The 119,143-nt window shown below is 54.9% G+C and overlaps 7 protein-coding genes and 1 pseudogene across 14 annotated transcripts; 5 read left to right on the forward strand and 3 right to left on the reverse strand.

Moving 5' to 3' along the window:
• The first annotated feature begins 15,498 nt into the window (after positions 1-15,498).
• On the forward strand, positions 15,499-22,678 carry EOLA1 (endothelium and lymphocyte associated ASCH domain 1). 8 transcript variants are annotated; one of them, XR_009006663.1, is made up of 7 exons: positions 15,799-15,864; positions 16,503-16,574; positions 17,586-17,680; positions 18,118-18,247; positions 18,851-19,131; positions 19,947-21,630; positions 22,547-22,678. XR_009006663.1 is itself a non-coding variant. In XM_057538109.1 (6 exons), the coding sequence occupies exons 4-6, from the start codon at positions 18,180-18,182 to the stop codon at positions 20,168-20,170; spliced, it is 573 nt and encodes a 190-aa protein (XP_057394092.1). In that variant the 5' UTR covers positions 15,499-15,633; positions 16,503-16,574; positions 17,571-17,680; positions 18,118-18,179; the 3' UTR covers positions 20,171-21,602. The 8 variants fall into 8 exon arrangements, 6 of the variants coding, with proteins under 6 accessions (XP_057394092.1, XP_007179080.2, XP_007179082.2 ...); XR_009006664.1 differs by lacking the exon at positions 22,547-22,678 and having other exon boundaries at positions 19,947-20,756; positions 21,448-21,602; XM_057538109.1 differs by lacking the exons at positions 15,799-15,864; positions 22,547-22,678 and adding an exon at positions 15,499-15,633 and having other exon boundaries at positions 17,571-17,680; positions 19,947-21,602.
• LOC103019490 (heat shock transcription factor, X-linked member 3) lies at positions 21,460-22,960 on the reverse strand. Its single transcript, XM_028165638.2, is given in 2 exon segments — positions 21,460-22,050; positions 22,487-22,960. Coding segments are annotated over 2 exon segments (1,065 nt in total).
• Positions 22,961-26,808: 3,848 nt separating this feature from the next.
• LOC130706323 (melanoma-associated antigen 10-like) lies at positions 26,809-27,594 on the reverse strand. Its single transcript, XM_057537713.1, has one exon. It carries the CDS (start codon positions 27,592-27,594, stop codon positions 26,809-26,811), a length of 786 nt encoding a protein of 261 aa, XP_057393696.1.
• A 13,177-nt stretch (positions 27,595-40,771) lies between these two features.
• On the reverse strand, positions 40,772-41,572 carry LOC103021153 (melanoma-associated antigen 10-like). The gene has a single exon (XM_007179022.2). It carries the CDS (start codon positions 41,570-41,572, stop codon positions 40,772-40,774), a length of 801 nt encoding a protein of 266 aa, XP_007179084.2.
• Positions 41,573-46,865: 5,293 nt separating this feature from the next.
• On the forward strand, positions 46,866-47,887 carry LOC130706324 (melanoma-associated antigen 10-like). Its single transcript, XM_057537714.1, has 2 exons — positions 46,866-46,932; positions 47,007-47,887. The coding sequence occupies exons 1-2, from the start codon at positions 46,902-46,904 to the stop codon at positions 47,885-47,887; spliced, it is 912 nt and encodes a 303-aa protein (XP_057393697.1). The 5' UTR covers positions 46,866-46,901.
• Positions 47,888-57,663: 9,776 nt separating this feature from the next.
• Positions 57,664-93,870, forward strand: TMEM185A (transmembrane protein 185A). The gene is made up of 7 exons (XM_057538704.1): positions 57,664-57,828; positions 78,256-78,432; positions 81,250-81,457; positions 86,539-86,622; positions 90,211-90,387; positions 90,917-91,040; positions 92,227-93,870. The coding sequence occupies exons 1-7, from the start codon at positions 57,791-57,793 to the stop codon at positions 92,469-92,471; spliced, it is 1,053 nt and encodes a 350-aa protein (XP_057394687.1). The 5' UTR covers positions 57,664-57,790; the 3' UTR covers positions 92,472-93,870.
• A 10,500-nt stretch (positions 93,871-104,370) lies between these two features.
• LOC130706325 (melanoma-associated antigen 10-like) lies at positions 104,371-105,159 on the forward strand (annotated as a pseudogene).
• Positions 105,160-111,794: 6,635 nt separating this feature from the next.
• LOC103001025 (paraneoplastic antigen Ma6E-like) lies at positions 111,795-114,359 on the forward strand. The gene is made up of 3 exons (XM_057537715.1): positions 111,795-111,937; positions 112,506-112,518; positions 113,262-114,359. Exons 1-3 carry the CDS (start codon positions 111,795-111,797, stop codon positions 114,357-114,359), a joined length of 1,254 nt encoding a protein of 417 aa, XP_057393698.1.
• The last annotated feature ends 4,784 nt before the right edge of the window (positions 114,360-119,143 follow it).

Genomic DNA, 119,143 nt, shown 5'->3' on the forward strand with positions numbered 1-119,143 from the left:
AAGAAGAAGTAAAACTGTCACTGTTTGCAGATGACATGATACTATACATAGAGAATCCTAAAACTGCCACCAGAAAACTGCTAGAGCTAATTAATGAATATGGTAAAGTTGCAGGATACAAAATTAATGCACAGAAATCTCTTGCATTCCTATACACTAACGACGAAAAATCTGAAAGAGAAATTATGGAAACACTCCCATTTACCATTGCAACAAAAAGAATAAAATACCTAGGAATAAACCTACCTAGGGAGACAAAAGACCTGTATGCAGAAAACTATAAGACACTGATGAAAGAAATTAAAGATGATACCAACAGATGGAGAGATATATGATGTTCTTGGATTGGAAGAATCAACATTGTGAAAATGAGTATACTACCCAAAGCAATCTACAGATTCAATGCAATCCCTATCAAATTACCAATGGCATTTTTTACGGAGCTAGAACAAATCATCTTAAAATTTGTATGGAGACACAAAAGACCCCAAATAGCCAAAGCAGTCTTGAGGGAAAAAAATGGAGCTGGAGGAATCAGACTCCCTGACTTCAGACTATACTACAAAGCTACAGTAATCAAGACAATATGGTACTGGCACAAAAACAGAAACATAGATCAATGGAACAAGATAGAAAGCCCAGAGATTAACCCACGCACCTATGGTCAACTAATCTATGACAAAGGAGGCAAAGATATACAGTGGAGAAAAGACAGTCTCTTCCATAAGTGGTGCTGGGAAAACTGGACAGCTACATGTAAAAGAATGAAATTAGAACACTCCCTAACACCATACACAAAAATAAACTCAAAATGGATTAGAGACCTAAATATAAGACTGGACACTATAAAACTCTTAGAGGAAAACATAGGAAGAACACTCTTTGACATAAATCACAGCAAGATCTTTTTTGATCCACCTCCTAGAGTAATGGAAATAAAAACAAAAATAAACAAATGGGACCTAATGAAACTTCAAAGCTTTTGCACAGCAAAGGAAACCATAAACAAGACGAAAAGACAACCCTCACAATGGGAGAAAATATTTGCAAACGAATCAACGGACAAAGGATTAATCTCCAAAATATATAAACAGCTCATTCAGCTCAATATTAAAGAAACAAACACCCCAATCCAAAAATGGGCAGAAGACCTAAATAGACATTTCTCCAAAGAAGACATACAGACGGCCACGAAGCACATGAAAAGATGCTCAACATCACTAATTATTAGAGAAATGCAAATCAAAACTACAATGAGGTATCACCTCACTCCTGTTAGAATGCGCATCATCAGAAAATCTACAAACAACAAATGCTGGAGAGGGTGTGGAGAAAAGGGAACCCTCTTGCACTGTTGGTGGGAATGTAAATTGATACAGCCACTATGGAGAACAATATGGAGGTTCCTTAAAAAACTAAAAATAGAATTACCATATGACCCAGCAATCCCACTACTGGGCATATACCCAGAGAAAACCGTAATTCAAAAAGACACATGCACCCGAATGTTTATTGCAGCACTATTTACAATAGCCAGGTCATGGAAGCAACCTAAATGCCCATCAACAGACGAATGGATAAAGAAGATGTGGTACATATATACAATGGAATATTACTCAGCCATAAAAAGGAACGAAATTGAGTCATTTGTTGAGAAGTGGATGGATCTAGAGACTGTCATACAGAGTGAAGTAAATCAGAAAGAGAAAAACAAATATCGTATATTAATGCATGTATGTGGAACCTAGAAAAATGGTACAGATGAGCCGGTTTGCAGGGCAGAAGTTGAGACACAGATGTAGAGAATGGACATATGGACACCAAGGGGGGAAAACTGCGGTGGGGTGGGGATGGTGGTGTGCTGAATTGGGCGATTGGGATTGACATGTATACACTGATGTGTATAAAATTGATGCCTAATAAGAACCTGCAGTATAAAAAAACAAACAAACAAAACAACTAATACTAAACTTTCATTGGGTTATTTGTATGGAAATATGTTAATATAAATGTTTCAGACATTACATGAAATTTCTAAAAATCTTATATTTGTATTTGTATGGAAATATGTATGGAAATATGTTAATATAAATGTTTCAGACATTACAACAACAACAACAAAAAAATCAGATCATTAAGGTGGGACCTAATCTGATGTGACTGATGTCCTTATAAAAAGGGGAAATTTGGACACAGAAGGCAGGCACACACAGAAGGAAGATGCCCACGTGAAGATGGAGGATTGGAGTGATGCATCTACAAGCCAACGAATGGCAAAAATTGCCAGTAAACCACCAGAAGCTGGAAGAGGCAAGGAAGGATCCTTCTCGTACTGGTTTTAGAGGGAACATACCTCTGCTAATATCTTGATTTTGGACTTGCTGCTGCCAGAATTGTAAGAGAATAAATTTTTTTGTTCTACGCCACCTAGTTTGTGGTACTTAGTCACAGCAGCCCTAGCAGAGAAATACAACTTATAAACATTTCAAAATACAATGAGATTGATGGGCTGTGCAGAATGTAAGCTGAGATAGAAAATTACATGTACCAGTTGGCATAATTGTATTGTTTTTGCTATTATTATTCTTTTGCTGGGCAGTAGCAGCAGCAGAACAAGAGTGAGAGCAAATGGAGAGGGCCCATGAGAGAGCAGTTTGGGTGAGAGTGGTTAAGAGTGAGGGTGTGAGAGAACTGGTTTCAGTCAGTGAGTGGGATCCTGAAGTTTAGGATGATGATGAAAAGGTCTAGGATGTGGCCTTGAAGATGGGGCGGGGGGCTGAGGTGGAGAGAAAGAGATTGTCAAAGGCAAGGAAGAAGTCAAGGAGCTGTGAGTAGCACAAGCTGCCCAGGTAGACACTGAAGTCACCCAGGATGATGGCAGGACTCAGGATGCCAAGGAAACCAGTGAGCCAGGTGCCCGAGTCTTCAATGAGTGAGGGAGAGGGACCAATAAGTGCTGTGTAACCATAATCTTAGTGGCTGTAAGCAGCACCCATTTATCACCTCATAGTTTCCTTCGGTCAGAAGTCTGCGTGCAGCTTAAGTGGGTCTTCTGCTCAGGGTTTCACAAAGCTGCAATCAATGTGTTAGCCAGGGCTATGTTATCTGAGGCTCTGTGTTCTCTTCCAACTTATTCAGGTTGTTGGCAGAATTCAGTTTCTTGTGGCTGTAGGCTGAGGTCCCCATTTTCTTGCTGGCCATCAGCCAGGGCTGCTCTCAGCTCCTAGAGACCATTGACAGTTCCTTGCCAGACGGCTCTCTCACAGGTGCTCTCAGGGAGTGAGAGCAGAACATATTGGTCTATTGGTCAATATTCCACAATACCCTGCCACAGCACAAGGATGAGGACTCGGGGGAGAATTCAAGGCTTGTTTCATTCCAGATCTGGGATCCTCGGACGGGCACTCCTCGAGGGCAGGCTCTGCCCCTTCCATTCACCACTGTATCCGCAGGGCTGGCACTATTTGTTGGGTTTCGAGGGATCACTGGGATGACAAGCATGAGCAGAATGACTTGGATGAGAAGGCGGAGCTCACCCTGCACAGAGAGGCAGGCAGCACCCTTTTCTCTGTGGGCATATGAACTGAATCTGAGAAGGAACCTGATGTGGGCTGCAATTGCCACCACATGTGCTGGATACCGAGGGCCCTGTTCCTGTAAGTGGCTGTCTCAAGATGTGCTGGATTGTTCTCTAACTGCCTGGGGAGTGCCAGGTGGATGGGGCTGGGGCTGGGCTGCCCCAAGGTTGATGATACAGCAGGAATAGGCTGGTTTCTGGCTGGGAACTCCCGGGGGAGTGAAGGTGAATCGGATCGCAACCAGAATCTGATTCTGTTGAAGTAAAGCCTTATGGAACATGAGGGGGCAGAAGAGGGACTGGGCATCACTGCAGTATTGACATTTGCTGAGCTCCTGCCCTAAGTCAAGGACTTTATAAGGTGAGATGATTCTCTCATTGTGGAAGAGGTTGGTCCCAGGCCCATTTGTCTCTGGACATCTTGCATCATCCTGTGAACAGTCTTTCCTTTCCCTTCTCTCTACTCTCTTTTTCCTTCATTTTCCCTTCAAGCCCAGACTTTTCCATCCTGCCATTCATTGATTCAGCGAGCATGGCTCTGGGTGGGAGGACAGGCCTCTAGCTTGGAGCAGGCAACTCTAGGGCTGTCAGAGCCAGGAAGTGGAGAATTTCTAAGAGCCTCCAGCAGGGGCCGCCCAAGCGCTGGTGTTCGCTGGCGCTACTGCATTGGTGATTCATGTCCTTAAAATAATATATAGATGAAGCACACGCTTAAAACAAAACAAACTACAAATGCCTAGTCAGATCTTTTTTTTTCCCCCATTTGCGCTGCATGCATCCGAATTGAGGAGGTTACATTTGGTCACCCCCTTCCTCCTGGTTTTCCCCGTTCCTCTTCCATCTAGGGAGGATTTTGGCTTACTCCCCCAGATTTAAGAGCCTCAGGGAAGGGAAATAATGAGACCTCCAGGAGGACTCTCACAGTTGGGGGGCTTCCTGTGTGAGGGGAGGGGCTGCGAGCCAGCCCCAGGCCTGTCTGGCATCACACACCTGTGCTCTTAGACTCTGACAATCGGGTGTTTCTTGCGAAGGAGAGCCCACAGCTGGGTGGCCAGGGCAACCCCCTCTCCCTCTGCACTTCTGCAGTCAAAGCCAGGGGACAAGCGGAGCTGGGAAACAGCGTGAGGCTTGGGTGACGTCCCTCTGGGGCCCCTCTCATAGTTGTGCCATGAAACACACCTCAGGCGCGACTGGGTCCATCTACAGAAGGAATAGCTAAAGATGGCCCGAAACGGGGCCCTTTTCAGGGGCAGGGAGGAACAGAAGTGTGGAAGGAATCTTCGGTGGTACAGTGAATTAGCACGTGCCTCATCAGACCGGTGTCCTCATGCAGTTAGTAGTTTACGCCAGAAAGGTAGCAAGGGGAGCATGGGCTTGGTGAGGAAAAGGAAGCCCTCATTTTATATGGCACTAATAATTTTAAAACAAGTAAAAGGGATGAGAATTTCAATTCTGTCTTTACTAGGATGTGATTTCCTTATATACTGCAGGCTGTCATCTGCGTTTTACTTGAAGAAATGTGGCATTTGGGAAGCAGCGGACGTCACCCCTTGTGTAATCAGTGTGATGTGATATTTCTGTAACATCATTTAAAAGTCTATCAATATGGGAAACTTCTGTAAGAGTTTCTAAGGGACCAATAAAAACACTTGGGTGGAAGGCATACCAGAGGGGATTCTTGCTAAAGGACATGTGTTCACAGGCAAAACACAGCTTGCAAAAGTCCTTAAAGCTGGGATTTCTCTCCATTGAATTTTGGAGCCCAAGTGTTGCCTTTGAACCCCAGGTAGGAGCAAAAGCTTGAAACTCCCAGTCCTAGCCTTCACCTTGTACCCCGGCAGAAACCACCAGCTGCCCAACGTCACTGCCCCTGACAGCTTGCTGGCCTCCAGCTGGCCACGTGGAGTGATGGCACGTGGAGTGGTCACATGATGGGGCAATTAAATGAGCATGGGCTCTGCCTTCAGACAGATGTAATTTCAATCCTAGCTCCACAGGGTGGTCCTGACCCGCTGCTAAACTTACCTTGGCCACATCAGGAAATGCGAATTCCCACAAAGAGACTGCCTAGGGGTCTGTTCCCAGTGTCCAGCAGGTACTCAATAATCTGGGGCTGTGGGTAGCAGGTTCTGCCAATGGAGTTCCAGATCCTGCCCTACCTGGCCTGCCCCAGCTCTAGCCTCACTGGGGCATAGCCGCAGCGATTGCTGGCTCTCCTGAGTCCCACACCATGGCTCGTGAACTTCAGACAAATGCCAGCTGGGCCAGTGAAATGCTTCCAGTTCTGAAGCCGCAGCCTGTGGCACAGGGGACTTCAGCCTTACTCAGGTGATGCCCACCCAGTTGCCTGACAGGCTCCAGGGAGCAAGTGGGGCATCTTCCTGGTACCTTGTTCCTGGCACTACGAGCAGAGCAACTCTGGTTTTGCATTTCCAGTGTAACTTGTCTTCTATGTCAACAACAAGCTGCTTAAAGAACCAGTCCTCAGAACCCCAGAGGGACACAACAGGCTGGAGGCAAGGTAGCACTGAGCACTTTTTCTGCAATTGTCAGCCGGCGGTGGGGCCCAAAGGCAGGCAAAAGACCCCAACATAATTTTCCTGCTTCTCTTCCCCATAACATCTTTGTGCACCAAATTCATTCTAGCCTTTCAACTCATGGAATCCTCCCTGCTGCCCCAGGGACTGTGCACTGTTACTACGCCCAGCATACAGATGTGCAAACTGAGGCTGGAGAAGGGTCAGCACTGGCTCAAGATCTCACTGCCAGCAGGGCTGGAACTTAAACCCTAGCCTCTGAGCCATGATGGCCACAATGCCAAGGACAAACCCAGCCCAGGGCACTGGTCTGGGCCGCTCAGCCCTGTGTGTGAGGCTGATCACCATGCATCCTCATGGGCAACCAGGGTACATGGAGAGTCACCAAGGCACAGAAGCAGGGGTGGGCAGGCAAGAGCAAGCTTCCAGATCATTGGCTGGCGGAAAACCCCAATTTTGCTCAGGGAAAACATGGACTTTGCAATTTAGGGTCCAGGTTAATACTAATAATATTATTAGCTACTAAGCATGGAGCAAGTGAGACGTCGGTGCTACTCCCTGAAGGCATCTTTCCATCCTGTCCAAAGTTAACAGACAGGCTTCTCAGTGACAGAGGGAGCCGCCCAGCAGAGCAACTAGTACCTGTGGCAGCACAGCGCCCTTTCAGCTCATCTCCTCCAGCTGTATTTCCCACTGGGCTCTTGTGAAGTGTGCTATGAAAGCAAGGCAACCGGGTGAGCCTGACGCTGCCGAGCTTCCTGTGTCATCACCGAGCTCTCAAAATCAGAGACTCCTAAATCCCAAAAGATGCCAGAATTGTGTGGGGGACCCAGGCTTTGTGGGACGGCACTGGGAGATGGCACAGGGCTCGGGATTTCCTGAAACAAGACAGCGGACAGGTTTTCAGAGATATAAACAACTAGTGGACACACACGCTTTCCAAGAGCCCTTCCTCTTTTTAGCTCTAGGTTTATCCCATTTCTACCATGGAAGACCGTGGTTGGTACCAAACGAGATTCCACATCCTGATGCAGTTTGACAGATGGTGGGGTGTCTAGTCATCTAGGTTGACCTGGGGCTTGGGCCTCAGTCCTGCCTGTCCCAGGAAGGGCATGCCTGCTGGCCGAAGGCTGGAGGAAGGTCACACACCCAGGAACCCTGGGCCTCTGTCAAAATGTTGGCTCTTACTGGTGTTAATATCACATGTGCACAATGCTTCGTCCAAAAGCCTTGGGGGCCACGTGAGTTTCAGGATTCATAAAGATGATGGGGACACAGAGCATATATCAGTGACACCCTGGCAGGGTCTAGCAAACACGCTGACTTCTCTGCAGTGAACCACATGACTCTTAACACCAAATGGGATAAATAAAGAAAATTCAGGATGCTATAAATAGCTTTGTGCCATCATCCATTTTTGGTTTTACCACCAAAAGGGTTTAGGTCAAGCTGGTGAAAACACTTCTGGTTGCCAAAGCATCATGGCTGATGGAATCGTGGAGAGCAGATCATAGACCCTTATTACCCGAGGCAGCAGGCTGACATCAACTCCCACACAGTTCAGGGAAGCTCCTAGCTTCAGCGATTCCTGGTGCAGCTACAGACCCTAATTCTCAAACCCTGTCGGTTTGACTCACTTCACACTGCCTCCTATTGTGTCCAGGGGCCACTATACATCTTTGGTCAAAACCTACCCACGGGGCTTCCCTGGTGGCGCAGTGGTTGAGAATCTGCCTGCCAATGCAGGGGACACGGGTTCGAGCCCTGGTCTGGGAGGATCCCACATGCCGCGGAGCAACTGGGCCCGTGAGCCACAGCTACTGAGCCTGCGCATCTGGAGTCCGTGCTCCGCAACAAGAGAGGCCGCGATAGTGAGAGGCCCGCGCACTGCGATGAAGAGCGGCCCCCGCTTGCCGCAACTGGAGAAAGCCCTCGCACAGAAACGAAGACCCAACACAGCCAAAAATAAATAAATTAAAAAAAAAAAACCTACCCACGGCTCCCAAGTCCCCAGACCATATCCTGTAGGACCTTTGGAACTGGGGTCCGATAGTGTCACTGTCCTCCTCCTCCTTTCCAAGCTGGAGGCTTTTCAGTGTCTGCCTGTCTCCCAGCTGCAGGCTTCACGGCACAGGCCTGCTTTCCCACACTCTTTCTAGCCTGGCAAATCCTTCTTGGGAAAACAGAGACGCCTCTCCAAACACTATTCGTAGTAGGTGCTTTCTGGTTTACAGATTGCTCTCATGTGAATCATCCCGTGTCACCCTCACCCCCACCAGACAGAATAAAAAAAATTAGTCCTTATGGGGAGACTTTCACATTATGCCCATCCTTCAGACGAGGAAATCGAGACTCACAGAGGTAAAGTGATTTGCTTAGACTCACACTCCAGCAGTGGTGGTGCCAGGGATCAATCCCAGGTTTGTGATGGCAGAGCAGAGCTTGTGCTTCCTCCCACGCTGCTCCCTGTGGACGACAGGAGCCTGCCCAGCCTACCTGGGTAGCTCTGCACACACACTTCCCTCTACAGGCAATGAATGAAACTTCACAGCACATCAAAATCTCTAAAACACCTATGCCAACAATCGCTCAGAGGACTTGAAGTGATGGTGTCAGGCTGGGGCCCTCCACAAACTCATCTGCTCCAGCCACACACCTGGTCTCAGTCCCCTGAATGTGTCTGGCCCTTCCAGGGGCCCCGTCCCCCATCTCCCAGCTAAGGAGACCCTTCTCACTTCAAGACCCAGCCCAGACGGCCCTCCTCTCTGAAGCCCTCCACAGCCCCTTGCTCTGAGTCAGGGGTTCCCCGCTCTTCACGTTCCCCTCCTTCTGCCTCGTTTCAGACTCTGTGCTTTACAGGTCTGCCTGGAAGACGCCCCTCCCCCACCAGCCCTGAGTAACACAAGGGGGAGTGGACACCCGTGTCCCTGCACAGTCGAGGACCCTCTCACAGGACGGACGTCTGCGGACTTAAGTGGGCTTTGCCTTATGATGTCTGGCATCCAGATCTGCCCTCTCCCATCAAGCTGCGCTGACACCGATGCTGCTAACAGATGGCCAGTTAGCCAACGCCCTGGAAGCACGTCCCCTGCCCAACCCAGCGGTTGTCTGATGCACAAGAAGCCAAAGCACCTCCCACCAGGCCGGCCGCAGGGCAGAGCAAGGTGCTGCCCGGGCCAAGGCAGCTGGCGCCCTGTGTGCGCACGCAGCCACCCCTCGGGCACCAATTCTGGGTGCTGGTTCTCCCGGTCAGTCGATGTGGATCGCAAGGCCTCAGGCACTGCGAGGGCCTGACCACTGGGGCCCACTGCGGGGACCTCTAATGCCCGTCCGTGCTCTGCAGCTCCCCGACGGGCTGGCAGAAACTGTCGGGTCGACATCGCAGGTTGGAGGGACACCCTGCCCAACCCTGCTTGCTCCCTGTCCCCTTAGTGGGTGTGAGTCCCCAGCCAGCCTTTGGCACTAACTCTCTCCCGGGATCAGCTTCCCGAGGGACGCAACCCGAGCCGGCCGGCCCTGGAGTGGTCCAAGGAGCTGGTGATGACGTGGGGTCTTGGTACGGGATTGTCATCACCCGCCCCACTGGCAATGAGGACCCCATCCCGGGGATGGGTGGTGTGCGGACAGCCCCGGGCACAAGGCCACAGCCCAGCTGCTAGAACTTTCATGCCAGAACTTTCGCTGGGCTGGCAGGGGGAGAGGAATTTCCTGGCAGGTGAGAAGATCCAGGCGTGCGGAACGTGGGGGGCACAGGGGGAGGTGACTTCTTTGCTTTGCCGACCACAGGGGATGAGCAGCTTAGGGTGAAGAGCAAAGTGAGAAAAAAGGGGGCCCCAGGGTCTCCCCAGTACCTTACAAAGGAGCCCCCATCTCAGGCAGCGGACAATCGTCCAACCCAGGATTCGAGAGAAGTGGCTGAAGCTCAAAGACGCTGGATGTTCAACCGAGGCACGTCTGTCCCGCCAGCATCGGAAGCCCACTTGGGAAAACCTGCACCCTTGACACGAGGACCAGGGAGACTGGGAGGAAGCCCCAGAAGACCGGGACTCCCCAGATGTCGCTGAACTTCTGAGCCTGCGGCAGTGGCCCACCCCTCCCCCTAAAGAGCTGGTGTCCCCGCCTCACCCCCGAGGGAGCAAACATGACCCAAGTCCTTCCCCACAGGTGCCCTCCGTCCCAGGAGACAGGGTAGCCAGCCGCCCCAATTTGCGGTGGGACGTGAAGCGCTACAAGCAGCAGCATGCAGGAAAAATGGGGCGAGGTGGTCAGCCCACTGCCAGGCCCCCAAGCAGAGCGAAGTCACCTCACAACACAGGCCGGGCGCGCCAGGCCTGGTGAGGGAGGAAAGGGATGACCCCCTGCCCTCCCCCGCCGCCCAGGGACTGCAGCAGAGGTCGTGGGGCGCCACTGAGCGGCCAGAAACCAGGGGCTATGACGATGGCCACCACTGACCAGGAGGCCCGACCCACCGAGCGGGGCAGGTGGTCAGTACAACACGGCTTCCCGGGGGCTCGATGGATGGGCAACCGACCAAGATACAGTCTAAAACGGACACTCAAAAGAGCAAGGACGGGCGGCAGGAGGCCGAGGGCAGCCGCCCCAGTGAACAAGTCATGATCCCTCGCCCAGGTCCTGCCCCTGAGCCAGTTCTCAGACGTGGAACCACGGACCAGGGACGTGGCGGGTCCCCAGGGGGAAGGACGCTGTAGCACCACGGCAAGCAGGCACTCGTATGACCCCCCCAGCCCCTCCCAAAGGGACCTCGGGCTCCGCGCTGGGCGAGACCCAACACCGGGAAGCGGGACAACCAGACAGCCGGAGGCTGTTGGACACCGGGCCCAGCTTGACCCTGATGTGGGAGACGCAATAAACTCTGTCTCTGCGGCTGCTTCAGGAGGACCCCTGGGCTGGGGTTTCTGAGCAGAGGCTGTCACTGGTCCAAGGTATGCAGGGCCGTTCCCGAGGATCTGTCAGTTGGTCTTGAGCAGGGAGAGGCTGCGATCCACTATCCTCCAGAACCAGGTGCAGGGCTTAGTGAGATGCCTGCCGAGGAATCCTTCAGAACCTGGGGTAACGCTTAACGTGAGTGAGAAGATGTAAGGCCCAATGGTAACCCTGCACGCACTCCAGCGAGTAAGGGAGAAACGTGTAGAAAAAGAGCAGGGGAGACACGCCCCACTCGTGAACTCGTGAACCTTCTTGCCTCCAGGTGATGCCTTATGGGCGTCCCTTGCTCCTGACTCTTCACATCCTCTCTGCACTCTGTAAAGTCGCCACAGAGAGCACACAGATAGTCAAGAGGCGGCTGAACGGGCCCTACACGCAGAGCCCATCAGTCCTGTCATCCGAGCCCTGTAACCCCGGTTACGGGATGGCAACACTCGCTCCAGACCCCCACCCCCGCACCCAGGCCCCACTCCTGAATCTCTCAAACAAGTAAGCTGGACCCATTCACTGGGCCATGGCCTGATGTCGGGAAGGCCCCCTCCAGCTGCGGAGGGGGCCTGGGCCCCGGGTCGTTGCTGATCCGCCCAGAGACTGAGGACGCTAAAGAGGACATAGACCCGAGGGCTCAGGAGTGCCGCAGACGTGGAGCCGAGCATCTCCCGCCCCCAGCCAAAGGTGACATAACGGTCTGTAGCGCGAAGGCAAGTGGGGGCATCGCCAGAAGCGCACAGAAGTCCCCCTGTGCTGTGCCACGCTCCCTGCGCAGGCACCACCCCGAGCAGGGGCGGCAAAGTGGCTGCTCACGTCTGCGGGTCCCCTGTGTGCAGCTTCCTCCCGAGGTCCTGCAGCGCCAGTCACTAAGACAGAGTCAGAAATACCCGCGGTTCTCAGGCTGGACCCCTCGATCTGGGCCGTGTGGAGAGGGGCACGGCCAGCAGGAGCTGCCCAGGGGACAGAGGGGAAGGCGGGGGCAGGGGAGCACGTCTTAGAAACAGGCCAGATGTGGGGCGGCAGGAGGTAAACCGGGAGCTGGGGCAGAGAAAACAAGGCCGCCGGCCGTCTTCCTGCAGCTGCACGGCTGCCCCGGGGCTTGTCCTGCGTGAGTCCAGGGCATGGAACTAAAGCCAGGCTGAGACCGAGTGACTTACCCAGTCAAGAAGGAGCCCTTTCTCACGGGCAGAGCGCTGGACGCCAGGGCACCGTCTCCTCGGGGACCACTAGCCCCAGGGGGCGGGCCTGGGAGTGGACGGCAGCCTCCAGCGGGAGGGCCGGCGGGACACGCCCTGACGTTTGGGGCACTTCCACAGGTCGGAGAGGGTGTAGGCGAATGCGGAGTCCAAAGCTGGCCTTCAAAGAGAGGAGGAAACCAGCCCCCAAGGGGCAGGAGGAGGCATCTGAAACACAAACAACCGGGGCGGGATTAGTACCCGGACCCCGAAAGGAGCTCCCACAACTCGGCACAAAAAGGACACGCAGCTCAGCGGAAAGATGGGCAAAAGGCGCTTCAGAGAGGAAACCAGCCCTACCAAGGAGGACACTAGGGAAACTGAGACTTTGGGTCGAGCCCGTCCCACACCGGTGGCGCCCCAAAACGTGCGGCAGGAGCAACCTGGAACCCTCTCCGGGCCTCAAAGACGCAGTTGGGGTGGGGGGCTGGAGGGGCCCAGGCCACCGGGGACGAGAAGGGGACGCAGCCGCAAAGGCGAGTGCCCAGATGGGTCGCAGGGCCAGTGAGGTCTGCTGGGGCCACGGGCGGGGGGCCAGAAAGGGAAGTGGACTCAGACCAGGTGCCCTGGGCTCCGAGAGGGGGCGATGTCCTGGGGGCACCGTCCCCCAAAGAGCAGTGGCGCCAACGACAAGGGCTTCCTGAAAGGAAGATGGGGTGCCTCGCGGGGACAGAAGCGCGTCTGGGGAGGAAGCAGAGCTTGAGGAGGAGACTCACTCCTGTGATGTGGGGTGCAGTCACAGGGGCTGGGAGGGAGCAGGAGCCCCGAGCCGCGGAAGGCGGGAGCGGCCAGGCTGGAGGCCAAGGCTGACACCCAGATGAGCAGAGGGAAAGGAGAGCAGGCCCGTTCCTTCCTGCCAGGACGTTGTTCCTGCAGGGGGTGGGAAGCGGCAGGTGGAGAAAACGTCACCGGGAAGTCAGAAATCAGATGGTTCTAAGGCTCGGCGCTGACTTACTTGTACTGAAGATCAAGGCTGAGTTGCAAAGGGGCCCCTCTCACGGGGGCAGCCAAACACCACCCCACGCCCACCTGCAACACGGCCAGGCCATTCCTCCTGGGCCCGCCCATCCGGCAGTGAACAGGCCTGGCAGCCACTACCCCGGACCTCCCTCCCCGCCCCGGGGACCTGGGGCTCCCCGCCTCTCAGCACACACACACACACACACACACACACACACACACACACACACACGGGAGGGTCAGAGAAGGGAGTCCTTATGGAGCGCCGTCACAGCTGTCCCCCAACCGGCAGCCACCTATCACGCGCCTCTAGCTCGCTGGGCAACTTCTAGTTCTTCAAAAACGGGGTTCGGGAGGAACACCAGCAGCCCACACCCACCACTCACGGGACCCTCCCTCATGATCTGAAAGCACGACGACGAGGCTCTGGGGTGTCTGGACGCAGCTGGTAACCACTCTTGGGGCGAGGAGCCGAGGAGGGGACACCGGCATGGAGGGACTTGGAGCTGCTGATCGCTCAGGTCCCCCGCAGCCCCGAGGCCCCGAATCCACGAAGGCACCCTCCGCTCCTCACCTCGGGGCCGGCACTCCTGTTCCCTCGGGCTTCTGCAAGGAGAGGGGAGGCCAGCTCGCTGGAAGAGAAAGCAGTGCTCCGTTGAGCCAACGTTCCCTCGGCAGCAGCTGTGTCAGGCGCCCGGCTTACAGGAACGAGTAAGACCCTGTCCTTGTCTTCCCAGGACTCCTGGAGAGCAGCTCCAGCCCGGGAAGAAGAGCCCAGCGAAGGAAGGCAGCAGGAAGGTACAGGGCGCTGCCAGAACCCCAGACGCTCGCGGCGGGCGGAGAAGGGGACGTTACAGTTGTGCCTGGAAGGAGGACAGGAGCTTGCCAGCACAAGAGGAACCAGGGGTCCAGGACCGGGGACCGCACATGCCAAAGTGTAGAGACCCGCAGAGTGCGTGCCCGCAGCGTGCAGGGACAGCACAGGCACCCAGGGTGTTGGGCGACAAGGACGGAGAGCCGGGGCCACTCGAAGGCCCTCCCAGGGCACCAAGGAGGTGTTGGGGCTTAAACAGGAGAGGGCTCGGCAGGGTTTTCAGTCCGGGGTTGACGAGGACAGATGTGCAGTGTGACACGGAACCGATGGCCTGTGGGGCACCCACTGGAGGAGGAGCGACAGGAGGCGTCCCGGCCGGTGGGGAGACTCAGGTGACAGCACCGGCCCTAGGTCATGAGGCCTGAAGTCAGCCAGTAGCAGTGGGGACAGAAAGAGGAGCATTTATTCTGATCAGGCACTTGGGAGGCAGGGACACAGGACTTGATCACCAAGGAAATGGGAGGGAGGGCGGCGGTAAGGAACGCGAGGAGGAGCAGAGCCAGGTGGGAGACACTGAGTGGGCTGAGGCCCCGCCCCCCCCCCCACCACTGGGAGGAAGAGGACAGGAAACAGCTCTGAAGGGGAAGTTGGCTTTGTTTGGGACATGCCAGGTCCCAGGGGCAACAGGAAGCCGAGTGAGAAATTTTCTTCTCACCTCAGAAAAGGCCAGATAAAGACTGTCCCTCAGGACTCGGCCAGCAGCAGTCCCAGGGTGGCTTGGAGGGGAGCTGGCCTGGGCATTCAGCCCAGAGGTGCGAGACTCAGCCCAGAGGCCCCGCCCTGTCCCCCTCCCCCTCCCTCCTCCTCCCCTCCCTCCCCTCCCGTCCGCCTGCCCTCGCCCTCCCTCCCCCTCCCCTCCCTCCCCCCCCGTCCCCCTGCCCTCCCCCTCCCCTTCCTCCCCCGTCCCCCTGCCCTCCCCCCCGCCCCCCCCCCGGCTCCCTGTCCCCTGGGGTCCATTCTGAGGCTCGGATTCGGTCGCTAAGGACCCTGGGTCGCTGCCACTTTGGCCCTTGCCGACTGTTGCGGCGCGGACTAGACGCCTAAGGTAAGGGACTCAAAAGGACACCGCCTGGCCTCCTCCACTGAGCTGGCCTCGCCCACCCTCCATGGGTTCCCAGGGGCCCAAGCTCCATCCCTGTCAGCTCCGCCCCCGCCCCGCACCTGCCCGGCACTTCCCCAGCTCCGCCCCACTCCTCCCCAGCTCTGCCTCCTCCTCCAGAAGCTCCTCCTCACCCAGCTCTTTCCCACACGTCAGCCCCAGATACTCCTCCCCCAGTTCCTCCCACCTGCGCCCTGCCCCTCCCCCAGCTCCTCCCCAGCTATTCGCCACAGCCCCGCCCCTTCTCTTCCGACCCGCTCCCCCGCCCACTTCCTGGTCCTCCTCCGGGTGCCGCTCCACGCCGCCGGTCTCGAGCCTCCGAGCGGCCCGGCCTTCCGCGCGCCGCCGCACGGCCTGGCGGCTCCTACTCTGTCTCCTAGCGGCCGGGGCCTGCGTCTAATGCGCGATTGTTCGTAAGTGCGTGTCTACGTACCTGCGTGCCTGCGTGCGTGCGTACGTGTGTACGTACATGCGTTCACCACGGAAATAAGGGGCGTCAGCGCTTGTGGACGCGGCCACGTGTCACCGGTCCCGGTTCCCCGAGGCGAACGACCATCCTACCCGGTGGCCGCAGCCGGGCCGTCCCAGTGCGCCCGCGACTCGCCCCGCCCGCAAGGAGCCAGGACCCGCCGCGCTCGCGGACGGTACCTCCGGGCGGGAGTTTCCCGGGTTCTGCGTCGGGGCGCGCTCGCGGGGCGGCCAAGGCCGCACCTTCCTGTCCCCTCCACCGCCACCGTCCCCGCCCGCCATCCTTCCACGTGTGTGTCCCGCGATGCGCGCTGGTCCACACGCACCCGCCGCCCGCAGTCCTGCCCTCCCGCCTCCCGCGGGCACCCCCCACCCGCCTCCCTGCCCTGCGGGGCTCAGCTGCTTGTCCGCGGCTCCCCTCCCGCTGGGGCCCACCCAGGAGTCCATTGAGGGGCAAGGACTGTGGGGCTCCCCAGATCCTTCCCGCGTGGCAGTGTGAGGGGAGGTGTCGTTTTCCCCTTTTGGATGCGGGAGCTGCTGGGCTGTAAGATCACCGTCACTCCTGTGGGATGGGCTTCTGTGCTGCGGGCTGAGGCATCGTGGGGTCCCCGGCCCAGCCGGGCGGGGACAGGGTCGTTGCCTTGATGAGCAGAACCAACCCTGAGGGAGCCGGCACGTGTGCTTCTCATCGTTTGGGCCCTCCTGGGTCCTGGTGGTCTCCGGTCCCTGCCGAGGAGAAGAGCGTTGTGGTTCCTTGGCCAGCATTGCTGTGTGGCTGATGACTTTTCTCCTTGTCCCTCTGGTCCTCGTGCAGGTGAAGACGCCGAGACAAGTGGAAGAGTGTTTTCTCCTCTGGCCGCCAAGCAGGCACCCTCTGCGTCGAGAGGTAGGAGGGCACTCAGCCCCCTTCTTCCCGAGGGATTCTCCCCAGGGATTCCGCCCGCACGGCTCGGGCCCCATGGTTGTGATCCGGTGGCGCCCGTGAGGAAGGGGCTGGCTGAGAAGCTGAGTGGCGGAAACCGCGGGCAAGCCTGGGGTCCGGTCACACACCCCAGTAGGAGCCAGAGAAACGGCCAGGCCCCAGGGACTGGCCAGCCTCCCTCGTAACTAACCCGAACGCAGTGAGGAGGGCGACCCTTTGTCACCCATCGGGTTGGCAGAGGTTAAGCGGGATGATGGTGCTCGGGGGCCCGCCAGTGCGTGAGGGCACGGCAGCCTCGCCCGTGGCTGGCAGAGTGTACACGGGGGAGCCTTTGCGGAAGGCCGTTTGCCGGCGTGTGTCAGCGTCTCGGGATGTGTGCCGTGTGACGCGGGCCTCCTCCGACCCGGGGCTTCAGTTAGCGAGTGTGTGGTCGTGTTGAGTGTGTAGAGGGGCAGAAAGCGCCAAGCAGTCTGTGAGTCCCCCTCGGCAGGGGGAAGAGTCAGTAACCTGTGGGGCAGCCGACGACGGGGTACCGTGTGGGCGGTGCAAATAGGACAGATGAAGACGTACAGACGTGAAGCAGTGTTCCCGAGGTTTCGTGAGCGGAGAAGTCATCCCCCACCCCCGCGTGGAGAGGTGTCCAGGACAGGGCTGACCCTCTGTGATCGCTTGCCCGGGCAGTCGTGTCAGAGTCCCACAGTCTGGGTGGCTTAAACTACAGAATGTATTGCCTTGTGGTTCTGGAGGCCAGAAGCCCGAGATCTAGGTGCGGCTGATGGTGGCTCTCGTGAGGGCTGTGGAGGGAATCTGTCCCATCCCTCCCCCCCTCACTCGCGGGGCTTTGCTGGCTCTCCTGTGTGCCGGTCTGTCTCTAACTGGCCCCATTTTATGGGGACATCAGTCCTGTTAGAGGAGGGTCGACCCTAATGAGCTCATCTGACCTTGATCACCTGTGTGAAGACCTTTCCTTTGTAGGTAGGCTCACGCTCTGAGGTACTTGGGGTTGAGATTCCAGCACGTGAATTTCAGGGGCACGGTGTGACCCCTAACACCCTCCAAAGGCTTCTGAGGTAGGTGCACACGCGGAACGTTCCAGGGATGGAAGGAAGGCCTTCATGGCTGCAGGGGGTGAATCCAGGGGCGAGGAGAGCAGGCAGCCAGGGGGAGGAGCCAGAGCATGCGGGGCCTCATGGGCCCTGGAGAGAAACGTGGCTCCGCTCTGCTCGGGGAAGGAAAGCCCTGGAAGGTCCTGGGCTGGCTGCCTTTGCGGCCTCGTCCCCCGTCCTCACAGCCACGTGGAAGTGGAGGCTCCGTGCGGTGCCGTGACCTGGCTGACTTTCAGGCCCGCGGCTCCCCTGCTCCTCTGTCCTCAGTGAGCAGGGACCCTCCCCCCGCCCCCCCCACCCCCCCACCCCCAGGTACAAGGAAAGCAGGCGAGGACGGGGGTGCGTGGAGTCAGCTCCCCTGGAACCACCCGCTGTCTCTCTATCCCTCGGCGCCTCCTCAGCTGCAGAGCGGGGTGACGGTAACCTCCAGGGTTATTTGAGGATTGAAGTCTATGTCCCCTGGATGGTGCCCGTCCCAGGTCCTGGCGTGGAGACGGAGCGTGCACCAGTGCCAGTAGTTCCTGCCGTCACGTATCCTTTCTCGGGCTCCGGGCCGGGGTGGAAGCAGTGGTGCAGGAAGGGGTGGGAGGAGGGTGTCTCCCAAGGCGCGGGGAAGAGACACCTGGCAGGGCCATGTGACAGCCAGGGCATCCCCAGGGCCGAGCCAAGGTTGGTTGCCAAGGATTTGCACTCAGCAGCCCTGGGGTAAGATGGGGGATCTGCAGAGCATGGGCAGTGGCAGGGCCAGGGAGCTGCGGGGCCGGGGGCAGGGGAGAAGCCAGGCCCAGGACTGTCCCCGTCTGAGCCGGGAGAGGGCCAGAGCCCGGCCACTGGGCTGTGAAGCCAAGGGGCCCGCCCTGCCTCCTCTCTGCCGCCCGGGGCCCAGTGCCCTCTGTCGTGGAATTGCCCACACGCCTCTCTCTCGCCGTCCGGGCCTCCCTTGTGAGCTCCCCGCGGAGTCCATCTGATGGACAGATCCCCCCGGTCGGCACCCCCTGTCAGCTGACGGCACGGAGACGGATGGAAGGGGCTGGCGCCCGGGGGGCCCCCGGGGCTGAGGTCAGGCCCACGGGTCATGAGCTCGGAGGCCGGCACGCCAGGCTCCTTGACCGTTACGGTTCTGTGTTTCCCCAGCCGCGTGAGGCCCTGGGAGCTCTGGGAGATGAAGTTCGGCTGCCTGTCCTTCCGGCAGCCTCATGCGGGTTTCGTCTTAAATGGGGTGAAGACGCTGGAGACGCGGTGGCGGCCCGTGCTGAGCGGCCACCGGCACCGCACCCTGGCCGTCCACATCGCACGCAGGGACTGGGAGGACGCGGCCTGGAGGGAGCTGCTGTCCGAGAGGCTGGGGATGAGCCCCGCGCAGATCCAGGCCTTGCTGCGGGACGGGGAGAAGTTCGGCCGCGGAGTGATAGCCGGCAAGTGACGATCGCCTCCCGGGGCTGCCCCCCAGGGTCTCACCCGGGGCTTTGGCATCTCGTTTTCTTTTGAACCGGTCGATGTGGGGTTAGGGTTAGTTTTCCTGAGGCACCTCGCCTTCGGAGGGGCCGGGAAGGTCCCTGGGCTGGGGGTCGGCGGGCCCAGGTCCCCTCCCCGCTACTCTGGGCCTCAGTCCCCCTTTGTGCTCTGAGAGGCAGAGGCGGGTACGGCTCTGCCCGTGGTGCTCGTCTCCGTGTGTGTACGTGTGCGCGCGCACGTGTACACGCGTGTGTGTGCGCGCCGTGGCAGAGCCCGCGGGAGGCAGCACGGCAGCCAGAGCTGCGTGTGAGGGGGACCTGGGGACTCGGGCTGCCCGCCCGGCTTCACGCGCCTGCCTCACCCCCGCTGCCCGCGGCATCCTGAGGAAGTCCCCTAAACCCCCCCAGGGTGGGGGTGGAGGTCCCGCATCAACCACTGGCCCCCGGTGAGTCGCTCAGGGACCTGATTGCCCGTAGGCTCCCCGCAGCAGCGGCCGGGGCCCTCCTGACCTGTACCTGCTGCCTGCAGCGGTCGGGCTGGGAGCTGCCTGGGCCTTGGTGGGGTCGTGGAGCACCAGGCCTCTCCTTTGCATTGCTCTCCCTCCCTCCCTCGGCCTCGCCCCGAATTCCCTGAACCGAGGTTGGCAGGTGGGAAATGCTCAGCCAGAGGTACCCAGTTCACCCTGGGTCCCCTCGACGATGTGGTCTTAGTCTCTGGCGGTCATGACTTTGAATCACCTTGTTCTCCATCTGTGTGCTTCTGTCTTTGTGCACAGGGCTGGTTGACATTGGGGACACTTCTCTGTGCCCAGAAAACTTAGGTCCCAACGAGGCTGCGGAGCTGGAGAATCAAGCCCTGCTGCCCAACCTGCGGCAGAAGTACCTGACCGCGCTTGCCAACCCCCGCTGGCTGCTGCAGCCTGTCCCCAGGAGAGGCGGGAAGGACGTCTTCCAGGTGGACATCCCCGAGCACCTGATCCCCTTTGGGCAGGAGGCCTGACCAGACTGGGCTCTCGAGAGGAAGGTGACCGAGAGAGCAGCTCATCGTGCCACCGTCCACTCGCCTTCATGCCCTGGACGTGCACGTCTGGTTCGGTCTGAATCGGCCCTGCCCTGGGGAGCGCTGCCCGCTCCGTGCCACTCACGGAAGCAGACGTGCCCACCTGGTACAGGGACAGGGCTTGGGACTCTCCTCGTGGGATGCCGCTCTGGGCTCAGCGAGAGTCTCGAGGACTTTGACCTTTAGGAAAAGATGGCAGTGCCACTCGTTTTGGCCCTACTGATTCTGGGTGGTTGAGAGAAATGTGTTTTGAGAGGACCGGTTAGCATTTTCCCCTCTTTGTCCTGGTCAGAACTCCCAGATGTTTGGACCGCGTCTGGGGAACGAACAATGCGGGAAGGCCGGTGGCGGGCCTCGTGCACGCGGGAGAGGACCGCAGGCCCAGAAACAGGGCGCGGTCTGTCCTTGCAGGTGACCCTGGCCCTGTTGTAAAGTGTCCCTTGGCTCACGAAGGGTGTGTGTTAGACGTGCTGCCCGGCCACTTCACGTCCGAAGACAGGCTCCTAGACACAGCTCTGATGGCCAAGTGAGAAGGGCTGGTGCTCACTTTGTGGAAATCTCTTACTTCTCTGTGGGGTTTGGGGTCATTTGTTAGCAAGCTTTCTAGGGGTTGTTACCTCTGAGGGTGCTGGGCTTTCCCCCAGGTGTCGGCTGGAACGGCCCGTCTCTTCTGAGGCAGACGGCAGTGTGCACGCCTCCCTTGGTGGGTGGGGTGGCCCTCCTTTCCGGCGGGCCTCTTTGGGAGGCCCCTGGATGGTGGGCTGGACACACGCTCAGCTGCGGGTCAGAAACTTCTGGCATCATAGGGGGACCCAGGAGGAAGCCCCTTCTGCTTCAGGATGCATGACTAATGGAAGGTGGCACCCCTGAGGTCAGGAGCCAGGCTGTGCTGCCTCCTGACTGGCAGGCAAGGCCCAGGGGCCAGCCTGTCCTGGGCCGGCCTCAGCGCTCCCTAGCCACGTCCGTGGCTGAGCGTGGGAAATGCTCCTGCTTCAAATGAAAGGGGACGGCGGGGACCAAAGCCTGCCGGGGGGGTGGGTTTCCAGCCTCGTCGGGCCCGTCCACTGAGATGTGTGAATAGGACAGACAGTTAGAAAGGACACAAGACTCGCAATTCTCGTTCGATTCTGTATTTACTCCTGTGGACTTTGGCTTTTCTTTATTAGAGACAAAAACAGATTCTTGGTTATGAGATGGGGCTTTTCGTGTGTTCCCAGGGGCCTGCGAGCTCAGGGATCGCAGTTGTCCTTGAACTGTTCTCGGAGAGCACACCTGCAATCTGAGGAGCCCTCCTGCTCCTCATCCACCTCAGGGACCTCGTTCGGGGACAAGGCAGAAAGGGCCGCCGGCAGGAGGGAGGAACAGCCGTTGTCCACAGGCATCTCCGAGCCATAAGCCGGGTAAACCGTGGGGCTGGCGGGCAGCTCCCTGGCGTCGTCCCTTCCGGCGGTAGCCGGGGGCACAGAAGTGACATTCCAGGGAGTGCCCTCCCCACTCGGGCCTCCCTGCTCACTGGGGGGATGGTTTTCCCTGGCCCGTCCCGCCCCACCGCTCGTAGAGCACATGCTAGAGAACAGCGAAGACTGGGTACCGCTGGGCCCCTGAGCACGTGGGGCTTTCTTCTGGGTGGTGGAGTCGTTGGAATGGATTCGTGGGGAGCTTCTGGTAGCAGCCACTGGCTTCTTTCTCTTTAGGGCTGTTGCTCTGGTCCCGGGCTGAGCAGTTGCTCCCAGGTTGCCTTTTCTCTCAGTGTTCTCGATGAGCAGAGACTTGTCTCTCTGAAAGTTGGAGTTGCGGTAGATCGGAAATGAAACGAATCACTTTAGCCATTCTGGGAGAAAATACCCATTCCTTCCCACCCCCGCCCCACGCCGCCCCCCACCCCCACCCTGGTCCACCATAATGGTCTTATCTGACTATGGAGAAAAGGTCTCTTTAAGTTCCTGGCAGGTTATTCGGCCCTAGAGTGTGCGCTCCCTAGAGCTCCCCGAGGCGAGCCTCGGTCGAGGAGTTACGGTGGCTACCTGACATCTCGTGGCCTCTCGAGAGGGTCTGTAGGCACACCTGCAGGTTCTCTCTAAGGGGCTGTGGCTGAATGCCACGGGCTCTACCTTCTCATCTTTCCTTAACTACCTTCTCACGTGAAGTAAGTTATTCTCGGAAATGAAACCCGTTCGGCACGTGGCCCATCTGGCCTCCCCGGAATGTGTTCGAATAACAAGAGAACATGGGCAACGGAAGGGCTTCCTACTTTACCATCAGCCTCTTCTTCCCTGGAGGGCGGCTGGTCATGCGTATTTTGCTGAACCCGTACAGGTTCAGTTTGCGGATGAAAGTCTTCAAGCTGTCCCTGTTGACAATCCTGTCTGCGCCTCTGCGGCGAAGAACCTCCCTGCGGAAGAGGTCTTGCTCGATGATCACCGTGTCTCCCTCGTCATTCCAGCGCACAGAGGTGAAGGCGGGATCCTCCACCATCCTCCAGAGCTTTCTTGGGAAGGAGAGCTCAAGAATACTCTCGTTGGCCACACCGTTGTTTGGGCCCTGTGGTGGTGGGTTGTCTTGGGAGCCAGGATCTGGGCTCTCGGCTTGGTCACCCTGCTTCTCCGAACTCTCCCTTGAGTCCACATTTGGATCCGGGGACGCACGAGAGGGGACCCACGTTGCTGGCTCTGCGTCAGCCGATGGGCCCAGCGTGACTGTACACAGCTCGTCGCTACTCTGACTAGCCATGGAGCCAGTCTAGATTGGGAGCATTCTCCACCCGAGACCGTATCACTGAACTCTCAGGGCACAGATGCCTTGGACCAGAGCGGGGATGCCCAGTAAATACTGTCCGCCAGGTTCTAGAATCTCGGTAGTGGGGCAAACAGCCACTTAAGTCGCAGTCTTCTTTATTGGTCACGTGATGTCACAAAGGCGGTCTGGAGAGGGAGCCCTGGCCAAGTGTGGGGGAGGGGATGGGGACGGGGTGGGGGATCCCCGGCGTCTGTCTTTTTTTCTAAAAGTCTCGAAAAGTATGGTTCAAGTTCCCGGGAAAGCCTCCCGTCTGCCGCCAGGCACCTTGTTTCAAGGGGCCAGGCCCCGGATGGGTTGAGAAACGTGATCCTGTCCCCACTCCCATCCCTTGTTGCTGGCTTCCGATTTGCTCAAGGGCCAGGCCCTGGCGAGGCATAGCTTGGCTGCCACTGAGACCACAGGGATCACGTGGGCCCCTGGCGACTGTCCCTCCCAGAAGATGGGAGTCCCTAGTGGGCTGGTTGGCCTAGCCTGAGCCGGTGCCCACCCCCCCCATCCCCCTTCTGGCTCTGGTCGCTTGCAGCTGATCCTGCCAGCTGGTCGGTCCCGCTCAGACGGGCCCAAACAAAGAGTCCTGATTTCCTGCCTCCCAGGTCAAGCTGTCCCCAGAGTAGGGCTGTGCGTGACCTCACATTCAACTCGAGTGTTCCCCAAGCACCTCAGACACAGCCGTGCCCATGCCGCCGATGCCGCGTGGGAGGACATAGCCACGTGCCCTCCGCTGGGCATCGAGCCTCCTTTTGAGCTCTGCCTGCCCCAGACCTCATCCCTGTGCGGATCACAGAGGGATTGTCTTCAGCGTCCATTTCTTCCCGTAGAAGCCCTTCTCGTGGCCCAAGAGTGCTCACTTTTGGAACATCTGCGTGTGTCCTTTTCCCATTGCTTTCCCAGACCGTCGGATCCAGCCTCCCTGGAGGCTGCCTCGAAAGCCCTGTTTCCTTTCCGCAGTAGGGTGGTTTGGCTTCTGCTGCCCCCGATCCTGGCCTCCCACATCCACCTTGGGTCTCTGTGGGTACTTGCCCTTTGAAGGACTTGATTTGGGGCTTCAGCGTGTAGCCTGTCCCATTGAAAGCGAGCATTTCACTGGTGCGGTCCCAGGCCAGCCCTGCTCTCCTTCCCCATGCCCGCCCCTGCCCCCCCTCCACCTCCACCCCCAGGGCCCTGTCTCGCTGTTACCTTGAGGATACATAGAATGATTTTGTTTGCTTTCAGCTTAGACGCTTTTGAACGGGCCTAAGTGACACGGACTCACTCTCGAGGAAATTTCCTACTTGCTGACCTAGACGTGACTGGAGGAAGCCCCTGTCCACGTGCATTTGGAAATAGATGAGGGTCTGGGTGTCAGACGCACCGAAACCCGAATGAGAGTCGTCCGTCTTCACCGCAGGTGGGAGGATAGGATGGTGGGTTTGGCGATGCGCATTCTCTGTCCATTGTGGGCGACTTTGTCCTTCATAGCCACCGTGGAGGGGACAGAGTGGCACCTTGGAGAGGCCCGTCTGCGAGGATCCTAGGTCCCTGTCCCAGCTCTGCCACTAAGCAGGGTCATCTGCCCTCTGTGAGCGCCACTGCCCTATTTCTGAAAGGGGAGAGCTAAGAGGGTGTGGAAGAGGACCTCCCGAGGTGCCTTTCAGCCTAAGGACTGGCATCCTGGATGGAGCTCCCAGGCCTAGATTCGGGCCTGCTCCTTGGTCTTTGTGCTTCTAAAGTGGGTTACAAAGCATTCTTTCAGGTCAGTTCCTCCTGTAGGGACGTGACCTCGGAGGCTGCGAATTTCGGTGGAGGCCGTCGGTGGCTCCTTGGAAGGGGCCCGAAGGCTGGGGCCTCCTTGGGCGGGCCCGCCTGTGTGGCCTTGCCTGCTGCCCCCCTCCTCGGGCCCTCCCTCGCCCCCTGGGTCCCGTAGGAGCTGCCTCCTTCCTGGTCCCCCTCCCCCCCAGGTGCCAGCCAGGCCCCGGCAGTGGGTTTGTGTGCACCGTGGGGGTCTTTCTCAGCCGGGTCTCGGGACCCTTCAGTTGGGCGGGCACAAGCCCTGGTGACGTCCAAGGCCTGCCTTTCCCAGCCTCGCCCTGCGGCCCCTGCCCTTGGCTTCCGCGCCCTGATGCCCCCAGCCCAGAGGCCCTCCAGCCGCTCCCCTCCCTCGCTGCCGCCAGGGTCTCGGGGTGTCTGCCAGCGTTCACTTCCCTCCAGTATCTGAGGAGGCTCCTGGAGGGGCCTTGTCCCGGTAGGCACTGGGGCCTTACAGTCAGTCCCAGGCAGTCTCAGTCCCTCCCTGCCCGTGGCTCAGCCATGAGCAGCTCAGCAGGCCGGGCTCCCGTTGGGCAGGAGGGCCCCAGGGCAGGAGCAGGGACGGGGCGCCGTCACGCAGGAAAGAGCCGGCACTGGACAGAAATGCCGGCGCCTGGCAGCGGCGGGTCTCAGCAAACCACAGACCAGCCCCGCACCGCCTCTGCTTCTCCTCGGCACCTTCCTTTCTTGGGCCTGCTTTTCGTCAACTGAAAGACACCGTGTAGCACCGAGAAGAGCAATGAGTCGCCAGTCAGAAGGTCGGCCACGGGCCGGGGGTGGGTGGGAGCAGCGTGGGCTCGAGAGGAAGTCAGACCAGGGCTCTGGTCCCCACCCCGTCACTTAGCAGCACGTGACCCTGGGAAGATTCCCAAGCCCCGTGGCCTCAGGTTCTTCACCTGTGAAGCGAGTGGGTGTGACGAGCCGTGTCTTGTAGGGGCTGCAGGGATGCGCGTGAGCTTCGTAAAGCAGCTCACAGGACCTGGCGTCTGTGGGAACGTTGATGACTGGCAGTTATTTCTCATATTGTTTGGATCACAGACCCTTCCCCTCTCTCCTCTGGCCTTTGGTTGGGCGGTTTCTTGTCCCGGTCATGTCAGAGAACATGCAGCTTCATCACCATCACCTCCCACAGAAGGAAGCCCCGCTTCCCAAAGGCCCAAACTGCCCTGGCTCAGGGCACTTACACTCCAGGGCTCGCTCCTGGAGCCCCACCGCCTCGTCCCATGTTGACTTGTTCTGTGGGACTTGGGGGACGTCTCACCACCTTCCTCATGTGACTGCGGCTCCTAGACCATCCCCCTAGGTGTGGGTGTGTCCTGCTTTTCCTAGCGTTCCCGCTACTAACACAGGCCCTTCCAGAGAGCCGAGGCTCCGTGGAGGGCTGCCGAATATATAAGCCGGAGAGCAGGGGGCTTACTTACTCAAATCAATTTTTTCATGCTTTCGTAAATCACCGTGCAAATCCAACTAAACAGAGATAGCTTAGTTTTACAGAATGACAGACAAGAAGGATAAGAAGCAAAAACTCACTACGATTACTTTTATTTTTCTAATTCTTCTCCCATCTATATTACTGCTAAGTACTTTCACATTACCAGAGCAGTTCTGATTCCAATTCCATGTTATCTGCCTCAGGGTCACAAAATGAAATGGGAGATTTCCCAATCTCTTTTACAAAACAGCAAAACTCTGGTTCTTAAACTGGGTAATTATAAACACATTCTAATCAAAGTCATTCACAAAGTTAGACACTGAAGCTTGTTTAGTCTTCCATTAATACGAATAACATTTGAAAAATTCCTAAAGAAAACAGATGATATTCCATGTCATCATACACAACAGGAACCCAAAGATGCTACACACCATGTTCCCCCCACTCGCAGGGGCCCTCACTACTTGGAAACTCGACCGCTCTCTCTTCAAACTCAGAGTGAAGGACCAACCTCACTTCCTACCACTGAACTTGGGCCTGGAAGGAGCCTGGCTGCTGCTCTGGCTCAGGCCACCTCTTCCTCATCGCTCACACCCTCCGCAGACGTGGGACCCAAGGTATTGACCCTGAGCAGAAGCTCCAGGACCTGCCACTTGCTGGTCTCCGCGTAGGCCCGGGGACCCCACAGGAACTCGTAGCGGGCGGGGTCGCTGTGGGGCACCTGCCAGTATTCCAGGTAGCCCTCCTGCACCCACACTTTGGTGAGGAGCTCCCTGGGCTCCCCGTAGATGGAGTGCTCCCTCCCTGCATACACCCCCATCACGCTAAGTGCTTCCCAGATCTCCTCCTCAGGGGCGCGGTCACCGTACAGGGCGATCAGGCACAGGACCATCACCAGGAGGCCGGCCTTGGGCATGCTCTGCCCGTCGCTCAGCACTGCATCACAGGTGAGGCCCAGGGTGGGGACCAGGACGTAGGTGCACTCGCGGGGGTCCACCTCCTTCACGTCCACGCCAAACACCAGCTGCATGCACTCGCAAGCTTGGCTGAAGACCACGGGGAAGTGGTCCCGATGGTCGCCGAGGACCATATTCAGCATCTCCGCCTTGCAGATCGGCTCCTTGGTGCGATACTTGAGGAGCAGGAACGCCACCAGGTCAGCCATCAGCACAGTAAGTGCCTCCTGGGGCAAGGACTCGGCATAGGCGGAGAAGGAGGGGGCGACGGGGGAGGAGGAGGACGAGGGGGAGGCGGCCTCCTCGCCCGCAGCCCCGAACACCTGCGCCTCCACGGGGCCCTGGGCCTGGACTGGGGCCTGAAGGTCTGCCTCAGGCTGGTGCAGCTCGCTCATCTCGACCAGGGGCCTGATGACTGGGGTCGGGCCGCCGACTGGAGTCTGGGCAGGGGTGACAGGTGGGGACCACGGACCTGGGGGAGAGAGGGGGTGTGAGCGGCCTCGGCGGAGAAACGCACCCTGGGCAGCTCTGACAAAGGCCACTTACAGGGCTCGCCTGGAGGGGTTCCCTCGGGCATCACAGGGGCGCTCCTCCTGGGCGGCCTGTCCCCTGCCAACCTGAAGAAGGAAGCGACGTGGCCCCTCAGGGTGTAGCCAGCGCAGCCCCAGGTACCGACCGGGGCTGAGAGGGCTGTGGGGAGGTGCGGTGACTTGGGCCTTGTGGGGTCCGCTGTGTTCTGGGACGGGGAGCCCCTGGGTGCACACTCAGGGCACGCACCTCACCTTGACTCCTGGCGCTGCCTGGGCCTCCTCTGCTCTGTGGCCTGAGGACACGTGCCTCAGACCTGGGCCTTCGCCTCCCGGTTCCTGGAGCCCCTGTAAGAGGAATGGAGGGCGCACCTCGGGTGTAGGTTGTGCCACAGCCCTGGGCCCCTCGGTGCTGGCAGGAGGGGTGGGCCGGACTCTGTGAGGTTCCCACTGTCCTGGTGTGGGTGGCCCGCTCTGTGTTCACTCAGGGCAGGGCCTCCCCTTCCCCCTGGCAGGGCCTGGGCCCTCTGTCTGCTGTCCTGAGGCAAAATTCTCAAGACACATTCCCTGCACTGAAAAGAAGGGCGTGAGGACCTCCACATCTGGCCATGGTGCCCAGGGGCTAACAGGGCTCACAAGGGACAACCAAACGCCGTGGGGTCCATCTGTGCTGGGACGATGGGCGGTCGGCTCAGTCTCCACCTTGACACCCTGCAGGGCCTGGGACAGCTCCCTCTGCTGACTGTGACCCATCTCCTTCAGCCAAGGCCTCACCTCCATAAGACGCCAAAAGAGGAAGTGAGGGGCAGTCCATGTACCCACCTATTCTGGGACACCCACGGGTGACAAAGGGGGCAGGGCCGGCTGGGCTCCAAGTACTCTGTGTGAGGAGGGGTCTCCCCAGTGCTCACGATGCCCCCTGCCAGGGCCTGAGGCCAGTCCCATGGAGCAAGGCCCCCTGGCCAAGACCAGCCGTCTGGATGAGGAGGCTGGCGTGCGGGCCCCACGGGGGTTTCCAGGGCTGGCAGGAGGGATTCCTGTGGGCCCCCTCTTTGTGGTGAGGGTGTGGTCCCCTCACCCCTCCCTCAGGGTCCTCACCTTGACTCAATGCAGGACCTGGGATTCTCCCCTCCCCCCAGCAGAGACCCCGCCCCTTACAACCCCTCGCCAGCGTCTCTGAGACCCGGATGTCAGGAAGTGCTGCCCGGATGTCAGGAAGTGCTGCCCGTGTTCATCCCGCCCTATGGCCTCCCAGGGCTCACTCTGTTCTGGGGTCTAGCGTCCCCTCAGTCCTCCCTCAGGGCCCTCACCTTGACTCCTCGCAGGACCTGGGATTCTCTCCTGTGCCCGCCTGAGACCCCACCCCTTATGCCCCCTACCCAGCCTCTCTGAGACCCCGCCCCTTACACGCCCTCCCCAGCCTCTCTGAGACCCGGATGTCAGGAGGTGCTGCACGTGCTCATCCCGCCCTATGGCCTCCCAGGGTCCCCTCTGTTCTGGGGCCTAGCTTCCCCTCAGTCCTCCCTCAGGGCCCTCACCTTGACTCCTCGCAGGACCTGGGATTCTCTCCCGTGCCCACCAGACACCCCGCCCTTTGCACCCCCGCCCCAGCCTCTCTCAGACCCCGCCCCTTACACCCCCTCCCCAGCCTCTCTGAGACCCCGCCCCTTTCACCCCCTCCCCAGCCTCTCTGAGACCCCGCCCCTTACACCCCCTCCCCAGCCTCTCTGAGACCCGGATGTCAGGAAGTGCTGCTAGTGCTCATCCCGCCCTATAGCCTCCCAGGGCCCCCTCTGTTCTGGGGCCTAGCTTCCCCTCAGTCCTCCCTCAGGGCCCTCACATTGGCTCCATGCAGGACCTGGGATTCTCTCCCGTGCCCACCAGACACCCCGCCCTTTACACCCCCGCCCCAGCCTCTCTGAAACCCCACCCCTTACACCCCCTCCCCAGCCTCTCTGAGACCCGGATGTCAGGAAGTGCTGCTAGTGCTCATCCCGCCCTATAGCCTCCCAGGGCCCACTCTGTTCTGGGGTCCATGTTCCCCTCAGTCCTCCCTCAGGGCCCTCACCTTGACTCCTCGCAGGACCTGGGATTCTCCCCTCCCCCCAGCAGAGACCCCGCCCCTTATACCCCCTCCCCAGCGTCTCTGAGACCCGGATGTCAGGAAGTGCTGCCCGTGCTCATCCCGCCCTATGGCCTCCCAGGGCCCACTCTGTTCTGGGGTCCTTGTTCCCCTCAGTCCTCCCTCAGGGCCCTCACCTTGACTCCTCGCAGGACCTGGGATTCTCTCCCGTGCCCACCAGACACCCCGGCCCTTACACCCCCTCCCCCGCCTCTCTGAGACCCAGATGTCAGGAGGTGCTGCACGTGCTCATCCCACCCTATGGCCTCCCAGGGCCCACTCTGTTCGGGGGTCCATGTTCCCCTCAGTCCTCCCTCAATGCTCTCACCATGAGTCCACGCAGGACCTGGGATTCTCTCCCGTGCCCACCAGACACCCCGCCCCTTACACCCCCTCCACAGCCTCTCAGAATCCCCGCCCATTACACCCCCTCCCCAGCCTCTCTGAGACCCCGCCCCTTACACTCCCTCCCCAGCCTCTCTGAGACCACGCCTCTTACACCCCCTCCCCAGCCGCTCTGAGGCCCCGCCCCTTACACCCCCTCCCCAGCATCTCTGAGACCCGGATGTCAGGAGGTGCCGCACGTGTTCATCCCACCCTATGGCCTCCAATGGCCAAGTCTGTTCTGGGGTCCAGGTTCCCCTCAGTCCTCCCTCAGGGCCCTCAACTTGACTCCTCGCAGGACCTGGGATTCTCTCCTGTGCCCGCCTGAGACCCCACCCCTTTTGCCCTCTCCCCAGCCTCTCTGAGACCCGGATGTCAGGAGGTGCTGCACGTGCTCATCCCGCCCTATGGCCTCCAATGGCCAAGTCTGTTCTGGGGTCCAGGTTCCCCACAGTCCTCCCTCATTGCTCTCACCTTGACTCCACGCAGGACCTGGGATTCTCTCCCATGCACACCAGACACCCCGCCCCTTACACTCCCTCCCCAGCGTCTCTGAGACCCGGATGTCAGGAGGGGCTGCACGTGCTCATCCCGCCCTGTGGCCTCCCAGGGCCCACACTGTTCTGGGATCCATGTTCCCCTCAGTCCTCCCTCAGGGCCCTCACCGTGACTCCTTGCAGGACCTGGGATTCTCTCCCGTGCCCACCAGACACCCCGCCACTTACACCCCCTCCCCAGGCTCTCTGAGACCACGCCCCTTACACCCCCTTGTCAGTGTCTCTGACACCCAGATATCAGGAGGTGCTGCACGTGCTCATCCCACCCTATGGCCTCCAACGGCCAATTCTGTTCTGGGGACCAGGTTCCCCTCAGTCCTCCCTCAGTGCTCTCAACTTGACTCCATGCAGGACCTGTGATTCTCTCCCGTGCCCACCAGACACCTCGGCCCTTACAACCCCTCCCCAGCCTATCTGAGTCCCCGCCCCTTACACCCCCTTCCCAGCTTATCTGAGACCCGGATACCAGGAAGTGCTGCATGCCCTCATCCCGCCCTGTGGCCTCCCAGGGCCCACTCTGTTCTGGGGTCCATGTTCCCCTCAGTCCTCCCTCAGGGCCCTCACCTTGGCTCCTTGCAGGACCTGGGATTCTCTCCTGTGCCCGCCTGAGACCCCAACCCTTATGCCCCCTCCACAGCCTCTCTGAGTCCCCGCCCCTTACACACCCTCCCCAGCGACTCTGAGACCCGGATGTCAAGAAGTGCTGCACGTGCTCTTCCTGCCCTATGGCCTCCCAGGGCCCACTCTGTTCTGGGGCCTAGCTTCCCCTCAGTTCTCCCTCAATGCTCTCTCCATGACTCCACGCAGGACCTGGGATTCTCTCCCGTGCCCACCAGACACCTCGGCCCTTACACCCCCTCCCCAAACTCTCTGAGTCCCCGCCCCTTACACACCATACCCAGCGTCTCTGAGACCCGGATGTCAGGAGGTGCTGCACTTGCTCAATCCACCCTGTGGCCTCCCAGGGCCCACACAGTTCTGGGGTCCATGTTCCCCGCAGTCCTCCCTCAGGGCTCTCAACTTGACTCCTTGCAGGACCTGGGATTCTCTCCTGTGCCCACCAGACACCCCGCCCCTTACACCCCCTCCCCAGCGTCTTTGAGACCCGACCCCTTACACCCCCTCCCCAGCGTCTCTGAGACCTGGATGTCAGGAAGTGCTCCCAGTGCTCGTCCCGCCCTATGGCCTCCCAGGGCCCACTCTGTTCTGGGGTCTAGCTTCCCCTCAGTCCTCCCTCAATGCTCTCACCTTGACTCCACGCAGGACCTGGGATTCTCTCCTGTGCCCACCAGACACCCCGCCCCTTACACCCCCTCCCCAGCCTCTCAGAATCCCCGCCCCTTAAACCCCCTCCCCAGCCTCTCTGAGACCCCGCCCCTTACACCCCCTCCCCAGCCTCTCTGAGACCACAACCCTTACACCCCCCCCCAGCCTCTCTGAGACCCCGCCCCTTACACCCCTCCCCAGCCTCTCTGAGACCCCGCCCCTTTCACCCCCTCCCCAGCCTCTCTGAGACCATGCCCCTTACACCCCCTCTCCAGCGACTCTGAGACCCGGATGTTCAGGAAGTGCTGCCAGTGCTCATCCCGCCCTATGGCCTCCCAGGGCCAACTCTGTTCTGGGATCCATGTTCCCCTCATTCCTCCCTCAGGGCCCTCAACTTGACTCCTCGCAGGACCTGGGATTATCTCCTGTGGCCGCCTAAGACCCTGCCCCTTACACTCCCTCCCCAGCGACTCTGAGACCCGGATGTCAGGAGATGCTGCACGTGTTCATCCCTCCCTATGGCCTCCCAGGGCCCACTTTGTTCTGGGGTCCAGGTTCCCCACAGTCCTCCCTCAGTGCTCTCACCTTGACTCCACGCAGGACCTGGGATTCTCTCCCGTGCCCACCAGACACCCCGCCACTTACACCCCCTCCCCAGCCTCTCTGAGACCCCGCCCCTTACACTCCCTCCCCAGCGTCTCTAAGACCCGGATGTCAGGAAGTGCTGCACGTGCTCATCCCTCCCTATGGCCTCCCAGGGCCCACTCTGTTCTGCGGCCTAGCTTCCCCTCAGTCCTCCCTCAATGCTCTCACCATGACTCCACGCAGGACCTGGGATTCTCTCCCGGGCCCACCAGACACCCCGCCACTTACACCCCCTCCCCAGCCTCTCTGAGACCCCGCCCCTTACACCCCCTCCCCAGCGTCTCTAAGACCCGGATGTCAGGAGGTGCTGCACGTGCTCATCCCACCCTATGGCCTCCCTGGGCCCACACTGTTCTGGGATCCATGTTCCCCTCAGTCTTCCCTCAGGGCCCTCACCTTGACTCCTTGCAGGACCTGGAATTCTCTCCTGTGCCCCCCTGAGACCCCACCCCTTATGCCCTCTCCGTAGCCTCACTGAGACCCCGCCCCTTACACCCCCTCCCCAGCGTCTCTGAGACCCGGATGTCAGGAAGTGCTGCACGTCCTCATCCCGCCCTGTGGCCTCACAGGGCCCACACTGTTCTGGGGTCCATGTTCCCCTCAGTCCTCCCTCAGGGCTCTCACCTTGACTCCTTTCAGGACCTGGGATTCTCTCCTGTGCCCGCCTGAGACCCCACCCCTTACACCCCCTCCCCAGCCTCTCAGAATCCCCGCCCCTTACACCCCCTCCCCAGCCTCTCAGAATCTCCCCCCCTTACACCCCCTCCCCAGCCTCTCTGAGACCCCGCCCCTTACACCCCCTCCCCAGCCTCTCTGAGACCCCGCCCCTTACACCCCTTCCCCAGCCTTTCTGAGTCCAGGATGTCAGGTAGTGCTGCAAGAGCTCATCTCACACTTTGGCCTTCCAGGGCCGACTTTGTTCTGGGGTCCAGGGTCCCGTTAGTCTTCCCTCAGGGTCCTCCGTTTCTGTCCTGCTAGGCCCTAGGCTTCTCTTCTGCCCACCTGAGGCGCCACCCCTCACCACAAGTCCCCAGTCTCTGTGGGACCCGGATGTTGAAGTCCGGACGTGTGCTCATGCCGCCCTAGGGCCTCCCAGGGCTGAAGGCAGGGACAACCCACCTTCCAACCGTGATCTGGGTCCCAGGAGCCCCGCAGTCCTCCCGCTGCTCCTCACTTTGGCTCCCCTCAGGAGCCAAGGTGAGAGAACATTTTATTTCCGTCTATATCTATATATCTGTTTTCTATCTATATATCTATATCTATATAGATATATTTTATATCTACATATAGATAGATATAGTTTCTTTCATTCTCCCTCCTATAGTTTTCTAGGATTTATCATGGGAACAGAAGACAGAAGCTCAAAACTGACTGTCATCTTGGCAGATAAAGTTATAGCACTAATTCTGTAAATCTATAAACAAGGAGGATCGACATGGTCGCCGTATACCGTTTCCCATCATTGGGTATGCTATGCTGCTTTTTTATTTAGGAACCCTTGAACCTGAGTCTTCCAGTAAACTTGTATAATGTCTCCATAAAGACCTCGTCTACATATTTGTTAGGCGTCTTCTTAGGTAACTTTTAAAATTTATTGCCGTTTTAAAATGAGGCATTTTCTAATACATGTTCTAAATAGTTATTGCTCTTGCACGGCAAGGCTCTTGATTTGGCGGTGGTGACCTTCCATCCTCTATTTTTCTGAAATCCCTTATTCATTTGAGTATTCCATGGGCACCTTCCTTTGAATTTGCGAGATAGTTGATCATGTGGTAACACGAAATACTAGTTCTTTTCCGTTTACGTATTTCTTCTTTATTTTGAGATTCATAGCTCTGGCTCCCTATTGCAGTGCAGTTTCAAAAATTAGAGGTGATAAAATATTTCCAGGACTTGTCCCTCACAAGAATGCTTCTAACATTTCACATTACTGTATGTTTCAATATGTGTGGATATATGTATGCATACATACACAAGCATATATATATATATATATATATATATATATATGTATATGCTGTATGTTTATATATGTGTATGTACGTATGGGGTGTGTGTGTGTGTGTGTGTGTGTGTGTGTATATATATATATATAGTTTCTGTACATATGGTTATTTTAAGTTGCTGATTTCTTAAATTCAAATGCATTTTTCACAACACTGCCTTGTACTTCCTCCCCCATGCTTAACGGTTTGGATATCATGTATCCTTTTGCTTTGCATATCCCTCATCTACTTTTTGGGGATACAGATGGTTTTACTACTTCTGTCATGTGCCCTTCCTGCACGCTTCCTCTACGTTTACTGTACATTTGTTTGAACAATGACATTTTCCCTCGTAATTTTCATATTTCCAACTGTGGCCTTTTCTTTACAGCTTCGAGAAGTCCCTTTAAAATTTCTTGAAAAGCTGGTTTCATGGTGCTGCCCTCCTTTAGTTGTGCTTTTCTGCAGAACTTTTGATCACGCCTTCACATGTGAACAGCAGGCTTTCGGGGTAGAGCGTTCTTGGGTGTAGGGTTTTTCCTTTCAGCGTTTTTGAAATATGGTGCCCCTCCCTTTGGCCTGCAGCATTTCTGCTGAGAAGGCAGCTGATGGCCTAATGGAATTTCCCTTGTCAGTAACTTATTGCTTTTCCCTTGATGCTTTAATATTCCCTCTTTATCTTTAATTTTGGCCATTTGAATTACAGTGGGTCTGGATGTGGTCCTCTGTGGGTTGATCCTGCTTGGGACTCTGGCTGCTTCCTGGACCTGGACGTCTGTTTCCTTTCCCAGGATAGGCAACTTTTCAGCTATTTCATATTCCATTATGTTCTCTGACCCTTCCTCTCTCTCTTCTCCTTCTGGGACCCCTATAATGCAACTGTTAGTGTGTTGGATGTTGTCTCAGAGGTCTCTTAAACTGTCCTCATTTTTTAAAATTCTTTTTTCTTTTATCTGTTCAGCTTGAGTGATTTCCACTACTCTGCCTTCCAGCTGGGTGACGTGTTCCTCGGCATCATCTAATATGCTCTTGGTACCTTCTAGTGTATTTTTCATTTCAGCTCTTGTATTCTTCAGCTCTGTATGGCTCTTTGTTATATTTTCTAACACTTTGTTAAGCGTCTCGCTGTGTTCACCCATTCTTCTCCCAAATTCTCTCAGCATCTTTATGATCATTACCTTGCACTCTTTATTGTGTAGATTGCTTTCTCCATTTCACTTGGTCCTTCTTCTGGGGTTTTATCTTATTCCTTCATTTGGACCATATTCCTCTCTCCCCCCACCCCCATTTTCCCTAATTCTCTCTTTTTACTCTTCTGTATTTGGCAGGCTGGTTATATCTCTTGGTCTAGGAGGAGTGGTGTGTTGAAGGAGACGACCTATGCATCCCAGCAGTCCACTGCCCTTTTGTCACCAGAGCTCTATGCTCTCGTGTTGCCCCCCTATGGGGACCGCGTGGTCCCTTCTGCTGTGGCAGGCTGACTGGCGTGGGCAGCCTGGTAGGCATGGCTGGCCCCTGGTCTGCTTGGTTGCCGGGCCTTGCCTTGTGCAGAGGCTGCTGATCACTGGTGGCCGGGGCTGGGGCAGGAGGTGTCTGGCTGCCGAGACCTGGCTGGTCCCAGGCCTGGTGCTGGCCCACTGGTGGGTGGAGCAGTGTTCTGGGATGGGGGGTTACAGGGCCAAGGGTTCTCAAATCTAGTGTCAGCCTGCTGTTGGCTGGGGCTCTTTCGTGACATAGCTGGTGGCGGGGTCCAGGGTGCCCTGAAGCAGGTGTTGGCCTGCTGGTCTGGAAATCCAGGGCCTAGGGGGTCCCAGGTCTGCTGCTGGCCTGCTGGGGGGTGGGCTTAGATCTGACATGGCAGGCTGCAGGGCTACAGTGGTCCTGGGGCTGGTTCCTGCTCCCTGGTGCGTACAGCCCGATCCTGGGGCTAGTGTCAGACCACTGGTGGATGGAGCTGTTTCCTGGGGTCTCTGGTTACAGAGCCTGGCGTGCTGGAAGAGGTGCCAGCCGGCTGGTAGGCAGACCTGGGCCCAGGGTCTCTGGCTGCCGAGCCCTGGGGTTGCTGAAGTTGGTGTCGGCCTGCTGGTGGGTGGGGCAGGGTCTGGACAGCTGGCTGCAGGGCGGAGGGTCCCGGGGCTTGTTCGCCCACACAGGCGGCTGGAGCAACCTCCTGGGCGCTCTGGTGGCAGGCCAGGTCCTGGTAGGCTGGGGCTCAGAGGGTCCTAAAGCAGCTGGCCTGCTGGTGGTGGAGCTGTGCCCATGCTCACCTAGCGGCTTGGCCTGAGGCTTCCCAGTCCTGATGCCAACAGGCTGGTGGGCATGGCTGAGTCCCCTTGCCAATAAGCTAGAGGGAGGCCTCCAAAATGGCACTTGCCAGCACGAGCGTCCTTGTGCTACAACGGGCGCCTCCACATGGCTGCCACCAGTATCCATGCCCCAGGGTCAGCTCCAGCCACTTACTTCCTCCGCAGGAGGCTATCTGTGATGAGCAGGTGGGTCTGACGGAGACTCTTTCAAATTACTGCTTCTGCACAGGGTCTTGGAGCAGGTGAGATTTGGTGTGCGTACTTTAAGAGGGGAGTTTCTACCTCCTACCGCTGTCTGGCTCTCGTGAAAGTAAGACTCGCTCACCTTAAAAGCCAAATGTTCTCTGAGCGTGCGGTCCCGGTGCATGACCTCCAGGCTAAGGTGCCCAGTGTGGGGCTCAGACCCCTCGCTTCTGGGGGAGAATATCTGCAATGGTAACTATCCTACCGTTTCTCTGTTGCCCACCCAAAGATATGGGTCTTGACTATACCATGAGTCTGATCGTCCTACCCACCTTGTTGTGGTTTCGTCTCTATACGGTAGTTAGATATATATGTAGATAGATAGATATACGGGTACTATATTATGTTTATCACAGAGACTAAGGCAGAATCCTCAATGTTGTACCATTCCTAAAGGAAATCAATGGACCACTTATGGTTAGTTGATTACAACATCTCACTTCCATCCTTGAAGGGGGAGAGGGTCATCTTGACTGCAATGTGTATCACACATTCTAGATGTGGGTTTGACTTTCCTTCTTACGGTGCCTCGTCTGGTGCCACTGACTGAGGGCTTAGAGAAGGCAGGATGGACCGACACAGGATATTTCACAGGACCACCCGGGACTCGTACAGCAAGCGAGGGGTTCGGAGGGCACGTGGCCGTGAGACGCAAAGCCACAATGTCAGCCCACACCTTCCCGAAGCTGCGGGTCTTCTGGAGCAGTGGAATGGCCTCGACAAAGCACACAGGAGGTGTACGTTTGGAGATGAGAGCCCATGATGATGGGGTGTCATCCTCCAGGTTATCAGACACAATCGACATCTGTCGTCGTTGTTCTACCACTAGATGGGATACGTGGTCCTTGAACCAGAGGGTAGAGTGACCCCCACTTGCCGTCACTCCCACTGGCCCACACGGGAAGCTGTGCTTCCTGTCCCCCAAGTTTAGGGTCTGTAGTTCCCCACCTGGGCTGTCCAGCCTTTAGGCACATCTAGCTATTGACATTTAACTTTAAAGTGTTTTAAGGTAGAAGTCCAGGCCCTGGGACACACTAACCACGTGTCAGTACTCAACAGCAGCCTCATGTGGCTACTGGTGCCCTATTGACAGGGCTGGCAGGACCTATGGTTCCCAAAGTGAGAATGCTTTCCCCAGGAGACACGATAAGGGTCCTCCTGACCTATAAGCCGCGGTTCCCACCTGGGCACTGTGGGCTCCTCTCCCGAGAGGCTCAGGTGCCAGTTCCCCATCCCCGAGTCTGCTCTCCACCTGGCCAGGCCCTACCACGTGGGGAAGGGAAGGGGACAGAAGGCTTGTCCCCGGAAGGAGGCTAGTGGTGAGAGGAGTGCAGGGTCCTCACGGGGTTCTCGCTTGCAGCTCAGCTCCAGGCTCCTAGGCTGCATCCCTGCCCCCTGCTCCCAGGGATCTCGGCCCCTCCTGGGTCCCTCTGGATGTACCACCCCTAGGACACCTTCTGCACTGCCCACAATCCACAATTTTTCCGCACCAATGTATTATTTTTATTTAAGTGGAAAGTTTCTTCTGTCTTTGTATTTAAAACAGTGATTTAAACACCATCTTATTTTAAAATATTTGTAGGTTTACATAAAGGATCCCAGATTCCCTGCAGGCAGCTGCCAGGAAGCAGAGGAAGACAACATATGGGCCAGGACTTGGAGTGAGTCTCTCCCCTGCAATGCTGTGTACTAGGTGCTCAACAAAAAGCAGCTGCTATAACTTTGCGTTGAAAAAAATTCCGTTCGTTAGGTGGAGGAGCTTCCGACAAAGCCAAATGTGCCTTGAACCTGCAACTACTTCTAGTCACTACTCTGTGACGGGTACTTTCTAATACAAGATCCCATTTACTTTCCAAGGCTCTTGTGAATGTCAACAGGGAGGGCTCCCCCTATTCCCTCCAGAGCACCTCCTGCCCTTCCCTCTGCAATCAAGCCCGTAGTCTCAGCAGGCGGAGGATGTGGCCCTTCCTCCTCATGCAAGGACACATCTCAGCCTGGGAGTCTCAGCTGCCGCCACACGATGGAACGTGCCTGAGCACCTGCACGGGTGCCCTTGGGCACCCGGACAGCCACGACCTTCCTGTGGGGCAAGGACCAGACACCAGACTGTGGGAGGAGGGCTAGTTAGTTTCCTTGGTAACATCCCGCTAGGATATCCACAGGAGCCATCCTTCACCTCCAAGGAGGATTCTGAGATGTGTGGAATTCAGCTTCACTCGGCGTTTTTGCCGCCATGGTTTCTATGACCATTCCTCATCTAAGGCTTTGGGGTCTGACCACCTAGGAAAGCTGATCCACCAGTTTAAGTGTCCAGCAGCCACTTTCAAAGAAGACTCCCCATTAAAATCCTACCAACAATTCGGGGGTGGTTACCAAAGCTGCTTCAACTGTATACCCCAAGGCTGAGTAAATTGTGAGCCAAACCAAACTCCACTCACCCCTCCCCATTTGGAAGATGTTGCGCGTATTTAGGCGCAGGCAGAATAACCAGGACTCTGAGGGTCTCTGCCCAAAGTGCACCTTCTCTTCCTGCCCCAGAAGATTTATCCACGACAGAAGAGGAACTTCTAATTTGCATGTCCCGTTTCAGATTTTCTTCTCACCCCTAAGATGCCCTCTACACGCCTGCTGCTGCCACCACGCAGCTTCATCACCATCACCTCCCACAGAAGGAAGCCCCGCTTCCCAAAGGCCCAAACTGCCCTGGCTCGGGGCACTTACCCTCCAGGGCCCGCTCCTGGAGCCCCACCGCCTCGTCCCATGTTGACTTGTTCTGTGGGACCTGGGGGACGTCTCACCACCTTCCTCATGTGACTGCGGCTCCTAGACCATCCCTCTAGGTGTGGGTGTGTCCTGCTTTTCCTAGCGTCCCCGCTACTAACACAGGCCCTTCCAGAGAGCAGAGGCTCCGTGGAGGTCTGTGGAATAAACAAGCCAGTGAGCAGGGGCCTTACTGACTCAGATTAATTTTCAGCTATTTCTTAAGTAAACCATGCTAATCTGATATTTACATATACATATATGTATGCATATTAGTTTTGGAAAATGACAGATGAGAAGGCACAAGAAGTAAGAATTAACTAACTTGTACTTTTATTTCTCTTTTTCTTGACCTCATCAATTGTATTCAAAAGTTCTTTTTTATTTCCAAGAGATTCATATTCCAATGCCATGGTATCTTGTTCAGGATCACAAAATAACATGGGAATCTTACAGTTTCCTTTACACAATAGCAAAACTCTTGTCGTTGAACACAATTAGTGCAAATACATGTGTGATCAATGTCATTCATAAACTTAGATACCGAAGCTTATTAAGCCTTCTTTTAAAATGAACAATATTTAACAAATTCCTAAAGAAAACAGAGATGAAATTCCATGTCAACATACACAACAGGAACCCAAAGATGCTGCACACCGGGTTCCCCCAACTGCCTGGGCCCTCTTCAAACTCCGAGCGAAGGATCAGCCTCCCTTCCTGCCCCACGGGAGAAGCTGCTGGACGTGGGCCTGGAAGGAGCCTGGCTGCTGCTCTGGCTCAGGCCCCCTCTTCCTGATTGCTCACACCCTCTGCAGACAGGGATGGGAAGGACCGGAGATCCCATCCACTGGCCCTGAGCAGATACTCCAGGACCTGCCACTTGCTGGCCTCCGCGTAGGCCCGGGGACCCCACAGGAACTCGTAGCGGGCGGGGTCACAGTGGGGCACCTGCCGGTACTCCAGGTAGCCCTCCTGCACCCACACTTTGGTGAGCAGCTCCCTGGGCTCCCCGTAGATGCAGTGCTCCCTCCCTGCATACACCCCCATCACGCTAAGTGCTTCCCAGATCTCCTCCTCAGGGGCGCGGTCACCGTACAGGGCGATCAGGCCCAGGACCATCACCAGGAGGCCGGCCTTGGGCATGCTCTGCCCGTCGCTCAGCACTGCATCACAGGTGAGGCCCAGGGTGGGGACCAGGACGTAGGTGCACTCGCGGGGGTCCACCTCCTTCACGTCCACGCCAAACACCAGCTGCATGCACTCGCAAGCTTGGCTGAAGACCAAGGGGAAGTGGTCCCGATGGTCGCCGAGGACCATATTCAGCATCTCCGCCTTGCAGATCGGCTCCTTGGTGCGATACTTGAGGAGCAGGAACGCCACCAGGTCAGCCATCAGCACAGTAAGTGCCTCCTGGGGCAAGGACTCGGCATAGGCGGAGAAGGAGGGGGCGACGGGGGAGGAGGAGGACGAGGGGGAGGCGGCCTCCTCGCCCGCAGCCCCGAACACCTGCGCCTCCACGGGGCCCTGGGCCTGGACTGGGGCCTGAAGGTCTGCCTCAGGCTGGCGCAGCTCGCTCATCTCGACCAGGGGCCTGATGACTGGGGTCGGGCCGCCGACTGGAGTCTGGGCAGGGGTGACAGGTGGGGACCACGGACCTGGGGGAGAGAGGGGGTGTGAGCGGCCTCGGCGGAGAAACGCACCCTGGGCAGCTCTGACAAAGGCTACTTACAGGGCTCGCCTGGAGGGGTTCCCTCGGGCATCACAGGGGCGCTCCTCCTGGGCGGCCTGTCCCCTGCCAACCTGAAGAAGGAAGCGACGTGGCCCCTCAGGGTGTAGCCAGCGCAGCCCCAGGTACCGACCGGGGCTGAGAGGGCTGTGGGGAGGTGCGGTGACTTGGGCCTTGTGGGGTCCGCTGTGTTCTGGGACGGGGAGCCCCTGGGTGCACACTCAGGGCACGCACCTCACCTTGACTCCTGGCGCTGCCTGGGCCTCCTCTGCTCTGTGGCCTGAGGACACGTGCCTCAGACCTGGGCCTTCGCCTCCCGGTTCCTGGAGCCCCTGTAAGAGGAATGGAGGGCGCACCTCGGGTGTAGGTTGTGCCACAGCCCTGGGCCCCTCGGTGCTGGCAGGAGGGGTGGGCCGGACTCTGTGAGGTTCCCACTGTCCTGGTGTGGGTGGCCCCCTGTGTGCTCACTCAGGGCAGGGCCTCCCCTTCCCCCTGGCAGGGCCTGGGCCCTCTGTCTGCTGTCCTGAGGCAAAATTCTCAAGACACATTCCCTGCACTGAAAAGAAGGGCGTGAGGACCTCCACATCTGGCCATGGTGCCCAGGGGCTAACAGGGCTCACAAGGGACAACCAAACGCCGTGGGGTCCATCTGTGCTGGGACGATGGGCGGTCGGCTCAGTCTCCACCTTGACACCCTGCAGGGCCTGGGACAGCTCCCTCTGCTGACTGTGACCCATCTCCTTCAGCCAAGGCCTCACCTCCATAAGACGCCAGAAGAGGAAGTGAGGGGCAATGTACCCACCTATTCTGGGACACCCACGGGTGACAAAGGGGGCAGGGCCGGCTGGGCTCCAAGTACTCTGTGAGGAGGGGTCTCCCCAGTGCTCACGATGCCCCCTGCCAGGGCCTGAGGCCAGTCCCATGGAGCAAGGCCCCCTGGCCGAGACCAGCCGTCTGGATGAGGAGGCTGGCGTGCGGGCCCCACGGGGGTTTCCAGGGCTGGCAGGAGGGATTCCTGTGGGCCCCCTCTTTGTGGTGAGGGTGTGGTCCCCTCACCCCTCCCTCAGGGCCCTCACCTTGACTCCTCGCAGGACCTGGGATTCTCCCCTCCCCCCAGCAGAGACCCCGCCCCTTACACCCCCTCGCCAGCGTCTCTGAGACCCGGATGTCAGGAAGTGCTGCCCGGATGTCAGGAAGTGCTGCCCGTGCTCATCCCGCCCTATGGCCTCCCAGGGCTCACTCTGCTCTGGGGTCCGTGTTCCCCTCAGTCCTCCCTCAGGGCCCTCACCTTGACTCCACGCAGGACCTGGGATTCTCTCCTGTGCCCGCCTGAGACCCCACCCCTTATGCCCCCTACCCAGCCTCTCTGAGTCACCGCCCCTTTCACCCCCTCCCCAGCGTCTCTGGGACCCGGATGTCAGGAGGTGCTGCACGTGCTCATCCCGCCCTATGGCCTCCCAGGGCCCACTCTGTTCTGGGGCCTAGCTTCCCCTCAGTCCTCCCTCAGGGCCCTCACCTTGACTCCTCGCAGGACCTGGGATTCTCTCCTGTGCCCACCAGACACCCCGCCCTTTACACCCCCTCCCCAGCCTCTCTGAGACCCCGCCCCTTACACCGCCTCCCCAGCCTCTCTGAGACCACGCCCCTTACACCCCCTCCCCAGCCTCTCTGAGACCCCGCCCCTTACACCCCCTCCCCAGCGTCTCTGAGACCCGGATGTCAGGAGGTGCTGCACGTGCTCATCCCGCCCTATGGCCTCCCAGGGCTCACTGTGTTCTGGGGTCCATGTTCCCCTCAGTCCTCCCTCAGGGCCCTCAACTTGATTCCTCGCAGGACCTGGGATTCCCTCCTGTGCCCGCCTGAGACCCCACCCCTTATGCCCTCTCCCCAGCCTCTCTGAGACCCGGATGTCAGGAGGTGCTGCACGTGCTCATCCCGCCCTGTGGCCTCCCAGGGCCCACTCTGTTCTGGGGTCCATGTTCCCCTCAGTCCTCGCTCAGGGCCCTCACCTTGACTCCTTGCAGGACCTGGGATTATCTCCTCTGCCCGCCTGATTCCCCACCCCTTACACCCCCTCCCCTGCCTCTCAATATCCCCGCCCCTTACACCCCCTCCCCAGCGTCTCTGAGACCCGGATGTCAGGAGGTGCCGCACGTGCTCATCCCACCCTATGGCCTCCAATGGCCAAGTCTGTTCTGGGGTCCAGGTTCCCCTCAGTCCTCCCTCAGGGCCCTCAACTTGACTCCTCGCAGGACCTGGGATTCTCTCCTGTGCCCGCCTGAGACCCCACCCCTTTTGCCCTCTCCCCAGCCTCTCTGAGACCCGGATGTCAGGAGGTGCTGCACGTGCTCATCCCGCCCTATGGCCTCCAATGGCCAAGTCTGTTCTGGGGTCCAGGTTTCCCGCAGTCCTCCCTCAGGGCCCTCACCTTGACTCCTCGCAGGACCTGTGATTCTCTCCTGTGCTGGCCTGAGACCCCACCCCTTATGACCCCTCCCCAGCCTCTCTGAGACGCCGCCCCTTACACCCCCTCCCCAGCCTCTCTGAGTCCCCGCCCCTTACACCCCCTCCCCCGCCTCTCTGAGACCCGGATGTCAGGAAGTGCTGCACGTGCTCATTCCGCCCTGTGGCCTCCCAGGGCCCACTCTGTTCTGGGGCCTAGCTTCCCCTCAGTCCTCCCTCAAGGCTCTCACCTTGACTCCACGCAGGACCTGGGATGCTCTCCCTTGCCCAACAGACACCTCGGCCCTTACACCCCCTACCAAGCCTCTCTGAGTCCCCGCACCTTACACACCCTCCCCAGCGTCTCTGAGACCTGGATGTCAGGAGGTGCTGCACGTGCTCATCCCGTCCTATGGCCTCCCAGGGCCCACACTCTGTTCTGGGGTCCATGTTACCCTCAGTCCTCCCTCAGGGCCCTCACCTTGACTCCTCGCAGGACCTGGGATTCTCCCCTCCCCCCAGCAGAGACCCCGCCCCTTATACCCCCTCCCCAGCGTCTCTGAGACCCGGATGTCAGGACGTGCTGCCCGGATGTCAGGAAGTGCTGCCCGTGCTCATCCCGCCCTGTTGCCTCCCAGGGCCCACACTGTTTTGGGGTCCATTTTCCCCCTCAGTCCTCGCTCAGGGCCCTCACCTTGACTCCTTGCAGGACGTGGGATTCTCTCCCGTGCACACCAGACATCCCGCCGCTTACACCCCCTCCCCAGCCTCTCTGAGACCACGCCCCTTACATCCCCTTGCCAGCGTCTCTGAGTCCCGGATGTCAGGAGGTGCTGCACGTGCTCATCCCACCCTATGGCCTCCAACGGCCAATTGTCTTCTGGGGTCCAGGTTCCCCTCAGTCCTCCCTCAGGGCCCTCACCTTGACTCCTTGCAGGACCTGGGATTCTCTCCTGTGCCCGCCTGAGACCCCGCCCCTAATACCCCCTCCCCAGCCTCTCTGAGACCCGGATGTCAGGAGGTGCTGCACGTGCTCATCCTGCCCTATGGCCTCCAAGGGGCAACTCTGTTCTGCGGTCCATGTTCCCCTCAGTCCTCCATCAGTGCTGTCACCTTGACTCCACGCAGGACCTGGGATGCTCTCCTGTGCCCACCAGACACCCCGCCCCTTATACCCGGGCCTAGCCTCTTTGAGACCCCGCCCCTTATACCCGCTCCGCAGTCTGAGACCCTGACCCTTATACCCTTCCCTGCTTTCAGCCCTGGGAGGCTGTGAGGCGGGATGAGCACTTGGCAGCAAGTCCTGACTTACGTATCCAGGTCTCAGAGAGGCTTAGGAACAGGTATAAGTGGCTGGTCTCAGGTGTGCTATGGCCAGAATCCCAGCTCGTGCGTGCAGTCAAGGTGAGAGCACTGAGGGAGGACTGAGGGGACCCTGGACCCCAGAACAGCGTTGGCCCTGGGAGGCCATAGGGCAGGATGAGCACGTGCAGCACTTCCTGACATCTGAGTCTCAGAGAAGCTGGGGACCTGGGATAAGGGGCGGGGCCTCATGAGCGCAGAGGGTAAAATGTCAGGTCCCTGGTGGACTAAGGTTAGGGCCCTTAGGCAGGACTGAGGGGACCCTGAGGGAGGACAAAAGGGACCCAGCAGATCCCCGCCCTTGCAGGTGGCCCTGGGAGGCCCCGGGGCGGGATGAGCACAGTAGGCCTGTCCTGTCTTCCTGACGTCCGGGTCTCTGAGAGACTGGAGAACTGGTATACGGAGCAGGGAGTCACACTGGTAGACGCGACAGTCCCAGGTCCCGCCCAGAGTCCAGCCTGCACCCGAGGAAGGAGGGATCGAGGACATTAGACCCCCACACAGGGAGGGATCCTTTGCCCTTCCGCGGGGTCTTGGAGGCGCCAGAGCACGGTCAGCAGAGGAGATGTTTCCTGACTTCTGGCTCAGGGTCCTCGGGAGGTCAGGTGTTTGGTGTGAGGGGTGAGGCTTCAGGTCCGCAGAGGGTGGACTCCCAGGACCCCGAGGGAGGACTGAGCACACCCCCAGCCCTGGTACAGGGTCCTGAACAGAAACCTGCCGCTGTGGTCAGTGCTGGGAGGCCAGGCAGGATGTGAGGAGGAGGTGAGGACCCAGCATGTCCCCATCCTCGGACCCTCGGGAGGCCCTGGGCAGGTGCGGCCACATGTGGGGCCCCCTCACTGCCTTCTGTTCAGACTCGGGGTCCTGTTGTGAGTTTCCCCTCAGGCCCGCAAAGGGGAGGGTCCAGGCCCTTAAGGGGAACGGTGAGCACTACGAGCGAGCCCCGAGGGGACCACCCACCCCCAAACTCAGAACTGGGGGGATCTCACAGAGTCCGGCCCACCCCTCCTGCCAGCACCGAGGGGCCCAGGGCTGTGGCACAATCTACACCCGAGGTGCGCCCTCCATTCCTCTTACAGGGGCTCCAGGAACCGGGAGGCGAAGGCCCAGGTCTGAGGCACGTGTCCTCAGGCCACAGAGCAGAGGAGGCCCAGGCAGCGCCAGGAGTCAAGGTGAGGTGCGTGCCCTGAGTGTGCACCCAGGGGCTCCCCGTCCCAGAACACAGGGGACCCCACAAGGCCCAAGTCACCGCACCTCCCCACAGCCCTCTCAGTCCCGGTCGGTACCTGGGGCTGTGCTGGCTGCACCCTGAGGGGCCACCTCGCTTCCTTCTTCAGGTTGGCAGGGGACAGGCCGCCCAGGAGGAGCGCCCCTGTGATGCCCGAGGGCACCCCTCCAGGCGAGCCCTGTAAGTAGCCTTTGTCAAAGCTGCCCAGGGTGCGTTTCTCCGCCGAGGCCGCTCACACCCCCTCTCTCCCCCAGGTCCGTGGTCCCCACCTGTCACCGCTGCCCAGACTCCCGTCGGCGGCCCGACCCCAGTCATCAGGCCCCTGGTCGAGATGAGCGAGCTGCGCCAGCCTGAGGCAGACCTTCAGGCCCCAGTCCAGGCCCAGGGCCCCGTGGAGGCGCAGGTGTTCGGGGCTGCGGGCGAGGAGGCCGCCTCCCCCTCGTCCTCCTCCTCCCCCGTCGCCCCCTCCTTCTCCGCCTGTGCCGAGTCCTTGCCCCAGGAGGCACTTACTGTGCTGATGGCTGACCTGGTGGCGTTCCTGCTCCTCAAGTATCGCACCAAGGAGCCGATCTGCAAGGCGGAGATGCTGAATATGGTCCTCGGTGACCATCGGGACCACTTCCCCGTGGTCTTCAGCCAAGCTTGCGAGTGCATGCAGCTGGTGTTTGGCGTGGACGTGAAGGAGGTGGACCCCCGCGAGTGCACCTACGTCCTGGTCCCCACCCTGGGCCTCACCTGTGATGCAGTGCTCAGCGACGGGCAGAGCATGCCCAAGCCCGGCCTCCTGGTGTTGCTCCTGGGCCTGATCCTCCTGGAGGACGACTTTGTTGCCCCTGAGGAGGAGGTCTGGGTAGCACTTAGCGTGATGGGGGTGTGTGCCAGGAGGGAGCACTGCATCTACGGGGAGCCCAGGGAGCTGCTCACCAAAGTGTGGGTGCAGGAGGGCTACCTGGAGTACCGGCAGGTGCCTCACTGTGACCCCGCCCGCTATGAGTTCCTGTGGGGTCCCCGGGCCCACGCAGAGGCCAGCAAGTGGCAGGTCCTGGAGCATCTGCCCAGGGTCAATACCTTGGATCCCAGGTCCTTCCCATCCCTCTGTGCAGAGGGTGTGAGCGATGAGGAAGAGGGGGCCTGAGCCAGAGCAGCAGCCAGGCTCCTTCCAGGCCCACGTCCAGCAGCTTCTCCCGTGGGGCAGGAAGGGAGGCTGATCTTTCACTCTGAGTTTGAAGAGGGAGCGGTTAGCTTTCTAAGTAGTGAGGGCCCAGGCCTGTCGGGGGAATCCGGTGTGCAGCATCTTTGGGTTCCTGTTGTGTATGATGACATGGAATTTCATCTCTGTTTTCTTTAGGAATTTGTCAAATGTTGGTTCTTTTAATAGAAGACTAAACAAGCTTCAGTGTCTCACTTTGTGTATGACATTGATCCCACGTGTATTTGTACTAATCCAGTTCAAGAACAAGAGTTTTGCTGTTTTGTAAGAGAGGTTGGGAAATATCCCAGTTTATTTTGTGACCGTGTACAAGATAACAGGGAATAAGAATTAGAACTCTTTTGGAAATGTGGAAGTACTTAGCAGTAATATAGATGGGGGAAGAATTAGAAAAATAAAAGTAATCGTAGTTCCAGTTCTTGCTTCTTCCCTGTCTTGTCTGTCATTCTATAAAACTAACTATCTCTGTTTAGCTGGATTTGCATGGGTATTTTAAGAAAGTAGGAGAAGATTAATCTGCGTCAATAAGCCCCCTGCCCACCGGCTTGTTTATTCCGCACACCTCCAGGGAACCTCTGCTCTCCGGAAGGGCCTGTGTTAGTAGCGGGAACGCTAGGAAAAGCAGGACACACCCACACCTAGGGGGATGGTCTAGGAGCCGCAGTCACATGAGTAAGGTGGTGAGACGTCCCCCAAGTCCCACAGAACAAGTCAACATGGGACGAGGCGGTGGGGCTCCAGGAGCGAGCCCTGGAGTGTAAGTGCCCCGAGCCAGGGCAGTTTGGGCCTTTGGGAAGCGGGGCTTCCTTCTGTGGGAGATGATGGTGATGGAGCTGGGTAGTGGCAGCAGCCAGACCTGCAGAGGGTGTGTCTTGGGTTTGGGGGGAAAGTCTGAAATGCGACATGGCTGTGAGATGTCCTTTTGGATCATGGATAAAGGCGAGAGGAATCCCGTCCTGGGGCAGGAAGGAAGGGGTGCCGGCTCTTGTCGCATTGCGGTGGGCCACACTGAAGCGGCAGGTGTTTTATCCCCACCATCTGCAAGGATTTCCAGAGAAATAAGGATCTTGCGCTCTGAAGTACTGCTCAGTATTCCCTGGGCTGGCCCTGCTCTCCCTGCCCTGGGAGAGCCAGTTATCAACTATATTGAAACGACTATTTTAGTCACCTGGAGTTTACTTTGGCCACCTGTGAGCAAGGTCTAGATTTCACTGGGATGAAACGGATGAAAATAGGTGGTTTGAACGAAGAGAGGCTGCCAAAGTGGAAAGGAGTCGCTGTGTGACTGGAATCCTGGGAGCTTTGCGTGAGCTGCGCCCAGCTGGGGAAAACACCACCCCTCCCTCCCCGCCGACAGACACACACACACATCCAAATTGAATAATATATCCTCCAGGAGTAAAACACACAGAGCAGCAATTTTGGCTGGTTTTCTATTCCGTTTCCTATGGAGCTGCAAATTCTCTGAGATGTCATGAAAAGAAAAGAATTTCCAGAGGAAAGAGGGACAGAGTCTGGGATCAGAATAATACTAGAAATAAGTCCTAGCCACTAAAGAAGCAATGTCCGCCAGTGTCCCCGGGTTCAGGCAGGTTCAGAAATGTGGCGGCATCAGAGACCCACAGGTTCGGGCCGTGACCTGGCATCGAAAGGAAGGAGCAACTTCTGGGCCTAATGAGATTGTGAGGTCACTGCAGTGGGAGGTGCAGACGGCGCCGGGGGCTAAAGAGGCAGCCCTCCCTGCTGAGCGCCGTAGAGCAACGTGAACGTTACGTGCGATCCTGGATTTGAAGCTCCTGCCACATAGCAGGCGGGCACTTGGAAAAGGAGGAGAATTTCAAGGCCAATGTGACGTGTTCAGACACTCCTGCCGGAAAAGAAGGGGATTTTGTCGTCACAAATGGTAAGCGCTGCTTCTGTTGAGCCTCTACTAGGCAGTGTGGACTTGGAGAGACGTCAGGTGCTCGTCCCCATCTTGTCTTCCTCTCCTCCCCGCACAAATGGGGACACAGCACTGCCAGTCCTCTTTACTTAGGAGGGGTCATGTGATGACCTTTTGCCACTGAATTCTGAGCAGAAGCACTTTTGTCACGGCCAACTGTGTAGAAGGCACAGCGGGGCCGGGGGTTCATCCTCAAGGCATGACAGCACAGACACAGGCCACTGTGTTTCCTCCCCCAGGGTCTTAAGTCCTGCACCTTTGACCCTTAGATGTGAGATGCCAGACTCGGTGCCTGTAAGGCCCTGGGCAGGGTTGGAGGTGTTCCAGAGAGAGGCTGCCCCACAGGGAGGCCGCGGAGGGAATTCCCCCAAGCCACCCGCACCCTTAGGTCCCTGAGCTGCACCCATCCGTCCCCGCGGGGCTGTGCTGAGTCTCTGTCAGGAGGGCAGCCGCCAGCTGCCAAATGGCCCTGTTGGGGTCGGGGGCGTCCTCGGGGGGCCCAGCCCCGAGTCCCCCCCGGGGGTGACCCTCCTGCGCCCAGCGCCCACTCTCTCCGGAACCTGGCCTCGGTCTGCGCAGCCTGGCTTCTGCCCTGCCTGTCCCCCCACTGAGAGCCGCTTAGGCCCCGGTCCTGATGACCTCATGCATGTGTGTTTATCTGAAAGTGCCAGAGAAGCATCCCCTCCCACCAATATCATGCTTCGGGTGGAGCTGGCAGGACGTGATGCAGCCACCCGGCGAGTCTCCTCGTGGTTGGTAAATGATAATCATGGCCGCGTGGATGTGGGGCGAATCTCTGTGCTTCCGAGTTATTTTGAAATCATTCCCTACGTAATGCCCAAATGTTTGAGTACACTGATGGCCTTCTGAATGTGACCGTGAGGTTTTGGTTTTTGAGCCTGAGTGTGAGAGGCAGAGGGGCGTCTTGTGAGCCCCGCGCAGAGCCGGCTAGGACTCTGGTGTCCCCGATCAGGGTGTCTGAGCAGAGGGCCAGGCTGCAGCAGATGGCAGGGGTGGTCCCCAGGACGCTCCCCCAGGCCCCAGCCACCCGCAGACCCGCATGAGGATGTGGAAAGGAGCCAGGCAGGAGAGGGCTTTGGGGTCCCGGTGATGCAGGCTGTGAAGAGGGTCAGCCGCCCCAGAGAGGGGGAAGGGGCAGCGCCCACCAGACCCCATGTGACCTGCCCTGGGCTGGCCGGGGGCGGCCGGTGGGAGTAGGTGCCTCTGCCGGTGAGCTGCAGCCCTGGACCCCAGCAGGAAATGGGTGCTCCAGGACCAGACCCCCGTGGGGCACTCCCGGGGGAAAGCAGGGATTCCTAGTGCCCGTTCGTGCAGTGAACTGACTGATGGGGGACAGTGCCAGCCCAGGCACGGCCGCAGCAGGCAGGGCAGCAGCGGCCGGGACACGCCAAGAGCACCCCAGGGACATTCCGGGAGGCACTTTTCAGGGGGGCAGCAGGACACTCCCCAGTAGACTCTGGACGAGCACACACCAGCCCGGCACCCAGCCAGTCCTGACCAGGGCGGGGCAGAGCACACGGGAGCTGCCTGCCCATCAGCGGGAAGGCCTGACGTCCTCTACGTGCCCTGAGCCTGCCCCGTGAGGGGCTGGTGTGAGTTGTCTCAGCCGTGGCCCTGTTTCCCGAGAAGCCCCCGTTCCCGGGCCCCAGCTAAAGTCTGCTCTGAGCTCCAGCCCCCTTGGCAAAGCGCTGACCTCCTGCCTGCCTCTCGCCTACCCTCCTCTGTGGCAAACATCGCCGGCTGCTGCTTGAGGGGCCTTCGTGAGCAAGTAAGGGGTCCCGGGCCTTTGCCTGTCCTTGGTCCCTGAGCTGGGGCTGGGCACAGGGACGGGGCTGGGCACAGGGACAGGGCTGGGATGGTGGCGGGATGCAGGGTGTGAAGCCAAGGGACATTCACAAGACAGCAGCAGGGTGCAAAGCCACATGCGCTCAAGCATCCAGAGGAGGTGCATCCACAGGGCCCTGAAGGGCACAGACACTCACGCCCGTGAGGACACTGTGAGAGTCCTCCAGCCCGGCGGTCCCCGTGCTTTGAATGCAGGCTTGCCGCCTGCCTGACAGCCAGTCTGCCCGGGGAAGTGAGCCTGCAGGAGAACGTGGGGCCACCACGCCGCCGGGAGAGACGGGAGCAGAGTGGGCAGTGGAAGGAGAGAGCAGGGCCCAAGCCTGCGCAGAAGAGCCACCTTCAGAGGGCCGTGCCTCGGACCCCCACGTCCAGATGAAACCTTCTCCATCCTCACGCCCTCTCTGCTAGATCCCACCTCTCCTCCAGGGTCTCATCTTCATTTCAGGGGAGGTGGCGTCTTGACAGGGTTTAGGAGAGTCCCCGTGGGCAGGGTCCGGCGTCAGGCTCTCAGCGTCCTCATCTGTAGAATGGAGAGTGTAACAGTACAACTTCTGAGCCTTGATATGAGATTGTGTTCGGTTCCTGGAGCCGCCCCACAAGGTAACACAAATTGAAGTCGCCAGTGGGGTTGCGACTTCTCTCCCTTTTCTGAAGGCTCAAGTGAAAAACATCACGGTGCTGGCAGGGCCATGCTTCCTCTGATGGCTCTGGAGGAGGGTTTTTCTTCTTTCTTCCATCTCGTGATGTCCCCAAGTGTTCCCTGGTTTATGGCTGGATTACTCCAGTCTCTGCCTTCATTTTCACATGGCTGTCTCCCCTCTGGTCATGCCTATGGCCAATTTGCCCTCTTCTTCTAAGGATACCGGTCATATGGGATTAGGCCCAGTCTAATGACCTCATCTTTTTTTTGTTTGTTTGTTTTTAACATCTTTATTGGAGTATAATTGCTTTACATTGTTGTGTTAGTTTCTGCTGTATGACAAAATGAATACATATATATATATCCCCATATCCCCTCCCTCTTGCGTCTCCCTCCCACCCTCCCTATCCCACCCCTCTAGGTGGTCACAAAGCACCAAGCTGATCTCCCTGTGCTATGCGGCTGCTTCCCACTAGCTATCTATCTTACATTTAGTAGTGTATATATGTCCATGCCACTCTCTCACTTTGTCCCAGCTTACCCTTCCCCCTCCCCGTGTCCTCAAGTCCATTCTCTAGTAGGTCTGTGTCTTTATTCTCGTCTTACTCCTAGGTTCTTCATGACCTTTTTTTTTTCTCTTAGATTCCATATATATGTGTTAGCATACGGTATTTGTTTTTCCCTTTCTGACTTACTTCACTGTGTATGACAGTCTCTAGGTCCATCCACCTCAATGCAAATAACTCAATTTTGTTTCTTTTATGGCTGAGTAATATTCCATTGTATATATGTGCCACATCTTCTTTATCCATTCATCTGTCGATGGACACTTAGGTTGCTTCCATGTCCTGGCGATTGTAAATAGTGCTGCAATGAACATTGTGGTACATGTCTCTTTCTGAATTACGGTTTTCTCAGGGTATATGCCCAGTACTGGGATTGTTGCAATGACCTCATCTTAACTCGACTACATCTGCAAAGGCCCTATTTCCCAGTAAGTTCCCTCGCAGGTACTGGGGATGAGGGTTTCAGCATATCTTTTTGGGGGCATAATTTAACCCCTAACAAATATGCCACAAGGTGTCACCTGCATATGAAGTGCCTGACCCAATGTAGGTGCTCATTGCCAAGGGGCTATTATTACTGCGTATCCAAGATCTACCTTCCCCCACGTTTTAATATTCCTGAATCTGTGTATGTCTTACGATCTACTTGGACATTGCTTGACGGATTTTTTCTTTTTCCATTTAAAATATGTTATGAAATGGATGATCTATCTCACATCTGTGTAAACATGGTATAACTTGTTCAAGAAGCCTCAGCATGTCCATGCCCTGCGAGAATGTGGTGCGGCTGCCCACAGATCATGCCTGCAGCTCCTGGAATCTTAGGAAGCAGAGATCATGATTCCGGCAGAGGTGGTGGACCCAGGGTGAGGCCTGGGAGGAAGGGCAACTGCTTGGTAGCAGGGCTCTTGGGTGTGTCGGACTCCCAAATTCATTTCCTGGGCACTTGCTGCGCACCTATGGTATACCGCGCTGCAGGGGTGCAGGCGGTAGCAGGAAGCCCAAGGGCCTCCTGAGCTGAGCCCGCAGGACACAGAGGCCCGGGAAAGCCCCCCTCCTGCTGACTGAAGGGAGGCCAGGGCAGGATGGTGTGCAGTCCATGGGGCTGGAGCAAACATTTTAGGAGGTGAAAGGATCCCAGTGTAGACCAGAGACTGTGACAAAGCAATCTAGCTCTCTGAGAAACGTATGGAGCTGCCTCACTGAGATGTCGCTCCGCAGAGGCCCAGAGCCTCCCTCTCCACCTGGGAAGCCTTCCTGGAGCCCCTGGTGGCAAGAGAGGTCCAGAGTGGAAGCACAGGGACATCCTGGTGGCTCTAAGCTCCCAGACACCGCCTACCCATCGGCCTTCTAACAGGAAACGGCCTGTGCTCCCTTCCTCCTGGGAAGCTTTCGCCAGGAGAGGTGCTCACCCACCCGCTCCCGGGTCCAAGTGACAAGATGGCCAGTGGGGCCTTGAGACGCCCCTCTCTCCCTCTTGTCTCAGCAGCTGCAGTTTGCAAGTCCCGAGGGAAGCCTCCCCAATGAGGGGTGGCCCCTTCTGGGCTCTGGAGGAAGACGGGGGCAGCTGCAATCCAAGCAGAATCAAAGATCTTACTGCCTCAGTCCCTTCCACTGCACCCCAGCCCCTCCCCCAGCTCCTTGAGCCCCCAAACACAGCCCCTGTGTTCTGCCACCCCCCCTGCCAGGCTCCAACCAACTGCCAGGGAGCTTTCAGGACCAGAAAGACGGTGCACTTAGCAAGTGAAGCTAAAGTAGCCAGAAACAAGGGCCCTCTAAGGAAGCGCTGGGGGGAGGCACCTTGTAAGTGGAGTCTTGGGAACTCCAGGGACTCCAGGGATTTTCTCATTGGTGGCACTAAGGGTGTGGCCTTTCAGGAGCTCAGAGTGGAGAGTTTCAGGTCCAGAGAAGGTCAGCCTGTAGCCACAGGCTCCCGGCTGAAGAAGCTGTCAAACTGATCCCCCAGGGACCCTGGGGTAGGCCCCCCGGCCTGGCCAGGGATTGGCTCCCAGCTGTCCCTCCCGCCAGTGGAGCGGCGGTGAAGCTGGTCTAAGTCCTCTAATTCCATGCCCCCTCCACTCTGCTGCTGCAGTGGCCCGGGGGCGGAGCCCTGGCAGCACAGCGCGGAGAGCTGGGCCCCAGCCACTTCCTTCCCTGACCCAGTTCCTCCATGACCAGACTGTCTGAAGGCACCGGAATTCTCTCCTTTCAGGGCCCTGCTCTTCAGAAGCCCGCCCTCCACCCCATCACATTGGAGTCAATATGAATGTTGAATTGGACAAGCCACCAACTGCTTTCTGGCTTATCTGGGGCTCGTGCCTTTTCAATCCAGAGCCATTCCATGCCTTTGTATGAAGACTGTTGGGAACCTCTAAGTAAGGTGGCCCTGACATTTGGTGGCCAGTCTGGGTTAGCTAGAGATGATGAGGGTGTCATCCTGTGCATGGCTCAGGGTCCTTCCTCAATGTTCAGGCCCCTCATGGATCTGTCCACACAGGCCAGGGGAGCTTTGGGCCACTGCCCAGGGTGGTACATTGAGCAAGGGGTCTGAGGGGGGCAGCAGATGGGCAGCGGGGTCTTTTGTACTTGTTGGAGAGAGAACAAGAGGGACGCCTGGATGTTCTGATTCTTATTTCCATGGGAGCACCAGGAGAGGACATGGCTGGGCCGCCAGTAAAGTTGAGGCAGTCTAAGTTCATCCACTTTTCGAAGGTTGAGGATGGGAAGCCTTGGGTAGTCCAATTCTTCCCATATGTCCTCGTGGACAGGCCTCTATGCTCCCTTGGCAATTTGGCTTGTCAGAGCAAAACAATACATTGACAGTTGGCCGGGTCATCTCGGGTTGAGGGGGTACTGCGGGCTTGCAGAGCAGTGGGTCAGCTCTGGGACCCCCTAGGACCTCACCAAAGTAGTGCCTGCCCTTGAGGCTCTGGACCCTGAGCAGCCTGCCTGGTCTCTGTCTGTGAAGCTCTTGAAAGGGCAACAGTGTCTGTTATTCAAGTGTCTGAACTGACAAACAACCTCACTCTTAATGCCTATTTGGGGTGAGGCCACCAGTAATTAAGGTGGTGCTGGCCAGTCTGGTCACTGGCAAGTACCTCTTTTCTGCAGAGTATGGGCTGCAGGTTCGGCAGGACCCCATGTCCTACATCCTTAGTAGCTGGGCAGCTCAGGGCACATTATACAAGCTTCTCTGGGCCTCAGCTTTCTCTTCTGTATTTATATGTTCATTGGGAGCCTCCTCAGGGGTACACACCAGACTCCGCTTGGAGGATGGGCAGGGGAACTAGACCAAAACTCTGGGACAGGGTTCTGGTGCTTCAGCAGCTAACAAACTTGATTCAGGTTACGCATCCTTAGAAACAGCTCACATAATAATACCCACTCCCCAGTGGGTTTGAGAAACCTAATTACTACTTGTGAAATGTTTGCAAGTTCACAGAAGAAAGGTGATACCATCATGGCAAACTATGACTACCATAATTTTGAACTTCTCAAGCTGCCCCCAGGGCTAAGTCCTATAAAATTGCCGTTTGTGAAATTCTGCTATTGTTACAAAATGCAGCTATTATCCATAATGATACAGACTAACGTCTAAGGTATTGCTGTGCTCATGGAAAACTCTTAAATCAGCCGAAGTGAAGGAGGTAGACCAGGCCACCTGCCGTGAGCTTGTCCTGCTCTCTAATTCCAAAAGTAAACAGACTCCTTGAGGAGGTAGGCCCCTGAAGAAGCACCAGATAGCAACAGCGTTCTCTGAGCACCCAGCGTGCACCAGGCAGTGTGTTATGCACGCTAGCTCATTGAATCTTCCCAACAAGTTTAGGAAGTAGATTTTATCGTTTCCATTTTGCAGAGGAGAAAAAATGAGGCTCAAAGATGTTGACTTGCCCACAGAAAATGAACCTGGCAGTTATAAATAGCATGGCTTAGAGTGGAGACAGAGCTGGGCCGGGTGGGAGGTGACCAGAGAGTCTGGGCAGGAGGCAAGGAGTCTCTGAACTAGGTTAGCAAAGCAAGAATGACTCCCACATTTCCAGTTTGGGCACCCCTACCCTCACCCCCGCCAACCCAGTGAACAGGTCCGCTGCCAACGAGGAGAGGCAGCCGAGGAGGGGAAGGCGGTAGGGAGGGCAGATGACTGGTGCAGGGTAGCCTGAGCTTGGGGCTGCCAGCATATCTCCACGCGCTGGCCTGGGCCTTGGGAGGGAAGTTGACACGCAGTCGCTGACAGATTTGACAGGTGAAGGCCTGGGAGGAGATGGCCAAAATGCAACGTGTCACCCGGGGCCACCACCCCCAAGGCTCAGTTCTCGCTGGAGGAAACCTCCAGAAGGCAGCGCGGGCCAAGGTGACAGGTGTCCGCGAAGACCTCCCCGCGGGACTCGCCGGCGGCGCGCTCGCTCCCCGCAGGCCTGCGCCGAGTCAGCGATCCCGCTCAGCTCTCCGCGCCCTCCCCCGGGTTCCCGGTCCCTCCAGCCTCCGTCGCCCCCGCCGTCTCCTCCGCCGGGCGCGGAGCCGGGGGCCGGAGCCTCCGCGCACCGTGAGCCGGGAAAGCGGCCTCGCGCGCCGCTCGCGGCACTGCTCCGGCCTGCCGGGCGGGGCTCGGGGCGCATGCGCGGCGGCCTACGGAAGCCCGGAAGGAGGGGTGGGAGGTGCGGCTCAGGTTTCTCGGGGCGGCGGCGGCGGCGACGACGACTGGGACGCAGCTCGCGCTGGCACCATGAGCTCGCTGTAACGCGCAGGCTGCGCGGCGCGGGGGGCGGGGTGGGGAGGAGGAGGAGGAGGAGGACGGCGCGGTGAAGTTCTTCGCCATGAACCTGAGGGGCCTCTTCCAGGACTTCAACCCGAGGTGAGGCGCCGCCCGCACGGCTCGGGGAGGCACGGCGTCCGTGATGCTGTGGCGGGCGGCGGGGCCTGCCCGAGCCTCCCCGGAAAACCGGTCGGCCTCGGCGCCGGCCCGCTGCCTCCTCCCGCGCCCGCTGCCTTCAGCCCCTGGCCCGCCGCCCCATCTAGAACCTCCCGGCCGCGGTCCCCGCCCCGCGGGAACCCCGCGCCTCCCCGCTTGCCCGCCCTCCCTCCCTCGTCGCTGTCCCAACTTCCCTCTCTCCGCTCCATCTTCTGGCACCCGCTGCCTGCCATGCGTTCCCCGCGCCAGGGCCGGTTCACTTGACCCGACACCCCTACCCCCCACCCCAGCTGTTTCCTCCAGTTCCTCCCAGCCCTTGAGGTTTGCCTTGGACGTATGCCCATCCCTCGCTTGTGTGCTTCTTTGTGGAACTGATGTCTGAAACACTGTTGAATCCTTGGAGTCCGTGTCAGGGTATGGCAGGACCTTACATAACGCTTTTGGGGGGTAAACCTGACAATTTTCCGTACACGTTTTCTCATCAGTCTTGACTCTAAGTTGATTTGCAGGAAGCAGATATTGCTGTCCTGTTTCCCAGATGGGGACTAGCCAGTGGACCGGGAGGAAGGAACACTGGCTAAGGAATCGAGCGTCTGTCCTTGGACTTGCCCAAGTGTTCTGTAGCTCTCTTACCTCCCCAGGCTGTGAACTCCCTAAAGCAGAGACCGTCTCCTGTTCAAATCTCTATTCCCCGCAGCTCCCACTGTGTCTGACACATAGTAGGCACTTACCAAATGTTTGTGGAACTAAACTGAACCTAAAGACCTGGATTGGAGAGCAGGCCGTATGTAGCTGGGGGATCCTCTGCTCATCTGAAAAATAAGGAGTTGGCCTAGCTGGTCTCCGAAGTCCACTGCTCTGTGAAGGGAGTGCCTAGCTCCCTTATTTGCTGGTGGAAGGCACGCACTCAATAAACCTTTCCTGTGTCAGGTCCCATGCCGGCTGCTTCAGCTGCTGAGAGGGCCCAGCGTGAGGGTGGAGAAGGGCAGGCCAATAGACGATTGACAGCACAGTGCGGTGTTGTGCTGTGGGAGCCCAGCGGAGGCCACCTTCCAGGCTGCTTGTGGGGGGTGTCTTGGGAGGGAGAGAGGATGAGTGCGTGTGTGTGTTGGGGGTGCAGCCTCCTTAGGGACGCTGACATTTTAAGGTACGAGCCATTGTGACTTCCTGGGTGCTCTTATTCCTCTTGGAGCACCACCGAGTTCATGTTCTGTTTAGTCTGGAGTGCCAGTGTCCACATCGCGGTGCAGTCATTATCACTGTTGGCCTTGAAGGCGCTCTGCATAGAGGGGCTTGTTGAGAGCAGGTGGCTGAGAACCGACTGCAGCGCCTTCCTCTGCTGCTCCTAGGGGTGAGGATTGCTCTCCAGGGTAGCAGGGCTGGTGCCGGAGTCGGATAGGCCTTGTGTATCTACATTGTTTGGCGATGGTGATAAGAAAGATAAGTGAAAGCTGAATTGTTTTGTGTCCTTGGGCCACTCACTTATCTGTTTGTTTTATAGGCCAAATGAGTATAATCTCTCAGCAGGATAGAGAGGCCAAATTAATGATTGATTGTAAAGCGCTTTACAAATAGAAGGTTCTAGGACAACTTTGCAAGGTGACAGATCATTCCGAAGCCACAAACAGCTGCCTGGAGTGATGGAACTGGCTAACACTTGCTGAAACAAAGTAGTGCTGCCCAGATAACATCCTTAACCATTTTTTCCTGTAGTAGCTTCTTTCTGCCCCCGCCCCCCCCCACCGCCCCGCCCCCGGAAATTGGCACAGGAAAATGACAATTAAATACCAGGTATCTAAACAGGTTTATAGTGAACATCAACGTACTTATCAACCCTTTAATTCTATTGGGATTGAGATGCACATCTCCCTGAAAAGTTTGAAGGTCTTTTATAGGATGCGGTTTTCGTTTTCGTTTTCCTGATGCCGTGTTGAGTCGGTGGGAGAGAGCCGTGTTTCCTCGCAGTGGGGACTCCTGAGACGGTGGCCAGCTCATGTTGGCAGGTGCCAGCTCTCAGCTGGTGGTGTGTCATGTCTTGTGGGCACACCTCGTTTTCGACATTGTTCTTTAGTTTTTAGTCTTGCTCCATGCTGAGGAGGACCTTCCAGACAGCTCGAAGAGCAAACCGCGGGCTGTAGACAGGAGACCTTGTGCCAGGGCCTCAAACCTTGGTGCCGCTGCCTCGCTCCCCGCCTGGAATTCAGAGCCAGTTCAACACCTCCCTCCTAGCCCAGCACCTTAGCACACACTGTTCTCTTTGCCGGGAGTGTTTCCCTCTCTCTCCTCCTCTCCTCCTTACCTTGTTAGCTTCTGTTTCTCCTTGAGATCTCAGCTCACTTGTTGCTTGCTGAGGGCAGCTTTTCTGACTTCCCTGCCCAGCGCACTGAGCCCTGTTTGTACAGTCTGTGTGGTGTGCTGTGTTCCTCCATCGTACACTCATCTGTACCCTTGTATTTGTCTGTGTGCTTGTTTGACTAATGCCTGTCTCCCCTATGAAACTCTGAGCTCCATGGGGGCAGGGCCATGACTCTGCGTGTTATGGTAGCCTGCATACCTGGAATAGTACCTGGCTCAAAAAGTATTTGTGGGATGGATGGATGAATGAATGAATGAACGAACGACTCACTCTCCAGAGTCACTGCCTTCCTCCTGGTCTGCGGCCTGGTGCTCTTTCCTCTCACCTTCTTCCCTCCTTCAGAATGCAGCCATTCCACCGGAGAGCGGGGAACACCATGGCGCTAAGCAGACCGTGGCTGCCTTGCCTCTGTGGGTTGCGTGTGTCACAGGAATAGTCACTGTCGTGGTTTGCCGGGCCCCAAGGCATGGGCCATGGCTCCAGATCTCCTTTCCAACCTTTTGATCTTGGGAGTCTGAATCCGCTACTGTATTGCCAAGGCTCTGGAAAACTACACTGACAGAGAATGATTCACAACTGTCAACACTCAGATGCACAGGACTGCCAGCTGACCCTCTGCCTACTTCCATCTGGCTCAGCACTGGTTGATCATGAGCTTCTTTTTAGTTACATAGGTTAAGGCTTGCTGAAGCAGACACCCCGGACCCACCAAGTCCTTCCCTGAATGCCCAAGGCTTCCTCACAGCTAGGGAGCCCTATTTATTGAATAGGCAAACTCTTAGAAGTATACGGAATTGACAGACTTGGATCCTGAGGTGTTCCTGGGAGGTAGAGATCTGGGAGTAGGTGGCATTAAGCCGGCGCCCTGTCCCCACCACGGAGCCTTGGGATTTCCTGCTGCCTTGTGCAGTTGCTGGCTCAGAGAAGGCCCTTCAGCCCTGGTAGCCAGGCAGTGCTCGAAGGCTGTGAGAACTCTGCTAGGCCTTCTGAGTCAGCCGCAGTGAGCTCCAGATGGAGTGTGGTGCATCCCGCAGGTGTCCTGGACTGGGACAAAGGCTGAGGAACGCTGCTCTGGCCATTCCGTCGTGTGGGGGTGGAGTCCTGAGGTCAGTAGCATTTAGAAACTTCCATATGCTGCAACATCTAAAGCCATTCTGGAGTCTGTGTGAGTGATCTTGTGTCTTATTCGAAGTCTGGAAAAATGAATGTGATTGCGGGTAATTAACAACAGGCAGCTACCTGACCTTTAAGAGGCATTTGTAAAGTATATGTAAAGCATTACCTCCTCACACATCTCCCTGGTTCCTACTGTGTGCCAGAGATGTGCCGGGCGCCCGAAGTACAAGAGTGAATGGGACGTGGTCCCTCCCCGCTCGAGCCCGGCGGAAGAAGCAGAAATGGAAACATTAAAATTCAACACAGGGCGAGGCGTTCCAGACAGAAGAACCAAAGAACCCAATGCTGCGGGAACGCAAGGGGCAGAGCCACTAATTCTGTCTAGCTGGGCAGGGAAGGTTCCACAGCTCGATTCTGAAGGGTATAGTTATAGGCTTTTGTCAGACAAGAGGGCAGGAAAGGCATCTTAGGAGGGACAAAGTATGCAGAGGCGCGGGGTCATGGGACGGCCTGGTGTGTTAAGACAGTGCTGAAAGGTCAGTGCGGTAGGGGCATTGCGGGCAACGCCTGTCACGTGACTTAAAAATACTACACGTAGTGTTAACAATTACTGTAAATGTTTTTGACACATTACTGTTTTTTTTCTTAAAGCAGGCTCCAGATCCATCAATAGTGAGTGTATGTTGGTACTGTCAATGACCTCTTCACCACCCAAATGTCTGTTTATCTGTCATTCTGTCATCTCAAACTACCTCTAGTAAGAAAAGCTTGTTGATTATACTGAGGTTATTAATAATAGCTATGACTTCTGGGACACCTACCACGTGCCAGGCACAATATCAGTGCTCTGCACCCATTATCTTGAACCTTTACAACAGCCCTCTGAGTTCGATGTCAGCCTTGTTTTGCAGAGTCTTAGCTTGTGACTTCCCTGAAGTCGCACAGGCGGTGAGGGGCCAAGTCAGGAGTCGAACAAGTTGGTCTCCTTGTGAAACCTGTGCTCTTTCTGGTATGCATGCCCCCCTTCTGATTTAGTGACATCCCCCCACCCCAGCCGTGGCACAGGAGGTCCGATATACTAAGGAGCCTTCTATTTATGAGTTGTGATTAAGCAAAGCAAACCTTGTGTTCGAGCTTACGCATCCAAATGAGTATTATCTTTCAAAGCAGTTACTTAGGGAAAAGGTAAATATATACCTATTCCATTGCTCATACCCCTTGTTACTCATTTGAAATTTCCTTGGAAGCAAATCCTGTAAGAAAATCCATCTCATTGCTTTATAATCGTATATCATTTTTAAACCAAACTAGTGCTGCCTAGTTTGATCACACATCCTATCCACTAAACTTGGCTCTGACTGACTTTTGGCCGTTTCCAAAAATCCACTCTCAGTGAAGATTTGGCACCACTGGGGGTATTCAGAAAAACGGACTGCAGGCTCTCAAGGCGATTCCAGGAGGAAAGCTCCAAAGATGGTTTGAGCAAGGAAGTGGAATTAGTGCATTGCCTCCCAGGGGGACTGTTTAAAGGAGACCCGTCTCATTTGAATGCAGAATTTCTGGTTTCAAAAATATCATTCCCGTTACTTGCTAATTACACGCATATGTTTCTTGGCTGTGAGTTCTTTGAAGGCCAGGAGGGTGAGGTGTTGGATAAATGTGCTGAGTGAGTGGATGTTGAGTACAGATTGCTGTGAGCCAGTGGGGAACTCTGTGTTGTAGGGGAGAGGCAGTGGACTGGAGGCATTTTAGGTCGTTTCCTAGGACTTTGGGAGTGAAGCTTCCCAGTATTGAGCTTGGGGTTTCTAATTGCCTTGCCTGATTATAGGCCATGCCTGTACGAGGAGGCTAGAATTTAAGATGAAAGCCTTCAACTCTCGAGATAGGTTCTTTATAACTGACAATTCGTAGTTTGTCACCTATGACCTAATAGTGAGAAAACTGATGGCTAAATGAGATTGTTATAACTTTTCTCTTTTGTAATAGTAGTAGCAGCTAAAATGGGTAAAATCCATCATTTACACAGGGCTCTCATATCCCCTTATCTTCATGAGTGGATACAGGAGCAACCCAATGAGGAGAGAGTGACCCACGCACAACCACACAGCTGGGAAACAGTTCCCACAGGCCCGGGCTCTGTCTAGTCCTCCTCAAGAGTGATTTGTTTTTATTTGGCTTTTGTACTTTCTTGTCAGGAAATGACTTTAAATTTTGTTCGTAAGGTTCTGCTCAGTGTAAGAGGTGCAGTTCCTTTAAAACGCTGGGAGAGTGTCAATTAGCAGTTTGTCAGCTGGAGCTGTTCTCTAAAGTTGTAGACAGAGAGGCGCTCACAGGGATGTGTCGCCCAGAGCATGTGTGTGTGCATGTGTGCCTGCTCCAGTTAAAGCCAGCAGCTTTCCCTGGAGAAAACTGATGGGTCTAAAAAGAGTCCAGCTGCATTCTTTTGACTTGCAGAAAACAAGATAATAGAACGTTTGTACGCACAGTGTCATCTCTTTACTGGGTATATTCCCTCCCTCTCTAAATCCTTTTTTCCCTTCCGCCCAAGGTGGAGAGAGGGAATTTGAGCCTCAGGCAGAAAGCTCTGTGTACATTTCAGAGAGGATACTAGCTTTGTAGTTTGACCCATGTGACACTACTTAGTGATCTTGTACTGGCATTACAGACTCAGATGAGAGTGGGGTAAATTCACTTTTAAGGTGTAATTGGAAAAGTGAAATTAAGGAAGTAGTGGTTTGATGCCAGAATATCCTTTGGAACCTCCATTTGCTGATGTGTGGAGAATTGAGCAGTCTGTTTTTATACTTGGACTCTGGTCTGAATGTTTCTTGAAAAGTAACTCATAGTAGTTTAGGCTTTTTTATTTTTATGTTTAGTTTAAAATTTTTTTTTTATATTTGGAGCTTTTTATCAGTCTTTCTTTTTTCTACAGTGATCACGGTTTATTTTATTTTATTTATTTATTTGGGCTGCACTGGGTCTTCATTGTTGCGCGCGGGCTTTCTCTAGTTGCGGCGAGTGGGGGCTACTCTTCTTTGCGGTGCGAGGGCTTCTCATTGCGGTGGCTTCTCTTGTTGCGGAGCACGGGCTCTAGGCACGTGGGCTTCAGTAGTTGCGGCTCGCGGGCTTCAGTACTTGTGGCTCGCAGGCTTCAGTACTTGTGGCTCGCGGGCTCTAGGGCGCAGGCTCAGTAGTTGTGGCGCACGAGCTTAGTTGCTCCGCGGCACGTGGGATCTTCCCGGACCAGGCCTCGAACCCGTGTCCCCTGCATTGGCAGGCGGGTTCTTAACCACTGCGCCACCAGGGAAGTCCCAGGTTAGGCAATTTTCAGTCTATTTTGTCAGTTTATTATGACTTGTGTAGAATTTCTGCCTCCAGTCTCTACCAACTACAATCTACCTTACACACTCTTCTCTACCTTCTGTCACTCTTTTGCTCAGAAAATCTTCAGCGGCCCCCTGTTGCCTAGTAATAAATTCTAAGGACTTTACCTTGGTATTCAAATCCCCCATTCTACCTTTCCCTTGTTTCCTCTGGTGCCTTCTCTCCCGTCTCCCCAGCACTCCACACCCCAAGATTTACAGAGCATACTCCACGTGTTCTAGTCTCCTGGGGTACAAAAGACTGTCTCATGCTTTAAAAACTCTTATTCCCTTTGTCTGGAATTCCCTATCCCCAAACCCCACCTCCCTTCCCAGCTCTCCCAGGGAAATGAACCTTCCATGTCCCAGTTTGCCATGATATATAGTTGCTTGATCCCCCTTTGCTCCTGTTAGTCTTTGAGCATCTTCAGGGCAGAGACTGTTTCTTTCCCACACGCTCAGTTTTTAAAGTTTTAAGTTAGATTTGTGTGTATTTTGTATTGGTGCCCCATGATCCTTTTTTTCCCTCTGGAAAAAATCTGTACACAGGTAAAGAAAGCATTTTTTTTTTGCTTCGATAGAACCATGCTATTTTTATCTACTCTAGCGTTCATTTCCATAATTTCCTTAGGAACTTTGTCTGCTTTATCTGTCATGATTTAATAGTAGCATGGGGGCTTCCCTGGTGGCGCAGTGGTTGAGAGTCTGCCGGCCAATGCGAGGGACACGGGTTCGAGCCCTGGTCTGGGAGGATCCCACATGCCGTGGAGCGACTGGGCCCGTGGGCCACAATTGCTGAGCCTGCGCATCTGGAGCCTGTGCTCCGCAACAAGAGAGGCCGCGATGGTGAGAGGCCCACGCACTGCGATGAGGAGTGGCCCCCACTTGCCGCAACTGGAGAGAGCCCTCGCACAGAAACGAAGACCCAACACAGCCATAAATAAATAAATAAATAAAATTTAAAAAAAAAAAAAAAGGATATATTCGTCTGCTTGGGCTGCCATAACAAAGTACCACAGACCTGGAGGCTTAAACAACAGAAATTTATAAAAAAAAAAAAAAATAGTAGCATGTAGAAGCCCACAATGAAAATATCTCTGTATATTTGTACAAGAAATCTTGTCAGATTATTTCCATATTCTATGGTCATGTTGTTAGATTTTCATTATTTAGATTTTCTTTATTAGTTGTTTTAATGCTTTTTGTTTTGAAATCTAATTGATCAAATTACTGTCCTAGTAAACTGCTTCTCTTGTCCTTACTCAGTCATAATAAACCTGTGTCATCTCCTTTCTTGTAATTGGTTTGACTTTTGTCATTGGTTGCAACTGTGACTCTTGGCTGCAACAGATTTAGATTTTATTTTTTAATCCAGTAAGTGACCTTTCTCATTTTAGGCCTGTGATAGGCAAACTAATGACACCCCTCCCCCAAATATGCCCACATCCTAATCCTTGGAACCTGGGAATATGTTCCATTACACGGTAAAGGGAAATTAAGGTAGCAGCTGGAATTATGGTTGTTAATCAGCTGACCTGAAAACAGGGAGATTATTCTGGATTCTCCGGCTGGACCCATAATCCCAGGTCTTTAATGTAGAAGAGGGAGGCAGAAGAGGAGGTCAGAGAGAGTCAATGTGGGGAGGAGTGCTGGAGCTTTGAAACTGGAGCAGGGGGTCATGAGGCAAGCTATGAGGCAGCCTCTAGAAGCTGCTGAGACAGGGAAACATTCTCTCTTAGAGCCTCCGGAAGGATCACAGCCCTGGTGACACCTTGATTTTCGCCCAGTGAGACCATTTCAGACTTTCGACATTCAGAACTGTAAAGATACTTTGTGCTTTTTAAGCCACTGAGTTGGTGCTAATTTTGTATGGCAGCAATAGAAAAGTAATACCAGGATACTTCATCCTCTTTATATTTTTCCAGCACCAGTATTTGAAGGAGTTATATTTTGTACTGTTATTTGTCCTCTTGTAAGTTCATCTTGTTTCCTTTATATTTTTAATTTTTTATGTAATAGACCCAGAGCTCTTAATTTCCCTTTAAATTATGTCAAAAATTATAAAATACTCACTTTTCCAACATTTAAATTTTTATTATTTCCACTACTCTTTTCTTCTATTAAATAAGAGAACTCTTTTAGGGAAGATAATGAATTTAGCTTACAGGGTTTACTCTCCCCCCACTTTTTTCTTTTAAATGTCCTTTCTGTTTTCCAGTCCATTGTTTCTGGTAATGATATGTGTATCCGAGGGCTTTGGTTGACAAATCGGTTCTGATTTTCTAGATTTTGTGATATCCCTCTTTGCTGTCAGAGAGAAAAAGTCCTGTCGGCTGGTGACTTTCTCTGTTTGTGGTGATCACTCCATTTCTATTAGCTCGTGGATCCCCCTCAAGCCCTTTTCTTCTCCGAAGTCTAGGAACGAAGTCATTCTTCTCTTGCCATTTTTCAGTGGTAGCTCTCTTTTTCTTTGTGGCAGCTTGTAAAAGCCTCCCCTTATTGGGCTTCCCTGGTGGCGCAGTGGTTGAGAATCTGCCTGCCAATGCAGGGGTCACGGGTTCGAGCCCTGGTCTGGGAAGATCCCACATGCTGCAGAACAGCTGGGCCCGTGAGCCACAACTACTGAGCCTGCGCGTCTGGAGCCTGTGCTCTGCAACAGGAGAGGCTGCGACAGTGAGAGGCCCGCGCACCGCGATGAAGAGTGGCCCCCGCTTGCCACAACTAGAGAAAGCCCTCGCACAGAAACGAAGACCCAACACAGCCATAAATAAAATAAATAAATAAAATTTTTTAAAAAAGTTTAAAATTGGCTGCACCAGTTGGCAGTCACGTGAGTGGCATGTGAGGATATCCATTTCTCCTCATTAAAAAAAAAAAGCCTCCCCTTGTTTCTGAGCATGAGTAATCATAACTAACATGTATTTAGTGCAGCGGTTGTCAGACTATTTTTCACAGACCCCCTTGGGGCCTTGAGAACTCTTCCAGGGGTCTGCGAGGTCAGAACTATTTTCATAATAATACTAAGATGTTCTCGACCTCTTTCTCTGGGTTGACATTTGCACTGTGCCGGGTAAACTGAGCACAAAGCAAGCTGGTGCCAGGAAATCGTACTTCGTACTCATTGTCAGTGGATGCTTCATAGTGTGCTTGCAGGTTAAAAAAGTCTGCTTCACTTAAGAATCTCCTTAAGAAAGCAGAAAAAATGCCAGTCTCATTCAGTCTTGACCCTTGTGTACACAGCTATTTTAATATTCCGGGTGACGAAATAGGAAGGACGCCTAAAGGCCATCTGCTATACACTGAAGTGTAGTCGTTGGCTCAAGGGAAAGCACTCATGCGCCTGAGTTGCGAGCTGCTTTTTTCACGGAACGCCATTTTTACCTGGAAGGACAGCTAACAGACAAGATTGTGGCTAAGTGTACTAGGGTATTTGACAGATGTTTGCTGAAAAGTGCCAGTGAACCTGTTACTTCGAGGAAAACAACTGATGGTGTTTTCTGCTTTTCTTGGTTAAACTTGAGCTTTCAAGGGAAAACCCGAATTTCTGAAAAGTTGTATTCACCACCATGAGCTTGACAGCCTTCCAAAACTTAAAAGATTTCTGATGAAGTGGGTTGTGATATTAACTAATGTGATTTTTTTGTTGCTATTGTATAGTGAAATGTGTCAGTGTTTAAAGATCTTCATTACTCAGTGAACCAGTATTTTCTGGTCGACCTATATGGCGTTATAATCATGCAGGGATAAAAGATTCATTCAAAGTGCAAGAGAGACCAGTGGATTTTAAGGTAGCAGACTACAAAAGGTTCACTGAAGGAATTCCCTGGCGGTCCAGTGGTTAGGACTAGGTGCTTTCACTGCCTAGGGCCTGGGTTCATTCCCTAGTCTGGGAACTAAAATCCCGTAAGCCTCGAGGTGTGGCCAAAAAAACAAAAAAAAGTTCCTTGATAGCGTTTCAGATTCCACATCAAGGAACCACCACTTGTTGACTTTTGGTGTCCTGTGGAAGAAAAATATCCAGTTATCTGAAAGAGCAATCAAAATACTCAGTTCTTTTCTGACGACGTATCTCTGTGATGTCAGTTTTTTTCTCCATATGCTTGAACCCAGACAACATACTTCAACAGAATGAATGCAGATATAGATATAATCTAGGTGTCTGCTATGAAGCCAGACATTTTTTAAAAATTGCAAAACTCTAAAAACAATTTCGGAAAATAGTTTCTTTTCATTAAAATTATGTTGTTTATGTTAATATGTAATGTGTTTATTATTATTTTTAATGAAGTAATATCTTTTAAATGACAGTTTTCAAATCTGATACAGTAAATAGCAGTAGGTATAACCCTTATAAACAAAGCTCTCTAGAGTCCTCAGTCATTTTTAAGAATGTAAAGGAGTCCTGATGCAAAAAATTTTGAGAACCACTAATTTAATGCTTTACCTAAAGCACTTTTCATATTCATTATCTTATATTCACGGCCACCTTATGGGGTACATATTACCCTGGTTTTGTAGCGGAGAATACTGTGAAAGTATTAGTATGCTAATAAAAGGCTATATAGACACTCTAGTTAGCAATCTCTCCAAATCTGATGGCCCTCCCACCATTGTTTACACTCTTGGAGGTTTGCTTCTGAGTTGAATTTTGTGGGTCCCATCTCCTTAAAAGCTCTCTCTTTTTTTCCAGTTGAAGTTTCTTATGTTATTTCTCATAATACAAAAGTAGTATATGTACCTTGCAGAAAAATCAGCAGTCATAAGCAAGAGTGTAAAGACTGTCCGTAATCCTCTCCACTGGGGAGCATGCTTAGGCCTCAGTGTGTATCTATCCAGAAGCTTTTCCAAGAATGTTGAATTATTAGTATAAAGTGAGTATCGTATAGTACTCAATTAAAAGGACTTTGGAGTCAAATAGATCTTAGTTTGAATCTCAGCTCTGTGAGCCTCTAGCTGCTTGGACAAGTTATTTAACTTCGAAGCCTTCATTTCACATCTGTAAAATGGGAATAGTGAAAGTGCCTCCTTCGTAGGGTTGTTGTGAGGCTTAAGTGACATTACCTGACATTCCATAAATAGCCAGTAAATGTTAGCCATGGATGTTGTATATGTGTAGATAGATCAATAGATATGCCAGGTTTATTGAAGTATGTTTTACATGCAGTAAATTTTACCGTTTTTTTAGTGCACAGTCCTATGAGTTTTGATAAGCCCATTCACTTGTGTAAGCACCACCCAAAGATAGGGATATAGGAAAGTTCTATCACTGCAAAATCTTCCCTCGTGTCCTTTTGTAGTCATCCTTTCCCCCAACACAGCCACGGGTAATCACACTGATCTGTTTTCTGTATCTATACTTTTGCCTTTTCCACAATGTCAAATAAGTGGAGACATACAGTGTGTTGTGTTTTCAGTCTGAGTTATTTTACTTAGCATAGTGCATTTGAGGTTATCCATGTTGTTGCTTGCATCCCTAGTTTGTTCCTTTTTCCTGCTGATTAGTATTCCATTTGAATAGACATACCTCAGTTGGTTTAACCATTCACCAGTTTTTGGACATTTGGGTTGTTTCCAGTGGCTATTATAAATAAAGCTGCTTTGAACATTTGAACACAAGCCTTCATGTGGACATATGTTTTCCTTTTTCTTAAGTAAATACCTAGGTATGGGATTGCTGGGCTGTAGAGTAAGGGTATACTTAACTTTATGAGAAACTACCAAAGTGCTTTCTAAAGTGGCTACACTGCATTCCTACCAGCGATATATGAGGGTTCCATTTGCTCTACCTCCTTAGCAACGATTGTCATACGCTGTGAGGTTAAGAGTCTAGGTTCATTTTTCCCATCTATCCAGTTGTTTCAGCACCATTTATAGAAGCCCAATTCTTTCTCTATTGAATTGCCTTGGCACCTTTGACCATGTATGTATAGGTATGTTTTTGGACTCTATTCTGTTCTCTGTGTCTCTCCTGATGCTAATCCTACATTGTCTTGATTATTGTAGCTCTATAGTAAGGCATGAAAACATGCAGTATAAGCACGTGGTATAGTTTCTCCAACTTTGTTCTTTCTCACAATTGTTCTGCCCATTTGAGGTCTTTTGCATTTTCATATAATTTTTAGAACCAGTATGTCAATTTCTGCAGAAGAGGCTGCTTGGATTTTCATTGGCATTGCATTGAATCTTTTTTTTTCTATATATTTATAGCAGCTTTATTCATAGTTGCCAAAACTTGGAAGCAACCAAGATGTCCCTCAATGGGTGAATGGATAAATAAACTGTGGTTTATTATTTATTCCAGTGGAATCTTGTTTAACACTAAAAGGAAATGAGCTATCAAGCCATGAAGAGACATGGTGGAACTTTAAATGCATACAGGCATACCTCGTTTTATTGTGCTTTACTTTATTGTGCCTTGCTTTATTGTGTGTTTTTTTCTTCCAGTTTTATTGAAATATAGGTGATATACAGCACTGTGTAAGTTTAGACACAGCATAATGATTTGACTTACATACATCATGAAATTATTACCACAGTAAGTTTAGTGAACATTAATCATCTCATATAGATACAAAATAAAAGAAAAAGAAAAAATATATTTTTCATTGCGGTGAGAACTCTTAGGATGTACTCTCTTAACAACTTTCATGTGTAACATACGGCAGTGTTAATTACATTTATCATGTTGTAAAATACTTTTCTAATACTTATTTATCTTATAACAGGAAGTTTCTACCTTTTGACTGCCTTCATCCAATTCCCCCTCCCCTAACCCTGACCTCCGGTAACCACAAATCTAATCTCTTTTTCTATTGGTTTGTTTGTTTTTGAGGTATAATTGACCTACAACATTATGTTAGTTCCTGGTGTACAACATAGTGATTCTATATTTCTATACATTCTTAAATGATCACCACAATAAGTCTAGTTACCATCTGTCACTATTCAAAGATATTATATTATTTTTGACTATATTCCCCACACTGTACATTTCATACCCATGACTCATTTATTTTGTAGCTGGAAGTTGTGCTTCTTAATCTCCCTCACTTATTTCTCTCCTCCCTTCCTCTCCTCCCCTCTGGCAACCACCTGTTTATTCTCTGTATCTATGACTCTGTTTTGTTATGTTTGTTAATTTGCTTTTTTAGAGTCCACATATAAATGCAGTTATACAGTATTTGTCTTCTCTGTCTGACTTATTTCACTTGGCATAATACCCTGCAGGTTCATCCATGTTGTCACAAATGACAAGATTTCATTCTTTTTTGTGGCTGAGTGATATTCCATCACACACACACACACACACACACACACACTCCACATCTTTTTTAAACATTCATCTATCAATGGGCACTTAGGGTGCCTCTATATCTTAGCTACTGTAAATAAGGCTGCAGTGAACATAGGGGTACATATATCTTTTTGAATTAGTGTTTTTGTTTTCTTCAGATAAATCCCCAGGAGTGGAATTGGTGGATCACATGGTAGTTCTATTTTTCATTTTTTGAGGAACCTCTATACCATTTTCCGTAGTGGTTGCACCAATTTATGTTCCTGCCAACAGCGCACAGGGGTTCCCTTTTCTTCACATCCTCACCAACACTTGTTATCTGTTGTCTTTTTTTTTATAATAGCCATTCTGACAGTGTAAGATGTTATCAAACTAGACTACTTTCTCATACCATATACAGAAATGATTAAAGACTTAAATGGATTAAAGACTTAAATGTAAGACCTGAAACCATAAAAATCCTAGAAGAAGACGTAGGCAGTATGCTCTTTGACATCAGTCTTAGCAATATTTTTTTGGATATGTCTCCTCAGGCAGGAGAAACAAAAGCAAAAATGGGACTACATGCATTGAATCTTTTGAATAATCTGATGAGTATGGTAGGCTAAATAATGTCCCTCAAAGATACCTACTTCCTAATCCATGGAACCTGTGTATATTACCTTCTGTGGCAAAAAGGTGAATATTATCTTATATGGCAAAAGATGTGATTAAGTTAAAGATCTTGAGATGGGGAGAGTATTCTGGATTATCCAGGCAGGCCCTAAATACATTCATGGGTTTCCATATAAGAGGGAGGCAGAAGGAGATACTATTAGGAGGAGAAGGCCATGCGATTGAGGCAGAGAAAGAGATTTGAAGATGCTGCCCTTCTGATTTTGATGATGGAGGAAGGGGCCCAAAGTAGTGCAAGGAATGCAGCTCTAGAAACTTGAAAAGGCAAGGAATGGATTCTCTCCTAGTCTCTGGAGACATGGCCCTGCTGACACCTTAGTTTTACCGTAGTGAACCCCATTGTGGACCTTTAGCCTGCAGAACTATAAGAGAATAAATGTGTATTGTTTTAAACCATCAAGTTCATGGTAATTTGTTATAGCAACCATAGGAAACTAATAGAGGATGTAAGTTTTAACAATATTGAATTTTTTAATCTATAAAAATGGTGTGTCTCTCCATTTATTTAGATCTTTAATTTTTTGGTAGTGTTAGGTTTCAGAGTATGTCTTGCACATATTTTGTTAAATTTATCTCTAAGTATTTCATATTTTGATACTGTTGTCAGTAGTTTTTCATGAACTTTTTTTTTCTTTTAATTTATTTAATTTATTTAATTTATTTACTTATGGCTGTGTTGGGTCTTCGTTTCTGTGCGAGGGCTTTCTCTAGTTGCGGCAAGCGGGGGCCACTCTTCATCGCGGTGCGCGGGCCTCTCATTATCGCGGCCTCTCTTGTTGCAGAGCACAGGCTCCAGACGCGCAGGCTCAGTAATTGTGGCTCACGGGCCTAGTTGCTCCGCGGCATGTGGGATCTTCCCAGACCAGGGCTCGAACCCGTGTCCCCTGCACTGGCAGGCAGATTCTCAACCACTGCGCCACCAGGGAAGCCCTCGTAAACTTTTAATTGTAAATATTATTAGGTTTATAGGAAAGTTGCAGTAAATGGTAGTATTTTTTTTTAAAAAGTGTCCATTTTCTCATTGCTAGCATATAGAAATGCAGTACACTTTTTCGTATATTTACTTTGTATCCTGCAACTTTTGCTAAATTCACTTATTAGATTTAGTAGCTTCTTTGGTAGAGTACTTAAGATTTTCTACACAGACATCATGTTGTCTGCAAATAACAGATTTACTCCTTCCTTTTGACTCTTTATCCCTTTTATTTCTTTTTCTTATATTATATTTGTGGCTAGGACCTCCAGTACAGTGTTGAATAGATGTACTGAAGTGGACATACTTGCCTGGTTTCCAATCTTAGGGGGAAGGTATTTAGTCTTTAACCATTAAGCATTTTTAACTAGGTTTTTTTTCTAGATACCCTTCTAGCCCTAATTTGTTTAGAGCTTTTTATCTTGAGTGAGTAGTGAATTATGTCAAATGTTTTTTCTGGAACTATTGAATAATCAATCATATGGCTTCTCTTTTTCATTCTATTAATACAGTGAGTTACATTAATTGATTTCCAATGTTAAGTGAAACTTGCAATCCTGGCTAAAGCACAGTTAATCATAATGTAATATCAAACCACACTTAATCATAATGTAATATCCTTTTTATATATTGCTGGATTCAATATCCTGTTTTTTAGGGGTTTTGCATCTGTCTTCATGAAGGATACTGGTATGTAGTTTTCTTTCTTGGTCAGGTTTGGGTATCAGGGTAATGCTGGCTTCATAAAATACACTGGGAAATGTTTCCCTCTCATCTTTTTCTGCAAGAGTTTGTGAAAAATTGGTACTATTTCTTCCTTATGTGTTTGGTAGATTTTGTCTGGCCCTGACATTTTCTTTGTGAGAAGGAGTCCAACTGCAATTTCAGTTTTTTAAATAGATATAGGAATATGAATATTTCTTCTTGTGTGAACTTTAATAATGTCTTTATTTCAAGAAATTTATGTGCATAAAGTTGTTCATAATATCCACTTCTAATCCCTGTAATGTTTGTAGGATTTGTAGTGATGTCCCTGCTTTCATTCTTTGTATTGGTAATTTGTGTCTACTGTTTTTTTCCTGATAACTCTAGGTATAGGTTTACCAATTTTCTTGATCTTTTCAGAGAACCAGCTTTTAGTTTCATTGATTTCTTTTTTTTTATGTGGACCATTTTTACAGTCTTTATTGAATTTGTTACAATATTGTTTGTTTTATGTTTTGGCTTTTTGGCCGCAAGGCATATGGGATCTTAGCTCCCTGACCAGGGATTGAACCTGCACCCCCTGCACTGGAAGGCGACGTTTTAATCACTGGACCACCAGGGAAGTCCCTAGTTTCATTGATTTTTCTCTAACATGTTTCTTATGTAGTTCATTGATACTTGTGTGTATATTTATTATTTACTTCCATTCATTTTTTAAAATTTTCCTTCTCTTCCTAGTTTTTTAAGGTGAATCATAGATCATTGACTTGAGAACTTTTCTACTTAGCATTTGATGCTGTAAATTCCCCTTAAGTACTGCTTTAGCTATATCTCACATATTTTGGTATGTTGTGTTTTCACTTTCATTCAGTCCAGAATTTTAAAATTTTTTCTTGTGTTTTTTTTTCTTTTACCTATGGATTATTTAGAAGAGTATTGTTTAATTTGTAAGTATTTTGAGAATTTTTCAAATATCTTTATGTTATTGATTTTTAGTTTAATCTCATTGTGCTTAGAGATTTACTTTGTATGATTTCAGTCCTTTTACATTTGTTGAGACTTGTTTTATGGCCCAGAATTCAGTCTGTCTTGGTGAATGTTCCATGTGCACCCGAATTTTCACTTGAATTTGTATTCTGCTGTTGTTGGGAGGAATGCTTTATCAATATCAATTAGGTCATGTTGGTTGATAGTGCTATTACAAACTTGTATATCCTTAGTAATTTTCTATGTGTTCCATCAGTTACTGAGAGAGAAGTGTTAATTTCCAGTAATAGTTGTGGATTTTTCTGTTTCTCCTTAATGTTTTAATTATTAATGTTTTCTACGTGTATTTTGAAGCTTCGTTATTAGGTATATAAATATTTACAGTTGCTAGATCCTCCTTCAACACAAATCACCTCTTTATCATTATGTGTGCCCCTGTTTGTCCCTGGTAATATTCCTTGTTCAAAAATATATCTTAACCTTATATTGTGGTAGGCAGAATGGTTCCCCCAGAGATATCCAGGCCATTAAGCCCTGGAACCTATGAATATGTTATGTTACACGGTAAAGGGGATTTTGCAGATGTCTTTAAGGTTACAGTATTAGTTTTTATTGCATCCGTGACAAATTACCACAGATTTAGTGTCTTAAAACTGCACAAACTTATTATCTCATAGTTCTGTAGGTCAGAAGTACAGGTACAGCATGGCTCAGTTGGATCTTCGGCTTAGAGTCTCACAAGGCTGGAATCAAGGTGTCAGCAGGGCTGTGTTCCTTTCTTGAGGCTCTGGAGATTAATCTGCTTCCAAACTCATTTGGGTTGTTGTCAGAATTTAGTTCCTCCTGGTTGTAGGGCTAATGACCCCATTTCCTTGCTGGCTGTCAGCTAGGAGTTATTCTCAACTTCTAGAGTCGGCTTGCATTCCTTGGCTCATGACTCCCTTCCTCCATCTTCAAAGCCAGAAAAGGCAGGTGGAGTCCTTCTCACTTTTGGAATCTCACTGACTTCCCCTGCCTTATCTCTCCTCTTCTGCCACATCTCTCTGACTTACTTGTATGCCTTCCTCTTCTGCTTTTAAGGGCTCATATGATTACATTGGACACAACTGGATAATCTGGGATAATCTCCATATTTTAAAGTTGGCTGATTAGTACCCTTAATTCCATCTGCAAAGTCCTTTCATGGTAGTACGTAGATTAGTGTTTGATTGAATAACTGAGGACAGGAATCTTGGGGAACATATTTAGAATTCCGCCTACCACAGTTGTGGACTTTAAGATAGGAAGAGTATCCTGGACTATCCAGGTGGACCCAGTCTAATCACATGAGCTCTTAAAAGCATAGCACTTTCTCTGGAAGCAGGAGCCATATGGCAAAAGAAGTCAGAAGCATGAGAAAGATTCGATATGCTGCTGCTGGCTTTGAATGTAAAGGCCTGTGTTCTTCTCAGAGAGAGAACTCTAGGACCTAAGGGCAGCCCCCAGCTGACAGCCAGCAAAGAAACTAAGATCTTAGCCCTAAAACCACAAGAAACAGGATTGCCAACAACCTGAATGAACTTGGAAGCAGATTCTTCCCAGAGTCACCTGAGAAGAGCCCAGCCAACTGACATCTTGATTTCATTTATGAGACTCTGAGCAGAGAAACCAACTAAGCCTGTCTGGACTTCTGACACACACAGCTGTGAGATAATAAATGTGCGTTCTTTTAAGCTGCCAGGTTTGTGGTAATTTGTTATAGCAGCAATAGAAGACTAAAACAGATATTAATAAAGTCACTCTGACTTTCTTCTGGTTAGTGTTTGCCTGGTATAACTTTTTCTGTCCTTATTATCTATCTGTCACTTTGTAGATAGATAAAGTAGGTTTCTTATAGATAGCATATAGTTATCTTGCTGTTTTAAATCCAGCCTGACAATCTTTGTCTTTTATTTGGTATTTAGACCATTTATATTTCATGTAATTGTCAATAGGGTTGGGTTTTAACTGCCTTCTTACTGCAGTTTGGAAATTGCCTCCAGGCAGTAAGCTGGGGCACTGATAGAGTTTATCTCCTTTGTTTTCTTTCTTTCTGCCATCACGGTCCTTCACTGCCTGTTGTTCACTGTCTGAAAACTGTTGTTTCATATATTTTGTCCAGTTTCTTGTTTAAGGTGGGAAGGAAAACTCCATCCCTCTTACTGTATCAAAGCTGGAAGTAGAAGTCCTCAACAATGTAATTTCTAATTAATATTTTAAAAAATCCTCTTCATGAAGTCCCTTTTATATGAAATATGAGTGTACGTTTATATGTATAATTCAGTCACAAAAAGGATAATACATATACTAAAATATTACTATATATGAATATGGCAGATGGCTACCTGTTTAAAAATAGAATCAAATAATTAGTCAGTGACAGAACTTGACCATATCCTGAACCTGTCAACTTTTTTCAGTCTCCATGTCTTGGTGGCTAGTTCCTTCTGCTTGGAATGCTTCCTCAGCTCATATCCTTTCCTGCCTGGCAGCTTTCCATGTATCCTCCAGAACCAGCTCCAGGGTCATCACCTCTCTGCTTCCCAGTCCCCCCAGACAGAATCCGTATTTCCTCTTCTGGGCTGCCATCACACTCTACCCATAGAACCATTACGGCACGTGCCATGCTGTGTTGTAATTATATGTTTCTGTGTGGACTCCCTCCTACCAGGAAGCCCTGGAAAGCAGGAAACTTATTTTAGTTTTCTTTATATTTGTCTTATCCTCTAACAACAGTATGTCTTCTACATAGAATTTTTGATATGTGATTATTGAATTAGTGACTCTTTTCATCTGCTAAAAAGCAATGCTGTTATTACTCCTCATTTTAATATCGCATATTTGTAAATGTGAATCCTCTTTAATCATTTTGCTTTTCTCCTAGTAAATTCCTCATCTATGCCTGTCTGCTGCTATTCTCTGTGTTGCTGGCCCTTCGTCTGGATGGCATCATTCAGTGGAGTTACTGGGCTGTCTTTGCTCCAATATGGCTGTGGAAGTTAATGGTCATTGTTGGAGCCTCGGTTGGAACTGGAGTCTGGGCACGAAATCCCCAATATCGGTAATACTGCTTTATAAAACCTTTTGGTCTCTACTCTGAGTGGGTGGGGGGGGCAGAATCTTGTTTTTCACTTTTGATAAAGTTAGGACTGTTTTCTTTTCTACTTGTCTGAGGTTTTATAAGAACTATAATATAGGCAAGCTGAGTTCTGTTCTAAGTTTTTAAAAATTAAGTGTTTGATATCCACTTTTTAACAAATGCACTGTTATTTTAGGTGCTTAAGTTCCTAGCCAGCCTACAAAAGCTTAAGTAATCTAACATGCATCCAAAATATAGAACTGTTATACCATGCTAGACAAGGACGTATAAAACCATCATGTTTGGGCTTCCCTGGTGGCGCAGTGGTTGAGAATCTGCCTGCCAATGCAGGGGACACGGGTTCGAGCCCTGGTCTGGGAAGATCCCACATGCCGCGGAGCGACTGGGCCCGTGAGCCACAATTACTGAGCCTGCGCGTCTGGAGCCTGTGCTCCGCAACAAGAGAGGCCGCGATAGTGAGAGGCCTGCGCGCCGCGATGAAGAATGGCCCCCACTTGCCGCAACTGGAGAAAGCCCTCACACAGAAGCGAAAACCCAACACAGCCATAAATAAATAAATAAATAAAATATTAAAAAAAAAAAAAACAAACCATCATGGTTGTAGGAGCAGTTCTACAAACCACAGTTCTAGCTTTGGCCATCAGGGATATATCCTTCTCCACTCAGTCCTGGAACTGGGTCTCCCCTTGTCCCAATCTCCTAGTCCTGGGGTTTAGGACTGTTAGTGTGGAGGAGGCAGCTTGGCCAGGAAACAGTGAGGTCCTGAGACAGGAAAAGGTGAGACCCAGATGCCGTGAAGGAGAGCAGAGCCTTGGGGGCCGGGCAGAGGCATACCCTTTACCTTCGCCCCCCGTCCCCTCACGCCTTTCTTCTTGGATGGTCTTCTTCTGGTCCAAGTTCCTGTCGTGAGCTCACTCCAGTGTGCAGCCTGGTGCTGCTGGGGCCCACAAGAGTCTCTCTGCTCTCCCTCACAAAGTTTGGAGCTTTGGAAAGGAAAAAGGGGGACTTGAGAGTGAGGGGCTGTTGTAAACCATCACCGGGAAGATGAGGAGTGAAGGAATGCCGGGTAGGCAGGTGGGGAGAGAAGAAGGGGACCCGTGCAGCTGCTCGTGTGAGAGAAGTGTAGAAGTTGGGACCATCTCAACTTGTTTAAATCTTTGTTATGAACTTTCAAAATGAGATTTAGATCGAGTAAAATATGTTACCGCATACATATCTAAGAACTTGAAAATAGCTACACAAAGAGCCTTGGCAGATGGGGGGCATTCACGTGTAGCTTAGATTTTTTAAGTTCTTAGATTTTTCTTTTTTAAGATTACCTGTGTGGCCATAAATCTTTTATTTTTTATGAGATATTTTCAGATATCTAATGTTTGCTACTCAAAGAATGAAAAGTTACATAGCTAAACATTTTAAGTTCCACTAGTTATTTAGAAGCTATCTGAACTTTTCTCAGTTGGTTAAATTTAAGATTCCTTTCAAGATTCCCTTAAGAAAAGGAGTTGTATGTGCATAGTTGAATGTCCTGAATGTACAGACATGATCATTCTAGTGTCAGTACTGTCCGATGGAACATTGTTGGGTCCTATAGAAATAACCACTGACCTCATTTTCTCTGTGTCCTAAACTTACAAGTATTTATCACCAACATGACACATCACAAATGTTCATCTATATATTTTTTTAAATTAATTAATTAATTAATTTTATTTATTTATTTATTTATTTATTTATGGCTGTGTTGGGTCTTCGTTTCTGTGCGAGGGCTTTCTCTAATTGCGGCAAGTGGGGGCCACTCTTCATCGCCGTGTGCGGGCCTCTCACCATCGCGGCCTCTCCTGTTGCGGAGCACAGGCTCCAGACGCGCAGGCTCAGTAATTGTGGCTCACGGGCCTAGTTGCTCCGCGGCATGTGGGATCTTCCCAGACCAGGGCTCGAACCCGTGTCCCCTGCATCGGCAGGCAGATTCTCAACCACTGCGCCACCAGCGAAGCCCTTCATCTATATTTTGAATGAAACATTGTCAGCCTTGCAAATGCATTGTTAAGCATTTTCCTGGTTAGTGGCCTTATCATTTTTTTAATTGTTAACCTATTAAGTCCAAGCATGATCCTTAAGCAGCTTTAACTGATTTAAAGAACAGTTTTAATGGCTCTTCTTTATCATCTGCAGGTGTCAATTCATCCTAATGGAATAGAAAGGAAAATAAAAAGGCATTCACAATTGTATTTGCAGTTTAAAATAGCACCTAACAACAGTTACTGTATTTTCTTGAATATAACACACACTTATTCATAAAACTAGAGCTACTTTGATAGTATTGCATGAAATGTGATTTACATGGTTTTTAATTCATTGAGAGACAGGGATCGTGAGATGTAAGGGATATTTGTCAGTTTTTAGCAGTAGAAGCAATCAGCTTAAATAATCTTGGAAGTAGTTGAATTTAAAGTTATGAACAAAAGTGTTTATGTGCACTGTCAAGAAATAATAACTGTGGCTGTCGCTCCTGAGAACGTCTTTATTCAGTTCAAAGTCTAAGTCTGGTTTGGTTGTAAATGTTCATTTCTTGTCCTGTAGTAGTTCTTTGATGTTTGAAAGATTGCCTATTAAGGAGGAATGTTAATTTAGCTTTCTGCCTGATTTTCCTTCGCCTTTTGTCAAATTTGCAAATACAGTCCTTAGTATCCGCATGAGTTGGTGTTTGCCCTGAGCTGCTTGCTTGTTATGGAGATTCCGAACTGAGGGTGTTTTTCTTCTCCTTCTGTCCCTTTTCAGAGCAGAAGGGGAAACGTGTGTGGAGTTCAAGGCAATGCTGATCGCGGTGGGCATCCACTTGCTCCTGCTGGTGTTTGAAGTGCTGCTCTGTGACAGGGTCGAGAGAGGCAGCCACTTCTGGCTCCTGGTCTTCATGCCGCTCTTCTTCGTTTCCCCAGTGTCTGTGGCAGCTTGTGTTTGGGGCTTTCGACATGACAGGTCACTGGAGGTGAGATTTCGTATATGTAAGAAGGTTTTAAAAAGCAAAATCTTTTGGTCAGTTATTGTGATGGAGACTTCTTGTCCTTTGTTAGGAAGAGGTTGATCACTAACGCTAGATCATGGTGTATAAGGAAACGAAAGATGATGGAAATAATCACGTTTCTCTTTCTTGACTTAGAACGCTGGTTTTCCGCCGAGGCCATCAGGCTTCTTCCAGCTTCACGTCTTTCCCTGCCCACCTGGATCAGCCAGCTTCTCCTGAGAAACAGAGCCAGTAGGATAGATGTAGATGTAGATATAGATGTAGATGTGCAGATAGATATACACATGAGGATGTTTATTTGAAGGAGCTGGCGAGTCTGAAATTGATGGCGCAGGCTGGTGGGCTGGACACTCAGCAGGATTTCTCCCTCTCCAGGAAACCTCAGTTTTTGCTCTTCAGGCCTTTTAACTGATTGGATGAGACCTACCCACATCATGGAGGGAAATCTCCTTTTCTTAAAGTCAGTACCCTCACAGCAATACCTAGATTATTGTTTGGTTAAATGACCGGGTACTACAGCCCAGCCAAGTTGACGTGTAATAAAACTAACCAGCACAGCACCTCAGACCCCATGACCAACACTTTGTCTGCTCCCTGGTTAGCTTATCCTGATGGGCCTATATGTTCATTTAGTAAGCATTTATCAAGTATTTACTATACGCCAAGCCCTCTTGGCCTAAACATAGGGGCTACACACACGAATGAAAAAGCAGTGCTAGCAATGCTAATAGTAGTAATGAAAATAATAGCAGATAATATTTATTGACCACTTGCTGTGTACCAGGCCTGGGGCTGGGCGCTTCCATGCAGTAGGATCTCATTGAAGATCTGCAACAACCCCGTGACGTGGCTGCAGTTGCCATCCCTGGTTTCCAGAAAGGGTAGGGAATTTGTTCCTGGCCGCTTATCCAGGGGCAGGGCCAGGATTCCATTGCAGGCAGCCCGACTCCAAAGCCCGTGCGCCGAACTGCCCAGAAGCTGAGGGCCCACAGCCGGGTCCAGAATGGCTCGAGGGGGGAAACTGGACACTGTGGATGCCGTGTTGAGCTGCGTGGGTCGAGAGTGGAGGAAGAAGGCCGCAGTTGGTCGGAAGGGAGAGTGGGAGCTGGTGGGTGGCAGCTCAGGGTACGTGAACCTGGCGAGGGAGGTACCCACAGTGGGAGAGTGATGGAGCCAGGCCCCAGGGCACCAGTGGGAACAGGGCCCCGAGGGGCAGGAGCGGCTGTGCCTGGCACGGGGAGAGCGACCCCTCAGCCCTGGTCCGGGCAGCCGTGGAGGGAGGGGAGCCCTGGGGGCCCGCTCTCAGCCTCCCTGCGCTTGCCCTCCCGCCTCAGACCCTCTGCCCCGCCCGGTCCTCCAAGAATTTGCTCCTGAACTGGTCCGCTCTGTCCAGCGACCTCGCTCTCTCATCTGAAAGGGAGAACAGAACAACAGCAGCAGTGCCCCCTCAGGCCTCTGTTTGCCTCTCGTGCCTCTTCCGTCCTCACAGAAAGGCTCTGGGAACCAGTGCGGCAGGGACCCCGCGTGCCCTGCTCCGGCCACGCGCTCCCTGGGCCCTGTGGCCTCATCCGGGGGCCTCTTAAGCCCCCATCTTGTCTGGCCGCTGGCCGCTCTGTAGCTCCTGACACCCCTGGTCCCTCTGCCTGCGTTCGGCTCCTTCTCTGAAGTATCTTCCTCCGTTCGCTCCTCGCGCATTGCTGTTCCTTAGGATTCCTGGGCGTTTTCTGTCCTCACTGTGCACACTTCCTCTGAATGATCTTGTTCACGCTTCCTGCCTCCTCCGCTGCCACTTACGTGCTCTCACTTCCTAAATTCGCATTTGTAAACTCCGATTTCTACACGAGCTTCAGACTCCTTATCCAACTTCCCCTGAATCTCTATTCCCTGTATTAGTTGGAGGCACCATTTCCACCCAGTCACACTTACCTTTCTACTTTGTGCCTCTGTTGCTTTGCGTTTTTTTCTATTATCTGGGCAAAATGAAGTAAAACCAAGCTTTGAAAATCATTTATAAAAGCTTACATTAAACAAAATCACTGAGATCAAAGATTCTCGATTTTACCTATTTGGGGCCGTGTTTCTCAGTGGGGGCTGGGTATGCTCTTGGCCTTTGGGATAGGAAATGTTTTGTTGAACAGGACTGTGCCCTGCATTTCAGGACACTTATCCCTGACCTCTGCCCACTAAACACTAGCGGAGGTGCTCCCTCAAGTCGTCGTGACACCATTAGGGCCCCTGCACATTTCCTAGCTCTTCCGCAGGTGAGCAGCATTACCCAGGTTGAAAAGCACTGAGAAAGTTCTGTAAATACTGTCGGATGAGGGCTGAGGAGGAGGCTTAAGAAAACTAAACATTTGGAACTTTGTTTCTTAGAAAGTAAAAGCATATACAAGGGCTAGGACTATGCTGGACATGAAACCGTATTTTCTTAATGCAGTATGGCCACACTCTTGGCAATCTACCTACGAGAAGAAAGCACGTGCCAAGAGTTGAGCTCCCTCTTGGTTCTTGTGTCCCAGGAAGGAGTACCTACGTTGGCTAGGGGATGACTGGGGCTAGGTTCCCCCAAAGCCCTGAAGGAGGAGTCCGGGTGAGCCAGGGTGCCCTGTGCAGGTAGGAAGGGGATGGTAATTTTCAGGCAGAGAAAATAACACATAAGAAGCCGTAGATGCAGAAGAAAGTCTGTCATGTTGAGTGGACCAGTGACTCAGGTATGACTGGAGCACAGTTTTGCAAGATGCAGAGAGTCCTAGAGGTGGAACATGGTGATGGTGTCACAGCTACAGTCATGTGGTGGTAATATGAATGAATGTACTCAACACCATTAAACTGTACCCTGAAGGAGGTTCAAGACAAAGAGGGTAAGTTTTACATTATGTGTATTTTTCCACAGTAAAAAGAAAAATATGCCTGGAGCTTAAAGTGTAAGGGAGGGAGCCGGGGAGAAGGGGGTCTGCATAGAGGGATTGGGCTGAGTAAGGGCCAGTCCTCAGTCCTCAAGGCGTTGCTGAGCTGCCCAGGGCACCATAATGAGCTCACAGGGGCACCATGGGATCCCAGACATTTTTGAGGGAAAAGCAGTGATCCCTGACATCTGTAGGGACACCCTACGAACTACTAGCTCCATGTAGTTTATGGCTTTATTATTAGGTCACACTACGTTCATTTCGATGGTGTTATGGAAGAGTCTAAGTTGTTGGCAGTTGCTGGGATGAGAAGGCAATACTGTGCAAAAATCCCTACGGAGAGCAGACGATGAGGGTGGCAGTGCCTTGAGGAATGGTGCAGTGCCAAGTGGCACACACGTCCCACTAGGAATTACTTGTCGTTAGTTAAGAATGGAACACGCATAATATTTTTCTTTCAGTTAACGTGAGGTTTTTTTTTTTTTTTTAGATGGCTACTTAGGATAAGTACTCAGTTTAGATCTAATGACTTAAATCAGTGGAACTGTTAGGTGTTTCTTTTGGCCCAGAGGCCTCAGAAAGGATTGCTGAGTCGCTAAGTGCCCTGGGAACTGGGAACTTTGGGGCAGCTCTGGGCCAGGTCACGTGGCGTCCTGTGACTTTCATCCTGTGGGCAGTGATGAGCCCTTGAAGCGCAGCGAGCGCTGGAGCCAGAAGGAGGGCCGCCTGCGGGGCGTTCGGGAGGAGGAGGGCCCGAGGAGGCAGGAGTAGTCGGGATGGGGGCTGGGCTAGGGATGCTAGAGAAGTCTGCCCGGTGGAGGACAGGTGGAGGACAGGGCGAAGTGCCTGAGCCCGAGGGTGTGGGAAACAGAATGCGGGCTGCCCCCCTGTGTCCTGATTTGGGGAATCAGGCAGCTGCGGTAGCTCCCGGTGAGACAGGGTGAAGGCAGCAAGGTGCTGAGACAGGGTGAAGGCAGCAAGGTGCGGGGGGTGGGGTAATGAACTCAGGGGGGAGAAGGGCTTCCTCTGAAGTGCCTCAGGGAGAGTCGGCCAAGGTGGAGACAGGTTGGAGAAGCGAGCAGTAGGAGGTCGCGCAGGCCAGGGATGTGGAGGCTGGCTCTGCTCCCCACCCCAGGGCGGGGCGAGGGAGTGAAAGCACGTGTGTTTGTGTCTGAGTCTCTACAGTGGGGAGAGAGGCTGAGTTTAAGGCTTTGGGGGGCATCACCATTTAAGGAGAGGAAAAGGCACATGAAAGGGAAGTGTCAGAGACCAGGAGGATGGCGAGACTGCACGCTGGGATCCTCAGAGGAGGGAGGAGTGGTGGGTGATCTCCCACGCTGCAGAGACGCCCAGTAGGATGCCAGCTGAAGTGGTCCGACGCTGCAGAGCTGATCAGGTGACCTTGATGAAAGCAGTTTCCGGGTGGTCCTGAGGGTGGAGGCCGGGCCACAGTGGGTGGAGCTTGGAGTGGCAGGGGTGGCCATAGGGACTCGAGTGTCCATGGTGTCTCACAAAGCTTGATGGTAACAGAAAGAGAGAGCTAGGGCCGTGAGGGGTACTGGATCAAGGGAAGGGTGGGTTCATTGGGTCTTGGGGTTATTTTGTGTTGAATGGGAATGAGTTGAACATGTTTCTGTGCTTCTGGGAAGGATCGTGGAGTGGCGGGGTTAAAGATGCAGTAAAGAATCCATAATTGATGTCTTGATGTGACAGGGTCCTCGAGGAGCCAGAAAGGAAGGGGTGGGATGCAGGCTGAGTTCCAGGTACAAGAAGAAGGCAGTACAGGGATGACTAAGAACAGAGATGTTTGTGGGTAGGCGCAGGAAGGAAGCTGGGGGAGACCACCGGAGATTGCCTCTCTGCAGATCGCGAGCCTGGAAACAGGTCATTGCCTGGATGAGCATAAAGGGCCGAGCAGCCACTGAGCAGAGAGGACGAGGCACAAGGCCAGGGCCAGGTTTCTCCTTGACACAGCACTGCTTTGCTCCTCCAGTGCTGAAAATCAGGAGGTTGCAAGTGTGACATAATAAAACTTTTGCTGCATTATAATTTGCATTGCCTTTTAGTGAGTTAACCAAACAATTGTGGTATTGAATGCAACTGTTATTTTGTTTAACTGATTCTTCTCTTCATTTTTAGTTAGAAATCCTGTGTTCTGTCAACATTCTCCAGTTCATATTCATTGCCTTAAGACTGGACAAGATCATCCACTGGCCGTGGCTTGTATGTAACTTTTTAAATCCTTAAATAAACTTTTCTTTTTATTATAAAAGTTATTCGTGTTTATTGTAGAAATGTTGGACAAGACAGGCAAGCATAGGCAATAGGATAATAGTCACCCATAATCCACTGGGAGATAACATGGTTAGTGGTTTTTGTTTCCTTGTTTGGGGGTTTATTGTTTCATAAAGATAATTGAGATCACACTGCATGTATAACTTGGTATCCTGCTTTGTAGTTCTAGTGCTATATCATAAGCATTTTTACATGCCAATAAAAGGTTTTTATAAGCATAACTTTTCAAGTTTAATTGATGCAAAATATTCTTCAAATACATTTACGAGACTGTCCCCTCATTTCCGAATATTGAAGTTGTTACCAGTGTTTTACGATTATAAATCATGCTGCAGCATATAATTTTGTGCATAAAAATCTTTGCCCGTTTTTTTTTTTTCATTGTTTTCCTAGGAAAGACTACAGAAACAGTATTACTGGGCCAGAGGGTGGGAACTTTTTGAGATTTTGAAATACAAACTGCACTGCCAACTCCCTTTTCAAAAAAGCTGTGCTGGGCTTCCCTGGTGGTGCAGTGGTTGAGAATCCGCCTGCCAATACAGGGGACACGGGTTCAAGCCCTGGTCTGGGAAGATCCCACATGCCGCGGAGCAGCTGGGCCCGTGAGCCACAACTACTGAGCCTGCGCGTCTGGAGCCTGTGCTCCACAACAAGAGAGGCCGCGATAGTGAGAGGTCCGCGCACCGTGATGAAGAGTGGCCCCCGCTCGCCGCAACTAGAGAAAGCCCTGGCACAGAAACGAAGACCCAACACAGCCAAAAATAAATAAATTAATTAATTAATTTTTTTAAAAAAACAACAACAACGTACCGATGACTGAGCCGCACCCCGCAGCAATTAAATCTGAATGTCTACAGATAGGACCCAGTCCAGACACTGTACTTTAAAAAAAAAAAAAAAAAGCTGTGCCAGTTTACACCCCTGCCAGGGGTGAAGTCTGAGTCATGCTAGTGACCTCTTGCTTCCGTTAATGGGTGTTCGGTTAAAACTGATTGTGCATAGATAGATAGAAGAATGGATGGAGAGAGAGATATATATGGCAAGCTGCAAATTAGAGAAAACAGTACGGTTTCAACTAGTAACGCATAGAAAGAAGATGAGACAAAAGGTAGAAGAATTATCTTGCCTCTGGGAGGCGAGGTCTTGCCAGGGTTTGGGGTTTTCTCCCTGCCCCCTCCCCCCCCCCGCTTGATGTGTACTTTTGTACATAATACATTGTCTGTGATGAACATGGTTTACCTTTAAAAAAAAAAAAAGAACAAAGGTAAAAAATATAGTAAAAAAAAAAAGAAAATATTCATTTGGTGACAAGGAAGAAAATAAGGGAACGTAAGTTACCTCTCTAGTGAATAAAGACAAGATCCATCCCTTCTGCCTGAAGTCTTTGATAAAACATTCATAATAAAAAATACTGTCCAGGCACCCATCTTACATCTTCAGGGTACTGTGTCTAGAGAACGATAATTGGGTTCAGAGCTTTCTGTTGTGCCATGGAGGAAACAAATCTGGGTAAGACCAAAATTTTAGTGTAAGGTAAAATCAGAAAAAAAAAAAGATTAGGAATTGTGCATGTTTTCTATAGATGAACACAGGAATTTTTCCAGCCCCAATCCTGTGCAAGTCCCAGCAGGTGAAGCAGCCTGATTGCAGGTTTCCCACAGTGTTCAAGAGAAACCAAGTGAGGCTGGTCGCTAACATTCCACCCACGAGGGCCAGGCCTCTAAGTGAGTCTGTTCCCAGACGTGCTTTAGGAGGAGGAACATAAGGGGAAGCTGTGCACAGCAAACCTCCAGTCAGGAACTCCAAGCTCCTCAGGAGGATTAAAACTCATATACCAACTCAAGCCCTAGGTCTAGAAATGAAAGGTAAAAACTAAAGAACTGTTAGAAGAAAACATAGGAGAAAAATCTTTGGGATCTGGAGTTAGGTGAAGAGTTCCCGGAGATGGCGCCAACAACATGGTCTACAAAAGAAGCTCAAAATTAAAATGAAATTAATGAAAAGACAGGTCACAGACCAGGAGAAAATATTTGCAAAGCAGATGTCTAACCAAGGACATGTATCCAAAGCATCTAAAGAACTCTCAAACCTCTAAAATCTCAACAACCTAATTTTAAAATTGACAAAAGACTTGAACCGACTATTCACAAAGAAGATAGACATATGACGAATAAGCACATGAAAAGGACATCATTACCCATTAGGGAAAAGCAAATAAAAACCAGGATGAGGTACCACAAAACACTCATCAAAATGGCAAATATAAGAACCACAATACCAAGTGCTGGGGCGGACCCGAGGGGCCCGGGCCCTCGCCCGTCGCTGGTAAAAATGCCGAAGTGGGTAGATGCTCTGGAAAACGGCTTGGCAATTTCTTATAAATTAAACATGGAGTTACCATGTGACCTAGCAGTGCCGATCCTGGGTGTTTCCCCTGGAGAAATGTAAATGTACAGCCACACAAAAACCTGGGCACAGATGTTTATAGCAACCTTATTTGCAATAGCCAAAAGCGGGAAAGCACCCACATCTCCTTCCCAGGGTGATTGGATAGCAGGCTGGGGTGCATCCATCCAGTGGAACAGCGCTCAGCAATGAAAAGGAGTGACGTGCAGATACACGCAACAACCTGCAGGCATCTCAGAGATGTTCTGCTGATTGGGAGAAGGGGGCCTCAGAAGGTTACATGCTGTATGAGTCCATCTCCATCACGTTCTTGAAGAGACAAAAGTGTCGTGATAGAGGACAGAGCAGTGGCTGCCGGGGGTTATGGGTGGGTGGGGCGAGGGGGTGACACAGTGATGGGAGAGCACGAGGGAGTCTGGCAGGGTGAAGGAGCTGTCCTGTGTCTTGCCCGAGGCTCCACAGATCTATACGTGTGTGCATGAAAAGTTATACAACTGGACACCAAAGGATAACAGTCAATTTTACTGTTTTGTAAGAGAAGACAAAGGGACAACAGATGTACCCAAGGGGGCCACGCAGAAGGGAGAAAAGGTCACACGGAAGGAGCCTGCTGAGACCCCCAGGACTCATCGTGTGGGCTTGTGTGTGAGGGTGAAACAAGCTTGCTCTGGTATGACAGCAACTGACACAGAACCCACCTGGGCGAGGCAGAGGAGACCGAGTGGCGGAAGCCTCCCGGCCTCGACTTGCAAGTTCATGGAGGGCCTGGGCCCCCTGGGCAGCCCGAGTTGCCAAGGAGCCTTTTGGCCACAGTACCTCTGGCAGGATGGGAAATGACTGGGGAGAAGGGATGTCCGGGTGAGCCAGGGCGCGGGTGGAGGGGAGGCGGGCAGAGCCCAGGGCCCGCTGAGCGAGCTCACGCCTCAGGGAAGTGGCCGCGAGTCCCGTCACCCTGAGGGCTGCCGGGGCAACGGCAACCCCGACAGTGAGCAGCGGGTCCTCTTCTCACGCTGGCCCCATCCAGGCCTGGCACCGTCTTAAGCACAGAGATCCAGGAAGGAGTTGGCTCTGCCTACCCTAAAGACCTTTCTTCTCTCCTCCTCCCCTCAGGTCGTGTGTGTCCCCCTGTGGATTCTCATGTCTTTTCTGTGCCTGGTGGTCCTCTACTACATCGTGTGGTCCGTCCTGTTCCTGCGCTCCATGGATGTGATCGCGGAGCAGCGGAGGACACACATCACCATGGCGCTGAGCTGGATGACCATTGTTGTGCCACTCCTTACTTTTGAGGTAAGCTTTCGGCAGAACCCTTGAGGCCCAGCATCCTGCGCTTCCCCAGAACAGCAGCTCCCCAGGCGAGCCTGCCAACAGAGGACCACAGGACAGTCAGAGCGGCCTTTCTTTGGGGGCCTGGGGGCTGGCAGTGAGAAGTGTACCTTTCCAGCCACCACGCATCTGAATGTATTGATTTGTCATCTTCTAGAAAGAGAAAGTTGGATGTGGTATTTTTGTATTTGAGCCCTGTGGAGAATTATAGAGTGGGTACTGTTGACTCCTCCAAAAAAACAGCAGCAAGAGTTTCCCATAACAATCCTGATGTTGGAAATGTTGTAGGTGGGTGGATTTTGCTTAGTCCTGAAGAGCCGTATGGAAGCTCATCTTGTCCCTTCCCCCAGAATGGAGGGTTACTGTTGCCTCCTGTGGAGCGCAGTTCCCCCTTATGAGACCTGACCCAGGAGGGGCAGTGCACTCTGGCTTCAGAGAGGGTCTGTTTTCAGATGCTCCATCGACAGAACCTCGATTGTTTCTCTTTCTTTAGATCCTGCTGGTTCACAAGCTAGACGGCCACAACGCGTTCTCTTGTATCCCAATATTTGTCCCCCTTTGGCTTTCCTTGATCACTCTGATGGCAACCACATTCGGACAGAAAGGCGGAAACCACTGTATGTACTCAGCATTTCCAAAGTGCTTGAACTGTGTGTGTGTGCACGTGTGTCTGTGTGCCTGTTGCGTGGCTGTGTGTGTGTGTGTGTGTGTATGTGGCCCCGCTTTATGAAAAGACGAGCCTAAGGACCCCAATCAGGGAGTTTCCCTGGGAAAGGTAGGACTGAAGAAGGCCTGGAACCTTCCAGGGGAAGGGCGTGCCGTCAGCCTTGCTTTTGTGGCCCTATGACCGGAGGGAGGCCTGAGCGCGGCAGGCAGCCTCTCTGGGCCCATCCCCTCCGCTGCAACATGGGGACCAAGATTCCTTTTTCCCAGGGGCTCCTGAGGATTAGATGAAAATCCACATCATCTACCAAACCCTGGGCGTCCTCCTGGTGTCTGTTTTGTCCTCGCTCTCGCCAGCGTCATTCCTGACGTGTCCAAGTCTTGTCAGTGGTGCCCGGCTTCTCTCTCTCTCCCTCTCCACCTGTGTGCTGCGATAGCCCGTTCTGAAGTGCTCTTTGATGAGGGCCCCCTCCTCACTAGGCTTTGAGCTCCTTTGCATGTAGCCCCAGAGCACGCCCTTCTGGAAACTAATGCCACAGGGGGTTTTGCCCCAGGAGAGCCAGCACTAAGCTGACGGTTTAGTGGTACCCAGACCGGAAGAGTGGGCCTTGGAGAAGGAGCTTTGAGGCCTAGACCAACACATGCCTGCCATCTTCCCGGACTCCAGAGGGTGATGGAAATCCTTTTCTTGAGTGACATTCTTTGTTGCACATGTGTTTCTCCTGGGCCGGGAAGACTGGAGGATGTTGACATAGTCCAGACACCGCAGATAAAATTTGAGTCTCGTGAGAGCAGTAGTTCACATGCTGGAGGACCCATCAGAATCCCAGGACTGCTGCCCGCCACCCCGCCACAGTTTCTAGTTCAGGAGGTGCGGGCCAGGGCCCGAGATCGCATCCCTGACAGGCCCCAGGGAGACATCTGGTAGCTGTCAGTCCAGGACTGCCACCTGCAGAGCTGCAGAGCCGCAGGGGTTCCTTCTTACCCTTAGTTGGTGTTGAGGCCTTGCTCAGGCTTCATTCCCAAGACATCAGGATAAAGCGCTACAGGGTACAAGGAAAAGTTCTTATTCATGAAAGAAAAGTAACCTGAAATTCAATGGAGACTAGTGTTTGAGAAAGTACATTTCTTCCTTTTCAGGGTGGTTTGGGATTCGCAAGGATTTCTGTCAGTTTCTGCTTGAAATCTGCCCATTTTTGAGAGAATATGGAAACATTTCCTACGACCTCCACCATGAAGGTAATGAGGAAACTGAAGAAACGCCAGTTCCAGAACCTCCTAAGATCGCTCCTATGTTTCGAAAGAAGACCAGGGTGGTTATCACCCAGAGCCCTGGAAAGTATGTCCTCCCACCTCCCAAATTAAATATCGAAATGCCAGATTAGACAGCCCCTCCCAGGGCAGATCGTGAGTGGACCTGGCCCGCACTCTCTTCCGCCTTCCTCTGCCTCTCTGTTCACCTCCGCCACCCCCAGAACTGGAGCTGGAGCTGGAGCTGGGTCTCCGGGGACTTCCATCTCATGCCTTGTTTGCACTCAATGCCTACCAATGACTCACCGCGACAGGACACGCAGGTGACAGGTGCCTGGAACACGCAGCATGGTGTGGGGTGCGTGTCAGCGGCTGTGGGTCTGATGGAGGGAGCCTGGGGAGAGGAAAGACGTGATTTCCCCCGGGCAGGTGCCTGCGGAGCTGGCTTGGAGCCATCCTGGATGGCTGATGAGGCCTGAGCAGGAATAGCTACACAGCTGGTTTTCAAAGTGTGAAAATTTCCATCAAAAGTATTACTGAAAAATGTATTTTTGAACTAGGCCGGCCTGGCCGCGTAGCTCAGATGCCCCTGTTGTGGCACAGTTAGGGGACTTGTGAATAGGCCTCGGGCCCTGCGTGCACCCATGCTGCCTCAGCTGGCCATGCTCCTGCCATGGACGTCGTTTCTCTCTGTGTTTTTACCGGCCCCACTGGTGAGCCCTTTCTAATGGAGTGACTCCGTGCCTGTATAGTATTTATACAAATATTTTAGCATTGTAATATACCGTGTTAAATCCTAGTTCTGTACAGTATATTCTGTTAAAGTATTTTTTTACAAGCTTGTACTGAAAACATATGTGTTCTGTTGCAGAAGTAGAGGCCAGTGGCACCCCTGTCCTGCCCATTGGGGTGCAACCCCTTCATGGGACATTGCCGTTTCCCCTTCAATTTCTCCACATACATAGTAGCTGCTACTGCCAGAATGGCCACAATAAGCAAGAAACTGTTTGTGCTTTTTTCTAACATGCTGGGAATACTGACTTGCAGAAAGCCATAAAGCACGACTGGAAACTGGAACGCTGGAGAAGGTGCCGAGACTAGAAATGGCCAGCGGAGCGTGCGCGTTGAGGTCTGGGGCTTTTTGTCTGCCCCCAAGCTGGGCCCATGCTTTTAGCTAGGAGGACCACGGCTCCAGGAGCTGGGGGTACAGCCACGAGTCAGAGGGAAGAAAGCAGATGTGATGGGAACAAGCAGGCCGTGAGTAAAATAAGGTAAAAGGAGCCCTGGCATTGTCACCTGGGCGCAGGGTAGAGGGGGAGAGGGGGCAGCTGCTACCTTGTCTAAACCGGGCTCCACTGACATCCACCGCGCCCACCACTCCGCCCTGGCGCCAGCCTGTAGGAAGCCTGTGCTGACTGAAGGGGGACACTTGGAATGGTGCCACCTTTCCTGCTTGATGTATAGCAAATGTAGCCCAATCCACTCTGCTCTCCCCCTTTAGCTGTTCAATAAACCGGTTCATCATTTTCCATGTGCACTGTGCGGGTCTTAATTTGGATATGGTCCAGGATGCTGGAAGTCCTGTCAGCGAGCACAGACGGGAACCTCGAGCTGCCACCAGCAGCCGAGGGGAGCGGGGTGGGTGAGCATCTCTCAGGAGTCTCCAGGGGCAGCTGGAATATGCAGTCCAGAGAGGAAAGCGGGGGGCCCAGGGATTCGGCTATTGGCGTGGGAGCACACGGCCACAATGCTGACAGCTGAGGAGGCGCCCGAGAGTGTTTGCGAGTTCCCAGACATTCTAAAGTGGAACTCGGCTTTTCAGTGGTCCTGGGGCATTGCCCAGTCACGTGGGCGCTGAGTACCACTTACATCTATGCAAAATGCACTGTGATTTCTGTGTAGCTCACCCGAGCTGTCTCTGGAGACAGTTAACTCAGGTGGCGTTTCAGCCCACGGTTTGCAAGAATCGACAAGGAAGGCCACCCTTTGCTGGTGATGGAAGGCTTCCTGCACGTAGCCAAGGGCCACTGATGGACCATTGCTTAAGCTCCTTAGATTCAAACTTGCTGTGAGACAGCATGCTTCTCCGTAACCACAGTAGCTGTGAGTTAAGTGTCAGGTGCCTTGCCTCCTGCTGTATGTCCCCCTGAGTCCTCAGGACCCCAAGAAGCACGTGCTCCTACGAGTATCCTCGTGGGGAAGCAGAGGCTCCGAGGGTGTGAGCCAGGCAGCTGGGGGATCAGCAGGGCTGTGGGTCCGGCCTTGGCATCTTCTGGCAGAGCCCTCGCTCTCACCCACTGGGCCGGGCACCTGGGCCCTGGGCTGGTGACATATTGGGTTTGGAGGCGTTTCTGGTTCATGGAAATCTCAGGAAGATCCTCAAGCCTGTGACCAGAGTAGGGGGGTGGGGCATCAGTGTAGGTGGCGGCGCACGTGCGGAGAACGTGCCAGACGGGTGGTTGTGCAAGGCCGCCTGTCTGATGCTCGAGCAGCAAGCCCCAGAGCAGGATGGCAGCACTCACGGCCTGTGCGCAAACCCAGACGGGGGTCCCGTGGACGGCGGTCAGCGGAAAGTGAGCTGCACTGTGGGTGAAGGCCCAGGGCGACCGCCCCGTCCCGGGTGACAGGAGACTAGGCGTGCAGAGCGGGACCAGCCTGGGGTGGACACGTGCAGGCTCAGGAGCCGCAGGGGACGGCGGCCTGTCCTCCTCTGTCCCCAGGAGCTCACCCATCACCTCTGCAGCCCCTGCCCTGGACCTCCTGCAGACCGATGGCAGGGCGTGGAGAGGGTCTCCGTGGAGGACCAGCTGCCCGGCCTGTGATGGTGCCAAAAGGGCAGGGTGCCTACGCCCTTGACCGTGGACCCCGTCCCGGACGTTGCTCGTGCTTGAAAGCATGGGTGCTGTGCAGGGCCCTGAAGGCCAGTGGACACAGAGGAGGAGCTCTGACCTCGTGGGTCACACGTGGGTCCGTGCACGTCGGCCTGGCCCGGGGGCTCCGGGACCAGAAGGCCGTGCCCGGTTTGCACGAGGGCTCGGCCTGTGGCTCTGCACCCGTGCACGGGTGTCATCGTGCCCCCTGCGGTGACGGGCGTGAAGCAGGAGGCTGACGTGCTGACGGGCCTGCCCTGTATGATGTCACTTCCTGGCTGGGCTGTGATGTCACCCCCGAGCAACCGGAGCACTTTTGTGAGGGGCTGAGCGGGAGTGTGAGCCCAGGGTGCTGCCGGCCGCGCTGCGCTGTCCTGTTTACGTGAAGGAGGGACACACCGCCCTCTGCATGGCTGAGGACGAGAAGGGCCCCTGTTTAAGAGAGGCTGCCTGCACCTCCTCATGAGGATGAAGGGGAGAGTGCGCACTAAACCTGCATCCTGGAAGGTGGACGGCAAGCCGGCAGCCCTGGGGTACCTCCCGGCGCCCAGCACCTCGGAGCTGCAGGACGGCCTCCCACTCTATCCTGAGGACATCCAGGGGACCCCGAGCGACCCGGAACTCAACCATGCAGCCGCCCTGGCCAGGACTGACTCTGTCCCTCTGGCCCCTCCTCGGACAGCAGCCGAGCCCCCCGCGCCGGATCCCGACGCGCAGGCTCTGGTCCCTCTAGGCCCTGGCCTGGCAGAGGTGGCCCAGCCCGCCGAGGTCCCCTGGCTCTGCTTCGCCTGGCCTCCCGCCCAGATGAGTCCTCACTGGCCCATGCTGGGCCTGGGTGCCGCGCCCCCCCAGCTCCTCAGCCTGCCCCCGCGCGTGGCTCCCGGTGGCCGCGCCGCTGCCTCTTGCGCCCCCTGGATGCCCGAGGTGGCCGCCAGGCCTGCCGCCTCCCTGACCTTGATCCCTCGGCCCCTGAGCCCCTTCTGCTACTACTGCGTGGGCTCCCGCTGTTTCAGGGAATACCCAGCCCCTCCGGGCGGGCCCACAGAGGACCCTGACCAGGCAGACCCTGCAGACACACGGAGGTGGTAACGCGGTCACAACCTTGCAGGGCAATAAAGAGCACGGGGACATGAGAGCGATGTTCCACCCAACACGTGTTTGGCGCCTCCGTCCTGGGCCCGGCTGAGCAGTTGAGTCCCCTCAGCAGGAAACGATGACAGGGGACAGCCCACCCCCGGCACAGTGCGGGCACCTAGCAGACACCCGGTGAAGCCCCTCAGACGCCCTGCCTCCACTCACTAGAGAGACCCTTCAAGGGCTTGACAAGCGCAAGGAAGGGCCTGGCATCCGCGGCTTCACGGTCGCGGGGACACCGTGTCCAGCAGGGTCTTGATTTGACAGATGAGAAGAGCTCAGGCCTCCCCGGGTCAGAGGCCTGAAAAGAGCCCTTACTGTCCTGAGACGCACAGGGGTGGAGGGGACGGTCCCCGCCAGGGGCCTGCGGGGGTTCAGTTTGGGGGTGCTCTCTGGTGTCTGGACAGCAGGACTGAGGTTTGCTTTGCACTGCGGGTCCTGCGTCTGGTGACATGTTCTTGGTTCTCTTTCCCTTGCCTTTTCGAGCTAAACACTTCAAGGGCGCCGTGCTCCAACACCCTCTGGTCGCTGGGGTGTTGAGCTTAGAGTGCGAGTCCTTGTGGACGAGCCCCCCTAAAGAGTGTTTGCCTTGAGGAGCAAAGGAAGTAAAGCTCCACGGTCATACTGTTGAGATAAGAGCCCCGAGCTCAGCGGGAGGAGAGAGCGCACACACCAGTCCACCAGAACCAGAAGACTGGGGGCTCCCTTCTTTGCACTTTGGCGGCAGGTAGAGCAGGCCCCCTGAGACGGGCACACTGGGCGGTGCAGGACAGGAGCGCCGTCACCCGGGCGCTGACCTGCAGGTGCCGCCTGGCCCGGGATGCTCGCGCTTACAGCCCGAGGCCTGCTGATGCGCGCTCAGCCCCTTTCTAGGGTTCGTTGACTGGGGCACGCCTTAGCTTTTAAGGAGTAGGTTGCTCTCCTCTTGGTCGTGCACTTCCGTAGGCCTCGTGACCTGGGACCACAGGGAGATGCTCCTATTTAAAAACCACTTTCCCGTTCACCTCAGCCCGTGGGGAACTTGCTTACGTGTAACTCTACAGAGAAAGGGGAGATTGTGCGGACTGTAATATCAAGCTATCTGCTTTTCACAAAGGCACCTTTTGATTTACGAAGTCCAGGCTGCCTGGCGTCAGTAAAGAGAGCAGCGGCGTACCTCACGCCAGCGCTGAGTCCCTCTAGACTTTGCACCGCGTGTCTGCGGACTGGCGTAGGCTGAGCTCCCGCCCTCCTGGGCTGGGTAGAGGCAGCTGCCCAAGCTCCCGCAGGAGTAAAGGGGACGCGAGAAGGGGCTTCACAGGCTGACCTGTGACAGCCACATAGAGTCGCCGAACCACTTGTGCCCGGGCCACCAGAGGAGAGGCCAGGCTGGTCCCGAGCCCTGGGCTTGACTTCTGTTCCCAGGGCGTCCCAGGCGACAGTGTCTAGGACAGTGGAATGGCTTCTCAACCGGAAAGGGTGGCTCAGAGAGAGAGAGGGCTGCGTCACAAGTGCTCCAGACTCTGTAAGGGTGACCCTGGAGGCCGAAACGGGCAGAGCCACGTGAGTCTGGCGATCGATGGCGGACTCACTTGCCACCAGCTCTGCCCGAGCCTCCTTCAGCCCCGTGGTCAGCCCGGGGCTGCCCGTCCACCAGCCGCGGCCTCGTCGCCCTCGCTGCCGGCTGTGCCGATACCAGCCGCGGCAGGGCCCCGAGGGCTCAGCACCACGCGGACACACACGTGACTGAGCCAGCTCGCACTGGTCAACGACGTACATTCTGGAAATGTGCTGGGTCCCCGCTTCGGGGGTGGGGGGCGGGCGTCCTGAGCCTGCGTCCCCACGAAGACAGTGAGCAGGGTCAGCGCCCAGTGATGTGTGCAGAGCACTGAAGGCCAGGGCGCGCCCCCAGCTCACAGCTGCTGCCTCCACGTGTGGGGGACGGGCTGGGGGACCTGGCCAGGCCTCTGTGGCTGTCACAGCGATAGGGCGACATCCCCTCCCAAACACTGCTAAGGAGGCGGCGGGGGGGAGCGGGAATTGCCTGGAGTTCCAGGGGTTAGGACTCAACACGTTCACTGTGGTGGCCCGGGTTCAATCCCTGGTTGGGGAACTAAGATCCCTCAAGCCTTGTGGGGTGGCCAAAAACACAAAAAAGGGAAAAAAAAGGAGGGTTGGGGGAGGAGGGGAAGTAGATCCAAGGTACCAGGAATGATCCAACCACCAGCAGCCAGAGGAGCCGCGGGTCAGCCCGGGTGAGGGGTGGTCCCATCTGCCGCTCCTGTCTGTCACAATCCAACAGCTAGTGGACGTCAGGGGGGTCTCTTGAGCAACCCAACAGCAGTGCCCCAAAATGAACGATGCAAAAATGGACAGAAGGGAAGGAAGAAACAGGTGTACAATAGAAGTGGGAGACTTCAGTTCCCCCTGTGATGGATTCAAATGGATCCCCCAGCTCCCACCCCAACCATTAAATCCACCTGTTGCAGTGCTAATCCCAAGGTGAATGTATTTGGAGATAGCACCCTTGGGGGAGTCAGTAAGGTTGAATGAGGTCATAAGGGTGGGGCCCTAATTCCACAAGAGTGGTGTCCTTTGGAAAAGAGGAAGAGACAGGGAAGATCTCCCTCCCTCCCTCACCCTCTCTTCCTCCCTCCCACCCTCCCTCTCTCTCTCTCTCTCTTTCTCTCCCTCCCTCCCTCTCTCTCTCTCTCTCCGTACCTTCCTACCCCTCTCTTTTTCCCTCCCTCGCCCCCCCTTTCTCTCTCTCCCTCCCCCTCTCTCTGTCCTTCCCTGCTCCTATCTCTCTCCCTTCCCTGTATCTCCCTCCCTCCCCCCTTTCTCTCTTGCCCTCCTTCCCTCTCCCTTCCCCTCCCTCCCTCTCTCTCCCTCCCTCCCTCTTTCCCTCTCTCTCTCTCTCCCTCCCTCCCTCCCGTCCCCCCCCAACCTGTGCACAGAAGCAGCCAAGTGAGAGACCAAGAGAAAACCGGCTCTCTGCGAGCCAGGAGGAGAGGCCTTCCCTCACCAGATAGTCCACACGTTAAGCCACACAGCATCCCTCAGTAGACTTAAGGGGATACAAACAAAAGGACTGAAATCATACAAAGTATGTTCTCTGGCCAAAATAGAGTGAAATTAGACATCAATAACAGAAGGAAACTTGGGAAATCTGCAAAGAGAGGGAAATTGTGCCAGGCCTCCCCAAATAACAGCATTAGTCTGGGACGATGCCAAATGCAACAGCACAGGATGAGGGGCTGAAACAGCAGACACAGATTCTCACGGTGGTGGGGCCCGGGAGGCTGAGAGGGAGGGTCCAGCAGGGGTGGCTCGTACTGCGGCCGGTCTCCTTGGTTGCAGGTGGCCGTGCTCTAACCGCCCCTCACGTGGTCACCCTCTGTGCACGCACCCCCAGGCCCTGCCTTCTCTCCTTGCATGTGCTGATCTGCTCTTCCCTCAAGGGCGCCAGCCATCTTGCTTTAGACCTCATCCCAATGGCCTCACGTCAACCTGAGAACCACTAACTCCCGTCACAGTGACATTGTGAGGTTCTGGGGGTTGGGGCTTCAACATGCAAAATTTGGGGGGACGCAGTTCAGTCCGTGACAATAGCCCAGGGAACACACAAGACATCACAAGGGAAATTAGAAAATACTTTGAAATGAAGAAAACACATACCAACGCCCCCAGGACTTACGGCACGCGGCCAAAGAGGCACTTGGGAGTTAAAGCTGCAAACACCTGTGTTCAAATGGAAGCAACACCTCAAATGAATAGCCTCACCTTGAACAGGGACAAGCGAGAAAAAGAGTAAGGCGAATCCAAGCATTCTGATAACAAATTTTCACGAGAAAAGGAAAACTGCACTAATCCACGTATGCGGGGATCAGAAGACACGTACTGGTTTGGAATCTTCACAACGTGGGGGAGGGCGCGTCTTTCTTACACACTCAGTAACAAGAGCTACATCCACCGACCACTTCATTTGGCCCAGGCCTTTTACAAACAGGTCACATCATGGGGAAGCCCACGCCAATGCTTTTGCCTTGTACTATTACGAGGCCCATTTTACAGACGGAGAAATCGAGGCATAGGGAGTCTCCATGATTTGATCAGCTTATCACTAGAAGGACTCTTACTCAAGCTGAGCTTTGTGTACGTGCAAAGCCCCGTCCCTGCACTGGCCTGACTTGTCTCCCCAACAGTCAAGGGGGATTCAGCTGTCCTCCACGGGGTCCTACTACCTGATGCCTCAGGCCACATAATGGAGAAAACACAGGGAAGCCAGGCATTAGTGCCCATGAGAGCCTGACACTGGATTCTGCCCACGTGGCCTCCCCAGCCCCATCAGGTCACCATCTCTCGTGAAATGGACACGAGGGCCAGGGAGGAGGGTGAGGGTCTAGGACTGAGGGTGTGAGGATGGAGAAGGGTCCTGGACGTGGGGGTCCGAGGCACGGCCCTCGGCAGGCGGCTCTTCTGCGCAGGCTTGGGCCCTGCTCTCTCCTTCCACTGCCCACTCTGCTCCCTTCTCTCCCGGCGGCGTGGTGGCCCCACCTTCTCCTGCAGGCTCACTTCCCCAGGCAGACTGGCTGTGAGGCAGGCGGCAAGCCTGCATTCAAAGCACGGGGACCGCCGGGCTGGAGGACTCTCAGCACCCCCACGGGGCGTGAGTGTCTGTGCCCTTCAGGGCCCCGTGGATGACCTCAGTCTGGGTACTGGAACATACATGACGCGTTCTCTATACATACATGTGGTATGGCGATGCATGTGTATATAGGCACATATATTCTACACACATGTTATATATATACATAGGACACACACTGCACTGCACAGACATGTAAAATGTATTACTCACTATGAATGAGGATGAAAAAGTGACAAACACGTAACTCCAACAGGTAATATGATCTAATCATCAAACAAGCGTTTCCCTAAATCACCTGCCACTGCTCAGGCCTCTTCAGCTAAAACTAAACGTTTCTTAAAACAGGTTGCCCAAGTCTGGAGGCTGGTGAGGAGCCCCGAGGGGACGGTGTGTGGTTCTCTGTGCTCCCCCCACGGTCATGGGCGCAGCAGCCCCCCATCCAGCATCTGTGCTGGGACTGCAGCCTTACTCTCAGGGGTTGAGGAAGACCCTCCTGAGTGAGGATGGAGGGGTCCAGCAGGCCCGGAACAGAGGGTCCCCCAGCAAGCAAACCCCCCCTACTGGGACTCCTGGGGCACCCCGGGCCGGGCTGTCGGGCTGCCCATCCCACTCCGCCGCCCACCTCCTCAGGGATCTCGGGGGGTCAGAGGCTCGGTCTGTGGGGCGCAGTCTCAGGTGGGCAGAGGGAGGGGCCCAGGTGCTGCCTGGAGTCGAGGTGAGGACCAGAGGAGGACTGAGGGCCCCCAGGGGATGCATCTGCGGCCCTCCGACAGCCCTGGGAGCCCCCCGGCATGCTGTCCGGATGCAACATGCACTGATCCCCCTGGGAGGGGGAAGGGAGGGCCTGGGGCAGGGAGGCCAGGGCCAGGTCGGCAGAGGGAAGGAGCCCAGCCCCACCAGGAGTCAAGGTACAACCATGAGGGGGACTCGGAGGCCGCAAGGCATCCAGGGCGGCCCTGCTGTCAGCCCTGAGAGACCCCCGGCAGGGCTGTGGGAATAAGCGCCACCCCCGACCCCCGCTTCCCTCTCAGGGGTCCTGGCTGGGGAGGGCCTGGGTCTCAGGGGACCAAACACAGGTGGGCAGAGGGGGGGGCCCGACCAGCTGGGAGGGAAGGTGAGGAGCCGAGGGAGGGCTGAGGGAACCCAGCGGGATCATCTCAGCCCTGGGAAGCCCTGGGCTTGGTGGCCTGATGTGCTGTCCATAGATTCCCACTGGGGGTCTCAGGACAGTGAAAGCCTTGGTGTGAGGGTCCGGCCTTGGGTCAACACAGGGGGCGTCCCAGGACCTGCCAGAGCTCAAGCTGAGGACCCTGAGGGAGGACAGAGGGGACCCCACAGATCCCCGCCCCTGCCGACAGCCCTGGGCAGTCCCGGGACGGAATGAGCACTTGGCAAGGCGTTTTGATTTCGGCATCCAGGTCTCAGAGATACTGGGGACCTGGGATAAGGGGCGGGGCCTCATGAGCGCAGAGGGTAAAATGTCAGGTCCCTGGTGGACTAAGGTTAGGGCCCTTAGGCAGGACTGAGGGGACCCTGAGGGAGGACAAAAGGGACCCACCAGATCCCCGCCCTTGCAGGTGGCCCTGGGAGGCCCCGGGGCGGGATGAGCACAGTAGGCCTGTCCTGTCTTCCTGACGTCCAGGTCTCAGAGATACTGGGGACCTGGGATAAGGGGCGGGGCCTAAGGTGGGTGGAGGGGAGAATCGCAGGTCCAGCTGGGAGTCAACGTGAGGCCCCTGAGGGAGGACAGAGGGGACCATGGACCTCAGATCAGAGTCGGCCCTGGGAGGTCATAGGGCAGGAGGGCCAGTTACAGCACTTCCTGACATCCAGGTCTCATAGAGAGTGGGAACCTGGTATGCGGGGCGGGGTGTCAGGTGGGCAGAGGGGAGATTCCCAGGTCCTGCCGGGGGTCAAGGTGAGGACCCTGAGGCAGGACTGAGGGGACCCTGGACCCCAGAACAGAGGGGACCTCAGAGAAGCTCACCCATGCTGTCAGCCCTGGTAGGTCCCCGGCAGGGCTGACGGGACGTTGCAGGCTCTCACCTCTGCCACGTGGTTGGGGATGGAGGCGTCTTGGGATGCGAAGACCTTGGTCTGAGGTGAAACATCAGGTCAGCAGAGGGAGGAGTCCCAGGATCTGCCAGGTGTCAAGGTGTGGACCCCGAGAGAGGACTGAGGGGAGCCCAATCCCCGGAACAAAGGGGGGCCCACAGAAATCTGGCCTGACCCAACGGTCAGCCCTGGAAACCCCAGGCAGGACCTGTCTCACAGACCCCTCCTCATTTCCAGATGGGTGGGCTCAGGGAGGCGGGAGCCTTGCTCTGGGGGTCTGGCCTCAGGCCCTGGCAGGGGGCATCGTGAGCACTGGGGAGACCCCTCCTCACACAGAGTACTTGGAGCCCAGCCGGCCCTGCCCCCTTTGTCACCCGTGGGTGTCCCAGAATAGGTGGGTACATTGCCCCTCACTTCCTCTTCTGGTGTCTTAGGGAGGTGAGGCCTTGGCTGAAGGAGATGAGTCACAGTCAGCAGAGGGAGCTGTCCCAGGCCCTGCAGGGTGTCAAGGTGGAGACTGAGCCGACCGCCCATCGTCCCAGCACAGATGGACCCCACGGCATTTGGTTGTCCCTTGTGAGCCCTGTTAGCCCCTGGGCACCATGGCCTGATGTGGAGGTCCTCCCTTCCTGCTTTTCAGTGCAGGGAATGTGTCTTGAGAATTTTGCCTCAGGACAGCAGACAGAGGGCCCAGGCCCTGCCAGGGGGAAGGGGAGGCCCTGCCCTAAGCGAGCACACAGGGGGCCACCCACACCAGGACAGTGGGAACCTCACAGAGTCCGGCCCACCCCTCCTGCCAGCACCGAGGGGCCCAGGGCTGTGGCACAACCTACACCCGAGGTGCGCCCTCCATTCCCCTTACAGGGGCTCCAGGAACCGGGAGGCGAAGGCCCAGGTCTGAGGCACGTGTCCTCAGGCCACAGAGCAGAGGAGGCCCAGGCAGCGCCAGGAGTCAAGGTGAGGTGCGTGCCCTGAGTGTGCACCCAGGGGCTCCCCGTCCCAGAACACAGGGGACCCCACAAGGCCCAAGTCACCGCACCTCCCCACAGCCCTCTCAGCCCCGGTTGGTACCTGGGGCTGTGCTGGCTGCACCCTGAGGGGCCACCTCGCTTCCTTCTTCAGGTTGGCAGGGGACAGGCCGCCCAGGAGGAGCGCCCCTGTGATGCCCGAGGGAACCCCTCCAGGCGAGCCCTGTAAGTGGCCTTTGTCAGAGCTGCCCAGGGTGCGTTTCTCCGCCGAGGCCGCTCACACCCCCTCTCTCCCCCAGGTCCGTGGTCCGTATCTGTCACCCCTGCCCAGACTCCCGTCGGCGGCCCGACCCCAGTCATCAGGGCCCTGGTCGAGATGAGCGAGCTGCGCCAGCCTGAGGCAGACCTTCAGGCCCCAGTCCAGGCCCAGGGCCCCGTGGAGGCGCAGGTGTTCGGGGCTGCGGGCGAGGAGGCCGCCTCCCCCTCGTCCTCCTCCTCCCCCGTCGCCCCCTCCTTCTCCGCCTATGCCGAGTCCTTGCCCCAGGAGGCACTTACTGTGCTGATGGCTGACCTGGTGGCGTTCCTGCTCCTCAAGTATCGCACCAAGGAGCCGATCTGCAAGGCGGAGATGCTGAATATGGTCCTCGGTGACCATCGGGACCACTTCCCCGTGGTCTTCAGGCGAGCCTCCGCGCACTCGCAGCTGGTCCTTGGCCTCGACGTGAAGGAAGTGGACCCCAGCAATCACTCCTATGTCCTCGTCCCCACCCTGGGCCTCGCCTAGGATGGGATGCTGAGTGACGGGCCCAGCATGCCCAAGCCCGGCCTCCTGGTGTTGCTCCTGGGCCTGATCCTCCTGGAGGACGACTTTGTTGCCCCAGAGGAGGAGGTGTGGGGAGCACTTAGCAAGGTGGGTGTGTGTGCCGGGAGGCAGCACTACATCTACGGGGAGCCCAGGGAGCTCCTCACCAAAGTGTGGGTGCAGGAGGGCTACCTGGAGTACCAGCAGGTGCCCCACAGCGACCCCGCCCGCTACGAGTTCCTGTGGGGTCCCCGGGCCTACGCGGAGGCCAGCAAGTGGCAGGTCTTGGAGCATCTGCTCAGGGTCAATACCTTGGGTCCCACGTCTGCAGAGGGTGTGAGCGATGAGGAAGAGGGGGCCTGAGCCAGAGCAGCAGCCAGGCTCCTTCCAGGCCCACATCCAGCAGCTTCTCCCGTGGGGCAGGAAGGGAGGCTGATCCTTCGCTCGGAGTTTGAAGAGGGAGCGGTTAGCTTTCTAAGTAGTGAGGGCCCGGGCCTGTCGGGGGAACCCGGTGTGCAGCATCTTTGGGTTCCTGTTGTGTATGATGACATGGAATTTCATCTCTGTTTTCTTTAGGAAATGTTCAAATATTGTTCCACTTAAAAGAAGGCTTAATAAGCTTCAGTATCTAAGTTTCTGAATGACATTAATCACACATGTATTTGCACTAATTCAGTTCAACAAGAGTTTTGCTATTGTGTAAAACAAATAGTAAGATTCCCATATTATTTTGTGATCCTGAACAAGGTAACATGGCATTGGAATAGGAATTTACTTGGAAATGTGAAAGTAATTAGCAGTACAACTGAAGGCCACCCCGTTGTTCCTCGGGACACACCATCGTCGGCTCAGTGGTGCATGCCCTGCTGTGGGACTGTCCTGTTCCCGCCATAGGGCAGGACCAGGTCCCGGGCATGTGGGCCAGAGGGGGAGTGGCTGCCCCGGGGGGAACGGGCATTGCCAGCGCCCATAGTCCTGGCGAGAGGCCACCCGTGGGGCCCTCAGGAAGGGAGACTGTTGGGAGATGGAGGGCCACCGGGTGGGGTGTAGCGGAGGCACATTGTTGGGGACCCTGGGGGGGGCCGGGACCCGTGGGCTCTGGTTGCTGTTAGAAGTTCCTCTCTGTGTTCCTCTCTGTTCAATGGTTTCAGTCAATATTTCTCTTTAATAAATTTCCCTGAAAGTTTCAGCTGAGTCTGGCCTCTGCTGTGGGCAATGGAGGGAAAGGGCTGCTGGCAGTGAGGGCGGGGGTCCAGAGTAGGATTCCTGCTCAGCACACGTGGGACACCTCTCCAGTGAGAGGGGAGGGTAGGCACTTTGCAGACCCAGAGGTGGTGAGGGTTTTTCTTCCATTTCATAGGTGAATTGTAAAGTTTTAGTGAAAACTGATAATTGCCTCAAAAGGCAGTAGAGAAGTTAAAATGTAAATGAAAAACTTGATTATCTCAGCAGGAAAAAGGGAACAGAGAAGCAAAAATAGTTGGACAGACAGTGCTATGGACTGAATATTTGTGAAACTGTCCCCCTCATTCACCTGTTAAATTCTAAGTACCAAAGGGATGGGATCTGGAGGTGGGGCCCTGGGAAGTGATTAGCCCATGAGGGGGGAGCCCTCATGAATGAGATTAGTTCCCTTATAAAAGAGACCCGAGACAGCTGCCTCATCCTCTTGTGCCATGTGAGAAGATGGCTAGTTGATACAACTTGACAAGAAATCAGTCCATATAAAGAAGAGCTTTATTACTATTATTTATTACTCAGCTGTACAAAGGAACAAAATTGGGTCATTTGTAGAGACGTGGATGGATCTAGAGACTGTCATACAGAGTGAAGGAAGTCAGAAAGAGAGAAACAAATATTGTATATTAATGCACATATGTGGAACCTAGAAAAATGGTACAGGTGTACCGGTTTGCAGGACAGAAGTAGAGACACAGATGTAGAGCACAAACGTGTGGACACCAAGGTGGGAAAGTGTTGGGGGTGGGGGGGTGGTGCTGTGATGAATTGGGAGAATGGGATTGACATATGTACACTAATATGTATAAAAGGGATAACTAATAATTACCTGCTGTATAAAAAAATAAATAAAATAAAATTCAAAAATTAAAAAAAAGAGAAAGAAAAAAGAATAGCTTTATGACATTAACAATCACAGCAGAAACCCACCTGTAAAGACAGATTGACCAATGTGCCACCATGGGCTCTGCATCTCCAAGTTTGCTCCTCCGACTCGGCAGCCTTGCAGGGAGGCCTTCCTATTGGTGGAAGGCCAATGGGCGTGTCTTTTGCTTCCGGAGGCGCCAAGCCTTGGGACCACACGCCCTCAGTGCGCGTGGCTACTGCTGCTTCCGTAGCAAAGCGCCTCCTCACGTGCTCTCCTGATCCAACCACTTTCTCTGTAAAGGGACGTCTAGAACGTTCTCCCTCATATTCCTCGGGCTTCCGGGAGCACCCGGAAACCCACGTGGCGTTCGCACAGAGTGCCTGGGACAGTCGGCTGCACAGTTCCTGGCTGCAGTGCTGAGACGAGCTCTTCAGCCCCTTCTGAGCGGGACTCCGGCGTCATCCACAGACTCACAGAAAGTCAGGAGACAGGCGGGGGCTTTGCTGGGTGCTGGACTCCGCAGGTACCGGGGGCGCTGGGAAAGAGTGGGGGTGGGGGGAGGGCTACCGGCTGCTCAATTGGGAGTGGGAGAGGGGCGGCGGAGGGCAGCGGGCTGAAGGGGAGCTGAGGGAAGTGTCCCCCAGTGTGCGAGTCCGAGGGGAGGACCGTTGGCTGCCGGGGTGGCTGGTGGGGGGCGTTCTGGAGTCGGGGTGCAGAGGGTGGGGTAATGGGTAAGCGTGGGGGGGGCCCGGAGCGGAGGGCTTCTTGCTGGGCGGGTGGGGCCGGCTTTGGGGGCCAGAGGAGAGGACGACTGGCTGTGGGGGTGGGGAGGACGCGACGGGCGGGCCACTCCCCCTCCTCGGGCTGAGACACGAGGCGAGGGCTAACGGCTGCTGCGTGTGGCGGGAGGAAGGCGGAGCTACTCCTGGCGCAGGCGCGGGTCGATGCAGAGGACTCTCGGGCCCCCTCCCCGGGCCGAGACACGAGGCGAGGGCTAACGGCTGCTGCGTGTGGCGGGAGGAAGGCGGAGCTACTCCTGGCTGAGGCGCGGGTCGATCGGGAGGACTCCCGGGCGCGGGCTCGGTAGGCGTTATGGGAGCTCCCGCCGGGGCGGGGGATGGGGTGGGGGGCGGAGGACGCTCGTGGCAGGAAGGGGGCTCTGGCTCCCGGGTGGGCGAGGGCAAGAGGGGTGGGCTCTGCGTCTGGGGTGCGAGAGGCGAGAGCCCCTGGCACTGAGGGTGCTCGGGGGAGGACTCCCCAGTGTGGGGAGGTGAGAGAGGCAGTCTGATCTCTAAGCATGGGGGGCGCCCGGCTTTCGGGGCCCAGAGACGAGTGCCACCAGCTGGGGGGTGGGGGAGGGTGTATGGGGGGATGTAGTGGGGGGGCGGGGAGGAGCCGCCTGGCCACGAGGGGCGTAATTGATGCTGAGAGGGGAGGCGCTGGGGCTGCTGTGATCTGGTGGAGGCTGTTGACCATGGCAGATGGATTTGTGGGGGTCCAGGGAGGGGTCCTGCCCTGCTGCATGAGGCATCAAGAAGCTCTGCTGGCTGCCGGGGTGGGGCTAATGGCTAAGCGTGGGGGGGGTCCAGAGCGGAGGGCTTCTTGCTGGGCGGGTGGGGCCGGCTTTGGGGGCCAGAGGAGAGGACGACTGGCTGTGGGGGTGGGGAGGACGCGACGGGCGGGCCACTCCCCCTCCTCGGGCTGAGACACGAGGCGAGGGCTAACGGCTGCTGCGTGTGGCGGGAGGAAGGCGGAGCTACTCCTGGCGCAGGCGCGGGTCGATGCGGAGGACTCTCGGGCCCCCTCCCCGGGCCGAGACACGAGGCGAGGGCTAACGGCTGCTGCGTGTGGCGGGAGGAAGGCGGAGCTACTCCTGGCTGAGGCACGGGTCGGTGGGGAGGACTCCCGGGCGCGGGTGCGGTAGGCGTTATGGGAGCTCCCGCCGGGGCGGGGGGTTGGGTGGGGGGGGAGGACGTTCGTGGCAGGAAGGGGGCTCTGGCTCCCAGTTGGGCGAGGGCAAGAGGGGTGGGCTCTGCGTCTGGGGTGCGAGAGGCGAGAGACCCTGGCTCTGGGGGTGCTCGGGGGAGGACTCCCCAGTGTGGGGAGGTGAGAGAGGCAGTCTGATCTCTAAGCATGGGGGGCGCCCGGCTTGCAGGGCCCAGAGCGGATCACCAGCAGGTGGTGGGCGGGGGAGGGTGTATGGGGGGATGTAGTGGGGGGGCGGGGAGGAGCCGCCTGGCCACGAGGGGCGTAAGTGATGCTGAGAGGGGAGGCGCTGGGGCTGCTGTGATCTGGTGGAGGCTGTTGACCATGGCAGATGGATTTGTGGGGGTCCAGGGAGGGGTCCTGCCCTGCTGCATGAGGCATCAAGAAGCTCTGCTGGCTGCCGGGGTGGGGCTAATGGCTAAGCGTGGGGGGGTCCAGAGCGGAGGGCTTCCTCCTGGGCGGGTGGGGCCGGCTTTGGGGGCCAGAGGAGAGGACGACTGGCTGTGGGGGTGGGGAGTACGCGACGGGCGGGCCACTCCCCCTCCTCGGGCTGAGACCCGAGGCGAGGGCTAACGGCTGCTGCGTGTGGCGGGAGGAAGGCGGAGCTACTTCTGGCGCAGGCGCGGGTCGATGCGGAGGACTCTCGGGCCCCCTCCCCGGGCCGAGACACGAGGCGAGGGCTAAGGGCTGCTGTGTGTGGCGGGAGGAAGGCGGAGCTACTCCTGGCGCAGGCGCGGGTCGATGGGGAGGACTCTCGGGCCCCCTCCTCGGGCCGAGGCACGAGGCGAGGGCTAATGGCTGCTGCGTGTGGCGGGAGGAAGGCGGAGCTACTCCTGGCGCAGGCGCGGGTCGATGGGGAGGACTCTCGGGCCCCCTCCTCGGGCCGATACAGGAGGGGAGGGCTAACGGCTGCTGCGTGTGGCGGGAGGAAGGCGGAGCTACTCCTGGCTGAGGCGCGGGTCGATCGGGAGGACTCCCGGGCGCGGGCTCGGTAGGCGTTATGGGAGCTCCCGCCGGGGCGGGGGATGGGGTGGGGGGCGGAGGACGCTCGTGGCAGGAAGGGGGCTCTGGCTCCCGGGTGGGCGAGGGCAAGAGGGGTGGGCTCTGCGTCTGGGGTGTGAGAGGCGAGAGCCCCTGGCACTGAGGGTGCTCGGGGGAGGACTCCCCAGTGTGGGGAGGTGAGAGAGGCAGTCTGATCTCTAAGCTTGGGGGGCGCCCGGCTTTCGGGGCCCAGAGACGAGTGCCACCAGCTGGGGGGTGGGGGAGGGTGTATGGGGGGATGTAGTGGGGGGGCGGGGAGGAGCCGCCTGGCCACGAGGGGCGTAATTGATGCTGAGAGGGGAGGCGCTGGGGCTGCTGTGATCTGGTGGAGGCTGTTGGCCATGGCAGATGGATTTATGGGGGTCCAGGGAGGGGCTCTGGCCCACTGCATGAGGCATCAAGAAGCTCCAGGTCGCCTCTGTCCGGGTGGCACAGGAATTGCAGAGGTGGGTGGGCGGGGCGAGGCCCTGGCCTCCACACACTGTACAGATTCTTTACGAGGGTGCTTTGCACATTCACCCGGACAGGCCATACCAGAGTTGTAAAAAAGTCTCCATAAATTTAACAGTATTGCAATTTTACATGATAAGTTTTCTCATCACGGGGAAATGTTATTTGACGGTACTAATGATAATATATCTTTAAATATTGGAAAACCCATGGATGAAAGAAAAAAATCACAGAGGGACTTAGAAAATATTTCAAAGTGAATACTCAAAAAACACAACTTACCAAAATTAGTGGGAGGCAGCAAAAAGCGACAGGAGGAAACTGTATTCCTCTAAATGCTTCTGTTAGAAGAGTCAGGACATAAAATCAGTGAGCTAACAGCCCATTTAGAGATGCTAGAAGAAGAAGAGCAAAGGAAACATAAAATGAAGTAATAAGAGAGCTAAGAGAGGAAATCAGTGATAGAAAGCAAATTATGGACACGATGAACAAAGCCATGCTCTTCTTTGAAAAGAGCAAGAAAACTGAGAAAGTCCTAGAGCGATGAATCAAGGAAAAATAGAAAGAACGCTGATCACCAATGTCAGGAATGAAAGAGGGCTAACGTTACGGATCAGATGTACATTACAAAGAGAATATAGGGATATTATGGAAATGTTTATGCTAAAAAATTTGAAGACTTGAAAAATCCCTTGGGAGAAAGGTAGCTTCCTAAAACTGAGGCCAGAAATGGAGAAAATGTGACGAGCCTTCTATCTTTTTTAAAAAATTATTTTATTTTATTTTATTATTGCTTCTTGAGTCATATACAAGAAGTGCTCTTTTATTATTATTTTTAAAATTTATTTTTACTTTTGGCTGCGTTGGGTCTTCGTTGCTGTGCGCGTGCTTTCTCTAGGTGCGGCGAGCGGGGGCTACTCTTCGTTGCGGTGCACGGGCCTCTCATTACGGTGGCTTCTCTTGTTGCGGAGCACGGGCTCCAGGCATGTGGGCTTCAGTGGTTGTGTCACGTGGGCGCAGTAGTTGTGGCTCATGGGCTCTAGAGCGCTGGGTCAGTGGTTGCGGCGCGCGGGGTTAGTTGCTCCGCGGCATGTGGGATCTTCCCGGACCAGGGATCGAACCTGTGTCCCCTGCACTGGCAGGTGGATTCTTAACCACTGCACCACCAGGGAAGTCCCTAGCCTTCTATCTTGTAAATAAATTTAATTAATCAAAAAGAAGTTTCCTAAAGTCAAACAAACAAAACAGGGCAGGGAGGTGCTCCAGGCTGCTGCTGTGAGGGGCAGTAGGGTGGGCTGTGTGGCACAAACATGCTTCTCTCCCCTTTGCACCCACAGGCCGATTCCCACACTTCAACAGTCTGTGCACACCTGTTTGATCGCTTCCCCCCACCCTCAGGTCCTCGAAGATGGCGATGGCTCTGGCGATACTGCGGGACTGGTGCAGGTGGATGGGCGTGAACGCTCAGCGATCTCTGCTCATCCTGGGCATCCCGGACGACTGCAAAGACCAGGAATTCCAGGAGGCTGTGCAGGCTGCCCTGTGTTCCCTGGGCAGGTACCGAGTGCTGGGCAAGGTCTACAGAAAGGATCTGGGGTCGAGTGTTGCCCTGGTCGAGTTTGCTGAGTATTTAAATCGAAGCTTGATCCCCCGCCAAATACCAGGCAAGGGGGGGCCCTGGACTGTGGTCTGCCTGCCCCAGGCCCCTGATGCTGAGTCACAGGATAGACCCAATTTCCCTGCACAGCCCCAGAGACAAGCAGTGGTTGGCAGGGCAGGTGAGGCAGGAACTGCAGGTCACTCAGGAACTGCAGGTGAGGAGGAAGCTGCAGGGGACGCGGGAGCCGCAGCTATGGAGGGAGACGCAGGTGAGGAGGAAGCCTTAGGTGAGGTGGCAGCTGGAGGTGAGGAAGGAGCTGGAGTTGAGGCAGGAGCTGCAGGTGAGGAGGGAGCCTTAGGTGAGGTGGCAGCTGGAGGTGAGGCAGGAGCTGGAGTTGAGGAAGGAGCTGCAGGTGAGGCGGGAGCTGGAGGTGAGGCAGGAGCTGCAGATGAGGCAGGGGATGGAGGTGAAGCAGGAGCTGCAGGTGAGGCAGGAGCTGGAGTTGAGGAAGGAGCTGCAGGTGAGGCGGGAGCTGCAGGTGAGGCGGGAGCTGGAGGTGAGGCAGGAGCTGCAGATGAGGCAGGGGATGGAGGTGAAGCAGGAGCTGCAGGTGAGGCAGGAGGTGCAGATGAAGGAGATGCAGGTGTGGCAGGAGCTGCAGGTGAGGCAGGAGGTGCAGGTGAGGCAGGGGATGGAGGTGAGGAGGGAGCTGCAGGTGAGGCAGGAGCTGCAGGTGAGGCAGGAGGTGCAGATGAGGAAGGAGATGCAGGTGCGGCAGGAGCTGCAGGTGAGGCAGGAGGTGCAGGTGAGGCAGGGGATGGAGGTGAGGGAGCTGCAGGTGAGGCGGGAGCTGCAGGTGAGGCAGGAGCTGGAAGTGAGGCAGGAGCTGCAGGTGAGGCAGGAGGTGCAGGTGAAGAGGGAGCTGCAGGTGAGGCGGGAGCTGCAGGTGAGGCAGGAGGTGCAAGTGAGGCAGGAGCCGCAGGTGAGGCAGGAGCTGCAGGTGGGGAAGGAGCTGAGGGTCAAGCAGGAGCTGAAGGTGAAGCACGAGTGTCAGATGAGGAGGGAGTTGCAGGGGACAGAAATGTTGCAGGCGTGGCAGGACTTCTGAATATGGCAGGACCCACGGGCGAGGCAATGACTGCAGCTGAGAAAGCAGCTGTGGAAGCGGCAGCCGCCCTGGGTGAGGCAGGGCCCTGGACCCAGCAGTGGAGGCAGGCCTTGCAGCCCGTGCTAGAGAAAATGGGCTACAAGGAGCTGGGAACCTTCTCGGGGGTGGAAGAGCCGGGCCACGGGGAAGAGTCCTTTGAGAGCTGGCTGGAGCAGGCCAACGACATGCTGCACCTGTGGCGCCACGTGTCGGAGAGGGAGAGGAGGCGGCGGCTGGTGGAGAGCTTGCGCGGCCCCGCGCTGGACCTCCTGTGCGGCCTCCTGGCGGAAGATCCCGATCTGGCTGCCCAGGACTGCCTGGCCGCGCTGGTGCAGGGGTTTGGGAACAAGGATCCCCGGGTGAGCGCTCGGCTGAAGCTCCTGACCTGTGCCCAGCGGCCTCGGGAGACTCTCTTTGCGTACGTCATGCGCCTGGAAGGCCTGCTGCAGTCGGCCCTGGAGAAGGGGGCCATCCACCCGGCCACGGCGGACCAGGTGCGCGCCCGGCAGGTGCTGACGCGGGCCCGGCTGAACGACGCGCTCCAGAAGGAGCTGAGGAGGATGCGGCTGATGCGGAGGCCTCCCGGCTTCTTGGGGATGCTGCGGCTCGTCCAGAAGGCCGAGGCCTGGGAGGCCGACCCGGCCAGCAGTGAGCAGTTCCCAGGGGGAGAAGAGGCCCGTGTGGACGTGGCAGTCCTGGCAGCAGCCGCCCAGGCCGCCCCGGCCCGTGAGGCCATCACCGAGGGCACCACTGCAGATGGCACCAAGGCCTCCCCGGCCGGTGAAGATACCACCGCCCAGGCCGCCTTTTCCAAGGAAGGTAGCGCCGAGGACCACCCAGCGCGTGAAAAGGCCAGTGAGGCAGTTGCCGGCACTGCCAAGGCTGGCGAGGCGGCCCCTGAAGATCATGGTGCCGCCAGGGCAGCCCCTGGCCCTGGGGAGACCAGCAAGGCCTCCGCGGCCACTCAGGAAGATGGAAGTGCTCCCGCCCCTGCGGGCCTAGGTCAGGCAGGACCCTCAGGTGCCCCCGGGGCCCCCATGCCTGGCCGGGTGGGCAGTGCTTCCCCGGTGGCCCCAGGAGGTCTGGGCTGGGAGCCAGAGGGCCTTGCCCAGGCAGGAGGCCAGGAGGCCGAGGAGCCCCCCGAGGAGGGGCTCAAGCCCATCCCGGAAGTGCCGGGAAATGAGGACGGGGCTGCAGAGATGAGCCCCCCGGGGTCCTCCTCGGGCCAGTAGTCTCAGCAGGCCCCGGGGCCCCCAGGCTTGGCGGCAGGGGGAGGCCAGGCCAGGCAGCCTCCTGGCCCCATGTTAAGGGCCACTCAAGGTGCCTGGGCCTCCCTCCTGAGAGGGGACCCCTATTCATCATCCCCTGGGGCAGGCTGCTCCCTGCACTGGCAAGCCCAAATGTGTCCCTGTAGGCCCCAGAGGGACCCAGGTGTCAAGGAACCCCCCAGCCCCCGCTCCCCTCCCCCCAACACACACACCCTAGCCATCGTCCCCCCGCGGGGCCCTGAGGAAGGGAGACGGGGGGGGGGGGGGATGGAGGGCCGCCGGGTGGGGTGTAGCGGAGGCATTTTGTTGGGGACCCTGGGGGCGGGGCCGGGACCCGTGGCCTCCGGTGGCCGTTAGAAGTTCCTCTCTATGTTATCATACCCTCTGTTCAATGGTTTCAGTCAATGTTTTTGGTTAATAAATTTCCCTGAAAGTTTCAGCTGAGTCTGGCCTCTGCTGTGGGCAATGGAGGGAGAGGGCTGCTGGGGGTGAGGGCGGGGGTCCACATTACGATTCCTGCTCAGCACCCATGGGACACCTCTCCAGTGAGAGGGGAGGGTAGGCACTTTGCAGACCCAGACATGGTAAGGGTTTTTCTTCCATTTCATAGGTGAACTGTAAAGTTTTAGTTTGACTGTGGGCCCCGTCCCGGATGTTGCTCGTGCTTGAAAGCATGGGTGCTGTGCAGGGCCCTGAAGGCCAGTGGACACAGAGGAGGAGCTCTGACCTCGTGGGTCACACGTGGGTCCGTGCACGTCTGCCTGGCCCGGGGGCTCCGGGACCAGAAGGCCGTGCCCGGTTTGCACAAGGGCTCGGCCTGTGGCTCTGCACCCGTGCACGAGTGTCATCGTGCCCCTTGCGATGACGGGCGTGAAGCAGGAGGCTGACGTGCTGACGGGCCTGTCCTGTATGATGTCACTTCCTGGCTGGGCTGTGATGTCACCCCCGAGCAACCGGAGCACTTTTGTGAGGGGCTGAGCGGGAGTGTGAGCCCAGGGTGCTGCCGGCCGCGCTGCACTGTCCCGTTTACGTGCAGGAGGGACACGCCGCCCTCCGCATGGCTGAGGACGAGAAGGGCCCCTGTTTAAGAGAGGCTGCCTGCACCTCCTCGTGAGGATGAAGGGGAGAGTGCGCACTAAACCTGCATCCTGGAAGGTGGATGGCAAGCCGGCAGCCCTGGGGTACCTCCCGGCGCCCAGCGCCTCGGAGCCGCAGGACGGCCTCCCACTCTATCCTGAGGACATCCAGGGGACCCCGAGCGACCCGGAACTCGACCATGCAGCCGCCCTGGCCAGGACTGACTCTGTCCCTCCGGCCCCTCCTCGGACAGCAGCCGAGCCCCCCGCGCCGGATCCCGACGCGCAGGCTCTGGTCCCTCTAGGCCCTGGCCTGGCAGAGGTGGCCCAGCCCGCCGAGGTCCCCTGGCTCTGCTTCGCCTGGCCTCCCGCCCAGATGAGTCCTCACTGGCCCATGCTGGGCCTGGGTGCCGCGCCCCCCCAGCTCCTCAGCCTGCCCCCGCGCGTGGCTCCCGGTGGCCGCGCCGCTGCCTCTTGTGCCCCCTGGATGCCCGAGGTGGCCGCCAGGCCTGCCGCCTCCCTGACCTTGATCCCTCGGCCCCTGAGCCCCTTCTGCTACTACTGCGTGGGCTCCCGCTGTTTCAGGGAATACCCGGCCCCTCCGGGCGGGCCCACAGAGGACCCTGACCAGGCAGACCCTGCAGACACACGGAGGTGGTAACGCGGTCACAACCTTGCAGGGCAATAAAGAGCACGGGGACATGAGAGCGATGTTCCGCCCAACACGTGTTTGGCGCCTCCGTCCTGGGCCCGGCTGAGCAGTTGAGTCCCCTCAGCAGGAAACGATGACAGGGGACAGCCCACCCCCGGCACAGTGCGGGCACCTAGCAGACACCCGGTGAAGCCCCTCAGACGCCCTGCCTCCACTCACTAGAGAGACCCTTCAAGGGCTTGACAAGCGCAAGGAAGGGCCTGGCATCCGCGGCTTCACGGTCGCGGGGACACCGTGTCCAGCAGGGTCTTGATTTGACAGATGAGAAGAGCTCAGGCCTCCCCGGGTCAGAGGCCTGAAAAGAGCCCTTACTGTCCTGAGACGCACAGGGGTGGAGGGGACGGTCCCCGCCAGGGGCCTGCGGGGGTTCAGTTTGGGGGTGCTCTCTGGTGTCTGGACAGCAGGACTGAGGTTTGCTTTGCACTGCGGGTCCTGCGTCTGGTGACATGTTCTTGGTTCTCTTTTCCTTGCCTTTTCGAGCTAAACACTTCAAGGGTGCCATGCTCCAACACCCTCTGGTCGCTGGGGTGTCGAGCTTAGAGCGCGAGTCCTTGTGGACGAGCCCCCCTAAAGAGTGTTTGCCTTGAGGAGCAAAGGAAGTAAAGCTCCACGGTCATACTGTTGAGATAAGAGCCCCGAGCTCAGCGGGAGGAGAGAGCGCACACACCAGTCCACCAGAACCAGAAGACTGGGGGCTCCCTTCTTTGCACTTTGGCGGCAGGTAGAGCAGGCCCCCTGAGACGGGCACACTGGGCGGTGCAGGACAGGAGCGCCGTCACCCGGGTGCTGACCTGCAGGTGCCGCCCGGCCCGGGCTGCTCGCGCTTACATCCCGAGGCCCGCTGGTGCACGCTCAGCCCCTTTCTAGGGTTCATTGACTGCGGCACGCCTTCACTTTTTTTTTTTTTTAAAGAAAGGTTGTGACCAAATTAAAGGTTGTTGACCAAATTCTTTTTTTAATTTTTATTTATTTATTGATTTATTTATGGCTGTGTTGGGTCTTCGTTTCTGTGCGGGGGCTTTCTCCAGTTGCGGCAAGTGGGGGCCACTCTTCATCGCGGTGCCCGGGCCTCTCTCTATCGTGGCCTCTCTTGTTGTGGAGCACGGGCTCCAGACGCGCAGGCTCAGTAGTTGTGGCTCACGGGCCCAGTTACTCCTCGGCATGTGGGATCTTCCCAGACCAGGGCTCGAATCCGTGTGCCCTGCATTGGCAGGCAGATTCTCAACCACTGCACCACCAGGGAAGCCCACGCCTTCACTTTTAAGGAGTAGGTTGCTCTCCTCTTGGTCGTGGACTTGTGTAGGCCTCCTGACCTGGGACCACAGGGAGATGCTCCTATTTAAAAACCACTTTCCCGTTCACCTCAGCCCGTGGGGAACTTGCTTACGTGTAACTCTACAGAGAAAGGGGAGATTGTGCGGACTGTAATATCAAGCTATCTGCTTTTCACAAAGGCACCTTTTGATTTACGAAGTCCAGGCTGCCTGGTGTCAGTAAAGAGAGCAGCGGCGTACCTCACGCCAGCGCTGAGTCCCTCTAGACTTTGCACCGCGTGTCTGCGGACTGGCGTAGGCTGAGCTCCCGCCCTCCTGGGCTGGGTAGAGGCAGCTGCCCAAGCTCCCGCAGGAGTAAAGGGGACGCGAGAAGGGGCTTCACAGGCTGACCTGTGACAGCCACATAGAGTCGCCGAACCACTTGTGCCCGGGCCACCAGAGGAGAGGCCAGGCTGGTCCCGAGCCCTGGGCTTGACTTCTGTTCCCAGGGCGTCCCAGGCGACAGTGTCTAGGACAGTGGAAAGGCTTCTCAACCGGAAAGGGTGGCTCAGAGAGAGAGAGGGCTGCGTCACAAGTGCTCCAGACTCTGTAAGGGTGACCCTGGAGGCCGAAACGGGCAGAGCCACGTGAGTCTGGCGATCGATGGCGGACTCACTTGCCACCAGCTCTGCCCGAGCCTCCTTCAGCCCCGTGGTCAGCCCGGGGCTGCCCGTCCACCAGCCGCGGCCTCGTCGCCCTCGCTGCCCGGCTGTGCCGATACCAGCCGCGGCAGGGCCCCGAGGGCTCAGCACCACGCGGACACACACATGACTGAGCCAGCTCGCACTGGTCAACGACGTACATTCTGGAAATGTGCTGGGTCCCCGCTTCGGGGGTGGGGGGCGGGCGTCCTGAGCCTGCGTCCCCACGAAGACAGTGAGCAGGGTCAGCGCCCAGTGATGTGTGCAGAGCACTGAAGGCCAGGGCGCGCCCCCAGCTCACAGCTGCTGCCTCCACGTGTGGGGGATGGGCTGGGGGACCTGGTCAGGCCTCTGTGGCTGTCACAGCGATAGGGCGACATTCCCTCCCAAACACTGCTAAGGAGGCGGCGGGGGGGGGAGCGGGAATTGCCTGGAGTTCCAGGGGTTAGGACTCGACGCGTTCACTGTGGTGGCCCGGGTTCAATCCCTGGTCGGGGAACTAAGATCCCCCAAGCCTTGCGGGGTGGCCAAAAACACAAAAAAGGAAAAAAAAAGGAGGGTTGGGGGAGCAGGGGAAGTAGACCCAAGGTACGAGGAATGATCCAACCACCAGCAGCCAGAGGAGCCGCGGGTCAGCCCGGGTGAGGGGTGGTCCCATCTGCCGCTCCTGTCTGTCACAATCCAACAGCTAGTGGACGTCAGGGGGGTCTCTTGAGCAACCCAACAGCAGTGCCCCAAAATGAACGATGCAAAAATGGACAGAAGGGAAGAAGAAACAGGTGTACAATAGAAGTGGGAGACTTCAGTTCCCCCTGTGATGGATTCAAATGGATCCCCCAGCTCCCACCCCAACCATTAAATCCACCTGTTGCAGTGCTAATCCCAAGGTGAATGTGTTTGAGATAGCACCCTTGGGGGAGTCAGTAAGGTTAAATGAGGTCATAAGGGTGGGACCCTAATTCCACAAGAGTGGTGTCCTTTGGAAAAGAGGAAGAGACAGGGAAGA

The sequence above is a fragment of the Balaenoptera acutorostrata genome, chromosome X (genome assembly GCF_949987535.1).
Source record: "Balaenoptera acutorostrata chromosome X, mBalAcu1.1, whole genome shotgun sequence".
NCBI classification, from domain to species: Eukaryota; Metazoa; Chordata; class Mammalia; order Artiodactyla; family Balaenopteridae; genus Balaenoptera; species Balaenoptera acutorostrata.

What these genes read in the sequence shown, in the direction of transcription:
- LOC130706324 (XM_057537714.1), top strand. Translation starts at nt 46,902, where the DNA reads ATGCCCGAGGGCACCCCTCCAGGCGAGCCCT. An exon ending in CACCCCTCCAGGCGAGCCCT is followed by an intron (nt 46,933 to 47,006) that starts GTAAGTAGCCTT and finishes TCTCTCCCCCAG; the next exon opens with GTCCGTGGTCCCCACCTGTC.
- LOC103021153 (XM_007179022.2), bottom strand. Translation starts at nt 41,572, where the DNA reads ATGAGCGAGCTGCGCCAGCCTGAGGCAGACCTTCAGGCCCCAGTCCAG.
- EOLA1 (XM_057538109.1), top strand. Translation starts at nt 18,180, where the DNA reads ATGGTGCCCGTCCCAGGTCCTGGCGTGGAGACGGAGCGTGCACCAGTG. An exon ending in CCAGTAGTTCCTGCCGTCAC is followed by an intron (nt 18,248 to 18,850) that starts GTATCCTTTCTC and finishes GTGTTTCCCCAG; the next exon opens with CCGCGTGAGGCCCTGGGAGC. An exon ending in CGGCCGCGGAGTGATAGCCG is followed by an intron (nt 19,132 to 19,946) that starts GCAAGTGACGAT and finishes CTTTGTGCACAG; the next exon opens with GGCTGGTTGACATTGGGGAC.
- LOC130706323 (XM_057537713.1), bottom strand. Translation starts at nt 27,594, where the DNA reads ATGAGCGAGCTGCACCAGCCTGAGGCAGACCTTCAGGCCCCAGTCCAG.
- LOC103001025 (XM_057537715.1), top strand. Translation starts at nt 111,795, where the DNA reads ATGGCTCTGGCGATACTGCGGGACTGGTGCAGGTGGATGGGCGTGAAC.
- TMEM185A (XM_057538704.1), top strand. Translation starts at nt 57,791, where the DNA reads ATGAACCTGAGGGGCCTCTTCCAGGACTTCAACCCGAG. An exon ending in GACATGACAGGTCACTGGAG is followed by an intron (nt 81,458 to 86,538) that starts GTGAGATTTCGT and finishes CTTCATTTTTAG; the next exon opens with TTAGAAATCCTGTGTTCTGT. An exon ending in ACAGAAAGGCGGAAACCACT is followed by an intron (nt 91,041 to 92,226) that starts GTATGTACTCAG and finishes CTTCCTTTTCAG; the next exon opens with GGTGGTTTGGGATTCGCAAG.